We start from the raw sequence: 144,179 nt of genomic DNA, 5'->3' as shown, positions 1-144,179 counted from the left end.
AGCTCAAATGTGCTCATATGTACAGTATAAGGAGTTCGCTTTCAAGGTCATACAAGAGTGAGGCTATCTTGTCTTTTATAACATATTTAAAATGGTAAAAGGAATGCATATCTATTATAGCTTTGTGAAGCACCTTGAGATGACGTTGTTTTTAAAGTGTGCTATATAAATCAAATGTATTATTATTATTATTATTATTATTATTATTATTATTATTATTATTATTATTATATCTATTGTTAGGCTCTAGTCTTTGACTTTCAACCCTCAAAAGTAACTCCAACTTAAAGTCACCTTCAGAAGACGGCAGCGAATGTAATGCATTTAGGGTTAATTTAGACTGGTGGAGGCAGGTAAAAAACATACATTTTGTCACCCTTTTATCATAACCATGCTGGGTAAAGATCATTTGATGTTGTGAAATGTTTAAACATCTCTAGCATCTATAGCACATAAGTACATTTTCTGAATTGCACATCTAATTGAGGAGCAGTAACTAATAATTGTTACTGGATCAGAGGACAGTTAACGGATAAATAAATGCATTTGGTGTTTTTTCTTCACATTTACCAAATACAGAGCGCATGCTCATGTGTTTAAAAAGTTCGCCCACAAGTTCATCTACAATACTGAGGCTATCTTGTCTTTCCAAAACATATTTAAAACAATAAAAGGAAAGTCTACCTATTTGTTTTTGCCTTTGTTCTTCATATTATGGTTGGCTTAAGCAGAAAGAATCTATTGTCAGGGCTTTTGTGTTTTCTTATTTCTCCTTACTGTTGTATAGAGTATAATATGCCTTTTAATATTTAGTTATTGCTAAGTGATGAGGCCTACACCTGTCAGCTTAACCTCTGAACTGAGAACAAATAACAACGTTCTGTTAAATAAGGATATATTAAAGGATGGATATTCAGTTTTTGAATCACAAACTGTAATTATCCTTTTCGCTTTTGTCTACAATGTATTTTGGATCCAAGGGTTGACTTTCACAAGACAAATAACAAAATATATATATTTTTAAAGGTTAACAAAGTGTGGGTTGACAGCTGGAAAGTAGATGTAATTGTATCGTTAAAATAAAGTAGCCTTTCTCCATCTGTGGAACAATACGTTGCTCTTAATGTCAACATATGTTCTCTAGTCTATTTATCCTGACGCAGATAAGACGGTGCTTCTCTCACAGCTACTCAGACCTCCTCTCTTAAACCAAGCCAAGATAAGATTAGAGCTGCATTTTGTCTCCAACAAAACACTGCAGGGAAGCTTGAGTAATTGATAAAGCATCTAGAGTCCTCCTCAGTGTTAAGAGTAAAGCCCTGACCACAGATATGGCACAGCGCAGTTTGTCTCATCTCATCATGAGTCCGATTTCCTCTGATATCGCTGACAGGCTCTCCATGTGTTCACTGTGTCCTGTTTGTGCACTGGAGCGTGATGAATCAGGATGGTACCTGTGAGGATATCTGTTCCTCTTATTGTGCTTCTGAAAAAGCTCTTTATTTCTCTCATTCTGCCTGCTCTGTTTGAAACCAGAGCCCAGTCTGCTCTGATTGGTTAGCTGGCCGGCTCTGTTGTGATTGGTCAACCAGCTTAGAGATGTCCCGCCCCTTAGTCTGTCATGTACAATGTGTTGGAGCACTAGTGATGTCAGATTTCAACCTCTGCAGACCATTTACATGCACAAAAACCTAAATAACACACTACAGGAAAGCAAACTACTTCTCCAAAACGCATAGTAAGGCCCTTTTAAGTAAGAGATATGAGTACTCTACCCATCTCTGGAGATATCGTACCGGACACATAAGAGGTCAGCTGCCCGAGCTAATTATCAGTCAGACAGTGTTTCAGCAGGTAAAGGTGAAGGAGAAGCAGAGAGCGACTGCAGGCTCTGAGGAAAGGTCGAGAGAGGCAGCTGTGTGGCGCTGTGAAGCATTGTATGTGACGCGAGGACAGAGCCACTGACCCAACACTGTGAGCGTCACACACACACACACACACACACACACACACACACACACACACACACACACACACACACACACACACACACACACACACACACACACACACACACACACACACACACACACACACACACACACACACACACACACACACACACTGCTCAGCGTACCTTTCACACCACACACCTGGCTTGGTTCCTGACCTGCTTTCATCTCAGCAAATAAAAAGAAATGGCCGCTTCATTTTTCAAATACATTTTTTAAAGCTGCACTTTTTTCTTTGCCCCCAGCGTGACCAATTCCCCTGATTGCAGTCAGAGGCAACTTTTGGAAATGTTTAAACTCCATTACACAGCATAATGTGATCAAAGTAAACTCCTCACTGCCTTCTCGTGCGGTAGCAAAGAGCGACATTACAGACTCTCAGCTGGTGGAAATAAAGTTATTTTTCTCGTTTTCTTTGAAACAGGCTGATTAATCTGGAATATTTCTGCATCTAAAACATGCATTATGTAGCTTCTAAGATAAACTGATGAACACAAACCATTGTACAAAGCAAAGAGTCCATTTTATTTTGAAAACTAATTTACAGTTTGAAGATTACATGCCTGTGTCAGGCTCAGTGATAATTAAACCAATAAATCTGGAAGTGCACCTACTGAGCTGTGCAAGATGTTGTTTGATTCTGTTGCTAAAATGGGAAAAGGACAGGGGTGGGATATTTATTAACCGTGGGGATTCAATCTGTCGAGATTAGAAAGCGCTCGGTGATTTCATTAATGAGTTTTGTTGCATTGAGTGATCACAGTCAGAGGCTCCACAGTCAACAATGGGGGGAAATGTGATTACTCTGAAAAGTAATTATTCATTTGAGCTTTGCTCGGAGGATGGCTTTGGAAACGTGGTGGTTTCCTGATGGTGGTCGATGCCCTTGACTCGTGATTTGATATTAGTGTCAGTTATACTGGGATTGTTTTCTGAATAGAAACCAGCATTTAATCTGCATTACCCACGCACGTGCAGCTCTTTCTTAATCAATACTGCGTAAGTTAAGGCAAGGCAAGTTTATTTATATAGCACCTTTCAACACAAGGCAATTCAAAGAGCTTTACAAAAATGAAAAACTTTAAAAGCATGAGGAAATAGTTCAGCTGAATCACATTATAAAATGGCATTTAAAACAGACTTTAAAGTAAAAATGTTCACTAGTATTTAATTTTCCAGACCGCTTTGCAAAACATTTATTTCTATCATGAATTCCTCTCAGGGCTGGAGAGAAGGTGCAGTTTAGAGCGGCTCACTAAGCAATGGTTGATTCTGTTTTGAATTAATCTCAAATCTCTGTTGAGGTTTGAAAGGATTTCTTGCACAATTAGAAATAATAGGAAGACTAAAATGATGCTGCAGCACACACGATTCAAACATGAGGATCAGAGAGACATGTTTTTGGAAACATTGTCAAAGCTTCAGGACTCTTGAGGAGAGTTTCCCTTTAAGACAATGTATTCATTATGTTTGATGCACTACTATGTGGTCATTGGATCTATTTAGATCATGTGAACTACAGTCATGCCTGCAAACTGAAATAGTGGACCAATAGTCATTGTCAATTGGTCCAAAATTGTAAGTTATTGGATGCTATTGGGATCCTAATAAATAATATGAACATTAGTGGGTGCTACCTTGTTGCAGTCAGCTTTGGAAAATCACTTACAGTACAGAATTATTCCTGCAACACTCCACAAGATATGAACGTAATGACATATGGGACATGAATATGTGGATAAAGGCCACCACATCTTACCTTAAAGCTTCCTGGGTCTCATACACATGTTTCAGGGCTTTTGTCTAAATCAATACCCAATGATCACTGCTCAATCGTCAGTATTTGATGCCCTGGGAATAAAGCCAAGCTCAATTAATGCACTTGACAGGATCTAACATGTCAACAAAAATGAAAAAGATTTCCACTAAAGGGTCATTTTGATCAGAACAGCTGACAGAGAGCAGCATACTGTATATTAAGCCAAGAAATACATGTTAACACTCAAACAGAGAAAGTATCACAAGCAGCAGGAAGGACTGAGTGTTTGACCGTCACTAAAGCAGCGTTTACTCAGCTGGGGTTTTATTTCCAGCAGAGAACACACAGTCGCTGCATGTCAGCTCTCACACAGATCCAAACGTGTCTCTCCTCTTTCACGCTGCTACTTGTTGTGTTGGATCGCTGTCTGATAAAACATCATACACATCCTCGCTTGGCCTCTCAATGCCAAAATGTGTGAGTCTCTGTTGCTGGGCGGCAGCCTCAGACACGGCTCCAAGGAAATCTGTTTGGCATCACGGCTTCAATTTGTTCCATCTCATGAAGTACACTTGGATTATGAGTCCATGGTTGTGTTGCAGTAATCTATGAGGCTTTTATTTTTCTGCTGCATCATGTTATCAAGTCGTTCCCATTGATTTCCCCTTCATACCCTGATACTGGTGAGATATTTGGGCTGGTTAGCTATTGTTTAGATCACTTCTGGATGTAATAAAGTTTAGCTAGATCCCAGCATTGCACTTAATAAATAACAAAATAAATAACTGCTAGATCCTGAAGGACTTTGGGAGTGGGTGGATGTTTCATTTGATGTTGTTTGCTGTGCTAATTCATTTTAATATATGTTTTACTTTCAAGACTTTTCTTATACTTTACTGCTCAAATTCAGTTAATGATGAATATCTGCTATATCTTGTCCTCACGTTTTATTACTGAGGTTTACAATGTGGATATTTTCAATCACCTTGAGTATATTATTAAGCACTGTATAAATGAGATAATGATTTGAATATAATAATTATCACGTAGAAAATGTTTTGTAGCCCGTTTATCTTTTTTCTGCTTATGAATTGATGTAATATTCATCCTCCTGACAGGAAACTGGAAGGCACTATTGCTTTTTTGTAAATAAAACATCCTATTGTGAAGCTCGTAGAGATGTCCCCTTTATGTATAAGATACAACAAGATAAGATCATATAAGATAAGCCTTTACTGATCCCCAGAGGGAAATTCAGCAGCGACAGCAACAAGAGTCCAACACAGGATAGGACAGATATAAATTCAAACAAGGTAACAAAATATCAAACTTAAGTATAAGAATAACAAAGTGAGAGTATAAGTAAAAAGTAAAGGTGTTTACATACAGTATATACAACCATCATGCAATCAGTTGAATTCTTACTCAAGGTCTGTTGGTGTTTTATTTTGTATTATAAGCCCTTTTACTATGATTCTTATTTTCAATTATTTAAATTTACTTTTAAATAAGTTATATTGATATTCAGGCTTTTTTCCAATTGATTTTTCTTTTCTCCACCTATTGTATAAATAAAACAAAGCTATGTTCAGGTCTGGATGCTATGGAAGCAATAGAGTTATTCATAGAGATAACAGTACGATGGCAACCTCACACTATATGATCATTAAAAATGACACTATGCTGAAGACATTAAACCACGTTATTACTAAGACATGCTGCTCTTTATTAACCATGAACTAGAGACCAGCTCCAGTTGGGAGTGACCTCTAATGACTGAACCTCACAACACTTAAATAAATGTGGATGTAAGAAATAAAGGGATTATAGGCAGAGCAAGTTTATTTATATAGCATATTAAAAAAACAAGGAAGGTCAAAGTGCTTCATTGTCAGGGTTTTGGCAGGAGGTTGGACCCACACGCAGTAAAGAGAGGAACGCATGATAACAACAATCAAGCTTTTAATTCGGAAAAGCTGATGAGAAAAGGAGTTTAACACAAAAACAGGGGGCGAGGCGAGGAAAGACTGAAGATGGAACAAGGGCAGAAACACAAAGTCAAAGTCAACTTAACTGTATTGTCAATCTTTCAGTTTGTGTACAGACAGAGAGATCGAATACCGTTTCCCACAATCCAGAATACAAAAATACAAATATATATAAAAATATGTATATCGTATATATACACAATCAACAGACACATTTATACATATGCACACATTAAGATAAAAACACAACAATCAATATATACAAAATAACCAACCCAGTCTCACGGCATGTCGTGTAATAGTCACGAAATTAATCTATTGATTCGTGTTCACCAACACAATTTTCACCTTTTTTTCGTGTCACACAGAACGATTTTAAAAGCAATGTATTTCTATTGGTAGTATATTTCGTGCCTGCACCACGTCTTTTTGTCCGGTCGGGTCTTGGAAGACCAGAAGCTGTGTGGTTCATAAACGCATTTTCTGACTCAATATCTTACCCTAAGCCTAACCCTATCCCTCTTATTTTAAATTGTATAATGTCGGAGTTTTTTTGCCGTCAGTGAGGAAAATAAATGGCTCAGAGCCTCAGAATACTGAAATCTGTATTTTTTAAATCTTTAATTTGTTATTATTTGGTGCAGGCCCGAAACATACTACCAATATAAATACATTGCTTCTAAAATCGTTGTGTGTCAGAATACTGAAATCTGTATTTTAATCTGTTTTTCCTTCTAATTTGTTATTATTGCTTTTAAAATCGTTCTGTGTGACACGAAAAAAAAATTAGGAAATAGATACATTTTGTGGCTATAACACGAAATGCCGTGAGACTGTTGAAATAATAGTCACTTCAATATCTTTGGGAATGTACATTAGTGCAAGATTGTCCACAAGCATGAACACTGGGAATCAGGAATACACACAAGACTGATCACAATGACAAAACACAGCTGGAGAAGGATAGAAAAAACACAAAAGGGCAGCAGGTGAACACAATCAGTCAATCATACAGGTCGGAAAACACAAAGACAGGAATTGAAGCAAGACGAGACACAAGGAGAAAATACATTTCAATATAAAACAGGACAACAACACTGAGATATAGTGCAAAAGAAACACAATGAAAAATGAACGACAGAATACATTTGAATACAAGCTGAATAGAACGAGACAGTTTAAAAAAAAAACAAGAATCAAGGTTACAGTGAAGTGTATGTTATATACAGAGATGGGGTCGTTACTAAAAAAAAGTAATATATTACATATTACATATTACTTTAAAAAAAAGTAATATATTACACTACTTCGTTACTCTCTACATAAAGTAACTCGTTACTTTACTCGTTACTTTACTCGTTACTTTACTCGCAGGGCCGGCCCGCCCCTCCCTACAGGCAGATCAAGCAGACTGCTAAAGTTTCAAATGTTCTCTTTAGTTCAGTTTCCATTGTCGCATAAGACTGATCCAGATAGCTCTGACTATGGCTGTCCTCTGTCTCCTGCTATCTGTATTTTGCGCAGTATATCTCTGAACGATGCGATGGTGATTCCACTGTGCAAATGGGCAACATTACCTCTACTATGAAGGATGCTACAAGCCTGTCCATATCTGCTTTGGTTACCGGTCCTCCAAATTCTAATTTGTGCCGCTTCAGAGTCTGCGGCGGCGCACTCACATCATCCTCACTCTGGGTTCGGGGGTCCGGTCCTTAGCTATTAGCTTCACCTTAGCATGTGTTCTTTGCAGGTGTTTGTTGAGGTTTGACGTGGTGTTTGCAGCAGTGGATAACAGCTTCTGGCCTGGACACAGTTTGCACCTCACCGTTACATTCCTGTCTATTCTTCGGACGAACTCAAAATAATGGGCACTTTGTAACGCGTTACACCCAACTCTGGTTATATATAGTATATTTAAGGATAACCCTGACAAAAATGCACTCAAATAATGAAGAGGAAAATGTTAAGGAGACATAGTTGATCATCATTCTCTTGCATATACTGTAGAGAACCAGAAGGTTGTTGGTTCGATCCCAGCCCGTGCGTCAACATGTCGATGTGTCCTTGGGCGAGATACCTGATAAAGAGCTTTATACTGTAAGAACAGTCCATTTAGACACAAATATAAAAAATCAAACTATGTCTGCTCATTTTGCTTGGTTAAAAACTGTCAAAATATGCAATAGAAATGTTATCACAATTGGAGCTTCATATTTTATCCCGCTAATAAAATAAAACAAGTGCACTAATACAGCATTAGTGCAATTTAATTACCTTTCTTTCACCAAAAAAAGTGTTTTTGCCTTTCCTTGTTTGTATAACTTGAAATAGATCAGAATATTTTGTATATCATTTCATTCTTGCACTTGTGGGGGTTGTATTCACATGGTTGAAAGTACTTATTGTAAGTGGCTCTTAAACAAAAGTGTCAGCTAGATAAATGCAGTATAATGTAAGGCAATATAACATAACCCTTTCAGTTTCCCGACATTACAGTAAGTGTTGGACTCCAACAGATTCATTTTAACAGATGGGTTTGTAGCACTGTGAACACATAGAGAGTTATTCATTGTGGGGCTTTTGCAGACCCACACCACACACAAAACTACACAATCCTCTTTCTGTTTCGTGCTGCTTTGTGTGTCTACAAAACTAATGAATAGCATTGGTTCGAACAGAGCATTACTATGGAAACTGCATTGTTCCTGTGTGCAAAACCCCTAACATAAGGTGGTTCATGCCTCAGTGACACAGCTAATACTCCCGTATCCCCGGTGCCTTATTAGGGTCTCTCATAGAAGAGATAGTAGCTTTTCCCACAGGTGACATGCACAAATGAGGAGAATATAATCAAAATATGTTCAATGCAAAATGTGACATTCAAATTAAACCCATTGTTCATCATCTGGAAAGTGTGAGAATGATTCTACTTTAAATAATGCAGGGTTCACTGTGAACTAGTTTGTGTTGCCTTACTACAACGTTATGAAACTCATGGAGAAAAAGCTTCTTTATATAACAACAACCAAGAAACACATTAAAGGGGCCCTATTTTCTCTCCCACACATTCCCCCATACCGGAAAAGCCTCCATTGGACTCCTTTGTTTACTTCCTGAACTTCACTATATAACACTTGCGCTCCTATTGGCCTGCGTCCAACACATTGTACGTGATAGGGAGGCGTGTGGCACAGTGGATAGAGCCTTGGTGTTGGGATCAGGCGTGTGGCACAGTGGATAGAGCCTTGGTGTTGGGATCAGGCGAGCACAGGTTCAAACCCCACTGCAGTCAGCATGTCGTTGTGTCCCTGAGACACTTCACCCCAAATTGCTCCTGTGGGGATTGTCCACAGTATTGAGTATGTTAGTCGCTTTGGATAAAAGCATCTAACAAGTAATGTAATGTAATGTAATGATAGGCTAAGGGACGGGACATCTCTCAAAGGTTGACCAATCACCATAGAGCCGTCCAGCTAACCAATCAGAGCAGACTGGGCTCTGGTTTCAGACAGAGGGTGAAAAGAGGTGCTGCAGCACAGGCAGTATGAGAAAAATAAAGAGCTTTTTGAACATTAAAGCATGGAAATATGTCAACATGTTTTGGTTTTATGTTTCAGTATTTGAAAGCAACTGTGATTGAAAGAATATTGCTTTTATTTAACTTTTTTATGGTGTGATGGCAATTATGGTATTAAAGCTTAATATAGTGTAATCCTAATGTAATGTAACTGCTGATGCCTGGAAATGGCATATCAATGTATGTGTTATAACAGATGTCTTTGCAAGGGGGTTTTATGACACTACAGGAAGAGAGGATGAGTGGAAGGAATTTACGATTAGGGGTTATCAGTATATCCCATTGTTCTTTGTAGGGAGAGAGTTTTAGCATACAGTGCTGTGCCATGAGGCAAACACCTGGCCTCATATGATGTTATGAGGTCATGTGGGTTATCTTTGAATGTTTCCCTAGTGTCTGTAAAGGCCCCTGACACACCAAACTGACACCAAAGAACCAGATTGTTGTGTCGCCTCACGTCTCCTGCGTCTTGGCCAAAAAGTCGCACTGGAACACACCGCAAAGACTTCAGCCGACGGCTAAGTAGCACGTACGCACTGCGCATGCGTGAGTGGCAATAACTCTCCTTACGTCATTCAAAAGAGGCAACCGGAAGACAGACTGCGTGATATATACAAACAACAAATAGCGTGCGTTCCATTTTCACTCTCGTCCATCACCGACTGTTTCACATAATGACTTATAATCGAAAACATGTTTAGTGCGGTACTGGAAAATGAAAAATAATAGCCGTCTGTGTGTGCCTTCTTCACTTCCGTTTCGCTTCTCATGCACCGAATCGCTAAGCTGAACAGCCAATCAGAATGATTTATTTTGCCGACACCCTCCTGATTCAACATGTTGATGACAGCGGAAGGTGTCGGCACGGCCACAAAGACACACCAATCTGAGTAGGGCAACAGGACGCTCATCGAGCATTAAAACGAACAATACTTTATATTGATATTGTGTTTCTTTGCATATTTGCCTAACTCATCTTTTACACTAGAGTCTAGACAGCAGCTGATTTGAAGTTGCTACGACAATGGTTAGTTCATTTGTATTTTATTAATTTCTTTAAGAAGGGGCAGGTCAAATAAGATTTTCTTCTCCCTGCTCCTTTCCACCATGCGCTATGAAAAAAAACAACCAGTATAAGTGTACATGTTTTGTTTTAAAATAACTGCCATGTGTGGAATAAATAAACAAAATAAATAATAATTAACAGTAGAGACACTAAATACTAATATGAACCTGAAAATGGGCAGAATATGTCCTCTTTACCCACTCCAAGAAAAAAACCAACATGCTTTATAAACACACATTGTGGCTAACATGTGCTTACCATACGTTGATACACTTACCGTATGCATCTTCATGGTTTAATGCACTTACTGTAAGTCACTTTGGATAAAAGTGTCAGCCTAATTAAATGAAATGCAATATATGTTGAAGGGATGTCTCAGCTTTGCAATTGGCTTGAGTTTTTTTTTGGAGGCTTACATACAGCCTGCTCTCAGAGAAAATAAATCACTGGCTTCTGCGACTGAAAGAGAATTGAATTGATTTCCAGCATGCCCACACTAAGTAATCCTGTTTGTGTACCCTCCTGCTCATTGCTAGAGTGATTCTTAGAGCACTGAGAGGAATGAAATCAAAAGAAGGGTTTTTTTTTTGGAGGCTGCTCCACTTTAAGCTGATACAATTTACAGTGGAGATTATTTACCTGCAGCAGGCAAACAAAGGGCTCTTAGATAGCAGGAGAAAGCAGATGTGTCAACTACTCTCCCCCAGTCCAGCGTCTACAGAAAAACATACTGAATGTCCTTAAAAAGCAAAATGATTTATTCCTTAAATATCATTAGCTGTGCCAAAAAAATGTCTGTTATGGATTTTTTACTCAATGGAGTTATCACTGTGGTCTCTGCTCTCTGCAAAGAAGAGACATCTGCTCTTAGTTTATCTTTATTCAAAGCAGCACCAGAATAGTCACATTATCACCTGTGTGAAGGTGATGAAATGATTGACGTATGTGATGATAAGTGTGTGTGTGTGTGTGTGTGTGTGTGTGTGTGTGTGTGTGTGTGTGTGTGTGTGTGTGTGTGTGTGTGTGTGTGTGTGTGTGTGTGTGTGTGTGTGCGTGCGTGTGTGTGTGTGTGTGTGTGTGTGTGTGTGTGTGCGTGTGTGTGTGTGTGTGTGTGTGTGTGTGTGTGTGTGTGTGTGTGTGTGTGTGTGTGTGTGTCAACTACAGAAAGATGCTAAATGATTGCAAAAAGAGGGGCAAAACCACCAAACATGTATAAAGTATGTGGTTTGCTTCACAGACGGTTTGATACCAAATCCTCTTAATAAGATCAGTACCTAATTTGAACTCAACAGAGGTAACCTCACGTATGTAAGAGTTTGATTACCAGTTGTTCATTTCCACATTTCCAAATCCTTCAAAATAAAGAAACGGTTTGAATTTAGCTCAGTTTGTTAATGTTTCTGTTGTCTCATTAACTTTGCAGTGACTGATTGTTACTGTACAACCTTGCTCTGGCATTGAAATGGATTGAATGGTTTATTTTTAGCGCGACATTCACTGTGGCCCCTCTGCAGACCACTCTGTTCTCTAATTTGAGAACTTGAATGTGAGTCATCTCATCATAATCTTTTAAGGCGCTCCAAATAATATTACAAACAAGGTCAGAGCACATTGAGAAATAATAAGATTCCGATAATAATTTTTAATCCCCCCAGCTGTTATACCACAAGACGAATGGTTAATTTATTTTCCATCAATCCTGTTGCAAATAATCATCTCTGGTTCACATGTTCAGTGCGTGGATTAAAGTGCCCCTCCCTCTCTGTGTTGTTTAGTTGATCTGGATCTGCAACATCAGACAGTGAAGACTTCCTCACCCCTAACCCACAATGCACTTGGGTCAGGTTTTTTTTAGGTGTGACCACGGGATTGGTCCCTCTGGGAGCAATTAGTTCCTGCTAAAGGATCTTGGATGGTGGGAGCAGCGAGATGTCAAACAATGGCTTCACCCCTCGTCAGCTAAACGCCTGTTATCCCGCTCCTGAGAGGCTCAACTGCCAGCGCGGTGTGTGTCTGCGTGACGACGCCCCGGCTGCACACACACCGTGACTCAGGGTGATTTCAGTTCAACAACAAGAGCGTCACAACCATGGGTGTTGTGTTTTTGTATGCACATGTGAGCCAGAGTTTGTAATGTCTTCTCTCAATCTAAATTATACCAAAAGACAGACTAAAAAAGTGGCTTTGGATCATAGGAGTTGTTTTCTTGACTTTTAAACATGGCCAATTTAAAACAATACTAAAAATAACTGTATAATCTTGATAAATGTACTAGTATTTTTTAAATGTTACATACGCATTAGCTTAGTGGCAAGCATGAGCTAATTGTCGTAGCCGCAAGCTGATTTCAGATTCAAATGCCAAACATTCAAATGTCGCAAGATGGCGTGCAATTAGTGAAAAAATGAAGCTGTAATGTGAAGCATAAAAAGCTTTATTACTTTGGCATTTTACTATTGACATCTAGTTGTTCATGTTGACATCAACATCTGTTGTCTCCTGTGTTAGAGCAGAGGGGCTAATGGGGATGTGATGGAGTAAATTCACAAGCTACCCTGCAGTATACAGAGTCATTACAACTAGCTGCACCTTTACCAGCTTTGAGAACACTTTAATGATCAATCATTATAAAACATCATATACAAAGTGTGGACACACCTTCAAATTCAAAGTTTATTATTTATTTTATTTTGTTCTACTTTCAAGATTAATACTGAAGACATCCAAACTATGAAAGAACACATATTGAATTATCTAGTTAACAAAAAAGTGTTAAAAAATCCAGAATATGATTTTTATTTTAGATTCTTCAAAGTAGCCCCCTTTTGCCTCGATGACAGCTTTGCACACTCTTGGCTTCTCAGTCCGCTTCATGAGGTCGTCACCTGGAATGGTTTTCAATGAACACGTGTGCCTTGTCAAGAGTCAATGTGTGGAATGACTTGCCTTTTGAATGTGTTTGAGAACATCCGTTGTGTAGAGGTAGGGTTAGTGCACAGTGGAAAGCCCTATTTGACTGCTGTTGTAATCCATATTATGGCAAGAACGACTCAACTCAGTGAAGAGAAACGACCGTCCATCATCACTTTAATAAAAGAAGGCCAGTCGAACCGGATAATGTCAAGAACTTTGAATGTATCCTCAAGTGCAGTTGCAAAAACCATCGAACGCTATGATGAAACTGGCTCTCACGAGGACCCCCCCGGGAAAGGAAGAGCAAGAGTTACCTCTGCTGCAGAGGATAAATACATCAGAGTTACCAGCCTCAGAAACCACAAATTAAAGCACCTCAGATTAGAGCCCACATCAATTATCACAGAGCTCAAGTAGCAGACAATCTCAGCATCCTCTGTTCAGAGGAGACTGCGTGAATCAGGCCTTCATGGTCCAATTGTTCCAAAGATCCACTACTGAGGATGAACCACAAGAAGAAGAGAATGGTTTGGGCCAAGAAACAAAAGGACTGGACATCAGACAGTGGAAATCTGTACTTTGGTCTGATGAGTCCACATTTGCCAACCTCCGTGTCTTTGTGAGACGCAGAGAAGGCGAGCGGATGGTTTCTGCATGTTCCACCGTGAAGCATGGAGGAGGAAGTGTGAGGGTGTGAGGGGCTTTGCTGGTGACACTGTTGGTGATTTATTCAAAATTCAAGGCACACTTAGAATGCTTTTACACGGGAACGTTTGCGTTTATGCACAGTATGCGTTTTCAAAAAAGTCTTCCGTTCACATGCATTCCTTTCATTTAACGTGTCTGTTCAAACGAGACCGCTGGAAACGCTGTAGTACATATGCCGGGACTGTAAGTGGCGCTGTAACTTCCGCCACAAAATACACCAAAAGCAGCGAAGAAGACCCCGGAGCAGCCCGGAGCATGGCCCGGAGCAATGTTGCCATGGCTACCCTTCTGTTTATGCCCCGCGTGTATTTAGCAACATGTTGTAGTTCATGTAATTCTCCATGTCCACTTGTTGCTGATGGTTGTGGTAGAGGAGCTGTAGGTTTTGCACTAACATCTGTAGCATGGTCGAGCTGTAGATGTTGTACTAACATCTGTAGCATGGTCAGTAGCAGTAGCACTAGCAGTAGCTATTGTGGCCATGCTACAGCAGTGAGCAGCAGAGGCGGGGAGAGGTGGGGCTATCGTTATTTTTTCAGGAAATATTCGTATAGAGGCGATTACACGGACTCGTTTGACCCCCCAGAGAGTTTCGTTTGCAAATCTATCCACCTTGGGACCCGTTATCGTTTGTGGGGTCCATTTGTTACGGCCTCGTGTAAATAATAGGGCTCTACGCAAGAGAAACTATGCAGGTACAAGCCGTTTCGTTCTCGTGTAAATGTGGCCTTAACCAGCATGGCTACCACAGCATTCTGCAGTAGCCAGCAAAATATAAATCATATTCTATTTACAAAATGTAACACACTGTGGGGAGCTAAAATCCCCTGTTATGACCTGGCTCAAAAGGCCACAACCAAGAGGAGACACACCATATCAACGGTTAATGAAATATGTTTATTTAAGCAAACAATTCAAATTAACCAAATGAATGAAGTGCAACATTAAGTAACGCATGAGGTGTGGACATCAGTGGTATCAGTAATGTAAATGCAGGGTGAGAGTTGCATGGATGTGAGGGTGTTGAGGTGCACAAAGAAAAGCAAGTAAAGTAACAACAGCATATACTCAACACAACCGGGGGCCTGTAGGGAAAAGCAGAGGGAAGACAGAGAGGCTTTAAATAGCTGCAGGGCACCAGACCCAGGTGCCCTGAGTTACTGCAATCAAGGCGGCTGGATGCAGCACAGCCACACCCTCTCCAGATGAACCCACAGGGGCATCACACCCCCCATATAGCAAAAGGTGCCTGTTTGTTAATCATGTTGTTTTGTCAAACATGCATCACACGTTTAATTTCTCTTTCCATCAACACTTTGACAAAAGGAGACACTTCATAAGACAAACTATCTGCAGGCTCTTGAAAACTGATGCAAAGTAGATGACACTTTTCAGAAAACAAGTCTCATTCATCTCCGCCAGTCATCCTTCAGCACCTACAATTTATTCATCACGCAGGAACAAAGTGCTCCAGATTTGTTTCTTGGATTCAAAGTATAGCTAATACAAACCTCCTGCTAATAGCTGCAGTTTTCAGCATTAACTTGTGTAACGTTGGCTTTGATACGTCTGATAAAAGTTTGGGTGTACTTTGATATTCTTTTCATCTGAAGCACAAAGACACCTAGTGACAAGACCAGAAAGGACCAGTTGTTATGGAGACAAGTTATAAATAGAGCAGCTAGGAGTGTAGGTGACAAGGGAACTGAGAGTTTCAGGATGAAAGACACAGATGAAATCCTCCCCACAATACCTTGCTGCAGATCTGCTATCTTTCAGGGAAGAAACAACGACGAGGCAGGCAGACTCGGAAACATCAGCAGACAAAAAGAGTTTGGTATTTCAATTCAAGTGTGCATATAAGCTCACCTGATAATCAAAAGCATCTGTTTGTATCCCCTGTTGCAGACTGATTTATGGCAGGAAGTATGTTTATAGTTCTCCCTAACACCTAGAAAGTGGATCACGTCACTCGAGTTTTGAGGTCTTTAAACTTGCCTCCTGTCTGTCAAATAAATGACTTCTGGTTTATGAGCCACTGAATGATTTAGGGCTCAATTACAATACTTATCTCCTGCCTGCTACATTATGAACCATCCAGAGCTCTCAGTTAAAACCTAACATGGAGAAGCAGATTTATTATGCTTCATATATATTGAAGAAACTTCCACAAAGCGGCAACTTTCTTTTAAATCAAGACACAAGACTTTTCTTACTGCCACAGCATTTAACTAAATCAAATAACACTGTAACTTTTACTCTTGTATAGTATATTATAGTTGTATTTGTTACAAGTTAAGCTTCTTTTTATTTGTATTGTCATATTTAATGCTGACAATGGTAGAGTCTGTCCTCTCCGTTGCCCGATGACTGCTTAAAGAATGTATTTTATTTTAATGTCAGTATGAGTTTCTTTTATCACTATGTGTTATGGCGGGAAAGACACCAAAGCCTAAATTGCTCCTTTAATCAAGCAGTCTAAAGTATTGAACTACATGTAAGTCGCTATACAGTACATACAAGCTTCAGCTAAATAATATGTATTTTAATAAAATATTGCACTGCTTTCTTTGTGTTATTGTTAAGCTATTTAAATTGCCTTGTTGTTTGAATGTGTTTTATTGCACAGCTTTGTTGAATGCTCCATTCTGGTTGGTCAATTTCAACATTACACAGGTCTACTATTTTCCGCTAACAGACCGTTGGTAAGGAGAACAGACTGTTGCTAAAGACTATCATGGGACTATGTGCAGTCATATCAATCCGCTGAACGAAGTCTGGTAAATGTAACATCAGCTGCTCAAAGTCAAGTCACAAAAGCGATATACTATCGAGATAGCGAGATACTGTGCATTTAAATCACTTTCCCTTACATAAATACACCTTGCCTTAAAGGTCACCTATTATGCAAAATCCACTTGTTCATGTCTCTTCTACATCAACATGTGTCCTTCTGAAAGTTTCAGGAAAAAAGATTCTCTCTCTTTTTGTCCTGATCCATTTATATAAAAACCTGTCTGAAAATGAGCTGATCAGATTTTGGCCACTTTATGATGTCATAATGATGTGTTGGCTTGTGCAACCATTAGCCAATCAGCAACCAAGGTAACCCCCCCCCCCACCTTATCACCTGAATCTCCTCCTAGAGCACCATTGTGTTCTTTTTAACCAAATATCTCTCAGAGGGGCGTGGGGAGGGGCTCCTTATTTTCATCTAAAGTAACAGACAGAGAATCAGCACTTTGGAAACAGGGCTGAAACAGAGGGGATTATGGGATGCTGCAATGATCTGTTTGGTGTTTCAGCCAATCAGAGACATGTTCTGTACATATCTGAGACCTGTGATATATTGATGAAAAACAGAATAATAGGGGACCTTTAATGACTCATGTGATAAAGCAGAGTAGCGGTGAGATATACGGTCCTCCCACTCCTCCCCTGTGATTTTTGGCATTTGTGTCATGCACACTGTTCCCCGCCCCAGAGCCCGGCACCGAGGGCCTCCTGATAGAGTTCGTAATTAGAAGCAGCTCAAGGATTTAATGAAGAGTTGCTCACTTGATGGCAGCAGCGCTTGAGACATTGCCAGTGGCTCCGACTTCAAAGCTGGAGATATGGCTCCCCAGCAAAGGCTGCAACGAGATAACAAGTCATGGCTTTCTTTTGATTCGTGGCATGCCAGGGCCATTACTATGTAAGTTTGCAGAGAGTAAGGGCATGCAAATGGTTGATCAGTGTGGCATTGCGCTACTGGGCAATAAGTATCATCAGCAATAGAGCCCTGTAATGATGCGCGAGGGAGGCAAGATAGTCTGCGTGCATTTCCTCCCCCTGCTGATTCGCAGTGAGTAACAAGCAGGATCACTCATATCATCTGCGTTACACTGCGCTGCCGATCACTCCCTATCATCTGCGTTACACTGCGCTGCCTTCCAGAAACTAACTCTGGGGGGGAGCTTTGTGAACAACCTAAGAAGCTCAGAGGAGGAGGACGTGTTTCAAAGTCACACTGCAAACACTGTTTCTCCTCAGGAAATGTTAAATGACATTTGCAATGTATGATTCATATTAATAATGACAGCTATCTAACCTATTAGTATTTGCTCGTTAGGTTAGGTAAGTATTGGTTAAGTGCTGTGTTGATGACACAGTACTGTACATGGTGTTGTGCCGCTCGGTGAGGATTAATGAAGGAGATAATGTCCACAGCTGCATTGCTGAAGGGTTTACACCCCCGCGTTCATTTCATATTAACTGGAGTGTGTTCCTCCGACTTCATCCAAGTGATAAGATACTTTCTTCTTCACTTTGAGGTGCCCTCAAATTGCATTAAGCTATTTATAATTCCCTTTTATACTGTTACATAACATATTTTCATAGGGTTCATACTGTACGTGTATACACACTGACTCTTGGGAAGGATTTAAGAGATCAGGCGTTTTTATCTTCACATTATGAATCTCTAGATCTGATTACGTGAGTCTCAAGTTAGCTTGGGATTTCTTCTCTATTTCATGGTGTTTTAAATAGTATAAGTGACACAGCCATTATGTTTCCCACCGGTCCCGCAGATTCCCCCCTGTCACTGAAGAAAAACCACATGGGGTTTTTAGAAACTTTGACGGCTGTTGAAAAGAGATCTTCAAACATTGAATCATAATCTATCCAGCTTGATTAAGTTCAAAAGAATACAAAGTTGAGTTTTTTTATTCTGTTAGCTCAAGCCAGGTCTTGGGGGTTTTCTTTATTTTGATAAAAGACCCCTTTGAGGATCATGCATACCCCCTTTAGTTCTCTGTGGTTACACTAAACCTCGAGTACTCTATCCCACAAAGAAAAGATGCAAGATGCATTCATGAGCAGCACATCAATATTTTGAGGAGGCTTTCTTTTGTCTGCTGTGGATGAATAAGCTGACTTTTCTTTCAAACTCTTGAAGTCATTTTGGCTAAGGACGTCACATTATTAAATTAATGAACATGACTTGCACATCCCTATTAAATAATTCTGTCCCTAATTAAGAGAGAAGAAGTTCTTCTGCAGGAATGAATCCAGCCTCAGGTTACTTCCCGTTTAATCTTCTTTACAGTGTGTTGAAATAACAAACGACGGCTGTTTAAAGTGCACAAATAAACATGTCTAACACATAAGCACATTCACCACCCAGAGGAATATGTAACCCTTAACTCAAATAGAGATTAAATCTCAGAGATGTGTTTGTGTTGTCTGGCGTCCTGTGTTTGGCTGTGGAAACATTTTGCTTTTTTTCAGTCCCAGAAGACGACAGGAAGTGACACCTGTGTGTTTTGTTTTGAGGAGAATAAGAAAGAAAATGCAGATTACAGCATGTTTACACAGCAGGCTTTAGATTGTTCCTCTCTTTTAAGCAGTGCAAAATAATATTATAAAAATACCAATACAAAAAAAAAAAAAGTTAATAAAAAATAATAGAAATATGATAAATAATACAAAAGAATTATCAAGAAATAAATAAAAAATGTGTATATATTAGCAGGAATAGGTCTGTAACTACTTATTATTTTACTATTCTGAAACATACTCTGTAATTTAATCATTTGACCAATAAATTGTTAAAATGTTTCCTAACCTAAGACTATGGTGGCTAACGGGTGCAAACGCCCTACAATACTGTTTAATCCCAAATGTCACCCAGCGCTCTGGTCCGTGTTGTGTGCGTCACTTGTTAGTGTCCCCTTGGTTTCCGTTGTGTTTTAAGCTTCTTGCATTGTTTCGTTTATTTGCAGTGTTTTGTTTATGCAGCACTTTTCGTAAACACAGCGTATGTTTCGTGAAGTTGCTGAAGGTGTTTCTTCACTTGCATGTGTTTTGGCACATTTGTGTTTTTATATTTGCATTGTGTTTGAAACTGCAGCATGTTTACCGTAATGGAAATATTTTTGGGACGTTGTAACGCATTTGCACCTGTCGGCCACCGTACAGGGGGAATCCTTCGATGTACAACAATTGAAAAAAGAATTTGCACACTGAGCATCTTGTTTACATTTAAAGCTCCTAAAATGTTGCCCGTATGCAACTTAGTGTCCCTGTTTATACATCAAATGGCAGAGGACAGGGAGGCTGTGGCTCAGTGAGTTAGTGCGCTTATTTAAGGATCAAATCAAATTAAATCTAAATGTATTATAGCCCCAAATCACAAGAAATGCCTCAAAGGGCTGTACAAAGCAAACAAAAGCAAAGACAAAATCAAAATACAAACGTCATAGTATAAAAATTATAAAAACATTATAAAACATTATACATCCACAGAAGTATTGCCATGTGATAAAAGCATGTGACTGAAGTGACGGTAATGATGAACGGAAACTAGGTGATGGAAATAAGTTTACAAGGAAGAGATGGGTTTTGAGTTTGCTTTTAAAGGAGTCAATGGAAATAGCTTCACGGATCTGAAATGGAAGAATGAGAAGAATGAAAAGGCTCTGCCACCTACGGATGATTTTTGAATTCTGGGGATGGAAAGGAGACTGGCATTATGTAATCATGGGAGCCTCGTAGATATTTGCGGGGTAATTAATGATCAGGGGAGCTGGTCTGGTCTGGTTCAATCCCCACTGCAGTCAGCATGTCGTTGTGTCCCTGGGCAAGACACCCCAAATTGCTCCTGTGTGGACTGCCCACAGTATTGAGGGTTTAAGTCACTTGGGATAAAAGCGTAATTTATTTTCCATGTACTGTAGGTGGTGTTGGGGGGAGAACCTGCATGTTGCACAGCTAAAAATATCTTCCCTTAGACACTTAATCATGATATGAAAAAGTTTTTGCATAAATTATCTTGAATATTAATATTTTAATCTCATATTATCTCTGGCAGGAGAAGCAATTATTTTGTGGTGATGGAGTGTCACAGCTAAATGAATAACCAGTTGTCATGCACACTGCTGAGGACAGCGGGAACATAGAGCCCAATATATCCGCAATTAACTTCTAACCTCCATTCCTCTCCACAGCGTAAATAACATTTATGTTCCACAGTTTCTATCAGTGGAGCTTGTTCTGCAGGGTTAGGCGTATTATCAACTCATTACATCGGCTCACACACAGACTCCTTTATTCTCATTAATCTGCCAGTCTCCCCCAACTCTCACTATCTTCACCTAATGAGTATTTATGACCTAGAATTGTTCCCTGTGATATAGGAAACTGCACATACATTACATTTTATATATAGGGCATTATTCCTCATGCTGAATTCAAGGTATTGTCACAAAAAAGCACTTTTCAGAGTGACAGACTCATAGATTGATAGATATTATTCTTTAAAAGCATATTCCAAATGCAAAACGAGGTAAACCTCGATGGGTTTTCCTCATTATGTTGTTACACGCGACAGTTATCCAAAATGATGATGTATCAGCCTTTCACAATTCCTTTGTGTTGGTCTGCAAATCACATCCCACCTAATGAACACCAATGCTTTTCAGTTCCCATTTCATCTTTGACACTCTGCGTTCACTATGTGGAGTTAATTGATTTACATTTGTATGATTTTCTCCGCAGTGCAACACATCAAAACTAATGTTATATCAACTTGAAGGCATTTGGTTGAGAACTGTTCAACTTGTTCTAACTTATTCTGTGTACTTCATATTGTGCATTCTTTAAAGGGGACCTATCATGCAAAATGCACTTTTGTACGTCTTTTATACATGAATATGTGTCCCCGGTGTTCCAGGGAACTCACCAAGTGTCAGAAAACACAACCCTCTCTCTTTTCCTCCATACCCAAATCTCTAAAAACGGGGCTGCAACGGAGCTGATACAGACATTTCAGGACGGAGGAGCTCCGCCTATATGGCCAACTCTCCACCTATCAGGGGAATGAGAGGTTGCCGTGGCATGGTAACAGCATGCTCGTAACTCGGCCCCCTCCTTTGCAGGGGGGCGTGGTCAGCTGCAGCGCATGCAAAGACAGGGTGGAGGAGAGCAAAATAGAGCGAAATGAGGCATGGCTAAAATGCATGATCTGTTTGGTATTTTGAAAAAGAAAACGTATACATATACCTTATATAGGTATGGCCCTACAATATTTTATTCAAATATAGCATGATACGTCCACTTTAAGTTATTTTCCAACACATTGTACGTGATAGACTAAGGGGCAGGACATCTCTAAGCGGTTGACCAATCACAACAAAGCCGGCCAGCTAACCAATCAGGGCAGACTGGACTCTGGTTTCAAACAGAGGGTGAAAAGAGGTGATGTGACAAAACATATTCCAAATTTGTGAAATGTACCTGCAGTATTCTTGCATTTCAGTTTGCTTATTCGTAGTTAAATGCACTTATTGTAAGTCGCTTTGGATAAAAGCATCTGCTAAATGAGATTTAATGTGTGTGTGTGTGTGTGTGTGTGTGTGTGTGTGTGTGTGTGTGTGTGTGTGTGTGTGTGTGTGTGTGTGTGTGTGTGTGTGTGTGTGTGTGTGTGTGTGTGTGTGTGTGTGTGTGTGTGTGTGTGTGTGTGTGTGTGTGTGTGTGTGTGTGTGTGTGTGTGTGTGTGTGTGTCAAAGACTCATGGAGCTGTTGGTCCATGTAGTTTGTTCAGACAGAACACCTGGCCTTTCCAGTCTAATGCAGCCAACAGGAGGGCGGCATGCTCATCTTCTCTTCAACAGTTTTTAAGGTCAAATAAACTCAAGACTAAAACACAGTGTTTCCACTTGAGCCAATAATAGCTTTTTTTGTACAGCATTCATGTTTTGGTTGGATTTTATTCACATAAGAGCCCGATTCAAATGTCACATGTGGCACCAGCTTTGTGATACATCGAGCTAATACCAGGCAAAAAGTTTAAAATCATATTCTTCACTTTCAAATGTCAGAGTGACACAGATGCCTTAGAGAGACTTACAACCATTATCATATTTGTAAGATAATTAGAAAAAGTGTGTACCATTGAAAACGCAAAAAAAGATGTGCGTATAGTCTTGGCAGTGTGTCTGGAAATGTATTTAACATTCAAGTTAAGTCAAAGTCAACTTTATTGTCAATCTTTCAGTTTGTGTGTACAGACAGAGAGATCGTAATAACAAAATACAAAAATACAAATATGTATAAAACATTTCCATTTCATGCAAATTGAATGGACAATTAAGTCATCTGAATCCAAAAATGTGTTCCTCATTGTTATGTCTCACGTGTTATGTTTTGCAAATAACTATTATTAAAAGCTTGTGCTGGATAATTGAACCCTTCTAGCGATGCTCTGTGGCTCCAAAACCAAAATACTGAAAGCTGAAACGTTCAAAAAATAAGAGCTTTTGTTTTCATGCTTCTATCAACAGGATGACATCGATTACCAGTGTAAAAACAATGAATGATGATAGTGGGAGAGAGACAGGGTGTACACATTGGTCATGTTAGGCTTTTGAACAAAATGACCAGTGCTGCTCTAATAACAGTCGTGTAAAAACCACGTGCCACATTAACAGTGGTTAGGTTTGTCTGGAGGGAAACAGAAATATGAATTAAATTAAGCTCAGCGCAAGTTCAACCAGGAAGACCTTCTTTACTCATTAATTTACTATGTCTATGTTACTACTCTCTCTCCTCTCAATAAGTGATCGGGGGCGTCACTCCCCAGCTTAACCAATCACTTCGCTCTATTCTCACAAGCCTATCATAGCGCTCCTCTGACAGTTGTCATTTCAGGTGACTCGACGCAATCCTCCTCCACCCCTTTTCACCTCCTGTCCCTCTGAATCCAGGGTCAAGCTAAGCCCCTCCCCTTCAGACCGACCCCAACCATCCATTCACCACCACCAGTGTCTAGACCCCGAGGGGGGTTTCATCGGATCGGTTCTCCGCTCCCGAATGATACTCCTGCACAACGGGGCCTAATCACCAAAACTCCATTAAATCAAATAAAATCAAATCAGGTTTTATTTATAAAGCACATTTAAAAGCGATTTTTGGTCGAGCCAAAGTGCTGTACATGTAATAAAAAACACATTACTACAAAACACAATAAACGACAATAAATTACAACAGATATAACTATAACAGATATAAAACACACGGAGAAGTCAGGAGTCATGCTCCGCTCTAATTAGAAGGCCAGAGAGAAGAAGTGTGTTTTTAATGTGGATTTAAAAACCCCTAGGGTCTGGGCCGACCTCACATGGAGGGGCAAAGTGTTCCAGAGCCTGGGGCCAGCTGCTGCGAAGGCTCGGTGCCCTCGGGTTTTTAGCCTGGTCTTGGGCACTACCAGCAGCAGCTGGTCAGCAGACCTTAAAGCTCTGGCTGGGGTGTAGCGCTGGAGGAGTTCAGCTATATAGGCCGGAGCCAGCCCATTTAGGGCTTTAAAAACAAATAAAAGGACTTTAAAATCAATTCTGAACCGAACTGGAAGCCAGTGTAATGAGGCCAGAATAGGGGTGATGTGGTCGCGCTTTTTGTGACCAGTCAGTAAACGTGCAGCCGCGTTTTGGACTAGCTGTAAGCGTTTGATTGAGGCCTGGTCCATACCCACATACAGAGCGTTACAATAGTCCAGTCTCGAGGTTACAAAGGCGTTAATAACCCTTTCCAAGTCTTTAAAAGATAAATACGACTTGGTTTTGGCCAATAGTCTTATTTTAAAAAAGCAGGATTTTACTACGGTGCTGACCTGCTTGTCAAATTTAAAAGTGCTGGTGAATGTCACTCCAAGGTTCATGACCGAGGGGAGGATGTTTTTTTTGAGAGAGCCCAGAATATCAACCGGAGAGGCTGGAGGTTGCGGTCCAAAAAAGATGACCTCAGTCTTGCTCTCGTTGAGGTTGAGGAAGTTTTTGCTCAGCCAGGATTTAATCTCTGCTAAGCAGTCCATCAGCTGCTGTAGTGAGTGTGTGACATTTGCTTTTAGAGGCAGATATATCTGTACATCGTCGGCGTAGCAGTGGAAGGGAATGTTATGTTTTGTGAGTATTGAACCTAGGGGCAGTATGTACAGTAGGAAAAGGATGGGGCCCAGAATCGAGCCTTGGGGAACCCCACAGGTAAGAGGGGCTTTGGCAGAGGAGAAGGCACCTAGCTGTACCGAGAAGCTACGGTCTGTCAGGTAGGACCTGAACCATGCAAGGGCAGAGCCTGTGATGCCAGCGGACTGTTCAAGCCGTGACAAAAGGATGCTATGGTCCACAGTGTCAAAGGCAGCTGTCAGGTCTAACAGCACCAAGACAGCTGGGCTGCCTGAGTCGGCGGCTAGGAGCAGATAATTAAAAACTCTTAAAAGAGCTGTTTCAGTGCTGTGCATGGGTTTGAAGCCAGACTGAAACTTTTCATGGATTCCATGCGTGGTTAAAAAAGACTGCAGCTGGGCGTAGACTACTCGCTCCAGGGCTTTTGATAAAAAAGGCAGCTGGGAGATGGGCCTAAAATTTGCGAGAATGGAGGGGTCGAGATTTTTCTTTTTAAGGAGTGGCTTAACCACGGCATGTTTGAAGGCAGCTGGGACACATCCTGAGGTAAGAGAGGTGTTTAAAAGTAATAAAATACTTGCTCCAACTGATTCTAAAACATCTCTGAGAAGGCGAGAGGGAATGCTGTCTGAGGTGCAGTTTGTCGGCCGCAGGTGCTTGACTACATCCGAGAGAGAAGAGAGGGATACAGGGTCAAAGTGGTCGAGGACAGCAGGGCACAGAAAAGGAGCAGGATCTGGGGTAGCACTAGTGTGGGCTAGCCTAAGAGCAGATACCTTTTCAATAAAAAATGTAAGAAACTTATCACAGAGAGTAGTCGATGGGACAATAGAAGAAACATCACAGGGATTAATGATAGAGTTGAGGACATTAAAAAGAACCTGAGGTTTATGGCTGTTTTTGGAGATTAACAGAGAAATGTGCTCTGTTTTGGCTGCTTTGACTGCCGTCTGGTAGTCGGAAAGGCAAGCACGAAGGATTTCTAGGGAGACATGGAGTTTATCCTTTTTCCATTTTCTCTCTGCACGCCTGCAAGCGCGTCTAAGATCACGAGTACAGTCATTGAGCCACGGCTCTGATAGAACTTTGGTGCGTCTAAGCGTAAAAGGAGCAACATAATCCAGTATTAGTGTACATGTCGAGTCAAACATGGAGATAAGCTCATCAGCATTAAAAGCACAGTTCACATCTAATTTACAGATCGGAGAAGCATTAAAAGCATCAGAGAACTGTGAGGCAGTCAAGGGGTTAATCGAACGCAGACGACGCGCCGGGGCACGTGATTCGACTCCTGCGGAAGGGATGGTGGTTGTAAACAGAACCGGTAAATGGTCTGAGATACGCGTTGCTGCACATATTTCATCCACAGATACAGACAGTCCAAACGATAATACTAAGTCCAAAGTGTGTCCTTTTTCGTGTGTTGGGCCAGCCACGGACTGAACGAGACCAAAAGAATCAAGGAGATTTAAAAAGTCCCTAACCAGAGGTTTGGACTCGCAACACACATGGACATTGAAGTCTCCGGAAATCAAAACACGATCATATTTCACCATGATCCCGGACAGAAAGTCAGAAAAGTCATTTATGAAATCCTTATTACACGATACACGACTGCGCAGAGTATAGGCGAGGCCGGGTTCAGTTCAAAGAGCTGCAACTCAAAGCTGGCATAGCTAGATACAGGGTGAAGCAATCGGCATTGGAGGTTAGCTCTAAACACTGATGCTATGCCCCCACCATGGCCAGTGGCACGGGGGGAGCTGAAGAATGTACAGTCAGGAGGAAGAAGTTCAGAGAACGGTGTATACTCGCCAGCGTGGACCCAGGTCTCCGTCAGGAACATAAAATCCAGTTTACGAGAGGTGAAGAAGTCGTTTAGCAGGAACGTTTTGTTTGCTATCGACCTAGCATTTAGCAAAGCCATGCAAAGTTTTCGCTCCGGGCTAGCCGAAGGTGTAGTGCGTCTCAGCTGACGAAGATGTGCGTGTTGAACGCCGCGCGGGCCGGGAGCAGTCAGTCGGGCAGGAGGAGCTGCCAGCGGGCCCCTCAGAGTCCGGAGCTCCGGAAAAACGGGGCGAATCCACCGATCCCTCACTTGGCGTGCAGCAGGAGGGCCGTGACATCCGAGGCGTGGATAATTCACGGAAGAAGCCGTCAGGTATGCCTTCAGATGGACCAGTGCACCACCACGCTTTCCCCGTCGTCGAAAGCGCTTTCGGCGAGGCAGGATGCAGGGCAACCTGCGCAGGTAGGTGGGGATATCCGACAGTAGAGGGGGGGGAGACGATTTATGGTTGCCAGATGTCGGTTTGGGCAGCAATATCAACTCCAGTGAGGGTCTGAGGTGGAGGAGAGCTTGGCGATCATAAACTAGCAGAGCAGAGACATTCTGACAAACATAAAACAAAAACAGGACAGCTAAAGTTAGAGAGCTTAGCGAGCGGCAAGCCGACACAGGCGCCATCTTGAATTACATTCATTCGTGTATTCCTGGCAATAAATATATATTCTTACATCAAAACCGTCTCTCCTGATTGAACTACAGGAAACCATCAGATACAATGACAGTGTTGTGGGTTCAATAAGAACAAATAGAAGCAGATGGTCTGACGCAGGTTCTGGTTTATTTGTATAAGAGCTGCAGGTATATGTATAAACTTAAATTAGCTTCTGAGAGTTTATCTAAGTGAGAAACACTCTGCATGTGAAGATCACACTGAATATTACAATTACAGTTTTTGTAGCTTCATCACTCACTCAATCTACATTTTAGGCGTTTTCTTTAATTATACTATTATATAGTTTTGCAATTGTACTTTCTAAAATGCCATTCGATGACATGTGTGTAATTAAAAGTTGACATATGTACATTTTTAGGGAAGAAACTCCCTCTGGGTGTAACTTTGGGATGTTAGCCTAAATAAACCTAAATAACACACTACAGGAAAAAGCAGAATAGGGCCTCTTTAAGACAAAGACAAAAAGTGTGTTCTGATTGGCTAATGGGAAAAATACTGCGCGTATAGATGGAGATACTCAGATAGGGGGGTTGTTTATTGAAAAAATGCCGAAATGTCTTGTTGAATACCATGTTTTCTGACCTAGCTAGCCAACAAAAAAATGACAGTTTTTACCTATTTCAACCTAATTTGTGGGTTGAGAGGCAAACCCAAATGAATGCACTGAAAAAGATAAGAGAAGATGTTCTTTATTGATCCCAATTTGGGACATGTTTGCATTGCAGCAGCATGAAACACAAGGCATAGCACATAAGTAGAAATTAAAAGAGTAGAAATAAACCATTCTAAAATGTAGACATCTCAAAACAGAAATAAAATAGCATTACAAATTTTAAAATAAATAAATACATGTGCAAATTTCCAGTAACACATATAATTCAGGATATTATTGTGCAAGAAATTGATTACTCAATATTAAAAGAGTAATTATTTTCATCAAAGGCCTTTTAAACATCGGATGTTAGCTTGATTAACTCACCGAAGAGTTTAAAACTTCATTTTGGTTTGAATGATCTGCTTTTACTCAGTGTGCCGTGATGTTATTTGATGATAAAAGCTGCATTAAACAAACCTCGACCTCTTTCCGCTGGTTGTCTCTCAGCCTAATGAAATGTGTCCGTCAGACAGATGTTGGTCTTTACACCGCAGTAAGCTTACAGCAGATTCAGGGTCAACGTTTTTTCAACAACTCCTCTCTAAGTCCTTGTACGTTGATTTTGATTGACTGCGTGTCCGAGGGGAGCTTTTGTGTCATTTTGAAAACCCAAACTTTCCGTTCTTTCATACTCCAGCGCTGTTAAACCTGAAGGACGTTTGAGGGAAGCGATGAGTGATCTGGGACACCGCTGACCTCCACTGGAAAGAAGTTGCATAATGATTGAAATTATTTAAAAGTGAGAGGCTTTAGAGTAATCCACTTTCGAAAATGACGAGGATAAATCCTGATGAAATATGTGTCCCTAATCCCCTTCATCATAAACATCTGTCCCGGGTTATGGATGTGAATGTTGCCCAACCTGCAGAGAGAGCAGACTTTGATCTGGATTTGGCTTGGATCAACGCTGACCTGATCCCTTTTCCCCTCCATCTGCCATACTTTCATTACTCCTGTTTTTAAAAAGCACATTTGGGAAGAACAGCATCGAAAAGCAGTTGTTTTCCTTGATGAGCCTTCATTTTAATCCCCTTGCTTTAAGCACGCACGCACGCACGCACGCACGCACGCACGCACACACACACACACACACACACACACACACACACACACACACACACACGCACACGCACACATACACACACACACACCCCCTCCCCCACACACACATGCATGCACTCCAGAGACTGTATTTATTAAGATGCGCACACACACACACACACACACACACACACACACACACACACACACACACACACACACACACACATTCAGTTTGTAACTGTATTATAACTTATACCCCGGGTTGGGAGGGTTACTTTCAAAATGTTTCTATTACATTTACTATAAAGAAGACGTTTAATCAGTAACTTCATCTTAGTATCACATCTTTGTATCACATCTTAGTATCTCATCTTAGTATCACATCTTAGTATCACATCTTAGTATCACATCTTAGTATCACATCTAAGTATCACATCTTAGTATCACATCTTAGTATCACATCTTAGTATCACATCTTAGTATCTCATCTTAGTATCTCATCTTAGTATCACATCTTAGTATCTCATCTTAGTATCACATCTTAGTATCACATCTAAGTATCACATCTTAGTATCTCATCTTAGTATCACATCTTAGTATCACATCTTAGTATCACATCTTAGTATCTCATCTTAGTATCACATCTTAGTATCACATCTAAGTATCACATCTTAGTATCACATCTTAGTATCACATCTAAGTATCACATCTTAGTATCACATCTTAGTATCACATCTAAGTATCACATCTTAGTATCACATCTTAGTATCACATCTTAGTATCACATCTAAGTATCACATCTAAGTATCACATCTTAGTATCACATCTTAGTATCACATCTAAGTATCACATCTTAGTATCACATCTTAGTATCACATCTTAGTATCTCATCTTAGTATCACATCTTAGTATCTCATCTTAGTATCACATCTTAGTATCACATCTTAGTATCACATCTTAGTATCACATTATAAAAGTAATGTAACCTGATTAGTTTACGTTAATTTTGGATAACCTCAATATCAAATGCAATGCAAATAAAAACAAGAGAAAATAAATATAATTAAGATGTTTTCTGCTGAAGTGTGTTATGAAACAGAACAAAGTAAACTTAGAAAAGAAGAAACCAAGATATTTAGGATCAAACATTATTTAATTTATATGAAAACCTGCCTTTCATGAAGCACATTCAGGCAGTGGCTTATATACCACGTGTTACATATCAAAATGTTCAGGACAATCTCTGGTCTCGCTAGAAATGCAAGTCACTCACCTTAGAGCGCTTTGTGATGACTAAATAGCTCTAAAGCTGAACATTTGTCCTCTGATTTTTGGAAATCTTCAAAACTCTTGTTGAAAACACAGATTTGCTCATGTCATCCAACTTATTGGTGTCCTAGATTTGGTTTACCAAAGTCTTAGGTTCACAAAAGTAGTGTCCACAATTTGTAGAAATGTCACAGTAATCTGACGTTTTTTTCTTATAAAACTGTTCAGGAATATAGTTACATTACATTACATTACATTACATTGCAATGCTTTTATCCAAAGCGACTTACAATAAGTGCATTCGACCAAGAAGATACAAACTTGAAGAAAACAGAATCATATAAGTACATCAGGTTTTATAGAGCCAAAACATTTCAAGTGCTACTCAACTGGCTTTAGATAAGCCAGTCCTTTGTTAGTATATAAGTGCTTTGTTAGTAATTGTATTGCTCGAAGTGGAGTCGAAAGAGATGAGTTTTCAGTCTGCGCCGGAAGATGTGTAAGCTTTCTGCTGTCCTGATGTCAATGGGGAGCTCATTCCACCATTTTGGAGCCAGGATAGCAAACCCACGTGTTTTTGCTGATGGGAACTTGGGTCCCCCTCGCAGTGCGGGTGCAGCGAGCCGTTTGGCTGATGCAGAGCGGAGTGCACGTGCTGGTAGACCAGCCAGGAGGGAGTTGCAGTAGTCAAGGCGTGAGATGACAAGAGCCTGGACCAGAAGCTGCGTCGCTTTCTGGGTCAGGAGGGGACGTATCCTCCTAGTTCGTTTTTTTGGGCGGAGGCACCTTGATATTACAGACCTTACTTCCCACATTATGCGACAGGACCATTAATTCAAAACTCCCTGTCGATAGAGAATGACAAATACCAAATGGATTGCCCTTTTTAGAGGTTAATGTACTTTAAGGCTATTATATTTAGTCACATATTTAATAAAAAAGAAAGTTATGATGCACTCATTATTCCACAAAAAGGCAGCTTGGTAATGATAATGATCCTGAAAAATGAATTTTGCAGGACGTGATCATTGTGTAATAAATTACCGCTCCCTACTTATCAAACCTTCTTCCCCAGCGTCATTTAAACTTTTTTCACGACCATGTCTCATGAGGCCCTTGGCATTTAGGTGCCATTTCCCATTGCCATCTTCTGAGTGAAACGTCTGTCATCACCTTGCTTTAATCAGGTACATATTTATATAAAGTATGCCTTGTGTTGCAGCCTGCATGGACTGTTAGCTGTTTGAGCAAATTATTCTGACATGACATTTTTTTTACATGTGTGAAGGTCAAGGCTTGAATTTACCCAGAAGACCCTCATGGTGTGAATTTACATGCAGAGGTTATACAGAATATGAGCAGTATATCCCGCTGTATGAATCCCCTTTAAAGGCAGCAACAATTGTATTATAATCCATCCTGTTTCCATTTTCCACTTTTACATTCAGCTCGGATATTTCAGCTTTTAAACTAAAAGCTTCTCACTCAAACTGTGCAATTTTCTCCAAAGACTATCCTTTGTGTTTCCATTATTGTCTCTTGTGCCCTTTTGACAGTGCTCTTAAGTATAAGATGCTGTATTCAAGTGTGGCAGGTTTCCACCTCCAGATTTAATAACAGTAACCAGTGGGTAGCAACATGAGAAGAACATCAGGTACTACAGTATAACAATGGGTACATAAATATTTAGCTTCATAATTGTACATGTTTTAACCATTATTTTCATCAGTCAAATGTATTATGTACTTCTAACCCCTACTGTTAAATGTGATATACTAGTCTAGAGGGTTTGCAACACTGTGGTATTATATGACTTCTTTTAAATATCATTTATTGTGGCATAAACTCAAAGTGCAATTGTGACTAAGCTTTCTAGTTCCTACTATACTATTACTACTGATCTAATGTATCAGTTTCAAGTTGTTGAGACAATAAAGTGGTGCAGAAATGAGTCCTAAAACCCGGATATGAGTTTGCATTTCACCACTTACTTGTTTCAAAGTCAAATGTTTTGTTTAAATGTGATTTTAGTTGGCTGCCTGTAATAAGGTCTGTGGTTAACACAATTTTAAGAGATTGTCTCAAAAACAGTGGTTGCTAGCAAGTGCCTGAATGAGAATGGCATCATATTGAATATTAGCCGCCGTGGGGGAAACTTCTGAAACAATTGGAAACAGGACTCAGAGAGACACGAGGAGAGCTGGAGCTTTGATGGCAAACACTGACGGTTTATTTGGAGCTTCGGCCGGAGAATTCACAAGACATGTCACAGGCCACGATCTGACCACACGGTTGAGATGCCACAATCAATTCTCAAGAACTCTTCTGTAGTTCGGAGTGTAATAATCAACATTCTTCATCAGCGAGACTAAACAAATATGGACCCTGAATCTAACTAGAGCTGTCGTCCATAGAAAAGAATGTGCGCCAGGGAACCTACATTCCTAAAAAGAAGGGATTCTAGATGTCCCTGAACAATAAACTATCTCATGTCAGCTTGTGCTCGGTCATAAGCTGGCAACAATAATGCGCCCAAGCTGCCTCTCCTTAAGAGAGATAGCAGCGATACCCAAGGCCGTAGACCTATGCCATGGGAAAGGAGACAGTGAAAAGAGAAAATGATGAACTGTGTCAAAGGTTGAATACCTAAGCAAATTATTCCCCAACAGCCGCCTTTAGCTTAGCGGTGGTGACATGAAACCATGCAACCAACATGGAGTCTTTGTATAGCCTAATGTTCGCTTTCTCTGGCGATTGAATGCACTCATTAAAGCTGTTTGATTCCCATTTGCTTTTTGTCGAGGGAGCCTCTGTAATGCTAACTTTCAAATATGCTAACATAACAAATATGTGTTTAAAGGTAAGTTTGAGAAACCGGCTCGAGATCGCTAGAATTTGAAAATACACAACCGGAGAAAATCTGCCACTTCCTTACAGAGCCCCTCCTCCAACACACACGAACGCGCACATGACCAATGAGGGCACGAGATAAGTTTGTGCACAGATGGAAGGCTGACAGGCAGGTAGGCCATCCAGTTATTTTAGCCGGGCCGGCTCAGATGATTGGTCGTACTTTTTACAGTACCACGGCTTCCACAGATGACATTTTTTTATGGATTTTTTGTCAAAGCACTGAAGATATTCATTTCTATCGGGATGTTAAGAGCATTCCATGGAATAACAAAAAGTGTATCTCGAGCCGGTTTCTCAAACTTACCTACCCTACCTTTAAATGCTCTTCAACAAACACAACTGCAGAGTTGCAAACATTACTGAAGTACTGAAAGTCCATGAAGACGTAAGTTGTCTTTGTGTATTTGTGAATGAAGCGCCATCTCATGGTTAAATCGTGAAATTGAAAATCTGGCAACGCCCTCTCAGGAAATAGTGGGAGGGCTTACATCTCCAGCCACTGGGATCCACTGGGTTTTCGGCTGGAATCCGTTGGGTGGAGTCTACATCTGTAGGTGTACAGAAATACTTAATCACTGCACCAATCTATGGAAGGGTATTTCTTGAACTACACTAATTAAAAACTACAATTCCTCCATAAGCAGCATGATTGAACTCTTATGGTTGGTTAAAACTAATTATGTGTTTTTCCCCAACCACACTGTGTTTAATGAGAGACTCTGTGGGGTATGCAAGTAGAAAAAGGTAAGCCATGTTTTCTTGCTCAAACAGAAGTGCTAAAATGTAGAGGTTGAGAACATTAGTCAACATTGCTTCAGGTGAGAGTTCTCTAATAGTGTTTTAGCTCCCACAGGAAACATGTTGGGAGATTATAATAAAGTGATTTTAGTGTTTGAAACTCTATGGACCACAGCACAGGGACCCGGGTGTAGACTAATCAGTAATTTCCCTTCACAAGGATTTGATTTTTGCACCTCTAAGGTATGAAACCTGCCTCCCAATGCAATTTATTCTCCAGCACTGTTCATTCTGCAGCTTATAGCTAAATCATGTTGAAGTAAAGCTGTATTGGGCAATATTTGTATTAATATTGAGCAAAATGACTCTTGCTAATGTGAGGCTGCTAACTGCTGATCCGAAAGAAAAGCACAAATCCAGTATGCACCACTGTGCAGCTTTCAGCCACTTTCCACTCAATATATTGGCCTGTTCTACCACAAATGCTGGTTCACAGGAAATTGTGGGAAGCTGCACTGACCCACAACATCACAAGAGCCAGTGTTAGCTACATGTCCAGCATTAAGTGGCACGAGTAACCAAATCAGGGCTAAAACAACAATGAAAAATACAACTTGTGGTCAGACGGCCGGAGATAGGACGGCTCATACAGACATTTTTTTTCTTCTGATGTAACCTTAAAGCTGGGTACTTAATATGCTTTTGGCGTCATTGGGGCAGAAATCCATACTAACCTTTAAGCATGTTTGTAATTCAAGGGGTACCCCAGGCAGTTTTCTGAAAAAGGCAATAAAAATACCAGAATAAAAAGGTGAAATAAAAAATACAGCCCCATCCTGAGGTTTTTTCTGCCCTAAGTTTCTCCCACCATACGAGTACTTGTCTTTGTTTTCACATCATCCAGATTGTGATTGCTATCCTGAATCTGTTATAGCGTCAATTCCATGATAACTACCCTCCTGTTTTCTTTGCAAACATGAGTGCCTGTGAAACCCTTTGAGATCATAATGTTTTCCAAGGATAACATGTCTAACAGTTTGAGCTGACTGACTGTGGTTAGCTCAAGGCTACGGTTAACATTTTTGTATCCAACCACGACCAATTTGATGTCCCTTTTTGATGAGACCATCTTCAGTTTCTTACTTTGACACTGTAACACTCGCAATCTAATATGGACTCATAGATGAATTCATATTCTTACTGTACCTATATGAACCTGCCTATCTATGAACAAACAATCTATTTATAGACTGTACATGATGATTACTTTTTCACCCATTCAGACATGCAGTGCAGATATCGAAGGCTAAAAATAACATGTTACTTTATTTTTTCACAAGGATCTATTATGTGTACCTTACCTGTGTTTCATTGTCCTTGCTGATGCAGATTGGAAACCTGAATCTCCCTCTGTGTATAAATAAACATACATGGTATCTTATTTCATCTGTTTTGGGGTTGCTTTGCAGTGTAGGAAGTTAATGCTGGAATAGCAACTTTTCATGCAGGATTTTCAGCCGTTGAATCAGGCTTTCACTATTGGAAGGGAATGCATATCTTCATTAGTACAATGACAAATGCAAACGACTTGAATATAAAATGTCCTGAAAGGTTATTTTGGTCTGTTCGCAAGTGATTTCTAGCAGTTCTGCCATAAGAGCTTAATGGCTCATATAAGACTCCTTGTTGACTTGCAGCGTAATGCAGCTCTAACTAGTTCCATCTGTGCAAAAAGAGCAGAGAAGAACAAATTGTCCTCTACTCTGTATGGGGGTTATTTACGCAGCTCTGAAGGTCTCCACTGAATCCTATAGCAGTGTTTATCTTATTCAGCTCTCTGGAGATCAGCCTCTAGTGAGTCTCCTGACTACAGCCGGCCTCTCTCAGGCATATTAACAAGATGAAAACAAGCAGAGCCGAGTCTACCAGACCATTCATCTCTCGCTGTGGCATTTCGGCGGATGGAAAGGAATTGGCACATCATACTTGTGCCACCAGCACTGCACCCCTGGGGACGCAAACGTTGTGACTGACAAACCTTGAAGGATAGAAGTCTCACAGTAAAGTAAAGACAGTGCACTGTTTTTGGCCAAATGACATACTTTTAAATGAAGGATATTTACATTTCACAAAGCTCTATGTGTGAGTGACTGTTTGCATTTTGATGGTTTGTCTTTGTGCATGAATTCAAGCTGCCAATCCCCAAGATCACCTTATGAATAGTTATAATTGTGTGTAAATAAGCGGTCTTTTGTGCGTTGGGAAATATGATGTCCCAAAGGCTTATAAAAAAATATATAAACCCACTTTATCAAGACAGGAGAGGAAATCAGTTGGATGATTTCCTTAGGGGTTTTGTTGTATATTACAGACAAATCATACATGAGTGGATCATCTCTGTAGGAACTTACAGAATAACATACTGACCTTGGAGCAGAGTACATGTGGCCTCAATAGATCAACTCCACTTGCCAAAGCAAGATTGATCTGGCCTGTCAGACATGTGGACACAAACAATGTTTCCCATCCTACAGACACCATGCAACTGTCGATAAAGAGCAGCCTTTAGTTTCACAAACATAATGTTAAATCAAATAAAACATTCCCCTATTGCCACAGCATTGCTTGGACCTTTTCAAGGCATATACCAAACACATTTGACCCATCAATACATACTCTAATCCAATACATTTCAATAAAAAAAGGTGGAAGGTAGATGGTCATCTTCATGGTTATCAGTATAACAAATCAAACCTTTGGTACTTGAAAAGCACAGATCACAGCCATGGCCTATGTGCACATTCTCTAAGAATAGACCTATACATCCATTTGTTCTTTGGTCTGTTCATGAGTTTAAAGTCATAATGTGAAAACAAGATGGACACTATAAAAAAAAAGTGTTGTTGGCCTATTTTATTTCTAAGTGTTTCCAGTATTTGCATGACAACATAGAGTAGGATAACAGATCTGCAAAGGTTTCCAATTTTTCGCATTGGTGGAGGGGCATTCATATGATGAATTGCTATCAGAAACTGATTTTTCCAAATAGGATGACCCCTTTAATGCAGCCCATTTACCCTATCTTGCAATATGAACAAAGTGAAACTACATTTGTGTCTGTGCCTTGTATTCTGGATCCACTACTACATTTAATGGGTTTTTCCTTTGCCTGCGCTACACCTTTCCACCAAGTTTTAGGAAAGTCAGGCCATCGGTTCATCGTAATCCTGCTGAAACACAAACGGACAGCTAGACAAATGTACCTAAAACCTTACCTCATTGGCAGAGATATTAATACTTATGCCATATTTTCTGACTGAGCAGTGGCGAGCCGTCAGGGCCCTCTAGGCCCTCTGTGAGGGCCTAAGATATTCCAAAAAATAATATTTAAAAACATTAAAAAAAGATATATTTTTTTTAAATATATATTTTTTTAATATTATTTTTGTTATATTTTTCATTAGTTTTACCGAAAAACTTTCGAAAAACTTGATTTAATTGTATTTAAAATAACATTTCCAAAGAAATAAATCCTTCGAATCTGCCTGTTCATTCTCTGTTTGAATGTAGGGGTTACATGAAAGAAGCTCGCCTGGCCCTCTCTGCGATTCACAGAGGGCCCGCTATAGTAACTGAACGAGAGAGTAATGTCAAATGACAGTACAATTGACCAATCATATCTTCCCTCTAAATGGGTGGGTTTTATTATCGCGGACATTATGACAAGTTCCGCCCGCTGTGAAACTTTTCTTGTTTCCATAGCAACAACAACTTCATGTCAACAGCGTGAACTCGCCTTCAAAATAAAAGCATGCCAAATTACACTTAAGACATACAACGGCAATGAAAGTAACAAACACAATGCAATATCATTTTCAATGTCAAAGAACACAAATTGGGTTCACAGGTGTTGTTTTGTGTGGTAGAGGGTCGCTGTCATTGATGCGTTTTGCACCCTGGGCCGTTGTTTTGATATTCCGCTGAAGTATACGCTGTGACGTAATAACTATTTTTTTTTCTTTTTTCGAGGGAAGGGGTGGGGGTCAGAGGGCCTAGGTATAAAGCTCACGGCTCGCCACTGTGACTGAGAGACAGTACTGTAGGTCAAACAAAACCAAAGGGGTCCAAGGTTACACCCCTGTGGGACACCCTTTTCAGTAAGACATGTCAGAATACAGTTGAGAACATAAGAGTGTTCAAACAAGTGAAATACAGAACACAAAAAGTAACAACAAGCCAAGTCCACAGCATGAAATATGCACTGTAACAAATGTACCGCTTGGCAAAACCCCCATCACTGTGAGTAAAAGTTAGATTTTTCCTATGCAGTTTCCTTATGTGCAAGTTTGTAAAAACAACTTTGTTTTTCTCTCTCACTGAAGTGGAGGTTGTTGTAGTAATTATCCTGCTACTCATCTGCTCCAGGAGCTACTAATCAGCGTTACTCTACCTCAAACAGACCCCCAACTGAGGGAGCTTTAGCTACAATTTCCATTATTCTGTTAACTCAGCCCTTTGTGTGGTTGTTCAGATAGCGATCAGTGTTTCCATGCAGGTAGGGGTTCTCTGCATTATATAACACAATATTCAATCAACGGAGCTCTTGTTCCTACCCTGTTGGGCTCATTCTTCTTTTGAAATCAGTGAACAATGAAACTGTAAGTGCTGTATAAACAGGCTTATCAGGACAATTAATCTTAATGATTGGCCATGACCCACAAACTGATACTGTATGTCCAATCCACTTGCATAGCCTCCCATGCTTTGCCATTAGGCAGTTTTGTACGACCAGAATAACTTCAAATGAAAGAAGCTCATAGGAACACACAGGAATAAAAAGGATGAATATATCACTCATTCATTCACATCTATAGAAGACATACTGAAACTAATTTCAAATGGTCAGAACAGCAGAAGTGTTTGATGTTCCTGCTTGTGTGATTAGAGAACACTTTGTAACCTCGTAAAGCTGCAGACCTTGAAAGGATGGCTCTGAAAATGCTTCCGATAATGAAGACATATTAGACCTTGCTGAAGTTGTTTAGCATTTTCTCTGATCTTCAACTACTGTCATCATAAACTGAATGTTTAAAGAGTGTCCTGGTTCTCACCTTTTGAACAAATATTCATGTAAGTCTTTCTTTCATCTCGCTCAGTTTACCTTCTTTAGGCTGAAAGACATCTTGTAATTTATAATCTGATGAAAGTTAACAGTTTTAATGTTCGTTTAACAGCAGAGTTGTGAAGGTGTGCCCAATGTATATTTGAGGTATTTCAAGTTGTAGGTGAATCTGTTTCTTTTGCAGCATTTCCTTATTTTATATTCATATTCCTGCTCACCTTCACATGCTTTCCGGTACAAGAACAGCTTTCCACTGTCATGCAACAGCTTGGGACAAAAATGTTCCTTCTGCTTTGCAATTTACATTTTTCGATTGGCTGATGGTCACGCACTAACTAAAACTGAGAGATTGGGAGTATGACTAAACTTGTGAATGAGTAAATGAAACTTGCTCAGAGCATATTAGTTCAAAAAGGGGAGACTACAGTAAGTCTTAAGATGTATTTTGATTTAACCATTCCCATGCACGCTGTAACATAGAATTTGCGGTACTATTGATATAATAATAGTGATAACATGAACCACAAGCTGCTTTTTATAGAAATAAATCATAGATATGTATTAATAGGGTTTGTTTATGTTGGTTTGATGCCTTGTAGTACAAATTCATGCTTTACAGTCCTGTCACATGAAGCAGAAGGTATTACAGTAAAAACCCACTCAGCAGAATCTAACCGCCACAGGCAGATTTTTGTGTTTTTAATTAAATCCTCTCTTGGTCATCTGAAGAGAGTAAATAATCTCAGTCAATAGTGCTTCTCGCCACACTCCCCTATCTGCATAATTGACCAAAACACTTTGGCTGGAAAGGGATTGGGTAACTTTCTGGAGGATTCAGATTTTTTTTTAATGCCCATCTGACCTCATTAGCTTGAGTGTATTTAAAGGGGTGGGTAGACTGAGAACAATGAATTCATCCCAACTTAGTTATAGACAAGAAGGAATTTATACACACATCATATCTGGGAGCTGACTTTGACACAGACTTAGTATAGCCTTGTTTTTTGAGCTGGTATAAGTCAGTTACTTATTAAGTTAGTTAGTTAGTTAGTTAATTAGTTAATTAGTTAGTTAGTTAGTTAGTTATTTAGTTAGTTAGTTATTTAGTTAGTTAGTTAGTTAATTAGTTAGTTAGTTAGTTAATTAGTTAGTTAGTTAGTTATTTAGTTAGTTAGTTAATTAGTTAGTTAGTTAGTTATTTAGTTAGTTAGTTAATTAGTTAGTTAGTTAGTTAGTTAGTTAATTAGTTAGTTAGTTCGTTTTTTTGTTCTATGTTCATTTGTTTGTTCATATATTGGTTAGTTAGTGAGTGTTTGAGTGAGTGGGTAAGTTAGCTAGCTAGCTAGGAGTACGTTAGTAAGCTATTTAGTTTGTCAGTGAGTTAGTTAGCTAGTTAGCAAATAAATTACTTAGTTTGTTCATTTGTTTGTTTATTCTACGTTATTTAATTTAGTTGGTTAGTTAGTTAGTTAAAATATTTTTAAACAAAAAATAAGGGCAAAACAAATTCAACACAAACCAGCTAGCATGACTGAATGAAGACGTGTTGTGAAGTGGCTGAGAGTCAGATTGCATATGGCCTAGATCAGAAAGAGAAGATCAGAAAATACAGACATTACTATCAAAAAGAGAAACGTGATAAGAAGGATATATGAGATGTGTAGAATGTAAATGGATTGAAGTTAAATATAATCAGGGGTGCTGTTGGTGTGAGGCCATCACTACTTAATTATATTCTATAAAACCGCACCCTTTCTTAGCTTTCTCATCAGAAATGTTAAGCTACTGTATTGCTGGCCTACTTTCATGTGGACTTTCTCATGTACTTGTCCTTTCCTTTTTGGTGGTTTCTTTTGTACCGATGTCCTTGTGCCTTCAAGGACGCTCCTCCTCTCTTTGCAAATGTCCAACGCCCGCGAGCAGAAAAGTAAAGAGTTCAAAGCCGAGCAGCACAACTGTATCAACACAACTTACAGCTGGCACTACAGATAACATTTAGGATGCAAGGGAACTGGCACCCAGTCGACAGTGACAGTTATGGCCCAAAGTCTCCCTTTGTTCTGCTTTGTACTTCCAGCAGAAACTCTTTGTCAGTGCCAGGAGCCCACCAGGGGGGAACAACAAAGTTATGAATGTGTAAAACAAAAATATTTTGTATGTAACTAAGTATGTTCACTTATGTACTGTACTTACTGTATAAACAATAATGTTAATAATGCTTTTATGCAACTTTCTACTGCTACTCCACTTCATCTGAGAAGGAAATAGTGTACTTTTTACACAACAGCAAGTATTTACAGCAAGCTTTTAGTTACTTTGCGGGAAACTAAATACAAATCAACACATGCATTGAGATACTTACTGTATAAACAATAATAATACGATTGCAACTTTCTACTTCTTCTCCATTCATCTGAGAAGGAAATATTGTACTTTTTACACGACAGCAAGTATTTACAGCAAGCTTTTAGTTACTTTTTGGGAAACTAAATACAAATAAACACATGCATTTAGATATGGCAGATTAAGGTGGCAAGCAGTTTCTTAATAAGTACTTAAATGTATATATATATATAATTAACTTGAAGCACACACTAAGGAAACACAAATTAATATACAGTAATATAACAAACTGTATATATTACTATTGATGGGCCATTCTGCGTAATGAGTGCTTTTGTATTTGGTAGGCTACTTTAAGTACATCCAAAACCGATCTATACATCAGAGTATTTTTAACACTTTGGTATTTCTTCATTTACTATAAGATCTGAATACTTCCTCCACCAGTGAATATATTCATGCCAGGAAGCTGTTAAAATCAAGCCATTGATTTGGCTCTGAGCTAATTTGACTTTTCTCTGAGTTGATTGTATTCTGCAAGAAAAAAGAGGATGTCTGTAATTGGATTGTACTATAGCCTTTTCAAAAGCGGCCAATATATGCACATAATGACTGCTGGGTAAATCTGCCTCGGGTTCAAATTAGGCAAAATCTTACTGAGAGCGATGTCCTCATTTAACTGAAACCGCGCTGGCACTGAGGGCGATGGAAAGGCTGGGAGTCTTATTAATAATGTCTGGAAATCTAAGTAAGTCATTTTTCAGCAAAACATGAAGTCAAAATAATGAATGCACACTTTAAAAGAGTTTAGACAGGAACCAAGGACATATGTAAATATGTTATACTCATTGAGAACTTTATCTTCCAGTCAGAAGTACTCAGTATATAGTTTCTCAAATATTCCACCTAGTGTTTATTCTACTAACTTGTTATAGTTTGAGTCTGTAGATTCATCAGACATTCATAAAAAACCTAGCATAACAAAACATAATTTGCATATTTAAAATGGCAATTTCAGAAAACTTGTCACAAAGAAGAAACATTTCAGTTTTGTTACGACCCCCTCCACTCCACTAGGGGTCTCTGTCTGTGTTTTCTATTTGCTAGCTTTTTTATTTGTTTTTCAGGTGATCCAAGTCATAAATTGTGTACATATATATAGCCTAGATATATACATATTTGCATACATATTTTTAAATATATTTGTTTTTGTATTTGGGATTGTGGGAAACGGTATTTCGATCTCTCTGTCTGTACACACAAACCGGAAGATTGACAATAAAGTTGACTTTGACTTGAAATCTGATTAACACCATCCACTTTACACCAGTGGCGGCTGTTGCATTTTTCTCCAGGGGGAGGCTCTACCAAAATGTAAGCAAACTTATACAAAAACTCAAAACCTATGTTATATTACAACGCAGGGCTAGCTCAAAGGCACACAGCATTTGATACAGTCTATTATTTGAGTGCCTGTTTTTGTAAACCTCCTTATGCTTACTGATCCCTATCCTGTAGCCCTCATTGGACAGCTGTGTTTACTTTCCTAAACATGGCTAGTCGCATAGCATCATCCATGTGGACTCTAGTTTGTTCATGCTTTTTACTTTTTTCTGATATGTGCTTTAAGCCACTCACATCTGACTGGATCCATGCTGGGTCTGGTCCATAGACTGGTCTGGTCCTGACGTTTGAAAAGGGAGGCAGGGGAAGCCAAATATAGCCCTGGTGTTGCTACAGGTAGTTAGCCTTCTTGCTAAACCAGCTGCTTGAAAAAGAGCAAGTATACTGCCTTCCTCTGTCCTTAACTCCTGCCTATCTCAGGCTGATCAGGTCCTCTCAAAGGGTGTTTCTTTAAGTGATTAAACATCATTTTCCTTCTCCATATTCGCTATCTAGTTTTGTTTACACTCCGGGTGTTTCTCAATGTCGAGGACGCTTCCTTGGTAGGACAAGCCCCCCCGAGTCAGGTCCTTCAGAAGCGATGCAAGAATCCTTCCTAGCCTCGGAAAACGAAGAATTGTGGAACAGGCTAACAGGTGTGCAGGTGTGCGTCATATGCGAGGCCCCGCCTTAAATGGAGCGCGATTTCCGCCAAAGATTTGGAAATTGGTCCGTGCGCAAAGCATTGTGGGGATTTTAAGACCGCGGAGTCTACACATGCGCAGCCTCGAAATGTCCCGCAACGAAAGACGCCCGGCCTCGGTAGAATTCCAAGCATCCTGGACATTGGAACAGTCCTTCGGCGGGACTCGATGACGCAGCATCCTTGAAATAGTGGCTCTGGAGCAGCCTTCCTCGACATTGAGAAACTCCCTCCGTCTACGTCTAACTCTCTCTCATTGAAACTTCAATCACTCACTCTGGCGCTCCTGCTGCCCCCTAGTTGTTGGCGGTAGCAACAGCTGCTTTGGGCGCAGTTTGGTGCGCCCCAAGTATGTAATCAACTTGTTTTTAAATCTCGTTTAAAGACCTACTTGTTCTCCCGTTTTTGTTATCAGACCACGTATAAGACGTATCAGTCTGTGTTTTCTAAATTGGGCTTTCTATTTTGTTGTGTTTTAAAATAGTTTTACATCATGTATGAGGGTTTTCAGTCTGTGGCTATAAGTATGGTTTTATTGTCTCTTTTACATTAGTTTCTTTTTGTCCTATCGGTTTTGTCTGAATGTATTTATGCTGCTTTTTTATATATGTATTGATGTACAGCACTTTGGTCAACTTTAAAGCTGTTTATCATGCAAATTATTATCATCATACTATGGGCCAGAAATATCCTTTTTAGTCGCACTTACAGACACAAAACTTCCCAATTTCATTTCTATCTATATTTTAAAAGGTTTGCTGATACATCATTCATCTCCTGATTTATAGGACATCTTAAAAACAAGTCAAAAGTGGACTTTCTTTATGGCTGTGGACAATACTCTGTTGTGCACCGACAGAAATGTTGAGAGAGTCTCATTTTATTGTTTTATGGTTGTATTGTCTTCCACTTCCTGTGTTGTTTTGTCACTCACCATTTACCTGTCATTCCAGGCTCCCTGATCATCTACCTTTTGTGTGTCTCCCGTGCTCATCAGCAACAGCCCCGCCCCTGATTTTTCCCACCTGTGTTTGAATTCCCCAGTCTCCCATGTGTTCTTCGTCAGTTCATCTTGTCTTATGCCTCAGACAGATCTCTCCAGTGAATGCCTTTGCTCTCATTGATAACGAGACGTGAGCGATTTTCTTTTGTATTCATTTTTGTCACCTCATCTAGAGATTAGATTGTGCTTTTCCTGTTCATATCTTACTAATACTTTACCTCTGTCTCCTGGGTCGTGCAATTGGGTCCTATAATAATGCCTCATTTGCATTTTTGAGGATGACATTTCAGAATGGATGTTTTTCAAAAAGTAATTGTGGTAAAGTTGCTACCTATATGAGTTGATTATAGTGTTAGAAAACTACACAATTTCTGCAAGAGAACAGGTATTTGTCAACATGTCTTGATACTGTACATCTTTCATCACAAGATGCTCATATTTTATTGTAGGTATACCAACCCTCTTGACAGTCTGTCATATATGTCTGTGATGTCTTTTATTACACAGATGTTACCTGCATCGTGTATCTGCAAGTCACTCATAATAATAATTTATTTCTCAGACTCTCCCTGCATTGTGACAGAGGAGAGCTGCATCTCCCCCTACTGTCTTTACTGTAAAAGTACTGTTGCCAAATCAAATGAAAAGAGACAGTACTAGTAGATTTGGATTTATTTTTAGCTTTAGGAATATACAGGTTTTAGTATAAGGAAAACAATCTCCTTCATTTCTCTGGCCTACTTTCAGGAATGTGGGTTATATAACTGAGAGTACAGTATTTTCTTGGCATGTAGCCACGTTATGTTGTCTCATGTTTCACGGCCAAATTGAAAAATGCTTTATGTGTTTGGTCGGTTTCCCAACCCTGAGAAACTGGATATATTAAGAAGACCTGCTCCTTCCGTAGTCCAGTCCTAAATTGTGAACACTGGTAATAAATAAACCTTCCTGTTAAAGGAACTCACTGACTAAGCACCTGAAAAATAGTTATGAATACATAATTCACAAAAAGCGTGACCATCTCACCCCAATTCTGGCCTCACTGCACTGGCTTCCAATTCGGTTCCGAATTGATTTTAAACTCCTTTTATTTGTTTTTAAAGCACTAAATGGGCTGGCTCCGGCCTATATAGCTGAACTCCTCCAGCGCTACACCCCAGCCAGAGCTTTAAGGTCTGCTGACCAGCTGTTGCTGATAGTGCCCAAGACCAGGCTCAAAACCCGAGGGCACCAAGCCTTCGCAGCAGCTGGCCCTAGGCTCTGGAACACTCTGCCCCTCCATGTGAGGTCGGCCCAGACCCTAGGGGTTTTTAAATCTACTCTTAAAACACACTTCTTCTCCCTGGCCTTTTAGTCAGAGCGGAGCACGACTCCTGACTTTTCCCTGTGTTTTTTTTTTTTTTAAATATCTGTTGTAATTGATTGTCTTTTATTGTGATTATAGAAATGTGTTTTTATGTGATTGTAGTTATTACATGTACAGCACTTTGGCCCGACCAAAAATCGCTTTTAAATGTGCTTTATAAATAAACCTTGATTTGATTTGATAATAAATTAACAGCATCTGATGCTAATCCATGTAAAACACATTGTGCGTCCCTTTAAGTTTACATAACATGTTCTCATTGTTTTAGTGTGGGTTTATAATTTCACTTCCTCGGCACATGATAAAGAAAGGGAACTGAAAGTATCTCATGTGTGACTCTAAGGTCACATGTAGTGCTATTATATATGAGAAATACTTCATGTTTAACTGTATATCCAGCTTGAATGGTGAGAATATGTGTATATTAGAGCCCTTTTCTATTAAAAGATCCACAATAAACTGGTATTAAATGGTTAATTTAGCAACATATATGGAGGCGTGTGGCGCAGTGGGTTGTGCGTAGGTGTTCGGATCAGGGGGTCACAGGTTCAAACCCCACTGCAGTCAGCATGTCGTTGTGTCCCTAGGCAAGACACTTCACCCCAAATTGCTCCTGTGGGGATTGCCCACAGTATTGAGTATGTAAGTCGCTTTGGATAAAAGCGTCTAACAAATAATATGTTATGTAATATATATTTTTTAAATCGTTTAGCAATAACTTATGCAGTGGACTTTAACAAAGGACTGCAATCTTGCCAATAATTAAAAAGCTAAAAGGGTAGCTTACTTAAAAATCAAATAATGTGGGGATAAAAGACAAACATTTTACAATTGGCTTTTCTTTTATAGTTCTGCATTTCTGTGTGTACTTGCTGCTCCCACCCTGTTGTATTGTATACTGTAACACCGTTTTAATACTTTTTGGCAAAAATATAGTCATTTATTTGATAGTGTTCTTCTCTTATTGACTTCAGCACTTTATAAACAACAGTCGAAGTCTGAAAAACAACATCAAAACATCCTCACGGTGCTTCCTCGCTGCTGAAGCTGGTATTTCCTACAGACCTGAACGCAGCAAAGCGTCACTTCAGCGGATGAGCTCCGAGTAAAAGTCACGTGATTGCTGTTGGCACGTGACAGTGTGACCAGAACATCAACATGTCTGCAGCAGCACAGTGAGTCCAGCTCTTATTTCTGACAGAAAACTCTGAACATGAGTTGATTTTAGGGTCAGATATTGAACAGGGAAGTGTTAGCTTTTCCAGTCATGAAGATGTGTTTAGATATAAATATGTTATTACGCTATCTCGCGATATTGTCTAATATTACAGTTTCTTTTACGATTACTCAGCAAGACTTTGAAAACAAGGCTACACACATATCATACAGCAATGCACACAGAAGTAGGAAAACAAATACACTTTTTGCTAAATTAAACGTTTCATTCAAAAGTGTACAATAATGAATATCCAGAATATGTAACGGTACACATGTATATATGTATTTCTACTTTTTAATGATACAGGTTGGGTTTGATTTTGTCAGAGGTAATGTTAAAATTAAGTCCATATTGACCAGACTGCACACTGATATGTATGTATTACCACATTGTTCCATCATATGCATTTCTAACTCTAAGGATTGCATTTTGCACTGAAAATCAACATTACTTAAATAAAATATGGAAAAAAAGTCACAGTTGAGGAACTACCAAGTGCTTATTGCCTATTTTTAAAGCTCCTAAACCGTGATTTAACAATTATTTAATAGAAAAGTATATGAAAGCCAGTGCCTTCAAATATAAAGAAAGTGACTTCATGTTAGATTTTTCTGTCAAAATGTAGATCCGTGTTTCGAGAGCTTTGCAATTGTGTGAAACTGAGAGTTTACTGAGGTTTTTCTTATTCATTTTAAATGGTCTTGTTTTCGTGACACAGCCCAGGTTGTAATAATCGGATAAAACCGTACGAGAATCTGCTGTATCATCATAATGTTGTCAGCAATCAGCAGTCATAAGGTACTATCTGATATGTTGGAACAAACATCAGGCGCACCTTATCAAACTATGTAAAGTTGTGCAATATGACTCTCTAAAAAACATAGTTTCATACCCAACTTACTGACACAAACCAAAAAAACGAAACGCATATATTACACTAATTTGACGCTGTTATTCAAAGAGACTTACGATAAGTTCAATGCACGACAAACATGCAGAATATTAAGAACCTGCAGGAACATTAAAGTTGTTTTTCACATGTTATTGTATCCCCGGTCAATTGCCCTGCATGGTGTTTGTATTGCAGTTTAGTACATCTCTGCCTCCTCCAGTAAAAACCTCATTTCCCACCTCACTGTCGCTGATACACCTGTTCACTCAGCCAGAGGAGCATGATACAGAAACCCTGGAGCCGTAAAAAACGATGAGGTTATGGATTAACCTTTGAGTCCATGCTTGATCAGATATGTTTGTTATCTTATCAGCAAAGCCACAGATTTATAACCAACACGTATCAGTTACAAGGATGTGTCTCTGTTTATATCTGGATCTGAACTTGTGCTGAAGCTCAGGTTCACTCACTAAACCCTGAGGATTACCTGGAGGGATGTGAATCCTCTGATATCTTTCAATTCATGTGGGATATCTAGTAAAAGCAATTACAGATTCAACATCAATTCTGCACAAGTACATAAGGCTGATATTTCATGTGATACTGTCGTCCACTTCTTGCTAATACAGTGTGGCAAATGATTGCATTAATAAAGTCTGTATTTTCACAAGGTATATCAATTGATTGGGATAATGTAAACACACAAAGGCAAACCTAAGACAAAAACCTTTATTCATGCTAGATTTGCACAAATAAGCACTCTCTACTAAAAAGTTATTTCTCAATTCTCACTGACTGAAAAATTAATACAATTGTTGGCTTGAACTTGCTGCCTTTTTAATTTCTTAAAAGAAACTTGTTAAAGTAAATTGTCTACAAAGTAACTGTAAAACTGATATTGTGTGTGATTGTTTTTCTTACAAAATGCACAATAATGCTTGCAAATCAATCAATATTTAATTTGCATATCTTTGTCTAGCATTTTCAAAGTTGTGTTTCAATTCAGAATCTTTGAGGAAAATATTTTTTACTTTTACATTAATCCGTTTTAATTTCCCACCCCCTAAATAATTCTAAAGAGAAGAAAACAAATAATGCATCGTCTCTCTTTGTTCAGTAGATGAAAAAAATATGTTCCTGAATTTGGCTATTATCTGTTTTCATAGAGGTCCAATTATTGAACTGATAGGAACACGACACTATCAGAGACTAGTTGAATAAAAGTGATGTTATTTTAGGTTTGAGCCACTTCTAACATGTTAATCCCAAGTGTCTCAGAGTCCTTCAGCTGAGAGTCCTGTCTCGCACAGACACCAAAGCTAATTCCTTTTATGTGTAACGTACCCAGAGGTGGGAAGTAGTGGAGTACAAATACTTCGTTACTGTACTTAAGTACATTTTTCTGGTATCAGTACTTTACTCCACTACTTATTTTCTGACGACTTTTTACTTTGACTTCTTACATGTTGAACACAAATACCTGTACTTTCTACTTCTTACATTTCCCAAACAGGCTGGTTCCTTTAGTTTGAATGTGTGTTTGGTGGCGTGATCATTATTATTTAGAGTCATTGCGTGCCTATTGATTTGAACACGATCCGTGTATCCATCATTTCCTGGTCTTCTCTAAAGAAGAGGGACCAATGAAAACGTTGTCATGTTGCCGTTGTTCAGCATGGAAACATTCATTAGCTAACAATGACATTATTGTTCTGTTAATATAAAGGGAGGTCAGGTACTCTGTAAAACAGCTGCTAGTTATGGGTACTTTTTACTGAAGTACATTACGAAGTCCATACTTCTTTACTTTTACTTGAGTAAAGAAGTTTAGTCAGTACTTCTACTTTTACCAGAGTATTTTTAAACACGAGTATCTGTACTTCTACTTGAGTAAAGGATGTGTGAACTTTTGCCATCTCTGAACGTACCTGGCAATAAACTTGACTCTGCTTCTGCTTGGTGTCTCCCCTCCTCTCAGAGCCGTGTACTGGCTGGGGAACGAGACCCTCAGGGTTTCGGCTGCTCTGTTCGCAGAGAACCGCCGGCGTCTGTGCAGCGGACTGAAGAACAAAGATGGCGTCTTGCCTCGGTCTGTGGTGGTGCTGCAGGGGGGGGAGCAGAAACAGAGGTTCTGCACCGACACCGACCTGCTCTTCAGACAGGTAGGGGGTCTCTGGGGGGAAAATGTGCAGAACTGAGGCTGAGAAGGGGGCATTGTTGCCTTGTTTTTTATCCATACATCTCTTTATAAATGATCTCAAAACCAGCGTATAATTGGTTGGGCTCATTCCCTAAAGAAACCCTATGTTTTGGCTGTAAGTAAGACTTTTGTTATGTTACAAATAAGGTCTTTAATCAAAGAAATCTGTGACGATATTTCAAGAAAAGGTTAAGTCACATTTGCCCATTGAATTCCATCTTGGTCAGCTGAAAGTAACCTCTGTAATTTAAAAGAAAACCCAGTGTTCAGGTTGTTTTTGTTATAATTCAGATAAGTCATCTTTGCTTCACGATCCTTAAAGTTCATCTGTCTGTAAACCACTTGATAAAAACATGTTCCTCAGTCAGGTTTAGTTTTTGACTACTGCACCCAAGAACACATCTTGAATCTCATGCTTGAAATGTACATGGAACTCAACAATCTACCATTTTCAAACAAAATTGGAATAAAACATTCAGATGTACAGCGACTTAGATGATTGATGCAACTTAATTTCTACAGGTTATTTGTGCAGTTTACAGTTGACTCATTGGACCACAGTTTAACTGAAAATCCATCCATCTAGTTATTAATCATCCACCAGCTAGCATTGCATTTGTTGTCCCCAATCCCTTAAGCTATTCTTTTACGATGCCACAAAAACCTCACCTGTCTCCTCCTAAAAGAAAATCCACTTCTTAGTTTCTCTTGTCGTATTCATCTCTCCACTCTGTCAGAGATATGTAGGCCAGCCTCTCTGCAGAGAAATCACTTCCTGATCTAATTGCTCCAACACTATAATTGGTTTTGAACCTAAAATCAAAGACTCATTAAAAGTGGTGTTTTGTTGTTGAGCTCTCCGTGAACTGGTCTAAAAACAGACATTATATTATTTCTTTGTGATGTAAGAATGTGACCAGAGGAAAGGTTTCTCTTCTAGCTGACTCCATTATAATCTGGCTCTCTAAAGCTCTGGCTGATTCTCTCCTCTCTGCAGGAGTCTTTCTTCCACTGGGCTTTTGGAGTAACCGAGCCTGACTGTTTTGGAGCCATTGATGTGGACTCTGGGAAATCCATCCTTTTTGTTCCCAAACTGCCTGAGAGCTACGCCACTTGGATGGGAGAGTGAGTCACACTAATCTTCAAAGAGCGCTGCACATGGCCGACAGTGACCATGGCTGTGGGCTGTATCTGGAAGTAAAGTTGACAAAGTCATGTGCTACACAGACACATGTTTTACACCCGGTATAAACATGCTTTTATATTCATTGTAAAATCCACCAGGCGATTTTCATCACCAACACAATCTTCTTTGCATGGCATGTTTTGCAAAACTGATGCCAAAGCCCACTGAAGTCTATCCTAAACAAAACACGTGTTAAAAGTACAGAAGCCCTGAGAGGCAAATCAGACAAAGTGATCCAGTGATAGTGATCCACTTTCTGAGTCTGATCTACATAGAGTGCCACAGTGACGCGTCCTAAGACCCGGAAGCAAGTTAGCATGTTACCACTTCCGGTTCCTTCGACAAAAAACATTTTCAAATCATAAATCTATCGATCATATATCTATCGATTAGATTTATGAATAGAAAATTATAAAAGTAGGGTAGACATGTGGATATTATCCGGCTGAACAGAACGTGATCTGTCTCTTAAATGTGTGTCAACCACAGACCTTATTTCAAGCTATTTTCCAAAATCCTATGGAGAAATTGCCTTGCGTTTTTGTCAAAGGAACCGGAAGGAGTTTACTTCCGGGTTTTAGGACGCGTCACTGTGGCACTCTATTGTTTCTGGTTTTATGACATACTGTAAGAACACGTGAAAAAAAGGGTTTGCCAGGATAATATCTGACTTCCTTAATGTAGTCCACACACTACACATCTGTCAGTAATATGGAAGCCCTGAAGGCAAATCAGAATAAATCAATCCTAGTGATCCATTTTCTAAGTCTGATCTTAATAGAGTTTCTAGCCTGTTCATGACTTAAGAACAGGTGAAAAAAAGGGTTTTTGCCAGAATAACATTTATGACTTCCATCCATTTTCTAAGTCCGATCTAAAATGATTACTGGTTTTATGACATTCGTACATGTAAAAAAACAGTTTTGCCATGACAATCTTCCTTAATGTAGTCAACACACCACACATCTGTAAGAAGTAGAAGTCCTAAACAGCAAGTCAGAAACAATACTTGCAGTGATCGATTTTCTAAGTCTGATTTGAATGGTTTTCTGGTTTTATGAAATAAGAACAGGTTAAAAAAAAGGGTTTTTGCCAGAATAACATTTCTACATTTCTTAATTGTGTCCATACACCACACATCTGTAAGAATTACGGAAGCCCTGAAAGGCAAGTCAGAATAAACTAATCCAACTGATCCCTTTTTTTAAGTCTGATCTACAATAAATTCCCACCTGTTTTTTACATAATAAAAGTTAAAGACTGTTTTAAAAGAAATGTACAAACGTTCTGCCTGGAAGACAATCCCAGGTTCCCTTTTCTCTTAATGTGAAAGCGAGTGAAGGAACATAATGATGTGGAAATAACCCGAGGACTCCTGACCTTGCATTTTGACTCTTCCCTTATCTATAAACCGCAAATCTTTTTTTGTCCCCTGATGCAAAAAATACTTTCCACTCAGGAGTTTCTTGATTTATTGTAATTGTCTCTTTCTTCCCTTTCCTCTTTTGCATCTGTTGACAGGATCTTTCCCAAAGAGCACTTCAAGGAGAAGTATGCTGTTGATGAGGTGCAATACGTCTGTGATGTAAGTGTTTGTGTGTGTGTGTGTGTGTGTGTGTGTGTGTGTGTGTGTGTGTGTGTGTGTGTGTGTGTGTGTGTGTGTGTGTGTGTGTGTGTGTGTGTGTGTGTGTGTGTGTGTGTGTGTGTGTGTGTGTGTGTGTGTGTGTGTGTGTGTGTGTGTGTGTGTGTGAGAAGTTACAGTATTGCACATTACTGCCTCCATAGACGGCTTTAAAGGTCATCATTGTATCCGAACTTCCCGGTGAATATATCGGATGGTTGGTTTTTACTGGTGCCTTTTACAGTAGAACGTTTTTACTGCCTACCTTTTTAGCACTGAGGATGCACTTCATGATGTCAAAGGATATTTACTGAGAAGATTTGGACTCACACATGAGCGTCATACTGATTATTAATTTGGTAAAACCACTGAGTTCAAACTAATCAAGAAACAAAATCCTCTGATGCTTTTATTTTGAATTTAGAATTGGAATCCTGCAGCTCTTTCTTTCGTCTATTTTTAAAACACGCACTCCTCTTGAGACTGTCCATAATTGTGATGTGAAGACAATTTAATTCTATAATTGCCTGTTTTGAGAGGAATGTTTATGGGTGCTGACAGCAGATTCCCAGATGAGCCTCAAGTTGGAGGCTTGACAGCTCCGCAGCTATTTTGGAGACGTGCATGTTGAGAAATCCAAATATTATAATGAGACTATAAATAACATCTTTCACTGGCAACACATCACTCAGAAGTCTATTTAATGTTACCCTTTTCTTACTATATATACACTGTGACTCATCCTGCTGACGATACTCCAGGTATTTTTTACATCTCGGCACCTTCCGGAGGTGTTAGATTTCTTTATTAGTCATAAGGTTAACATGCTCATTATCACTTCAACAAACAGACATTTCTCCCATGAAGCAGTAACAGCTCAACACTGCAGTATATTTAGAAAAACACATCATATAACATCTGCCTCTGCATTTCTTTAACTAATGCTGGCAGATGTGTTAAAGGTAGGGTAGGTAGGAATGGAGAAACCAGCTTGAGTGCGCTAGAATTTGAAAGTACGCAGCCGAAGAAATCTGCCCCTTCCTTCAGACTTCCTTACAGAGCCCCTCCTCCAACACACACGAACGCGCACATGACCAATGAGGGCACGAGATAAGTTTGTGCACAGATGGAAGGCTGACAGGCAGGTAGGCCATCCAGTTATTTTAGCCGGGCCGGCTCAGATGATTGGTCGTGCTTTTTACAGCGCCACGGCTTCCACAGATGACATTTTTGAATGTATTTATTGTCAAAGAATTTAATATATTCATTGCTATCGGGATGTTAAGATCATGGAATATAACAAAAAGTGTTTCTGAAGTGAATTACCTACCCCACCTTTAATGCTGCCTACAAAAAGGATCTAAAACTCAACCATATTTCTTGTTCTAAACCAAAACCAGGTCATGAATATTTGAGGTGTTGTTTTTCTGCAAACATTTCTCCTTTTACCTGATTGAGTGAGGCAGTGTGTGGAGAACATGTCAATGATTGTGTGTTTCATCTTTGTTTAAGTATCTTGCTGGTGTTCACCTTCATGATTTTGCATTTTGTGATACCTATATTTCTGGATCTGTGACTAGATAATTCTAAGTATGTGCAATGAGTCACGTTTGTCTTCTCAAAACCTTCTTGTTAGGCTGCGAGTAAGCTCTTTAATTAAAAAATAAAAGCAAGGTGTTCACATTGTTTTTGTTAGATTTTCAGTAAAAGTCCTCAATCATCCTGCAATCTTTTAGGTTTACCTGTTTGTAAACAACTTGAGTAAAACCTGCTTGTCTGTCAAGTTGAGCAAAAATACTTAAAGGGGACCTATCATGCAAAATGCACTTTTGTACGTCTTTTCTACATGAATATGTGTCCCCGGTGTTCCAGGGAACTCACCAAGTGTCAGAAAACACAACCCTCTCTATTTTCCTCCATACCCAAATCTCTAAAAAAGGGGCTGCAACGGATCTGATAAAAACTGATCCAGATTTGAACACTGTCCTGACGTCAGGACGGTGGCGCTACGGCTATTGGGCCAACTCCACCAATCAGGAGGGGACAGCCACGGCCATTGCCGTTCGAAAGCGCTGGAGACACTGTAGTACATATGCCAGGCCTGTAGATGGTGCTGTTCTCACAGAATCAACCCTTCTAAAAAAACAGATCTAAAAAATGTCAAATTGAGCAAAATGAGGCATGGCTAAAATGCATGATCTGTTTGGTATTTTGAAAAAAAAAAAGTATAAATATGCCTTATATAGGTATGGTCCTACACTATATTATTCAAATATAGCATGATCGGTCCACTTTAAGAAATCTAAGTAATGCATGAAATATGAATAAAACTCATACCCATAATTGTAAATAAAACCTCAATATAAGTCTCTATAAGTTACATTTAGTCTAATTGAATATATAAAGTGTCTGTAATGAGATTTTTGGAAATTAAAAAAGCTAATATAATGGTTAAGGGAACCTTTTTTTTAACAGTTTGAGGTTATTAATGAGTTAATAATTGACTCATTAAATCAGTTTAACTAACAATGATATCTTCTCTCGGCTTTTTTGCATCAACGCATTTATTTCTCTCACAGTTTCAGTTTAAATTGAGATGTTAGGGATGACTTTTTCCGCAGTGAATCTTTTAGGAAGTCAGTTTTAGTGGCATTAATAATAACAATGCTTAAATATCACCACTGAGTCTGGAATCTATTATCTGACATTTAGCTGTTAGTGGAGAAGTAATAACAGTGTGCACGCAGTGTGCAGTCTGACCTTTACTCTGCAGACGCTCTTTTATTCCTGCTGAAACTTTAATGAATGTCTGTCTCTCTCTGCAGATTGTTGATGTCCTGACCAACCTGAGACCTGCGCTGCTGCTCACTCTGGTACGTTGTTGTGCACTCATTACTACAGGATTACAGGAACTTATAACCTTTTATTTAAAGGTCACCTATTATGCAACATCCACTTGTTCATGTCTCTTCTACATCGACATGTGTCCCCTCTGTGTAAAGAGACTCTGAAAGTTTCAGGAACAAAGATTCTCTCTCTTTTTGTCCTGATCCATTTATATAAAAACCTGTCTGAAAATGAGCTGATCAGATTTTGGCCACTTTATGATGTCATAACGATGTGTTGGCTTGTGTAACCATTAGCCAATCACCAACCAAGGTAACCCCCCCCCCCCCCACCTTATCACCTGAATCTCCTCCTAGAGCACCATTGTGTTCTTTTTAACCAAATATCTCTCAGAGGGGCGTGGGGAGTGGCTCCTTATTTTCATCTAAAGGTCCTGACACACCAAGCCGATTTCGGCGTTGATGGATGTCTGGCCGTCGATGAGCGTTCTGTCGCCCTACTCAGATTGGTGTGTCCCGACCCGTCGTGTCTTTTCGGCCGTGCCGACCCCTTTACGCCGCCGATTCAACATGTTGAATCGGGAGGCTGTCGGCTAAAGGCCGTCGGCCAAATAAATCACTCTGATTGGCTGTTCAGCTAGCGAATCAGTGCATGAGAAGCGAAACGGAAGTGAGGGACCCAAACAAAGTATTAAGAAGGCAAATCTGAGATTTAATTTAACTCCAGCTCTCGACACAGGTTCGGGAAAGCCCCATGAGCTTCTCGCTGTCGAGTGAAAATGGAACGCACACGCTATTTGTTGTTTGTTTATATCACGCAGTCTGTTCTTCTTCTCTCGGTTATCACGCAGTCTGTCTTCCGGTTGTTGCCTCTTTTGAATGACGAATACACTCGACCGCCGCCTGCTGGTAAGGAGAGTTATTGCCACTCACGCATGCGCAGTTCGTACGTGCTTCTTGGCCGTCGGCTGAAGTCTTTGCGGTGTGTTCCAGTGCGACTGTTGGCCAAGATGCAGAGACGTGAGGCGATGCAACAGTCGTGTTCCGTCGGGACGTGTTCTTTAGTGTCAGTTTGGTGTGTAGGCCCCTTTAAGTAACAGACAGAGAATCAGCACTTTTGAACCAGGGCTGAAACAGAGGGGATTATGGGATGCTACAATGATCTGTTTGGTGTTTGGAGCCAAACACTTCAGAGACATGTTTTGTATATATCTGAGACCTATAATATATAGATGAAAAACAGTATAATAGGGGACCTTTAAATAGGTTCTATTCAGCCTTTTGTGGTGGAAATGTACCGAGACAAACTAACAAATAATAATAAAATGGTGAGGAAACCTTTCCGTTATACTAAAATGAAGATACTTGGAACAAGACAGTCTTTTAGGGAGTTTATTCTTGCAAGAAGGTTGTGGTTCTCCCTTTCCTGTAGTGTGTTATACAGGTTTTTTTGCATGTAAATGCTCTGCAAAGGCTAGAATCCCTTTGTTCCCTACAGAGGACTCGTTTGTTTACTTCCTGAACATAATGACATCACGATATAACACTCATGCTCATGCTTTGAATATGGATCTTAAGTTGGCGTGACGTTGAAGTTGTGCTGCTGTACTCGGCTGTAGTTCCTCTATAGCATAACGTTAGCATTTTGCTTCTGGCGATTAGATTTATGATTAGAAAATTATAAAAGTAGGGTAGACAACATGTGGAGATTATCCGGCCGAACAAAACGTGCATTTATCAAACAGGTTTGTTTTCCACAGACCTTATTTCGAGCTATTTTCCAAAATCCTATGGAGAAATCCCATTGCTTTTTAGTCGAGGGAACCAGCAGCTTACTTCCGGGTAAATATGTCATCCCTGCACCACTCTATTAGCTGGCGCTCCAACACATTGTACGTGATAGGCTAAGGGGTGGGACATCTCTAATCGGTTGACCAATCACAACAGAGCCGGCCAGCTAACCAATCAGAGCAGACTGGGCTCTGGTTTCAGACAGAGGGGGAAAAGAGGTGCTGCAGCACAGGCAGTATGAGAAAAATAAAGAGCTTTTTGAACATTAAAGCCTGGAGACATGTCACAGTAGAGACACTACATACTGATATACACCTGAACATCAGCAGGAGAGGACTCTTTAAAGTAGAGACACTACATACTGATATACACCTGAACATCAGCAGGAGAGGACTCTTTAAAGTAGAGACACTACATACTGATATACACCTGAACATCAGCAGGAGAGGACTCTTTAAAGTAGAGACACTACATACTGATATACACCTGAACATCAGCAGGAGAGGACTCTTTAAAGTAGAGACACTACATACTGATATACACCTGAACATCAGCAGGAGAGGACTCTTTAAAGTAGAGACACTACATACTGATATACACCTGGACATCAGCAGGAGAGGACTCTTTAAAGTAGAGACACTACATACTGATATACACCTGAACATCAGCAGGAGAGGACTCTTTAAAGTAGAGACACTACTGATATACACCTGAACATGATAGGGGACTTCTTTAAATATCATATGACTGATCACATGGTCAATTGTTCAGATATGCAGTGGGAGCATTTTACTTTTGGGATGGTACTTAGTAAAAAGGTCCAGTTAGATTTGACCTCTCTTCCTGATGATAACTGCCACCGTACTCAACATCATCAATTTTGCATTTTCACTCTTTAAAAACCTCTGGAACAGATACATATATATATATATATATATATATATTATATATAAACCAGTTGAATATATTGTATTTATATTTGAATCCTCACTTGTTTGTGTTATTGTCTCCACGCAGCGAGGTCAGAACACCGACAGCGGGAGCATCTGCCGTGAAGCCTCCTTTGAAGGAATCAGTGGGTAAGTTTAATTGGCGCCACTTTGCATTTACATAATGAATCTTTGTTTTGGGAGGTTGTTGTTGTTTTCTTTTATAACCAAGGATACAGCAGGCTCATGCATACTGATTAATGCTGATTTAACCTAATTCTAAATATAATTTAACTAAGCAAACAGTTTTGCTCTTGCTTGTTAGTTATCAGTTGATGACCCGTTTTCATTTGCTCTGGTTTGTGTTCTTCTTTTAGTTTTCACTTCGTCCATGACACTGTTTTCGCTTTGAAAAGTATACTTAGTTCAAAGCAAGTATATCATTAACATGCATTACTTTAAATTGCATTCAATTTGCAAGTGTATAAATATCTTGGAGGTGATGGTGAGGGTGAGGAGGCGAGTAGTGTACATGATATTTAAAGATAAGTAACCGGCTATTAATTAACTTAACTAAAGATGATATTAAATAATTATACGTATATAGTATTAGTGAAGTGTGGTGATGTTTTGAATGCATGAGTTATGACAAACTAGGAAGTGAGGGGGTCTAATATAGAGAGTCCATCAGGAGAAAGGTAAAATAACAATATAAAAAAGTAAATGTGTAGTATACCATGTGCTGATGCAAGACTGTTTGCATGCTTGTGTCCTTATCTAGTGTTACTAAATTAACTCTGGAATGCTCCCCAGCCACTTATTATATTTCAGTCAGATAACTCACGTGTTTCTTAACATGTTTATTAGAAGCAGCATATAGTTGAGTTTGGCGTCTTGGCTCGGGCCTCATCACTCCACAGATATACATAGCACGACGAGTGATGATTAGATAACTATCCCCCCGAGCCTACAGGTGGAAGCTGGGCTGGAAGCTGGGGTGGTGGTGGGGCAGGCAAGCAGCAGCGACGTGGAAGTAGCAGCAGCAAGCAATGCATAGAGAGAGATATCAGATATCCGGCCTATATAGCTGAACTCCTCCAGCGCTACACCCCAGCCAGAGCTTTAAGGTCTGCTGACCAGCTGTTGCTGGTAGTGCCCAAGACCAGGCTCAAAACCCGAGGGCACCGAGCCTTCGCAGCAGCTGGCCCTAGGCTCTGGAACACTCTGCCCCTCCATGTGAGGTCGGCCCAGACCCTAGGGGTTTTTAAATCTACACTAAAAACACACTTTTTCTCCCTGGCCTTCTAGTTAGAGCGGAGCACGACTCCTGACTTTTCCTTGTGTTTTATTTTATTTTATTTTTTATATATATCTGTTGTAATTTATTGTCTTTTATTGTGATTGTAGTAATGTGTTTTTATTACATGTACAGCACTTTGGCTCGACCAAAAATCGCTTTTAAATGTGCTATATAAATAAAACTTGATTTGATTTGATTTGATTTAAATAGAGCGGCATATTAAGGAGACTCTGTTTGGTTGGTTGTAGAGTGGCGTTATGTATGAATGCAGCATAAGTGCTCGAGTTGACTGCCTGAACTAGCTCGCAGGCTTCGCCCCACATGTGTTCTGAGCTTGTGTGTGTGCATTGTTCAAATAAATACTTCTTACTTAACTCAACTCATCAATACAAGTTTTATTTCTAAAGCCATATCTCACCAAGCACATTTATCTCAGATTTACAGATCAACAAACATGAATGACAGAGCTGAAAGATAAATACAATTACAGGAATATAATAACATGCAAAAAAACAAATAAAATTGAGTAAAATAAAATGAAATAAAAACATAAAAAATCCATGAAAAATAAATATGAATTTCCTCTTGTTTTTTTCCATCAGCTTCCAAGTGAACAACACTCTGTTGCACCCGGTCATTGTGGAATGGTGAGTAATTAAAATATGTTTTATAATCATCTTCAGAGAGTCCTTTTTGTTCTCACTTTAATTGTTATTATATAAAAACATTACAACAACAGCTGTGCACGTACAGAACAACCCAAACCAAATAAACAATGCAACACAGCTATAGATACTGTTACGACCGGCTCGCAGGCCACAACGAAAACAGATGGAGATGTACAAGGGTTTCCGAAAAAGTAACGGCACATTTTATTGTGGCAACTGAAAAAGTGACACTGCAGTGAGTTCTGGGAACAATCTCTGAACGTAAAATGAGAGGCTGGGCGAGGGGAAAGGGATCCCGGCGAGAGTTTCCCTCGTCGGTCCCGGAGAGAGTTGCGATGCCCCCGTGACTCTGGGCAGCTGGGCTTAAGTAGAGCCTGGGGCGCCGGCCAGGTGTCCCCAGTTAAGCTGATTGGCCTCCTCAGCTCCACCCCATCACAGGACCTGCAACACACACACGCACACTATCGGGCCGTCACTATACAAATACAGAGATAATATGAAATACAACTAGAAAATAGAAATCCAGTTGGGAGTCACATTCTCATTTGACAATTTGTCAGAACAGTTCCTCTTACTCAATCAGTCAGTCTTCCTTGTCGCTGGTTTGAATCTTAAACATTGACCATTTCTCCCATTTCTCTTCATATTGTGTTTCTTGCTGTCTCAGTCGATATGTCAGTTTTTCGATGATATGAATTCCCTCCACGATCTCTATCCACTGTTCCACAGTAGGAGGCTCCACTTTGCACCATTTCCTAGTTATGGCTTTCTTGCCAGCTATCAACGTTATTTTTACAAGATATCTATCTATCTATGTAGTGAACATTTTCCTCTGTAAAATTGCCCAGATAGAGTACCATGTAGTCCAAACTTTTCTCACCGAGGGCCACATATAGAACAATATTCGAAGGGCCGGGCCACTCACTAGAGGTTTATTGCCTCTTAAGTTCAGTTATAAGTTGGAAAAATCAATCCAATGTAGGTAAATGATTCTTGATACTTAAAAATACTGTGAGAAAAGAACAGCTCTCCATGGGGTTTCATTTACTTTGTTAGCAGTTTATTCCTTAAAACAGAAGCTTCAGATTGCTCATCATAAGAGGAAATATGAAGGGTCTATTTCAAGGTTATTATGTAAATAAGTCATTGGGCTTTTTTCTTATCAACTTAGATTTGTTAGAACATGTTTTCAACTTTAATTGACTGAATTTATTTGAAAATTGGGCTTATTAAATAACACATGAATACTACTGTGTAATATCTTTGAACATATATATTTAAGAAGTAGAATATAAGAGCAGCAGAAGTTTATTATACTTCCTAGTCATTATACTTTTTGAATTTGCTGAGGCCCGATTCAAAATGGTCCACGGGCCGCATTTGGCCCCCGGGCCGTAGTTTGGACACCCCTGCTGTAGTCCATAGGAACCTTATATCTCAGTATCTTTTGCAAAACCTTGTGTACCGATTCCCAGAACTTAATTGGCATTTCCAAAATATGTGTGCAACTCTCAGCTGTCCTTTGATCACCCAAACAGACATATTTTTGCCACTTGTTACTCAGGAACTCTGGGTAATTTCAGCGGTACGGTCAAGATTGTGTGTCTGCATCAGAAACGGGGCTTTTCTTCTCTGGCTTGTGTTTTTATCCTCGCAGAGAGAGAGTCTGAACAGATGTAATGGACTCCGTGCCTCTCTCCGTGTCCTCGGCATTAGAGTTTGCACCCTCCAGATGAATTGACATTTTGTGAAATAAGAAGGAATGCTTTTCAGTCACACCTCCCTTGAACCTCTTGGCCCACATGGCTCTTCTTAAAATGGACTTTTTTAAACTTCCATTGGTGTTGCTTTGGTTACCACCGCCTTGTGTTATTTATTCACTTCTATTATTGGTAAACTCCCTTAATACACTCCTGTATCAAACTACTGCTTTAAGAAACACATCAAATTAGATCTACAAACATGACAAATGATTTGTTTTATAATATAATTTATTGATACATTTATGATACGATACAATTCTATACAATACGATACAAAGCAATATGATACAATACAGTACGATTAAGTACAATACAGTCAGATATGATACAGTTCAATACAATTCAGCACGATGCAATACGATACAGTACAGAACAATTCAGTGCGATACAGTACACATACACAACGATACGATATGATACAGTACGATACAGTACGATACAGTATGATACAGTACAGTACAATACGATATAATAAGTTACGGTAAGATATAATACAGTACGATAAAGTACAGTACGATAAAGTACGATACTGTACATATATTTCCACATTTTACTTTTTAATGCTATTTTATCTATCTATCTATCTATCTATCTATCTATCCATCTATCTAATACGATGGGATACGATACAGCACGATTACGTTGCAATGTAAGCTGTAGTCTGCTGAGAAAAGGTTTAATTTACAAAAGGAGGGCTCTGCAGAAAACATTAGGGAACCACTGCTTTAGTGCCATGTAACAGTTGAATGCTGTGAGTGTGTGTCGGTGCGTTGGTGGTCTACGGGTCAGAATGAAAGAGCCTCACTTCCTGTTTCTGTCCTCAGCCGTCTCACTAAGACTGACATGGAGCTGGAGGTGCTGCGATACACCAACAAGATCTCCAGCGAAGCCCATAAAATGGTAAGATAGATGAGGGTGCTCAAATCGAAATGTTCGAATCTGAAAAGAAAGAAAATGAAACGTCCAGAGCATGAAATTAAACGGCCAGAGTGTTGAAAGGCTTATTGAGTTTACCACTCGCCCAAAGAAATCAAGATGTCAGCCCCTTTAAGGCTATAAACGCTTTCAAATGTTATCGATTCTAACTTCTCGGAGGCCGGCAGCTGCACAGAGATAGCCTTTGACCAATAAGCTGTAACATTAAAGTATATTTTACCACGGCAGAGCATTTACCTCTAACACCATGAATAACTTCTTCGGGGGTGACCGAGCCGTTAAACTCTGAATGTTATCTGTCGTCTGAAGTCACTCAGAGAAAAGTGTTTCTCCTGAGAGATCATTAGGTGTTCTTAGAGGTGTGTTTGGTCACGTTTCTCCCAAAAGACCCGTCTTCTGGCAGATTTTCATGTACCGTGTTCCCTGTCGGGTCGAAGTAGGAACAGAAAATGTTTATCAAGGCTCTCTCTCTGACCTTTGAACTCTTTATATCTGCTTTGAGTAAATCCTGCAGACTCTGCTTGAGGGAATAATCCACACTTTGTTCAGCTCATGTTGAAAATGAGGACTGCAAAATGTAACACAAAGACGGAGGGGATGGGAAAAGAGCTCACTAGAAACATGTTTTTTACATACTTAAAATGTCTTTTTTGCATACAAACTGAACTGCTAGTAATCAATAACTATAGATATTAAAGTGTTATATGTGTATGTGTTCATTTTTAATGCAAATTATAAAAATAAATGGTACAAAATCAGATTTTAACATAATATAAGACTAAAATAAACATTAGGAATATGAAGAAAACTAAGAAAAAGAGTACATTTCAGTTTCGTTATTGCAGAATCAACATTTTTCATCCATATCGGTAAATAGGTGTAAATATTGACACCTATAATGTACCCAGAGGAAATGAAGGAACATTTTAAAATGAACACTCTTAATTTGTTGATCTAGAGTTGTGAAGTAAAGCCTTCTTCCTCTACCTTTCAATGTGTTACGTGTCATGTCAGTCAGGAGTCACACGCAATCCTGTCTTTGTGCATAAGGTCAACTTTGAGATGAATTTCCAGAGTCAGTAACATATTTATTCTGATTCACATGTACTCTGACTTTCACCTGCAGATCATGAAGCATGTGAAACCTGGAATGAAGGAATATGAGATGGAGAGGTAAGAGGTGCATTTGGTCCAAGAAGAGATATTCTGTATGTCGGGATTTAATCAGCCCTTTACTATCAAAAGTAATGTGACTTGTTTTCAGTTGCAGCCCTAAATATGTTGTATTCTAAACATCACTGTAGTATAAAAAAGCTGGTAAAATACAGATTACTTATTCGGGCAGTACGGTTATAATCAAGTCAAAGTTACGTCTAGAAACACAGAACTTAGTTGTGTCCTGTGTCAAAGTGAAACTGACAATTCCTGAAACAACTCACATTTCAACACAGACACACACCTCACACGTACCTGCTGACTGAAGCTTTTAAAGCAGAGATTCTTTATATCTTAATCATTTTTTTTTAAACTCAGTTCCCTTGTTTTGTATGTTTTTTTAAATGTTTTTATTAAATATGTTCTTAGATAACTTTTTTTTTCTCATCGAATTGTGAAGCACCTTGAAATGACGTTGTTTTGAAAGTGTGCTATACAAATAAAATGTGTTAAATTCAATATATCCTCATAGTTTACAAGGCATTTAACTCATTAGTGTAAAAAATACGGCATTAATTGGTTTTAAAATGTGTTGAATTGATCTTTCAAATGTCTTAAAAATGAAAAGTCGTTCAACTTGTTTTTCTTTTGTGCTGAAATCATTAATTTTTTAATAAAATTGACTTCTTTATGTTTTGCAGCTTGTTCCAGCACTACTGCTACACCAAGGGAGGGATGCGTCACACCTCGTACACCTGCATCTGTGGAACGTAAGGAAATGTCACTTTAATTTAACCTGTTTTAGTTTCTAATTCAGCCTAAAATGATGCGTCTCCAGCTATTTGTTTATGTAGTCTTAGTCCTGTGTTAAATGTCCTTTTTACAGGGTTCTTACGGTCATTAAAAACCTGGAAAAATCATGGAAATTCAAAATGCAAATTCCAGGCCCTGGAAAAGTTATGGAAAACAATATTTTTCCCAAAGTTTTGGAAAAGTAATGGAAATGTAACTAAAGTTGCATCAAATATAATTTATATTTGATCTAATCGCCGAAATAGTAATACTATAATGATAATACATACTGTATCGTATAGTAATGAAACGTAAAATGGCATTTAACTGACGAGGTATTTTGCTGGTGAGAGATTTTAGTAGCTTTAGCGTGTAGAAGCTAGTAAGCCTATTTGATTTGTTTTAGATAGGCACAACATGTTTCATATGCAGACCTTATTTTCCTGTTCCATGTTAAAATAAACCATTTTCAGTGGTACGCTGAGAAAGAGTCATGTTTTTGGTCATGGAAAATTAGGTAAAAGTCATGGAGAAGTCATTGAAAATCATTGGTGAAAAAGTGTATGAACCCTGTTTTTAGTTTTAGTCATATTTAGTCACCTTCATCCTGTTTTTATTTAGTCAAGTTTTAGTCAACTAAAGCATTTTAGTCTTATTTTAGTCAAAGAAAACTAACTATTTTAGTCTACTTCTTGTCAATGAAAACTGTTGACATTTAGTGTTTTTTAGCCATCCGATTATATTGAACATTTCAGTCAAACTAGTCTAGCCAAAACCAATCATTTGTCATTTTATCTCTCATCAAAGATAGCAGAAAAGTAAGTGTCTGATTGGTCAAAGCCTGCTGAAACATACCATCCACTTCCTGTCTGTTGCATGGTAACGGTCGCCTAGCAGCGACATTACAGATGAAGAATTTGGAGACTCTGTTGCTCATCGTTAGGCTTTGGCCTTTAGTGCTAAAGGCCGTGTGTAATGAGCACTTCCTGGGGATCAGTGGTTCGTTAATGAAAGATATTTTCCAAATGAAGAGCTGAGAAATAAATAACTGATAGTCCCAGTTATTCTTAAAAGGTCACTGTGTTTTTTTTTAAAGTCAAATCAAACCAATGAACATGTAAAGGTTGTTAATACTTTATTTCTGGTCTGAAATAAGGCTGTCACAATGTTGAATTTCCGTTTGAAAATGTCCTTGTACTGTATGTGTAATATTACCTAAATCAATACCGGTATATCGTGTCACTTCTAATTGCAAAAATAATATTACATTTAAATTAGTTTTCAGGTAACTTTATATGAGTTGCATCTAAAATAATGACCACCTTGTACTTCTCATATGTGTTTTTACTTCCCTTATTGTGTTATTTCTTATCAACAGGGGCAACAACTCGTCCATCCTGCACTACGGCCACGCGGGAGCTCCCAATGAAAAGACTATCGTGGATGGAGACATGTGGTGAGCAGCAACTTGCAGCACTTTATTTTTAAGATGCAATAACTTTCTTGAACTTGCTCGTAATTCACAAAAAATATTTGGTAACACTTTAGATTAAGGTACACATATTCACCATCAACTAGTTGTTAATTAACATGCATATTAGAGCCAAACTACTAGCTTATTAGTAAACATATTCTGAGTTAGAAAATACTACATTTTAAGTTATGTTGACACAATTAACACTTGTAGTTTCATGTCTTGTTACATAAGAATAGATCATATGTGTTAGGTGTTATTATGGGAGGATGACTATTCTTGTGGTACTGCTGCCTTATTAGGCCCATATTGAGCAGAGCATATTAAGACCAAAACTCATGTACAACAACTTCCATACTTACAATAAATAAGCACTAATTAGAGGGTTATTGAGGAAAAACTCTCAACTAATGACCTAGTACTTCTAATCCTGAAGTCAAATGTAAAACCTTTTTTAAGACCCTTTCCATACATTTTAAGACCTCATCGCCACTTGGAGTTCTAACCGGTTACATTGGCGACACACTTTACCTCACATACAGTATTGATTGTCCTTCCTCCTTATCTTCCAACCATTTGGACGCAGACTTGCATTTCCCCATAACGATGTTGCTTAACAACCGGCGTAAACGGACCTTCGCGCTATCAAGCAGTGAGCGTGCGATGTCCTGTTCAGATGACGTCAAATCCAACGGGATGCCATAAATAAACTACACAGAATCACACTACACACCTACACAATGATTACATTCAGGCAGACTGTAGAATACAACCTCTTTGGACAATTTATATACTTATTGAAAACAAGCTACAAAATCTAATACCTTGGAAAATGCAGTTTAATACTTTTTAATACTTTTGAATAGCCTTAATTTTCGCTAAATTGATTTATCAACTTTTAATACTTTTTAAGACCCCGCGGACACCCTGTTGTAGAATATGGTCATGTAGAATAAGGCATTAATAAGTGTTTTATAATGACTAATAAAGAGCCAATATACTGCTAATATGCATGTTAATTAACAACTAGTTGATGGTGAATATGTGTACCTTAAAGGTGGGGTAGGTAAGTTTGAGAAACCGGCTCGAGATACCCTTTTTGTTATATTCCATGGAATGCTCTTAACATCCCGATAGCAATGAATATTTTAAGTGCTTTGACAAAAAATCCATAAAAAATGTCATCTGTGGAAGCCGTAGTACTGTAAAAAGCACGACCAATCATCTGAGCCGGCCCGGCTAAAATAACTGGATGGCCTACCTGCCTGTCAGCCTTCCATCTGTGCACAAACTTATCTCGTGCCCTCATTGGTCATGTGCGCGTCCGTGTGTGTTGGAGGAGGGGCTCTGTAAGGAAGTGGCAGATTTGTTCCGGCTGTGTATTTTCAAATTCTAGCGCACTCAAGCTGGTTTCTCTAAAATGACCTACCCCACCTTTAATATAAAGTGTTACCAAATATTTTACTATATTTGTACTGATATGTTACAGTTGTGATCAGAATCAGAAACAGGTTTATCACCAGGTAGGTTGACACGTACGAGGAATTTGACTTGGTGTCAAAAATGTAAAAACACAGATAGAGAACTATTTTTAGAAAACTATAGTAACATTAAAAAATATTAAAAATAATAAAAAATACAGTGAAATATAACAGTATTTACATAAAAATAGAATGGAATAAAATCCGGCAGTAATACAAAAAGAAAACAGATATTGTGCGCATTAATGTTATGCATAGAGTCAATGAGTCTATGCATAAGTGTTTATGAACAACTCTGATGTGTTGTCGCCCACAGCCTGTTTGATATGGGTGGAGAGTACTACTGCTACTCCTCGGACATCACCTGCTCCTTCCCGGCTAACGGCAGGTTCACCTCGGACCAGAGGAACATCTACGAAGCCGTGCTCAAATCCTCCAGAGCCGTCATGGCCGCCATCAAACCAGGTCATCATCTCTCAGTCACTATGGAGATTAACTGTGGAGAACACTTCACTGACGTAGGGGAAGACAAATGGGGAACATATGACCAGCAGGGAGTTCACTGCTTTTTCTATTAAAGGGGACCTATCAAAATGCACTTTTTGATGTCTTTTATACATAAATATGTGTTCCCGGTGTGTCAGGGAACTCACGCACCGTCAGAAAATAAAACCATCTCTCTTTTCCTCCGTACCCAAATCTCTAAAAACGGGGCTACAACAGAGCTGATCCAGATTTGCGTCTGATATGTCGTCATATCGGCAATGCAGACCCACGGCCCTATCAGAAAGTTGCTATCAGAAACAATGCCCGACTGTTTTGGACGTAATATGGTCGGTGTTTACATTAGCATCGCTAACACTCAGAGCTAACCTGTACTGCACAGAGCATGTGTGTGAAGAAGCAGGAAATAAAAAGGAACTCACCTTGTGGTATAACCGGCAAGAGAGAAAGCCTTTGAGCTCCATACTGTTTCAGAAATAATCCTTGATAATCCATGATATGGCGTTTCATCACGGCAGTATCTGCCGGTAGAATCTCCCGCATGAGCTCAGCCCCTCTTTTTTATCAATTGTTTTTTTTTTTTAAAGCTTTATACCCCAAATCAGCACTTTTGAAACAGGAAGTGAAATAGAGGGATAAAGCTTGGGTGATCTGTTTGGTATTTTTATATATTTTTATATATCTGAGACCTATGCTATTGCCTAAAAATAGCATGATAGGTGACCTTTAAAGCATTAAATGGGCAACTTTAGTTTGGTTGAGTTTAGTTTTTTTATGATTTGTGTAGTTAAGTTTAGTAAAGGTGAAAGTAGTTTACTTTAGTTTTGTTTTGCTATGTTTTATGTAGTTTAGTTTAGTGAAGTTTATTAAAGGTTGAGTTGAGTTTAGTTTGGTTGAGTTTAGTCTATTTAAGTGTAGTTTTGTTTGGTAAACTTTAGTTAAGTTAAGTTTGGTTTAGTGTATTATAGGATTGCCATAGCTAGTCTCCCTGGGGTCTAATTAAAAAGAAATGGACATAAGTTAACACATTTAAAGGCACACATCAAACCCTACACTCAACACAAATGCCAAACTTCATATCTCTTTGCAAACCCCCACGTGCTAATCAAATGTAAACCTGGTCTTATGCCTACATTCTGAGAGTGTTAGAGTTCGGGTCTTGGACTCTTCTGTTCATCACTAACATTGTGTTTGTGCTGCAGGAGTGAAGTGGACCGAGATGCACCGCCTGGCGGACCGCGTCCAACTGGAGGAGCTGCTGAGGCTCGGGCTGCTGAGCGGCAGCGTGGACGCCATGATGGAGGTCCACCTGGGGGCCGTCTTCATGCCCCACGGCCTGGGACACCTGCTGGGCATCGACGTGCACGATGTGGGGGGGTACCCTGAGGTGAGCAGACTTTAATTCTGAGTTGGTGTTTTTTAAGTGATGGATATATGTGCTTGTTATGTCTCATATAAGTAATATATTTGAGGTCTGAGAATCGACATATAGTCAGGTTGAAGGACCCTCTTTAAATTACAGGGATAATAATTATTATTCAGAAAAAGACTTGCAAATTAGAGGGCCTGAACGTGTTGAAAAATGAAAACCTTGAATTTCCTAAATGTATGAGATTGTGTGGGTATATGTAACACTTAGACACGACAAAAAAAGTATACAGGAGCGAGACCGTAAACCGAACAGGAAGACTGCAAATACACATTTCACAGCATTTTTTTATATTTGAGGGTGCCGTGTTTTATCTCTTCTATGTCTTATAAATTGTATTGTTTTGAACTGTTTATAGATAAGGTGAATGAAACTGAATGCAATTGAACACAACAGACCCTTACTGTTGCAACAGTCTCCAGACAGAAGAAGAAAACCCACTGCTCTATTGATGTGTCATCATCAATATTAGAGAGACCCCCGGTGCAGAAGTGAGACAAAAAGAGGCCAAACAGGTTCATGGAGAGGGGAGAGAAGGAGAGAGAGGGGAGAGAGAGAGGAGAGAGGGGGGAGAGGGGGGCTAAAATGTTGTCTGAACTCTGAACACAGACAGTTTCAGGATGTGGTGGAAGATTCAGTCCAGCTGTTCTTCTGAAAGCTGACAGCAGAAGACAGTTAACCCACATGGTCTCCAGGAGAAGGTTTTCAGTGTGTGCGGCAGGCAGCGCTGAATATACAGTACATATCAGTCAGTCTGTGGACAAAATATACTGTTGGCTAGTCTCAGTCTGATCTCCAGGAGATGTCTTAAAGAGGAATATGATGCTCATTTTCAGGTTCCTATTTGTATTTTGTGCCTCTACTGTGACATGTGACAACTACCTCATACAACTCTACTTTAAGCAATCCCAACAAACCCTTTCAATATGTTTGGTGAATCAGTTCTTCAACGTACTTCCATAACATAGTGACATCACTACGTAACACCTGCGCTTCTATTGGCTAGCGCTCCAACATATTGTACGTCATAGGCTAAGGGGCGGGACATCTCTTAGAGGTTGACCAATCACAACAGAGCCGGCCAGCTAACCAATCAGAGCAGACTGGGCTCTGGTTTCAGACAGAGGGTGAAAAGAGGTGCTGCAGCACAGGCAGTATGAGAAAAATAAAGAGCTTTTTGAACATTAAAGCATGGAGACATGTCACAGTAGAGACACTACATACTGATATACACCTGAACATCAGCAGGAGAGGACTCTTTAAAGTAGAGACACTACATACTGATATACACCTGAACATCAGCAGGAGAGGACTCTTTAAAGTAGAGACACTACATACTGATATACACCTGAACATCAGCAGGAGAGGACTCTTTAAAGTAGAGACACTACATACTGATATACACCTGAACATCAGCAGGAGAGGACTCTTTAAAGTAGAGACACTACATACTGATATACACCTGAACATCAGCAGGAGAGGACTCTTTAAAGTAGAGACACTACATACTGATATACACCTGAACATCAGCAGGAGAGGACTCTTTAAAGTAGAGACACTACATACTGATATACACCTGAACATCAGCAGGAGAGGACTCTTTAAAGTAGAGACACTACATACTGATATACACCTGAACATCAGCAGGAGAGGACTCTTTAAAGTAGAGACACTACATACTGATATACACCTGAACATCAGCAGGAGAGGACTCTTTAAAGTAGAGACACTACATACTGATATACACCTGAACATCAACAGGAGAGGACTCTTTAAAGTAGAGACACTACATACTGATATACACCTGAACATCAGCAGGAGAGGACTCTTTAAAGTAGAGACACTACATACTGATATACACCTGAACATCAGCAGGAGAGGACTCTTTAAAGTAGAGACACTACATACTGATATACACCTGAACATCAGCAGGAGAGGACTCTTTAAAGTAGAGACACTACATACTGATATACACCTGAACATCAGCAGGAGGGGACTCTTTAAAGTAGAGACACTACATACTGATATACACCTGAACATCAGCAGGAGAGGACTCTTTAAAGTAGAGACACTACATACTGATATACACCTGAACATCAGCAGGAGAGGACTCTTTAAAGTAGAGACACTACATACTGATATACACCTGAACATCAGCAGGAGAGGACTCTTTAAAGTAGAGACACGACATACTGATATGAACCTGAACATCAGCAGGAGAGGACTCTTTCAAGTAGAGACACTACATACTGATATACACCTGAACATCAGCAGGAGAGGACTCTTTAAAGTAGAGACACTACATACTGATATACACCTGAACATCAGCAGGAGAGGACTCTTTAAAGTAGAGACACTACATACTGATATACACCTGAACATCAGCAGGAGAGGACTCTTTAAAGTAGAGGCACTACATACTGATATACACCTGAACATCAGCAGGAGAGGACTCTTTAAAGTAGAGACACTACATACTGATATACACCTGAAAATGATCAGAGTATGTCCTCATTTAGAGGCCAACGTGATTTATTGCAAAAGAACCGAACATATCAGTTCACAATGTTTTTACCATGTTCTTGAAGTTTCTCAGAAATGAATCAGTGGTTCCAAATTACACAGTGGTGTATATGCTGAAGAAGATAGAGATATATGTGTTTACTCTGATGTTAGATCATTATATTCACGTGCATTCCTGTACTCTACCAGGGGACGGAGCGTGTGAACGAGCCCGGGCTGAAGAGTCTCCGGATGGGCCGCCTGGTGCAGGAGAGGATGGTCCTCACGGTGGAGCCGGGCATCTACTTCATCAACCACCTGCTGGATCAGGCGCTAAGCAACCCGAAACAGAGCTGCTTCATCAACGGCGCCGTGCTGCAGCGCTTCAGGGGCTTCGGAGGGGTCAGTGCGCCGAAACATATTTATATTGTGGTTGAAAAAAGATTCTCTCTCTTTTTGTCCTGATCCATTTATATAAAAACCTGTCTGAAAATTAGCTGATCAGATTTCGGCCACTTTGTGATGTCATAACGATGTTTTGGCTTGAGTAACCATTAGCCAATCACCAACCAAGGTTACCCCCCCCCCCCCCCCACCTTATCACCTGAATCTCCTCCTAGACCACCATTGAGTTCTTTTTAACCAAATATCTCTGAGGGGCGTGGGGAGGGGCTCCTTATTTTCATCTGAAGTAACAGACAGAGAATCAGCACTTTGGAAACAGGGCTGAAACAGAGGGGATTATGGGATGCTGCAATGATCTGTTTGGTGTTTGGAGGCAAACACTTCAGAGACATGTTCTGTATATATCTGAGACCTGTAATATATTGATGAAAAACAGTATAATAGGGGACCTTCTCCTCTCTGTGTGTCTGACCTCTGTCTCGTGGTGTGTTCAGGTGCGTATCGAGGACGACATCGCGGTGACAGCTGACGGCATCGAGCTGCTGACGTGCGTCCCTCGCACTGTGGAGGAGATCGAGGCGTTCATGGCCGACTCCGAAAAAACCTTCAGCCCCGTCGTCAGCAGCCAGAAAGTCTGAGTGGAGCCTCGAAATAAATAGATTCCTGCTGCAAAGTCCTGATTTACTGCAGAAACACACAAGCATATCCTTCAGTTAACATGAAGTAATTACTCTCATTTCTCACGTGTGCAACAGACACACAATCAAGATTTTGTACTAAGCGTTAGAATAAGCATGTTGTAATAATGAAATGTAATCTAAGCAGTATCTTTTTTTATAAGCTTTCAGAAACTGCTAACTTTAAAGGGACAAACAATACATTAAAAGTGTTCATTTCGGTGCTGCCTTAATTTTTTAATATGGTTATTCTTATATTTCTCTCTTTGTACCCGTTCACAAAATGCCGTGAAATCAATTTGAATAAACATTTTATTTGCAACTGTGTGCAGAGGAGCATTTCTGTTTATTAAGATGGTATTTTGTATGTTTTTTTCCCGTATTTAATGACATTTATTATATATATATATATCAGTACATTTGACCACAGTCTGTGTGTGAACCAGATGAGTCCTCTTGTCTTATAAACACACACATACGGTTTGAACTGTAACCCCTGAAATACGTTGGACGCCATTGTCCTTAATTAAAGAATGACAGGAGTTATTCTGTAAAGTGTACAAATAATGTTTTCTATAGTGTGTCAAACACGTCATTAGTTACAATACCTTATACTTGATGTGATGGAAAAGGATGCTTTAGCGTGGACGCTTTTGAACAGAATCAATAGTTTTTAATCAAAAAAATATCATAAAGATGTTTATAAAAAGTAGAAGGTGAAATAAAATCCAATTTAAAAAGACAATGTCCTACACGTCCAGGTCAGTGATTCAATGCTGCGTTGATTTGGAGTCACATGAAATGGAAGTGATTGAACAAAATCAATAGTTTTCAATAAAGAAATCTTTGTTTTTTCAAAAAGATATTTATATAATATAGGAAGGTGTATTAAAATCAATAAACAAATAAAAAGAGGTGTATCTTACTCGTTCAGTTTAGTAATGCTGCATTGATTTGGACTTGTTAGGTCACATGACCAGTGGTGTAAAGTACATTTACTCAAGTTTCTTAAGTACAATTTTGAGATACTTGTACTTTACTTGAGTATTTTAATGTTATGCAACTTTGTACTTCTACTCCACTACAATTCAGAGGTAAATGGTGTACTTTTACTCCACTACATGTATTTAATACCTTTAGTTACTTTACAGATGTGGATGAATGATGTGAAATCTAATCAAGTGTTAAATCAGACTTGAGTTCCACCTGGAGTAAATTCACAAGCTACCCTGCAGTATACAAAGTCATTCAAACTAGCTGCTCCTTTACCAGCTTTGAGAACACTTTCATGATCAATCATTATAAAACGTATCATATATATTATTCTGAAATCTGCACAATGACTACTTTTACTGTCGCTACTTTGACTATATTTTGATGATAATACTTTTCTACTTTTACTGTAACAGAGTATTCCTACACTCTGGTACTTCTACTTTTACTGAAGTACAATATCTGAGTACTTCTACTTTTACTCAAGTACAAGACCTGAGTACTTCTACTTGTACTCAAGTACAAGACCTGAGTACTTCTACTTGGTTTATAAAGCTTTGAATGGTTTAGGCCCAAAATACATGTCTGACCTACTGCTAAATTATGAACCATCCAGAACCCTCAGGTCTTCAGGGACTGGTCAGCTTTCTGTCCCCAGAGTCAGAACTAAACATGGAGAAGCAGCATTCAGTTATTATGCTCCGAATATCTGGAACAAACTCCCAGAAACCTGCCGGTCCGCTGCAACTCTTACTACTTTTAAATCCAGGCTGAAGACTTTTCTTTTTGCCGCTGCTTTTAATTGAACTATTCACATCTTAAACTGCACTGTAACTTTTAACTTTTATCCATGTATTTTTTCTTTTAATGTTTATTTTATTATCTTTCCTTTTTAATGACTGATTTTAAATGCCATTTTTAAAATGTCTTCCATTTTTGTAAAGCACTTTGAATTACCTTGTGTTGAAAGGTGCTATATAAATAAACTTGCCTTGCCTTGCCTTGCCTTACTTGTACTCAACTACAAGACCTGAGTACTTCTACTTGTACTCAAGTACAAGACCTGAGTACTTCTACTTGTACTCAACTACAAGATCTGAGTACTTCTACTTTTACTCAAGTACAAGATCTGAGTACTTGTACCTGTTGATTTTCTGTTTTATATGTGTTTTAGATGTTGTATGTGTAGCATTTGAAATGTTATTACTCTGGCTCCATCTTGTGGTAGCATAAAGAATGACAGTCTCGTAGACACAAAGCATTTACAAACAGAAACTCTATGACTTGAAATTTATCCTTTAAATTAAGCACTGCTTTCCAATAGAAATGACTGATATAAAAAGTACTGTAACTGTCGATATGGGACAGTCTTAAATATGCATCTGAGCAAAGCTGCATCAATGTAGAAATCACACCACTATGCTGTAAAGTGTACACATAATTAGTATTTTGTTTATTTCAGAAGAGCAATCCTTGTGAAGATCAACTGTTGAACACTAGAAATGTAAAATAAGGCACATACAGAAGTTTAATTATCTACTGAATACTGAAACATCCTGGTAGATATCTAATCTGATTGTTTTGGGGGAAAGTCCAGAATTATCCCGTCATGCTGGCACATCTTCTACCTTTAGAGATTGAATTAATTGTAATACTTGAGTCATGCTGTACATTGATACACATACAGTACTTCTGATCAGAGGTCAGTTTATAGTGCATGGAGGGAAATGATTACATATAGTACAAAAGAAACACTTGAGAAGTACTGTGTGCACATTGTGTCTGAAACTGATTAAACCTCATATTCGCCACACAGATCAATAGCTGTAAAATACTGTCATCTGTACAATCAAATATTATTATACTTTTTTTATCATTGGTGATCTATCGTAGACGTGTGGAATGATCATCTCCCACAGACAATATATGTATATACATGCACTTTTAACATTTGTCTAATCATATTTAGGTTTTTCAATATCTGCTTCACCCATCCAGCAGCTTGAATTCAGTTCAAAGGCTGTGATTGGTGGAGAGCAGGGTTCGAGTTATGTGGGAGCCAATGGGAGCTGAGCTCCCATAAGGAGGGGTCTGAACTCCCACGGATGCAGTGAAATCATACATCTGTGGGGGTCGCTAATACATTACCAACAACCATTATTTTAATCACAAATAATGCATGTGTCAATGTAATGAGTATTATTTACGTTAACAAGGTAAATAGGCTAAAAGAAAAACATGTTTTCCAAAAGAACAACGCATCTCTTGAATGACAATATGCCTGCACTGCAATACATTATTGCGCAATCTGTGCCTGTGAGCGTGCTGCGCGAGCCGAGATGTGTGTGTGCGTAGTCGAACCTTTTCATATTTAAGTTTGTAGCAAGTAGAGGCCTGCATCTGCTGTGTGTGTGTGTGTGTGTGTGTGTGTGTGTGTGTGTGTGTGTGTGTGTGTGTGTGTGTGTGTGTGTGTGTGTGTGTGCGTTAGTTTTAAAGACCCCCATAGAGCTCAGTTTATAACTCGAACCCTGGTGGAGAGGCAAGGAAGGTTTTATCCCCACAGCCAATGAGAGGCCAGCGTGGGCCGATAAAGCACTCGTCTCCATGGGAACCACTCAAATAAATAACTAAAGAGGGGCTTCTTCTCTTCAGTTGCTGGAGGACCCTTATCATTCACTCATACATTATATACACGGTTATTAAACAGGCTGCAGTTACACCTCATGGCGTATAGGGGGAGAAAGTGGTTTGCTTCTTCGTAGGCGTCAGAAATCTGTGCCACAAAGATATTTTCTGGATAAAGGAAACTGCATCAGGTCCAGGGAGGATGCACTGCATTTGTTTTTCAAGAAAAATAGTTAATGTGTCACTGTCTTTGTTAAAAAAAATACTGTTTTTTATAACCGCTAGTTACTTTTTATGCAAACAATTGCAGAAAAGTATGTTTTTTTAGCCTCTCAAATATAAAGATGTTCTGGTTTTCTATGTTTTATATCTTATTAAAGTAAATCTCTTTGGGGTTTGGACTTTTTAAAAACTGGGATGGGCATTTTTTCACTCTTTCTGACATTTTATAGACCAAACAATTGATAGATTAATCGATATGAAAATAATCTTCAGCTGCAGCTCTGGTTACAAATCTTTGGTCAAGGTGTCAAAAAGGTGAAACCGCATCGACTTCATGTCACATAAGTCCATAAATCTGACCATTGAAGAGTACAAAAACACATCAGAACATATACTTTCTCAATATCGTCCACTTTAAACAGTTTACAGGTGCTGTCCTCTTCATATCATGTAATCCACAGCAGCCATCATTGGTGGAAGTGGACTGCAAATATCTTGAAACAAAAACAAACGGATTGTCTTTGTGGTTAAAATCCATTTTAAAAAGGTGTCTTGTATGTTCCTCTGTCCGCTGATAGTCTCTGTCCCGTCTCCAGATGCCTCTTTATCCAGTGAGTGGATTCCTGTCCTCCACTATCTTCAGCTTTCTCCAAACTACTGATGGGAATTGGCTCTGTTCCTTTCCCAGAGCTGTTCAAAAGAGCCGTTTTTCTTTTAAGGGGGCGGTGTTAATCGGTTTATCTGCAAAATAATCACCATGATAATGATTGACTGTATTGCCAGAAATCTACTTTTACTCACAGAAAAATGTATAACTTGCTGCAGCCAGCCAAACTACTACTCAAGCAGCACGCGCTATGCCATCATCTCTGGAACATTTGCATTCAGGAAAGCAAGTTCCTGTGAAGGCGAGTGGATTTATGGCAGGCAGTGAACCAACGATAAAAAGAACGGCTCACACCTAGTACGACTCGGTTCCCTTCGTTCGTACCAAAGAGCCGTTCAAAAGAATCGGATCGTTCGCGTACGTAACATCACTACTCCAAACAAACCCACTTAAAGTCTTCAGTTTCTATCCCTGGCCGTCAAAACAAGCGTCCATAGAAGCCAGGGTCCGGGGGGGGGGGGGGGGGGGGGGGGGGTTAGCTGCGGCTCCTCTGGACGGACTGTCTCTGGACGGACTGTTTTTGTTTTTGGGCGACTCGGGAACAGGACGCACAGCAGGAGGTTTTGTAGTAATCGTAGACGCAGAGCCGAGCCTGGACCACCACGTTACAGTTGAAGTACTTATCTCTGCAGTTCTCATCTGAAACAGAGAGAAGATTTTATTGTGTATTGGGTTTGTTCAACAGCATACAGTTATTCTATCAGAGCATGTATCAAAAGTAGGTAAACAAATCCTCACTTTATAGAAAATAGGTAGAGTAACAATGTAAATACTGCTTAACACCAGGGCAAATCCCATACAGAAGACAAACAGACATACAACAAATATACAAATAAATAAATAGAAAACCAGTCAGCTAAAACAAAAACGTCAATAATAAACAATAGATGTCAGTACGGCAGCACCTCCTCCCAGCTGTGGGGGAAACTTCTGATGCAATTGGAGTCAGGACTCAGAGAGACACGAGGAGAGCTGGAGCTTTGATGGCAAACACTGACGGTTTATTTGGAGCTTCGGCCGGAGAATTCACAAGACATGTCACGGGCCACGAGTTGACCACACGGTTGAGATGCCACAATCAATTCTGAAGAACCCTCCTGTAGCTCCAGGTTTGAACTAGTTCAGAGTGTAATAATCAACATTCTTCAATAGATAGACCAAACAGCTGAGGACACTGGATCACATTTGTTGTCGCTTATGGCTCGAGGTCATCTACACCCCGAGAAGAATGTGTTCCAGGTGTCCCACAACAATAACTATCTCTGACCGAGAGTTGCCCGGTCACAAACTGGTAACAACAACAAAATGCCAGGGCAGCCCCTCCTTAAGGGAGATAGCATGCTGCCCAAGGTTGAGCATCTGCGTCAGAGGGCGAAAGGTAAACATGTATACAGAGTTATTCCCTGGACAACCCGTCCAGTGTTGGGACCCCTCCAAAATGCAAAAGTTTAATCAGGAATGATTGGGAACTTTATCTTCTGAACACATTTGAAAAAAGGGCCCGATATTTTAACCTGTTAAGCCCGGGAGCTGCATGAAATAATTTAAACCATATTTAAAGAACTGGACCTGTGGCGGAAAGTGACTACTTTTACTCAAATTCTGTATTCATTTTTTAAGTACTTTTTTTCTTTTAATAAAAAAAGATAATTTCTTGCTATTATCCACGTTACAGTTGAAGTACTTATCTCTGCAGTTCTCATCGGAAACAGAGGGAAGATTAGCTTGTTTTTATTAGATGTATGAAATAATTAAACCATACAGTGTCTAGAGAACTGTATAGTAACTCAAGTACTATACTTAAAGGGGACCTATCATGCAAAATGCACTTTTGTACGTCTTTTATACATGAATATGTGTCCCCGGTGTTCCAGGGAACTCACCAAGTGTCAGAAAACACAACCCTCTCTATTTTCCTCCATACCCAAATCTCTAAAAAAGGGGCTGCAACGGATCTGATAAAAACTGATCCAGATTTGAACACTGTCCTGACGTCAGGACAGTGGCGCTACGGCTATTGGGCCAACTCCACCAATCAGGAGGAGACAGCCACGGCATTGCCGTTCGAAAGCGCTGGAGACGCTGTAGTACATATGCCAGGCCAGTAGATGGTGCTGTTCTCACAGAATCAGCCCTTGCTAAAACAGATCTAAAAAATGTCAAATTGAGCAAAATGAGGCATGGCTAAAATGCATGATCTGTTTGGTATTTAAAAAAAGTATAAATATGCCTTATATAGGTATGGTCCTATACTATATTATTCAAATATAGCATGATAGGTCCACTTTAAGTACAACTTTGAGGTCCTTTGTACTTCTATTCCAACCATTGTTCTTTTTACTTCATTGATTTGATGACTTTATTCATATGAAGATTCAGATTATTAATATAAATAACACATTATTTATCATGTTTCATTTTGGGTTAAGCTTTACTTTCTTGGGCTTTTGGTGAAAATCACAAGCTACAACTTATAGTTATTGTCAAATAAAAATAAAGGATCCTCCTTAACCAGCTCTTTTTTTAAATACATTTTATTTATCTACTTAATTTGGATGCACTTCGCTCACATTCCTATGATTGAATAATATAAATTGTTCTCTAATGGTCCGTGCAGATTGAGCATTTTAGTTTTTGTACATTATGATGCTAATATGTTTGTACTTAAACTTAAGTAAATGTTTAAATGAAGAGTATTGTACACTGTATTAATATGTTTACTTAGGAACCAGTGCTGCTCGGACTTCTACTAACTAACAGTTTGGGTTTTGAAACCTTGCTCAAGGGGCATTTTTAAATTCAAGATTCAAAGCTTTTATTGTCATTTGTACAAAGCTACAGTGTAGTCATGACGATGAAAGTCTTAGGTCACAGGCTCCTCCAACAGAGCAACACAATAAAACAGATAAAATAGTGCAAGTAAACTCAATAAAATAGAATAGAAGTAGTGCAATAAGAGTCTATATACAAGTAATTGGAATATGATATATTAGATAAATAATTAGTAAGTTGCAAACAGGTGAATGTTATGGATGTTCTAGTTCACTCACTAGTAGCATTATACAACTCCTCCTCTCCTCATGCTCACACAAAGATGCATACATCATATTAAAAACTCAGTAATATTTCAGATGGAGAGAGGACTGACCTATGTTTGGCGTGCAGGGCTCCGGGCTGCAGTCCTCTCTCCCTCCAGGTTTCAGTTTCTGATCACAGGCGTCGCTCGGCAGCGAGTCGTCCGACAGGCAGCGAACCTCCCGCACACGGAAACCGCCCTCACAGGTTTTTGAACACTGGAAGAAACACGGGTCAGAGACAGCAGTCAGTCAAAGGTTCAGAAAACCAAACCATGAAGTTTGTCTACTGTTAAATCTACTTTCTAGAGCAGGGGTGTCAAAACTACGGCCCGGGGGCCAAATGCGGCCTGCGGACCATTTTGAATCGGCCCTCAGCAAATTAAAAAAGTATAATGGAATACGGCCCACAAATGAAACTTGTGCTTGTCTTATATTGTACTTCTTAAATATAAATGTAACAATATATTACACAGTATTATTCATGTGTAAATAAGCCCACTTTTCAAATAAATTCAGTCAATTCAAGTTGGAAACATTTTCTAACATATCTGAGTTGATAAGAAAAAAGCCCAATGACTTATTTACATGACAAGCTTGAAATACACCCTTCCTATTTCTCCTTATTATAATCAATCTGAGGCTTCTGTTTTAAGGGATGAGCTGCCAACACTCATAAGCATCATTTACCTACATTTGATTGATTTTGCTGACTTATAACTGAACTGATGAGGCAATAAACCTCTAGTGAGTCGCCAAACCCTTCGTATATTTTTCTGTATGTGGCCCTCGGTGAAAAAAGTTTGGACACCCCTGGATTAGGGTAGCTACCAACATCATCAACCCTGGCCATTAATCAGTAATTAGAAGCAGTAGGGAGTATATTTGATTAAAGTGGAGAGGGTTCAAATGTCACTCACAGCGCTCCAGTCCGTGTGGAACCACTTTGCTCCGCAGGCCTTCAGGGTGCAGCTCTGCTGGCCGAGGGGTCGGTCCAGAGAAGAGCACTCGTACGGAGGAACGACGGAGAGTCCTTCCTCCGACTTCATCAAACACACCACGGCCCTCTGATGGCTGCCTGCACCGCACTCTGCTGAGCACTGACACACACACACACACACACACACACACACACACACACACACACACACACACACACACACACACACACACACACACACACACACACACACACACACACACACACACACACACACACACACACACACACACACACACACACACACACACACACACACACACACACACACACACACACACACACACACACACACACACACACCACACACACACACCACACACACACACACACACACACACACACACACACACACACACACACACACACACACACACACACACACACACACACACACACACACACACACACACACACACACACACACACACACACACACACACACCAATCCTCACAGTAAATGCGGAGCTGAATCCCAGATCAAATGCACGCTGAAGTATTGTATTGATTGATTTGGACATGTATGTAGTTTACTTCATCTGCATTACGGAACGTCTACACAGCAGCGTTAAAAAAATCTTGGAGGTGGGCGTATCTGAAGCTTGGGGATTTTTTGCGATCAACCAATCACATGAATCTCTCGCCCCCGACATACGAAGCAAAAAAGCCCGAAGTAAACTGGATATAAACTCCCCAAAACAGGCGAAAACCTACCACTGTCTCTGCCACCTCCCTCCATGCCTGGCTCCTCCGGTTTATATCCCGGTAGGTCTGGTCATAAAGCACCGGGTGATTGATTCCCTACCGCTAATTTCTCCTCCATTTTTTGGAATATGAGGAAATGACCTGCGGTATGTCTCTCCCAGCATACACGCCGTTTGATTGGCTATCGCTTGAACTGTCAGATTTGCATACACGGGATTTGATTGGCTGACGCTTCCACCTCAGCCTCAAAAGTTGAACATTGTTCAACTTTGAATCCTGAAAATCCTGAAAATCTCCGCTCGCCTGCCCACAATGCATTTCGGCGAAAAGTGAGGGAAAGTGACGTCACCCCATTCAAAGTGAATGGGCAGAAGCGTTTCAAGATTTTTTTAACGCTGCTGTGTGGACGTTCCGTTACTTGCATATTGGTCTATTTCTCTTCTGTTTCCTCTTGCACTATTTTCATAGTTTTTTCAAATTGCTTCATCATGTTATGTCTTATATATATCTGTGTTGCATTGTTGGTGGAGCCTGGGACTTCAGATTCTCATTGGCATATCTACACTGTACTGTAATGTGTACATGATAATAAAGCCTTTTAAATCTTTGAATCTTTGAAATCTTGAGTCTCTCCCTCCTACCTGGCTCCAGGGGCCCGTGAACCACTCGATGCGGTTCTCACAAGCTCCGCTGTTGCAGACCTGAGAGTTTTGGGGTCTCTCGCTGCCGCAGCCCTCGAGAGGGAGACCGCTGACGTGGTTCGTGAGGCAGAGAATTCCTCGCGTCCGAACACCCATCCCACACTCAGCCGAGCACTGTGGAGCACAATTCATACGGTTGATTTGATATCTTTCACTTTTTTAAACTTGTAATTCAATTTCAGCACATCACTTTTTTGTTTTTGTGTTGAGGTACACTGCCTTCAGACAGCTTTTCAGTAAGAGCAGCTGACATTTGCATGTGTTATAAGATAAGATAAAATAAGATTATTGATCCCAAATTGGGAAATGTTTGCGTTGCAGCAGCTTAAAAGACATGGCATTACAATACACATTTAAAAGACTAGAAATAAACAAGAAAGTAGAAAATATACATGTTGAATTTACAAATTAACAAAAACAAAAAATAAATCAAGTTATTATATATACATAAGTATGTGAGAGATGGAATATTAAATATTAAACTGGATATATATAAATGTAAAATGTACAGTGAGATTGTAAATCCAAGAGAAGCTATGGAGCAGAGAGTTCTCTGTATATCACGAAGTAAGTAACACACATGAGTAAAAGCGACAAAACTGAAATACAATACAGTATTACAATATATACAGAATTACCGAGTTTCAGTTTTGCCTGATTTCCAACGATAAATATTGCAGTTCAAATGTCTTAATCTACTTTGGATTAGAATAAATCCTGGCATCTAATTTCCCCTCTCAAAACATGGCATATAATAGTAACTGTAAATTATCATGTGAACATTTATTTTGGACCTCCTTAATGTTGAATACATGTCTTTCCATGCATCTACATCAATGTCACAATGTTTATATTCTAGCCAAATAGTTATTGTATGTTCATACTTGCCGCTTGTGATAAAGGCACTCTATTCAGTGAATATTACTCTACATGTGTTGTCTTTGTGGATGTCAGAATCTATATTAAAAACATATATATAATATCCTGATTGAAAGACAGATCTCGGATGCATAAAGACCAGAGGTGGGAAGTAGTGGAGTACAAATACTTTGTTACTGTACTTAAGTACATGTTTCTGGTATCAGTACTTTACTCCACTACTTATTTTTCTGACTTTTTACTTTTACTTCTTACATTTTTAACACAAATACCTGAACTTTCTACTTCTTACACGATCCGTGTATCCATCATTTCCTGGTCTTCTCTAAAGAAGAGGGACCAATGAAAACGTTGTCATGTTGACGTTGTTCAGCATGGAAACATTCATTAGCTAACAATGACATTATTGTTCTATTAATATAAAGGGAGGTCAGGTACTCTTTAAAACAGCTGCTAGTTATGGGTACTTTTTACTTAAGTACATTTCAAACCCCTCTTTACTTTTACTTGAGTAAAGAGGTTTAGTTGATATCTCTGATAAAGACACATCTATAAAATGACTGCCACTGTTATGAGAAGTGAATCAAAGTGAGACCCACCCTGTTCCCCCACTCGGTGTAGAACCAGCTCTTGGCGCAGGACCCCATGTCGCAGTTCTCCACATCGACCGGCCTCAGATTCATGTTGCACTCCTCGTCAGGAACAAAGTCGCCCACGTTGCTGACACAGCGAACCTCTCGTGACCTCTGACCCAGACCACAGGGCACCGAGCACTGAGAGACACAGGACACAGGGTCAGCACTGTGGAGGGATGGGACTGCTGCTCTTTGTTAAATGCAACTGTGTTTCTTTAAAGGTCACATATTGTGTAAAATCCTCTTCTTCCTGTCCTTCATACATCAACATGTGTCCCCTCTGTGTAAAGAGACTCTGAAAGTTTCAGGAACAAAGATTCTCTCTCTTTTTGTCCTGATCCATTTATATAAAAATCTGTCTGAAAATGAGCTGATCAGATTTTGGCCACTTTGTGATGTCATAACGATGTGTTGGCTTGTGTAACCATTAGCCAATCACCAACCAAGGTAACCCCCCCCCTCACCTTATCACCTGAATCTCCTCCTAGAGCACCATTGAGTTCTTTTTAACCAAATATCTCTCAGAGGGGCGTGGGGAGGGGCTCCTTATTTTCATCTGAAGTAACAGACAGAGAATCAGCACTTTTGAAACAGGGCTGAAACAGAGGGGATTATGGGATGCTGCAAAGATCTGTTTGGTATATCAGCCAATCAGAGACATGTTCTGTATATATCTGAGACCTGTAATATATTGATGAGAAACAGTATAATAGGCCAGGGGACCTTTAAGATATAAATAAGCGCAGAACTCAAAAAGGATCAAATATAACATGTATAAAATAAAAAATATATATTAGTGATAGGATGCAATTGCAATAAACTGTAATGTAAACAATATGTATGCGTAAGGAGAAGTGATAAATATATATAGATCTGTAAACAGGTATACAACAGTCAGTAAAAGCATGTCTCACCGCGCTCCACTCTGAGCGGACCTGCCACTCGCTGCAGATCTTCAGCTGGCAGCTGCTGGTGATCTCCGGTCGCTCTAAGTGTTCGCAGCGGCTCGTGTGAACGTTCAGGGTGCGGTTGGCGTAAATCTGCCGACACAAAACCTGCCGGTGCTGCATGCCCAGCCCGCACGTCGTACTGCACTCTGACCACTCCCCAATGTCCCAGCTGCTCGGGAGGAAGCACACGAGCAGACATGTAGAGCCATTATTAAATAACGTTAGTGTGTTTTCTTTTGAGTGAACTTGCTCTTTGAGTAGGGATTGTATCAGTATTCTGTCATGATTTGTTTATTGTCTGTTATGTTTTAGTAGTCAGAGTCTGTCAGTTTCCTGTTTTACTTGTGTGACCAATGAAAACGTTGTCATGTTGCCGTTGTTCAGCATGGAAACATTCATTAGCTAACAATGACATTATTGTTCTATTAATATAAAGGGAGGTCAGGTACTCTTTAAAACAGCTGGGAGTTATGGGTACTTTTTACTGAAGTACATTTCGAAGCCCATACTTCTTTACTTTTACTTTAAGAAGTTTAGTCAGTACTTCTACTTTCACCAGAGTATTTTGAAACACGAGTATCTGTGGAGGTGTTTACTTTTGCCATCTCTGGTTAGGAGTGTGTGAGGAGAGTTTGTGAGGAGAGTTTGTGAGGAGAGTGTGTGAGGAGAGTTTGTGAGGAGAGTGTGTTAGTAGTGTGTGTTAGGAGAGTAGGAGAGTGTGTTAGGAGAGTAGGAGAGTGTGTTAGGAGAGTAGGAGAGTGTGTTAGGAGAGTGTGTTAGAAGAGTGTGTGAGGAGTGTGTGTGGGGAGAGTGTGTTAGGAGTTTGTGTGAGGAGAGTGTGTTAGGAGAGTGTGTGAGGAGTATGTGTGAGGAGAGTGTGTGAGGAGAGAGTGTGTGAGGAGAGTGTGTGAGGAGTGTGTGTGAGGAGAGTGTGTGAGGAGAGTGTGTGAGCAGAGTGTGTGAGCAGAGAGTGTGTGAGCAGAGTAGGAGAGTGTGTGAGGAGAGTGTGTGAGGAGAGTGTGTGAGCAGAGTGTGTGAGGAGAGTGTGTGAAGAGAGTGTGTGAGCAGAGTGTGTGAGCAGAGTGTGTGAGCAGAGTGTGTGAGCAGAGTGTGTGTCCTCACAATGCGGGGCAGGGCTGCAGGTTGCAGGCCTCTTCCTGTGGAGAGGGTTTGCTGCTGCTGTCACACAGAGCCTCGGACACCTGGCCCTGGTTCAGCCGGGACACACAGTGGAAGATGGAGTATCTGAATCCTGAAATGCACACAGAAACACTGAATAGTTTAATCACTGAATACTACATCTGCTTTTATAGAAAATAAAGAGTACTTGGAGAGCAAAGAACCCCATCAATGGTGGATGCCATTCTTCCAACTATGGTGTGTTCACTAGCTTTAAGTTGGAAACAACACACACACTACGAATAAAGCATGTTGTATTTCATTGCTTTTAAACATCCAGTTACTAGATGTTTTCAAGAGGAGGCTCCAATTTTTATTTCCCAGTCGGCAAGGCATGTTTCCGATTATTCTGACACAACTTGAACGCAGCACAAAAGCCAAATGTCATGAAAGGGAATCCCATTATTCGGATGCCCTCTCAAATGTTATTGATTCTTCCTTGGACCTTGCTGTACCCTTGCACTAAGTGTCTTTCAAATCTGACCAGATGTTTTTCCTTAATCAAGCGAACAACAAACAACTTTGGTGAAGGTTAATCATTTTTAAAATAAATACAAATTGCGTGTTTTCTATGAAATCGTAACTGTTGTCATCCTCTGGGTTTTTTGTTATGATTGTGTGAGAAGTCAGAGGAAATACTGACCTTTCCCACAGGAGGCGCTGCACTCTGTAGTTCCAGATATCTTCCAGTTGTAGTCTCTGCGTCTGGGCGGCTGCACAGCAGGAACCTGATTATCTGGGAGGCGAGGAGGGTCCCGACCCCCCCCTGCTGGATTGTAGTTTTCCTGGTGAGTGTTTCTGTGAATGTCGTATCCTCCCTGTCCATTCACAGCGTTCCCTAAGACACAGACACATGAGTTAGACAAGCAGTCAGACAATGCTTTAGTATCAAACAGTTAGCAGGGGGTAAACAGGGGTCTTATTTACCTTCTGGTCTGTGGTTGGGTGGCTGAGGATCCACTGGTTTCTCAGGGATTGTGTACTCATAGTGAATACCAGGGTTTGGCTGCTGGAAGATCATCTGAGGCAAAGAAGATCAATTATAAAATGAAATCTGCTCTGAAAAGTGATCAAACAATGACAAAACGTACTTTTCCAAGGTCCAACTAAATTACAATCTGAAAGAATCATGCCAACGCACCACTAAATCCTGTGTTTGTTAGAGATGTGATCAAACGTTTCTTTATAAAATGTGTTATTCAGCATGAATACAGCATCAAAAAATGACAAATCAAAGACCAAAACAACCTTGTTGAATAATCATCTTAGAGGCGGCAGTTTTTCTCCGTTGACGGAAGCTTTATTGTTTTGAAAATGCGCCTTCTTCTGAATGTCAAATGTATTCTCATAACTGGAGATTTGCACTAGTTCAGAGTATCATTGGCATCCTTATTTTCTATGTTTATTAGACCAAAGTGAGTTGAGGGTCTGATGCATTAGCTCCTCTCTGGCAGACCAACCTGCTTGATGATGGAAATGCTTCCCTAACTAATTGCAATTTGCCAATTTCCCGGGAAAGTCACAACAATAACCGTGTTTGTTAAACTGCATTGCTACTGTATACCTTAATCAGCGACAGATAATGACATTCATTTAAATAGAAATCATTCCAACTGTAAGCTTGTGAGTGTAAATATAAGAGAAGGAGAGTCAGTGTTGTTATATCTGAAGGTCCGAGTTAATTTGTGACTTACATAAACGTCCAGGATCTCGTTTGTGGGCCCTTCAGCGAGGAAGGACTCCCCGGCGGTGCTTCTGATCTCGTTGGGCCGCCGGTATGTGAACATGGTTCCCGCTCCCTCATACTTCCCTGGCCGGTCGATCGCCCAGTTTCCATTAATGATGGATCGCCCCGATCGGCTGCGGAGAGCTGAGAGAAACAGAGAGAGAGAAACAGAGAAGGCAAAAGTAAACACCTCCTTTACTTAAGTAGAAGTACAGATACTCGTGTTTAAAAACACTCTGGTAAAAGTAGAAGTACTGACTAAACTTCTTTACTCTGGTAAAAGTAAAGAAGTATGGGCTTTGAAATGTACTTAAGTAAAAAGTACCCATAACTAGCAGCTGTTTTAAAGAGTACCTGACCTCCCTTTATATTAATAGAACAATAATGTCATTGTTAGCTAATGAATGTTTCCATGCTGAACAACGGCAACATGACAACGTTTTCATTGGTCCCTCTTCTTTAGAGAAGACCAGGAAATGATTGATACACGGATCGTGTTCAAATCAATAGGCACGCAATGACTCTAAATAATAATGATCACGCCACCAAACACACATTCAAACTAAAGGAACCAGCCTGTTTGGGAAATGTAAGAAGTAGAAAGTTCAGGTATTTGTGTTCAACATGTAAGAAGTAAAAGTAAAAAGTCATCAGAAAAATAAGTAGTGGAGTAAAGTACTGATACCAGAAAAATGTACTTAAGTACAGTAACAAAGTATTTGTACTCCACTACTTCCCACCTCTGGAGAGAAACCACACATCACCACCGACAGCCCTGAGCTCTAATGAAGAGGGAAATACCCACAAAGCCACTTCCACATAACTATCGTTTAACGTAAAACCATTGATGAGAAGGTAAAACATTTGTGTAATAAAGCTCTGATACGGTCATTCTGCACCCAAATTAGTAACAGAATAAATGCTCGCTCGTGCACTTTTAAAGAAATGTCCTGTTTGTGCTGGCATGCAAATCCTGAAACAAAATCCCCTTTAAACTTTTTCCACCGATTTCATGGATTAAGGACAAGACGCCATTAGAAAAGCATTAGGAGTGTAACGTTAGACCGGCTTGTAAAGAAGTGTTTGGACAACTCAGAGCACATTCGAGATGCACAGTGAGAACAGAGGCCTATTGAGGGGAAAGAGTGTGAGGACACCCTGTGGCTGCTGCTAGATGACTGCCATGTCTCTTACTCTTGTTTGCATTAGTACATGAATAACAATTAATGGAAAGATTCTGATTGGAATGTTTGAAAAAAAGCATATTTTTGATTTGATCTCATAAGTAATTATCAAGTGTAATATCATGCTCAAAGTACAGTATTTTAGTATGTATGTGAAGCTCTTTATTTCTGACATCTTCCTCTCTTATCCGTTCACAAAACAACTTTTTCAAACAAATCTACTTAACCCCTCTCTTGCGTTTCGGGTCAAAAGACCGAGTTACTTTGTTTTTTATCATAAATATTGTGTTTTTCATCCAATTGCCTCAAGACCTGATGTTATCCTCCACACTAGGCCTCTGAACATATACACTTGATAATCATCACTTGCATTGATTTCTTAGTGATTTATTCAACAGTGAAACACCCATGATGTTTTCAGTCAGAATCGACCGCCATAGGAAATGAACGGGTTTGAATGTATTATGTTCATCCTGCAGATGGAAAACATCTCCACACGCCCGCCCGCACGCCCTCCCGCACGCACGCACGCACGCACATCCCCCCACACCTTCCAGACAAAAGGAAGGTGTGGGGGGACATAACTTACTCTAAGTTAGAATGTGAATATCATCGATGTGCAAATGTAGGCGTACGTGTGTGTGTGGCTGTTCACAACTCTGTGTTCTTGTGTGCATATGAATGGTCACATCAGATTAAAGAAAACAGAGCATTCGAATGCAGTTGGTGTTTGAAAGGTAGTGTTTTTTCTCGTCCTTTTTTTAACAGTGGTCACATTTTCCCACTTTCATTAGAAAGAATGGTGAGGCCTAATACACTTTCCTCGAGAGAAGCAGCCATACGGAGTCTTGGCATGGCTCCCATTAAACAATGTCTGACATTAAAGCAGTCACTTTTGGAAATAACCCACTAATGTGTCCTAGCATTGCACCCAAGTAATGACGGCAATTATCTGTGTGGTGTTTCTTTGTATCTGGGGCTGAGGTGGGGGGGGGGGGGGGGGGGGGGGGGGGAAACAGGCGAAATGCCAGAGAAATCTTGAAAAACTGACACTGCCCAACGTGCCTTTTTATCAGACCGATCTAATCAATTCACAAGCTACTGCTGCTGCCTGCACAGCTGGAAATGTGGAAATGTAGAATTGTCAAATGTCAACGAATCACACGCACTTATCATTGAATTATTTCTACCATTACTTTCCATTGACTTTGTTATTGCCAGATACATGTAATGTGTAACATGCAGTGGACGGGGATTCCTCTTCCTTCAACATGTGTTTTGAGCTGAGGCAGAACTCGGCATGGAAACTGTCACTTTCTATTACTCTCGACAAAAATGCAGAGTGACTTGAAATAGGGCTGAGATAAGTCTTTCTGATTCGCATTACTAACTGCTCAGACTGCTCGGCAACAGGGAGTAAAACAATGTGTTCTCACTTCAACTTATGCTCTCCGTGCTTTTGTTAGAAATGATTTTAACACACTAACATGCTGCGGAGAAACTTGAAGACAGAGAGCAAGGAGAGGACAAGAATCCCTGATGGGTTTTTCCAAATTGCAGTTCACTTAGCCAACCCATGTTGAGTCGATTATTGTCTGAATGTAAAATATATTCAGCATTGATACTACTAAGTCCTGAGGTCAACACTCCTTCAGAAGAAAACATTTAGCACAGCAGGGGGTGGAGACATATGAGCAGAGGTGGGAAGTCGTGGAGTACAAATACTTCGTTAGTGTACTTAAGTGCATTTTTCTGGTATCAGTACTTTACTCCACTACTTATTTTTCTGACGACTTTTTACTTTTACTTCCTACATGTTGAACACAAATACCTGTACTTTCTACTTCTTACATGTTGAACACAAATACCTGTACTTTCTACTTCTCACATTTGGCGAAACTCTCACAAATAGATGCTGAGGATGGCTTTTGAAATTGTACAGAGACAGAATAATAATAAAGTGATGACAGCTCTCAGGTGAGTGAACCTCTTAAAGGGACACGGCTATTTATCAACGTAGATTGTTTTGGTAATAGTTTTGAGAGGAGGAGGTACCTGTCTTAGCTATAAAGACCTTTTTGACAGCATATCATTATATGTATTGGCGCTTTGTGCACCTCAAGTGAAGTGCCAATAAGTTTGTATAATTAGTTTGAGAAAAGGCAGAGCTCTATATGGCAGAAATCTCCATAGTTTGTATTCATTTATCATTTACAGCATGAGATTGTGTCGTGTGTTTTCATCTATTCATTATGAGCATGTTTGCAACTTAAGGCGAGACACAGGTGAATAGGGTCATTGTTTTAACTTAGGCTGCTTTTACACGGGAACGTTTGCGTTTATGCACAGTATGCGCTTTCAAAAAAGTATTCCGTTCACATGCATTCGTTTCATTTAACGTGTCTGTTCAAACGAGACCGCTGGAAACGCTGTAGTACATATGCCGGGACTGTAAGTGGCGCTGTAACTTCCGCCACAAAATACACCAAAAGCAGCGAAGAAGACCCCGCAGCAATGTTGCCATGGCTACCCTTCTGTTTATGCCCCGCGGTGGATTTAGCAACATGTAGTAGTTCATGTAATTCTCCATGTCCACTTGTTGCTGATGGTTGTGGTAGAGGAGCTGTAGATGTTGTACTAACATCTGTAGCATGGTCAGTAGCAGTAGCACTAGCAGTAGCTACTGACAGTAGCTACTGGCCATGCGACAGCTGTGAGCAGCAGAGGCGGGGAGAGGTGGGGCTATCGTTATTTTTTCAGGAAATATTCGTATAGAGGCGATTACACGGACTCGTTTGACCCCCCAGAGAGTTTCGTTTGCAAATCTATTCACCTTGGGACCCGTTATCGTTTGTGGGGTCCGTTTGTTACGGCCTCGTGTAAATAATAGGGCTATACGCAAGAGAAACTATGCAGATACAAGCCGTTTCGTTCTCGTGTAAATGTGGCCTTAACGCTATCATCAAGACATGTCTCCAGTTAATTACTTACATTAAGACAATTGTTTTTTGTATTACAAGTTTTCTGAAAGAGCATGTTTAAATATGCAAATGAGTTATTATCTAATTAAATATGCGCATATTTTAATACATTTCAGGAACACAAACCTGAACATTGGATGAAGTCAGGTTCAAAATTCTTGTTTACTTTTGTAGTCATATTAGAATCTAAAGTTACTACAGAAGGGATTTTGGATATCTCTTTGTATCACTCCATAAATCAGAAAATACCGTCAACAGCCGGAAAATATCTATTTTCGACGTGATTTTAGGTATAACATGTTATATAATTCAGGCTATGAATGATGTATGAACAAACACCTCTGGAGAGTTGCTGCAGCCTAGAGATGTGGCCTATTGAAGTGAAAAGTCTTTAGACCTTGATTTGTTGGCAGCGTGTAACAATCGCTTGGTTTTCGCGTTCATTTAGGAAAGAATTTAGTCGACATTTAGTAAGTTAACTGTATGGAATAAACAACAATCTTTTACATTTTTCAAAGCATCCAGTCAGCCCTTTTGTCCAGTCTATTCATCAGTCACTCAGTTCACTAAATACTACATTTTGCTTTATTAATAAGTGTTTTTCTCACCTAGGTAGTTCCTGCTCTTCACCATCTCTGTCACGTTGATCTTGGTGGCTCCCTCTGGGATCTCCACTATCTTGTGGTAGCCGATCTTAGTTAAACTGTGTTTGAAGACTCCAGAGACGAGCCTGCAGGTTGTGTTTTCTCCTCCACACACACCGCACCTGTCCATCACCTTTCCTGATCCCAGGTACTCATCGCAGCCCAGACCCTGAGACAGAGGAGAAGCAGTTTAAACGAAGAAGTGTGGAGGAAAACAGCTCGTATCATTATGCACTAAACACCTGTTTCAGATTATTAAGAGGTGATGTTTTTGGTCAAATAAAAAGAGCTCATTAGGTGTAAAATAGTACGTTAACAAAGCCAAGCCACCTGCAACTACTCACATCATTAACTGCAATAATATAATAACTAATTAGCAGGAGTTATGTTACTTTCCAGAAGGCATCGTTTTTATGAGACATGAGTCTTTGAATTGTTTCCAGAATTTATTTCTAAATCTCCTTAGGGTGTGAGTTTTCTGTGTCACATTGGTGGTAATAAATTACAGGAAACCTGGGCGCTGTAAAAATAGAACGGTTAACATCAGCAGTCCATACATTCACACAAACCAGCAGTAAAAGCAGCTCGACGTGCAAACAGGTGGAAGAGCTGGAACACACACACACACACACCACACACACACACACACACACACACACACACCACACCCACACACCACACACACACACACACACACACACACACACACACACACACACACACACACACACACACACACACACACACACACACACACACACACACACACACACACACACACACACACACACACACACACACACACACACACACACACACACACACACACACACACACACACACACACACACACACACACACACACACACACACACACACACACACACACACACACACACACACACACACACACACACACACACACAGCTTCCTGATTGAAGGTGACCTATTCCTCCTTCTGTCTTGTATATTTCCCTCAGCTTTGAGTACTGGGTTCCATCCAGTCTATGGTTCCATCATAAGCATGTCACATATCAAAAGTTAAATACATCCATGCAGATGTGTGATTCTGTGCACCAAATTTACTTTTTTTTGGCTTTTCCTGGTTGTCTAACAATTGGGGCGGTTGTTTGGCCCTTCAGACAACATGTCAAAGTGTCCTTGGGCAAGAAGCTGAATAGCTCTCGATGGCCAACAGGGTGTGAATATGTGTGAATGGGTGATTGGTATATAAGAAAAAGGGCTTTTAAGAGTTGCAAAGGGTAGATCATTGTTGGGCTGCTGAGCTTTATATGAAGCCATGTGGTAGCCAACCTTACACCTAAGAGGAATGACATGAAGACATTTAGAGGAAGTGTATTATAACGTAGTCACAGTAGAGTAATTTCAAGCTTTGACAGAAAATAACTTGAAAAATATAACTCCTTGAAGCCATTTCCAATACGTCTGGGACATTTGACACAACATTCAGAGCATATATCATTTTATTTAATGATAAAAAGTGTTGTTTCTTTGAACTGGCTGTTGGAGAGAAGAGAGAACAGAAAGCACAGCTGGTACAAGAGTAAGGACTCTGCAGTTTTGAAACAGGTTCAAATATGCAGTTCCAATATTTATCTAAACGATGTGTGTCTACTCATTAAAATGATGGTGATCTGCTTGGGTTTATGGCTGTGAATTGGCCGCAAGTCTGTGGAAATATGGATTGAGGGAAGGACTGAGAGGAGGAGGAGGAAGGGAGAGTAAAACAGTGGAATAGAGGGATGTATGGCAGGAGGGAGAAATGGTGGCAGTTGCATAAAAACCTCAAGGAGAGTCTGGCAGCTCCCTGTGTTCAGGGCCAAAACACCACCTGAGCCAAAACCAACATGCAGTGCCTCCTTCACCACAGGAAATAAATGATGAGAGAAAAGGAAAGCAAACTAAGAAAGCTGGAGAAAAAGGAAATAAAACTGCCAAACGCTCCTGCGGTCAGTGTGGAATTATGTTGCCGTGCAGCATGGGGCCGAATAATGCCTGGATCAAAATCACTAATCATAACACGATAACATTCAAGAGGAAAACTGCTGCGTGTCATGATCTCACCTCACTGAATTTAAAGCAACACAAACTACTACAGTCCAGCCATAACTGAATATGAAATGTAAAACACATTGTGGAACATTTCGCAAAGCTACAATAAGTCAGACGTGGAAAACAAATCAAAACTGAATCAAGGAGGACATTTATTGTCCTCGTAAGAACAGACGCTGACACAGTGAGAGGTTATCTGTTGGATGGGAACATGTCTGAATTTAAAACAGATTCATGTTGGAGTGGAGAGAGATACCATATCAGAAAACAGGTCTCCAAACGTTGTTCTCTCAATTTATTCAACTATCAGAAAAGGATGCTTATCATTGGTTTCACCGCAGCCCAAAATATTCTCTTAAAGGGCCCATGTCATGGCCATTTCCACTGATCATAATTCCATTGTTGAGGTATACTAGAATAGATTTATATTGTGCATTTTTCCAAACTCACATTGGTTTCTCACAGCATCTCTGTAAACTACGTGTATTCACTGAATTTCACTCTCTGCCTTTAACGGCTCGTTGTAGCTCCAATAGCTCCAGCCCCCACCCTCCCTGTGAGCACAGTGTGCTCTGATTGGTCGGGACGTTGTGAATCGCGCTGAGCTCCGTGGAGGTGTTGTTTCCTTGTTTAGGATACACAGCGAAACACAGCCAAACTCATCCTGAGCACACACAAACTCACATCCGAAGTAAAAACAATAAGTGTGGCTTGATATTGAGTACGAAAAAGGTTGATAAACGCTGTGAGAATGGGTCTGCAGAGAGAATTTCGCCGCGATCCCAACTGTCTGTTATCAGCCTGCAGCCAGGGAGGAGAAATCAGCTGAGCTGCCTGCTCCCTGCACACAGATGTGTGTGTGTGAGGAAGTCCGTGGATTGGTCAATTTGGACCAATCAGCGGGGGCTTAACGTAACGGCTCCGCGGACGTAACGTAACGGCTCCACGGATTCGTCCATTTCGTTCCGGGTACGGCATGACATCATGCCGTACCCGGAACGAAATGGAAGAATCAAATGGACAATGACGTTTTGTCAACGAGGCGTTTTGGGGAGGTGTTTTCTGTGTTAGAGTTTTACTCGCTACAGGGTGTACTTTGAGGGTTTGTGACTCTGCATACCGTTTACATGCATAAAAACCTTCATAACACACAAGGGGACGGGTTATAACCGGAAAAGCATGACATGGGCCCTTTAACACGATTGAAACCTCTATATACTATATTTATCAAATAATGGATATCTTCCTTCCATGACACACTCATTTCAGAGCTAAAGGAGAAATACTAGAGGATATTAAAATAGCTGCTGACCGTCTTATACCTTTCATGTCAAATCTAATTGTAGAAACAGTACTGTATATGCACACCTTGACATATGGGAAGACAACAACAAATAAATGCTATGTCCAAAAATGTGTGGATTAGGAGTTATCTTAACATCTGTGTGAATAGATGAAGCCATATGATTGCAAACAAATAACATCGATCATTTTTGTGGAATGGGACTCTGCTCTAATTGTCTTTTTCTGCATTTACTTTTGTTTAATGTGTATCTGTATATCTGTGTTCACAAAATGGTATTGAAAATAAGAAGGGAATTTATTGAAAATGCAATATCATATAATCGTGGATTCAAAAACACACAAAGTAGACGTTATACGCCTACATTGCAGGACTTGATATAGAATGATTTGGACCAGTGCAACAACAAAATCACCAAACTGACAAGTCAAAATCTGAACACTTACTTCCAAATCTGTTCTTTAAAAAAAAAAAAAATTGTCCTCCAGGCTGTCTCTGGAAAATGTGACAGCCCTAACCCTAACCCTAACTGTGAACCGCTCAGCATGAAGTGTCAGCACAAATGAATGCCTCAATAAAAACCTCGCCATCTTTTTCCACAAGAACCCGAACAGCAGTCTCATGGATGATGAACGAGGAGGCAGATTTGGAGTCTAGTTTCTTCACTCTCTCACACCACATCGAGGCTTTTTTCACCTTCTCTCTGTGGGTGGCTTGTGCCATCTGGCGAGGGAGAGTCGCCGTGTTTTCAGTGGAATTATTATTATAAAACCCACCTTCATATGGAAATGGTTACATGGTAGAGTCAACTCAACGACGCAATCTTAAAGTAAATCCTGATGGTACGTTCCCACAAGAAGCTCATCATATTGCAAAGTTATTGTAACAATATGAACCCTAACAGCACATCACGTCACTAAAGGGTTTCTACTTTTCCGAGAAAAACAAGACATTTAGGATTAGACACAGGCGATCTGAGAGGTGAGGTTTACTCTTTGTTATTGAGATACAAACTTTATATAGATTAGAGATGGCAGCAGTGTTTAAATACTGAAAATAAACTAGGCCAGAAACTCTGAAGTTGAACCTTGGGGTCAGCGTTTTGGTTTTCAAGCACCAAGTGAACTTTGACTTGTTGGATGAATATTAGTTGACACATACATTCAGAGTGCTGAGTCCTAAAATGAATAAAAACAAGTCATTTTGAGTAACTTCTGGGGTCATGTGAATATAGGGACCTTAAAAATAAAAGGACCCTTCCTTTCACTTTTCCCAAACCTCCTTAATCCAAGGCTCTCGTTCACTTCCTGTATTGTAAGGCTTATGGAATAACCACTACATGTCTCAGAAATCTTCTTTAAACAATGTTAAATTATTTAGCGCCACTTGGAAACGAGCTTTAACACATTTCACACATTGAATAGACACTGAACAATGTAAGAATTTATATACTTTATATACGATCATCTTCTGTTTTTGTCTACACCAACTCCTGAGGGAAATATATGGCCCTTAAGCTGCTAAAGCCTCCACTATGTTTACCAGTTAGTATCCTACTTTGCCAGTCTTTTATTGGGGTTTATGTATGCTGTAAATAGCTGTTTGCTGCTCGAAACAATGAGATGTGAACCACATCATTAGAGTTGGTGGTCGTAAAACCAAAACAATGAGCTAAAAGACACCAAAACACTCTGTGAAGCTAAACGGGACTGCAGAGTTTCGGATTTTTCTCTGTGAACTTTCCCAATGAAAGCAGTCATTTGACCAGTTGATAGTATAGAAATATTGTTATGTGCCGCTTTCAAGAGGGTAAACAAAAAATCACAGTGAGTTTGATGGTTATATTTACGGACAGTATGCGATTAGAAGAGTCGTACAAATCCCATACTGCACTGAATACACTTTGACTAAGACTTCTAACAATTTCTAGCAGATGGATCTTTATAGAGTCCACATACTTTATTCCAAGTTTATATTGCAGCACAAAATTAAAGTGGACCTATTGTGCTATATTGGAAAAATATATTGTAGGGCCATACCTATACAAAACATGTCTGTGAAGTTTTTTGCTTAAAATAGCAAACAGTTCACCCGTTGTAGCCATGCCTCATACTGCTCAAACCCCTCTTTTGCAGCGCTGTTAGAGAGACGCGGAGCTAGCGCCTGATCATAATTCTACCGGAGATAAAGTTAAATTCTGCTGTGATAAAACGCCATCCTGTTCTAAACCACATCAAGGATTATTTCTGAAACAGTATGGAGCTCAAATGCTTTTTCTCTTGCGGGTTTATCACAAGGTGAGTTCCTTTTTTTATTTCCTGCTTTTTAAACACATGTGCTCTACACAGTACAGGTTAGCAAATCTGTATCCGCTCGTTGTACCCCTGTTTTTAAAAGATATGGGTTCGGAGGAAAAGAGAGAGGGTTTTATTTTCTGACGCAGCGTGAGTTCCCCAACGCACCGGGGACACATATGTATGTATAAAAGACATCACAAAGTGCATTTTGCATGATAGGTCCCCTTTAAGTGATGATTTTGACAGGCCTGTTGATCTGTCTGTTAGCGCATAATTGTAGAAATGACTCCCAGTATTACTTGCAGATGAAGTAAATAAAGATTTAGAGGCAGGGAATAACTGCTTACACAACTATCAGAGAGTTGTGGCACATTTCAGGCATTAGTATCATTGCTTAACATTAAACATGCAGACAGTCAATATGTATCAGTTGCACAGAAACTAAATCTCTCCCTGACAGCTCTGGCATAATGTTACAGTTGTCTTTGAATAGTTGTGCTTTTATCCATGTAGGAGGCCTGGTTTGTGGCTCTGAACTAGGACTGTCAATGTGAAATGCTCAGAAAATGTCATGATTAAATCAACAGAAGTGGAACACGCAACATGGACGCTTTTAACTCATTTCTACTGGGGAAAATTACGTTTGAGATGTGGTGGAAAACAAGCTTGGTGCTTGAATGTCAAATGTGTTTGTAATCTGGTAGTTTGGCAGTGGTTCAAAACCCTATTGAAAGCAAACATTAATTATTAATACAGTGGTGAATCTTCAGGTTTATTGAAATGTGCTTCGATTTTGATTCATGGAGTAATAATGCATGATTTGATTCAATACTGATTTTTGATTCAGTACGAAAGGAGGCTAATTTTAGGATGTGCTCTAGTCAGCTGCTAACAGGTGAACGTTGTCAGCAGAGATTAGGGAGCTCAGACAGAATAATCTGCCACTGATAAACACATCGAGCTCAAGGCTGACAGATGGACTCCAGCAGATGCTAATTGTCGGACCACAAAGATACACACTTCAGTATCAGTGGCATCCAACTGCGGGTAACTGTTTAAGGACATATAAATAAATGTATACCCACTAATACAGAAGTTGTGTCTCTCTGGTTCCTTTGACCTCTATCAATATATCTCACTGTCTCTGTGATGCACTTTTATTTAGGTTCAACATAACTTAAACTAGTGTGGTTAAACATTTTAGACATCAAAATAATCTCTTTTGGTTACGTATCAACAATGTTGGGCCAATAATTCATGATAAAAAAGGGTTAAATTCATACAGTAAATCAGCAGTTATGAGGCAGAACAACAACCTGCAATGTCATTGTTTAAAGAGACTGTGAAAAACAAAACGTAATGATTATAAAATGTGACTCGCTGTCTCTTTCTTTCCTATGTCCAGAGCAGCGTGAGAGGCTTCACTTTGTCCTCACAAGCAGTTTCCAAAATAGCTTCATCATTGTAACTTTGCTCTATGTGTTCTTTGTAGAAAATGGCTAACATTAAGTATATCTTACTTATCATTTATCTACATAACAGTCTTTGCTGGTACCATATCACCAGGCATTTACTAATGAAAGAGAGCCCCTTTTTTTAGCTAGATGTAAATATTAATGATGTCCTTAACAGTAAGGGCTGTAACAGTCCAGCACAGGTGAGTTTAGGAGAGACTCTTGTCCATGAGAAGATGCGCGAAGAAGGAATTGTGTGGTTTAAAAGAAAGAAAATAGTCTCTACATAACACTGATTAGAAAGAGGTGGATTATCTTGATTATCTGGACCCTGATTGCTTTTGAGTTTTTCATTGTTCTTTTTTACATTTAACAACACAATCCAAGGGTCATCTAGTTGTATTATATTGGAGAGAAGTCAAACTAAAGGCAACTAAAACTTAAACAAAATGTAAGGAATATGTGTGAAGCACGGAAGCATTAGGAAGACATTTTCCTTAGTTGGCTGTTTCAGTTAAAGGTCCCATGTCATGCTTTTCCGGTTATTACCCGTCCCCTTGTGTTTTATGAAGGCTTTTCTGCATGTAAACGGTCTGCAGAGTCCCAAACCCTCAAAGTAGACCCTGTAGCGAGTAAAACTCTAACACAGAAAAGACCTGTCTATGCTGCCCCAAAACGCCTCGTTGGAGATTTCTCTTTTTCCATTGTTTTCTTCCTGGGTATAGTGACGTGCCCATACCCAAATGGACCCATTGGTACACTGTAGGTGCGCCGCGTTTGGGGGGTACCTTCCCGCGTCCATTTGCGATGTCTCGCTGTCTCGCAGACCCCACGCAGCAAGCAGGAAATGAACCCAGCTCAGACTGTCCGCTCCTCGCAGCAGCGAGCCCCGCAATGTCCCGCCAACACGGCACCCAGACCCCACGCAGCATTCTCATCTGTTTGTCATTACTGGTGTCATTTTCTGGTTGCTAATGCCATTGTAACTAGGGTTGCAAAATTCCGGGAATTTTCAAAGATGGAAACTTTCCATGGGAATTAACGGGAATTAACGGGAATAAACGGGAATTTATGGGAATAAACTGGGAATTTTCAAAATTGAAGGTTGGCTCTTCATAGGGAACTTAAATATAGTTGGGGAAAGTATATTTTAGCATAATCTTGACTAAAACAAACAGATGCCATTCAAGTACACTTGAATATCCATGCCATAGCACACTGCTTATTGAGACCACACCCCTACAGGCACTGTGCATTCCTCCATCACATGCACAGATGAGTAATATTTAACTCAACATTCCTGTTTTCGTTCTTCACTGAAACAAATAATTGTTCAATAAAAGAATTAAAACTTGTTCTGTTCTACTTTTTTTTTTAAAGAATTAAAATTAAAAAAATCTGTTGAAATGTCATGTTTTTTGTTTAATTTTGCATCGAATATTTCCAAAATTCCCCAGCTTAACTTCCCATGGAAACTTTCCGGAAACTTTCCGCCCCTTTGCAACCCTAATTGTAACACATAATCACTGATGTTCCGCTGTAACGGTGGTGGACTCATCAGAACAGAGTGGGCGAGCTGACCAATCAGAGCACACTGGGCTCACAGGGAGGGGGGGGGCAGGAGCTCCAACAAGCCGTTTAGGACAGAGAGTGAATACACAGAAGACCAATGTGAGTTTGGAAAATTGCACAATATAAATCTATTCTAGTATACCTGAACAATGGAATTACGATCAGTAGAAATGGCCATGACATGGGACCTTCAGTTAAATAATGACAATTCTTGCTCAGACCAGCTCACATGGCAACGTGCTTCTGGTTCAGTTTCTTCATAAAAGCACTAAAAAAACAAGAATTTATGAATAAAAGGATGTTTTCTTAGTCTGGAGATGGCGCCGTGGTTAAGCCCCCTGGGTCTAAATCCACATGGATGTTGGCTGATCCCACCAGATCCTTCAGACCTGAGTCTTAGCAGTTTTATTTTACAGCTTTCCATTTGAGAGCAAAATGTGAAACAACATTGAGACACCGACTGCTGTCTCTTTCAAATGCCGTACAAATTACACTTCTGTTAAGAAAATGTACAAATAACTTCCATGACTTCATCTGTCAACAGTTCCTCGTTCTGGGATATTAGCACAGCCCCTAATGTTAAACCCATGGGAATAGAAGCATGCTCTACTCCTACTGTAAAAATCCCTGGATGGAGGTAGTGCTGTATTTCAAAAGATATTTATGAGCGTGGGGTTAAAGGGGGGCTGCGTTGGGGATTCATACAGCTCTTCACACGTAGAAAAAGGTTCTAATGTTCTTGGGAAAACGACCAATGAAGTTATCATGACTCGGTCAGCTGTGACACACCAGCTCGTCTGGAAATGCAATAAAGCCCAAACTTGGCTTCCAGGTTGAGAATACAGAAGCAAAATCATCCCAACGACGGATAATTTATAGTGGAAGTGACCTCAAGACACGATGCTGAGTCTGGGAATGAAATTACTGAGATCTCCTCTCATAGACACAAGAATCGAGTGAATAAATAAGGGTTAAAAACCTGGTTTAGGTTGCGATAGAATAATGGTTTGTCAATACACTCCTTCTCTGTCTTGTGAAGTTGTGGTTGTCACGGACATCTGCCCCCCACATGCTGAGTAGCTGCTGATCTTTAACTGGTTTTAATGAGCGGGTGAAGGCGACGATGCTTTTGCTTCAGTCAGCACTTTGCACACATCTGTATCGGTTGAATCCACACTGTCATCAAGTCCACATGTGACATTCTCACTAATACACATACTTAATCACTCCTTTACCCTGATTTACTGTTACATCCGGTGTGCAATTAAGCACTTCATGTACACAATATAAGAGAGATTAAGTTATTGTTGAGGATTACACCGGACTGGATACAGGGTGTGTCTATTAGGAATATGTATTGTTCTATCTAATCTTTAAAATAAATGCATGTCTCCCTTGCTGGGGTATAAAGCGCTACAGGCGTCTTCAAACGTGTTTCCCTTATTTTAAAGTCAATAGAGGTTAAATGTGTGATACAGGGTCTGTGGTAAACACAAGCTTAACAGATTTTAACCTTTTGTTCCACAACATAAAATATGTCGGTTGTTAACAAGTTGCTAAATGAGACTACTGAACGTCATCACTCCTAACATTAGTCTTCCTTTAGCTTGGTTGTGGTAAGGTTAAGTCAAGAGGCAGTGCTGTATTTAGTTTATAGCCTCAAACTAGCTTTTAACTTCCTGTGATAGCATTTACAATGGGCGGTAATTGTTAGCTTAACACCTACAAAAGTAACAGAGCATTACAGTAGGTCCAAGGGCAAGGAGCACCTAATTAAACCCTTTGTTTATGGGGTTACATGTTAACTCAGAAAAAAAGCCCAATATAGATTTCCACAAACACTCGTTAGTATTCACAATCCAGCTGGAAGATGCTTCTGGACGCTATCAGAGTTTAGGCTAATGTTAGCAGCTCTGTCCTGCTCTTTATTGGATTTTACCCTTAGACAAAAATAATATAATAGAGTTGGATATTTGCTTATCTACACCACTCGGACTACTTTTCTCTTAAGCTGGCTACACGCCAACCCGATTTTGGGAGTCAGAGGTCGTCAGAGGCAGTCGGGCATTCACGGCGCCCTACTCAGGTTGGTGTGTCCCGCACCGTCGTCTCTTTACGGCACCTTTTCACACCTCCCGATGCCTCCCATCATCAACAACTCTGACCTCCCACGGCCGATTCAACATGTTGAATCGGCCGCGGGAGGTCAGAGAAAGTCGGCCCAAGCAATCACTCTGATTGGCTGTTCACACTACCGCTGCCTGCTGGTAAGGACAGTTATTGCCACTCGTCGACTGAAGTATTTGCGGTGTGTTCGTAGGCGGGCGGCGTAGCCGACGCAGGCGACGAAGCTGACGTAAAAGTCGGGATGCCTTCGGTGCGCGTTCTTTGGTCTCAGGTGGGTGTGTAGCGGCCTTTACACACCATGTAAACAAGTTGTTTAATGGGTAAACCACAACTGTATGAATTCACGGTAACCGGCACAAATACAAATTAACCAGGGAAGCAAGTGGAATCAAACTTTTTTGTTGAAGAGAATGGTCCGCAAGGATTTTATTAAATCATGAAAGATTGAGTGGAATCTGCTTGCCACCCAGGCATCAAGGCAGCCATTTTAAAAAGGGACTTTTTCTGACTGAAAGAAATGAGAACCCAACCAAAAAACCAGGGTCAAATAAAGGGTTGTGGGTGTTTTCATATATTGGATGTAATTGCTTGTTACAGTCAGTTCAGGTACTGAGGATCACATGGGGGATTGCAAAACTGGACTCTTGAAGGATTCTCCTACAAAAGAACAATGCTGTTTCTTTATCACCTGTTAAGGGTGCAGCCTGGGATATGCATCTACCGAGTTACCATGATATCAGGTATATCTCCATCACATGCTTATTTACAAGACTGTCCATTTAAAACAAGTTATCTGAAAACAAGAGGAATGAAGCGCTGACTCCGACGTTAGGCATTGTTCTAAGTGGAAGATGTGACTTCATCGTAGCTCAAAACTTGCAGATTTATTCAATATGTTCCCTTCCCTGAGATTTCACTTCTGGCTCTGTTATGGCGGGAACCCTAACTGGAAGTCTAACCATGGTTTTTAACCACAAACAGAAACAAAAGCTGTGGTTTGTGGAGAATAATCTCTCAGATTTCCATTCTCCACAACATAGCATTACATGAAACCAATAGCGACATGTATCAAACCAAAATGGGAGCACAGACAAGCTGGAATTATTTACTGTAACGTAGGAAGAGATGATCTGAGGACAAAACAAGTGGCGGTCATGGTTCCATTCAAAGTTCAGTATGGCCTTTGGAAGTCTTTTAACTTGGTAAAAAGTAAGTAGTAGGTTATCATATCTGCAGGATAACCTATAAGCTATAAGGATGAGTTGCCAAGTGGTGAAGAGAGGTGTAGAAAGTGGCGAGACCTTTGATCCCCGACAGTAAAATTGAAACTGCCCTCACAGCCCAGAGTGTCTTCTTTAAAGGCTGCCATGCTTGTTAAACACTCAGAAATAGCATTGAGCTATAGGGTTTCTCCTGACATCACTGCTCTGATATGGTCTCTGTTGGGCATAAAGCATTTGTTTCCTACTGGGAACATCCACAAAAAGAATAGATGGTGTTATAAGTAGGACCTTCAACAAGTGTCATATTATGTCGCTGTTATTTTAACATCAGCTGCACTAACTCTGCTTCTGAGAAAACTGTGATACAACTCAAATATCTGTTGAGGGTCACTCAGGCCATCTTTAAACAGCTCTAAAATAAACATGATTTTGAACTGGTGACATGTCCACTATGAGATCTCCAAGACCCCAAACAAAGGTACATTGTCACATGCTGTAAAACATGCAGTAAAATGTGGTTGATTAGTATGGATTGATACCGACCCATCCCAAATCTCAAGTAATTGGGAGTTTTACAAGTTTGCTCAGTGAGGTCTGATTGATCAAAAACAAAAGTGTGTCAATGACTGTCTGACCAATACATCGAATTAAATATGTCTTAATCGATGCCTCTTTTAAATTAAAGGGAAGAGTTTGCATTAATAGAAAATATATCAAAAGGAAAATAGATTTTGACCCAAACAGCAGTGACTTAAGTTAAAACTAAATACCTGGCAGATCTCTTACAAGGTGATGTCAGATGATTAAGTATTTATTTTAAACATCACATGGTATGACTTCTATTTAACTCCTAATTTCTCCATCCACTAACACTGCTATTAAACAGCTTTTTCCCCTTGCAAGAGATACTCTGCCAATATGTTGTCCATAGCCAGATTCCAAACATTTTTAATGAAATGAATAGCTATGTAATTTAGGGTCATATAAAGCTGGCATCCTCATCAAGACTTTGGCGCTCTTGAGTTTGCATTAAAGACCTGCAGGCACAACACAGCCGCCTCATCAATCATCAGCAAACACAGGTGAGCTCAAACCAGCAGAGCCACGGGCTAATTCAGGCCTGCAGTCGATCCCTAATAGAGTTCCAAGTACATCTTCATAGTCCCAGGACAGGCCCAGTCCTCCACTAGGAGGGAAATCTAATCCCACAAGTAGCCTGTGAATGTGCTGTGGAAAAATAAACCTCTCAGAGAGCAAATGGAGCCACAGTGAAAACAGCCATACTGTAAATACTTCCACTCAGTAGATGGACCGCAAGTTATGGAGTGACAATGTCCAGTGTTCACCACAAGCACTAAAACTGGTTGTAAATGAGTACTAAGCTTACTTACAGAACATCTAGGGTGGCTGTAGCTCAGTGGATAGTGTGCTGGACTTCGAATCAGGGGATAGCAAGTTCGAGTCAGCATGTCGTTGTGACCCTGGGAAAGACACTTCACCCCAAATTGCTCCTGTGGGGATTGTCCACAGTACTGAATGTATGTGAGTTGCTTTGGATAAAAGCGTCTAACAAATGACATGTAATCTAAATCTGTGAAATGTAGATATCTTAGATGATGTCCCTAAACCCCAATTCTAACCCTAACACTAACTTGTTTATTCCACTCATGGTAATAAAGATAAAACAATTCACAAAGCATGTACAGCACTGAGCAGTTTACTTAGCCCATGACGGTAAGGAGCATGGAGCAGAAAGTCTTATTTCAACTGTGCCTTTCTCACAAAGAGATGGACTGTCAATCATAGCTGCCTACACTTAAAGAAACCCTATCATGCTTTTTAGGGTTTATAAGTTCCTGTAGTGTTTTATAGAGGTTTTTGTACGTTATTAGTCTGCAAAGGCTAAAATCACAAAGTTCCCTCCATTGGACTCCTTTGTTTTCTTACGTAGCATTTTGGGTGTTTCTCAATATCGAGTAAAGCTGCTCCAGAGCCACTATTTCAAGCATACTACGTCATCGAGTGCCGCCGAAGGACTGTTCCAATGTCCAGCATACTTGGAATTCTACCGAGCCCGGCGTACTTCGTAGCGAGACATTTCGAGGCTGCACATGTGTAGACTCCGCGGTCTTAAAATCCCCACAATGCTTTGCGCACGGACCAATTTCCCCAAATCTGTGGCGGAAAATGTAAGGCGGGGCCTCTCATATGACGCACACCTGCACACTTGCTCGCCTGTTCCACTCTTCGTTTTCCGAATGCCAGGAAGTATTCTTGCCTCGCTTCTGAAGCAAGTGACTCGGAAGACATGTGCTACCAAGCAAGCGTACTAGACATTGAGAAACACCCAGTGACATCACTATGTAACACTCGTGCTTCTATTGGCTAGGGCTCCAACACATTGTACGTGATAGGCTAAGGGGCGGGGACATCTCTAAGTGGTTGACCAATTACAACAGAGCCGGCCAGCTGACCAATCAGAGCAGACTGGGCTCTGGTTTCAGACAGAGGGTGAAAAGAGGTGCTGCAGCACAGGCAGTATGAGAAAAATAAAGAGCTTTTTGAACATTAAAGCCTGGAGACATGTCACAGTAGAGACACTACATACTGATATACACCTGAACATCAGCAGGAGAGGACTCTTTAAAGTAGAGACACTACATACTGATATACACCTGAACATCAGCAGGAGAGGACTCTTTAAAGTAGAGACACTACATACAAATCTGAAACCTGAACATTTAACTAATTTATCATGCTATCCCTAATCCTAATCCCTAAATCAGTGAAACAGATTACCTGAAATCTTCATACTGTCTAATTTTGTTTCCCTTATGAATTTAAAGGTATTCATTTGGCTCTTCAAGTCATTTTGATTTCCACAGGTTAACCCCGACTGCAGAGATACAGATCTGCTTTGAAGTTGTCCAATGCTTAAAGTAAAATATCCTTCTATGTTGCTCAAACTATATGTGTATATGTATTGGTAATATTCAGTTGTTTTGCTCTGCACACTACTAACTAACCTCAATCATAAAAGCCCAACTAGAATTTCTCTTCGCAGCATGCACGACGGGATATCAACCACTTCCAAAACCTCCCTGCAAAGAGTCCAAAAGAAACACAAACACATCCTGCAGAGCAACCTTTAAAGCCAAAGTGTTAGCATCAATGTTTATCCCCACCTTCTCCCAGGTTCCTCCAGGACCCAGCAGAGGTGATTCAAGATTCAAGGCTTTTATTGTCATGTGTACATATAGCTACAGTGTAGATATATCAATGAAAATCTTAGGTCACAGGCTCCTCCAACAGTGCAACACAATAAAACAGATCAAATAGAATAGAAATAGTGCAAGGAGAGTCTATAAGTAATTTGAATATGATATATTATTGAAGCGGGCCCTACCTGAGAGCGCGGCTTCCCCTGCACCCGCATGTGCACGCAGACGAGCAGCAGCAGAGCCAAACCTGACAGCATTCTCTCATGTGGCCACAGAAATGCTCCACCAGTCACTCAGGCTTCGACACAAATCCAAAAGGCTGCCTCCACTTTCCACTGTCGCTCCGAGAATGCCAAAAAAAACCTTTCACTACGGAGCTGATCTCTACGAGCTCCCCCTTGTAAACTGAGCTGGGGGAGGTGCAGCTGAGGGGGGGCAGGCTTTTTTAGAGGAGGGAGAGTGAGAGGTAGAAAATGAATAGGGAGACGCGAGGGAAAGGAGGCAGAGAGGAGAGTGTGGCAGCTACTAGTGACAGTAAGTTGGAAGCAAGAGAGGAAGCTTTGGGAGAACTTTCAATGTGATAGAAGAAGTAGGAGAGGAAGGAAAAACCTGCAAGGCTCAACTTAAAGGTCCCCTATCATACTGTTTTTCATCAATATATTATAGGTCTCAGATATATACAAAGCATGTTTCTGAAGTGTTTGGCTCCAAACACCAAACAGATCATTGCAGCATCCCATAATCCCCTCTGTTTCAGCCCTGTTTCAAAAGTGCTGATTCTCTGTCTGTTACTTTAGATGAAAATAAGGAGCCCCTCCCCACGCCCCTCTGAGAGAGATTTGGTTACAAAGAACACAATGGTGCTCTAGGAGGAGATTCAGGTGATAAGGTGTGGTGTGGGGGGGGGGGGGGGGGGGGGGGGGGGGGGGGTTACCTTGGTTGGTGATTGGCTAATGGTTACACAAGCCAACAAATCGTGATGACATCATAAAGTGGCCAAAATCTGATCAGCTCATTTTCAGACAGGTTTTTATATAAATGGATCAGGACCAAAAGAGAGAGAATCTTTTTTCCTGAAACTTTCAGAGTCTCTTTACACAGAGGGGACACATGTTGATGTAGAAAAGACAGGAAGAAGTGGATTTTGCACAATATGTGACCTTTAATGTGTGAACAAAATGGTGCAAATTGTGTTAAAGTAGTTGGCAGGCGGGTATGCCATCTTCCAGGGTGTCAACAAATTGGAATAGACATTCTCCTTTCAGCTAGGGCTTAACAACAGGAACCAGACAACAGGGGGAAATAATAAAAATAAGTTCCAAGGTCTCCAGAACATCCTGAAGCGGAAATATGCGAATATGAAAAACATATTTCTTATGTTTCTGCTTACTCTAAAGATACAGAAACAACAACTTGAAACAATAAGATCCTTTTTCCATCTTTGGACCCCCCCTCCTTCCACTAAATACTTAATAAGAAGCCACGTTGCAACACTGGAGTCACAGCAGCCAAAAAGACCTGACTCATCATATGGTTTTCCTATTGCCCCACCATTGTTTCCACAACATTAAACATTAATTGACTATGACAAACTGAGGGAGAAAGTACACTCTTTATCCCTAAAACAGATAGTTGTGTTTTTATCTTCTTAACATTTTATAGACAGAGCGAGCGGATTGAGGACATTTTGGCTGGACTTGTTTCTACACAAAGAGACTTCTGGAACAAGCTTGAGATAATTGAAAACTTTGCTGTTTTGAAGTGGCACACAGAGACCACACCAGGCTGCTGATGCTCTGAAAGCTGCGTCTCAGATGGAAGAGCAGAAGGACACATGGTGGGAAAACAAGGAGAGACAGACGGATGGACGGACGAGACGATACAGTATAGTTAAAATGACTGTAATCGTTTATTGGTGAGATTGTGTATGTCTTTTGAGCAATTGTTGTACACTGTATACCTGTAAACTGCACTTATGGTAATTTAAATATTGTACTCATATATTAAATGTAGCCCACTGTTAATAAGTTGCTATTTCTAGTTTGAAATGTGAGTTCAGTTTGTTCACACTCGTTTTAAGAAAGGTAACACAGGTTTGAATGAACGACAGCAAGTGTTTTTCAACTAATGGTAATTAGGACTGAAGAATTTGACACATTTCTTGAAATGTAATATTTTAAATGCAATTGCTTTTCTTTTTAATTGCTATTAGTTGCTCAGTGAATGACAGTCACATTAAGTGTATACCATATTAATCTTTGCATGAAGAAATAGTTACCTGATACCTGCCCAAGGACTGCAGCTTAAAATGAGCTTTTAGCTATATATGGCATATAACATTTTTTCTTTCTTTGAGATTAATGGATTTTTATGCAGGGTTCTTGTTAAAGAAATACATTATAATAACTGGTAAGATATCAAAAGGATACCAGTGCATTCGTTCAAGAGGTCTAGTTCACAGTCACATATCCCCATTCAAGCTTGAGACTGTGGACTTAGTCGTTCACTCAGACGTGTAACAAGTCAAATATTTGCTTGGTAATGATATGCATGTTGGCAATATACTTAATAACTCACACCCTGCCACATTTCTAAATATTCTTTGAAGCTGTTTCACAGAGCAAGTAGAGGCCTCAAGAGTAAGGAAGCATAGGCAGAAAGAAACATCTGCGCACACGCGCACACACACACACACACACACACACACACACACACACACACACACACACACACACACACACACACACACACACACACACACACACACACACACACACACACACACACACACACACACACACACACACACACACACACACACACACACACACACACACACACACACACACACACACACACACACACACACACACACACACACACACACACACACACACACACACACACACACACACACACACACACACACACACACACACACACACACACACACACACACACACACACACACACACACACACACACACGTTTACAAAATAATCATGCAGTATAAATTGGGAAACAACATATTTAGACCTAACGAAAACATTTACGAACCGTGACACCATGTAAAGGCAGAGAGGAACAGGTACGTCTTTTGAGTAGTTCTAAAAGCAAAAAGAAGTGAGTTTAAAGCCTTTATTAAAATAAAATAAAAGGCATGATCTCCCATGCATGTCAGACTTATCCAAGTCACTGAAAGAACATTTGAGTGTCCAGTGCCAGGATGGAGTAACTTCTGAAGGTAGATCAGAACTTGTAGAATTGATAGTGTGTGTGTGTGTGTGTGTGTGTGTGTGTGTGTGTGTGTGTGTGTGTGTGTGTGTGTGTGTGTGTGTGTGTGTGTGTGTGTGTGTGTGTGTGTGTGTGTGTGAGTGAGTGAGTGAGTGAGAGTGAGTTATATCACTGAACCATAAAACAATAAAACATGAACAGTGACACTACACAAAAATGACAATTGCCCCAATGTATAAGCCAAATGAAAAGGCAGTACACTGAAATGATGAATGGCTGACTCAATCTGCCTTGTTTTCATAGTTAAACCCCAGGTCCTCGAACCCAGCACGCACAGTAAGCTGTCAAAACAACACAAACGTGAAGAAGAGGAGCGGCTGATTTCAGCAGCCCCTCGTTGAGATGACCCCCCAAACATCCTCTCCTGATTTGCACAGATCTCATTATGGATGCAAAGCGCCCAGAGGTCAGACGGGCTCAGACGGACTCTCCAGTCACCCCGGGGTCTTTGTTTCCTTCAACATATGGGTCAGCAGCACTAGAGAAACCTTGTCTCCAGGCGCCTGATTCCTGCGGTGTTGAACCCACACACGTCAGAGTCATGCTCTGCAGCAGGTGGGCTCCACATTACTGTAAACTGGAGACAGGAGTCACATTCCCTCTCTTTCTACGTTTGCAGTTTGGAGGACGTTTACATCCAAAGCTCATTAGCAGAACCATGACTGCAAACATTTTAGCAGGTGTGTTCTCAGTGGGAAACACGTTACCTTGCAGCTGCAATGTCGCTGTCATTAATCTAGTTTACATCATGCTTCAAACACGCTTATGCTGATGGATGAGAAAAGAGGATGCAGGGGCCCCTCAGCGTGAACACTTTCACATGTCGGCAGCTTCTTTAACACAATCTATTTCGCTTATTAGTCCTATTCCAACATCCTCGTCAATTGACCGAAACTGTTCTCAAGAGTATAAGTTAAGAAAAGGCTAAAAGTATGAGAGAATTCCCATGATTTGTGTGCATCTGGGATACATATTAGTCAGCAAAGCCAGGCATGTAGGTCCCATGATTGTTTCCTTGGAGCAATGTATTTGACTGAGAAAGACAGCAGCACAGTGAGGGGGAGAAGGGTTGATGAATAAAGCAGGTTGAGATGGATTTGTGCGGGGAGGGGCAAGGTGTGGCTGAAGGAAGCTTTTGTTTCCATTTGTCTGCAGAAGAGATATTAGATATTGACTGTAGAAATCTGCGATGAATCACAGGAGCTATAGAATAAATCCACATAAGTGTGTGCAGTTGCTTTAAAGAATAAATTGATTTTCACAGCTAACGTTTTGACATCCTTGTATGAAGTCTCACTCACATTTACAGGGAGTGATTGTGAGCAACATGATCAACAACACAAGGCAACATTGATTTGAGAGCAAACTCGGCCCAGCAAACTTCGCTTGAAATATTATAAAAACGTTACAATCAATGATTTTTCAAACTAAAAACATTGTTAATGTTAAGTACAGTAGCTGTGAGGGTCTTACGTTATGTGTTGATAACTGTATTTTACTGGGTGCTTCACGTTTTTGTTTACATGTGTAACGACCTTAGCCTATAGTCTTTTCTAACTGTACGGTTATTGTGTGTTCTTTACGTTATCCCATGGTTCATTTAGGTTTCATTTGTTGATCGTGGGATTGGCTGTTAAAGCCAAATGCCCAACAGTGACTTCGAACCATTTTTTAGAAGTGAAAAAGTTACGCTACTTTGCTAGGTTGAATAGGTGGTGGTCGCTAGTTTCCCTTAAAAGATGGATGACTTTCTGTTGATGAAAACACATGCACAATCCCTTTGGGAAAAGGCATTTGGGGGCAACTGTTTTGAGAACACATTAAATTGGAGGCCAAAGATACAGACAGACCTGTGACACAGAAGCTGATTGTTAAAAGTGGAATTCGTACAATCCTAGCACACAATTTCAAAATATACGGTGTTGTCTTGGACATTGTCTTGACTCTAGAAATATATTTTCCCCGTAAAAGGATAATGGTTTGAAAAATCAAGGACAATTTCCTGGTAAAAAATGGACAGCCTTCATTGGCTCCAACTCCTGTTCCCTTGACCTCAACAGGAAGCTTTTGTTAAGTGCAAATTGGTGACAGACAACTAACAACCAGACCAGATACGTTCAGTGTTAGCTCGTTTGTTTCCGTGTGTTTAAACACCTGCTCTAGGTCTTTTGTCAATAAAGCTGTTAGACGCCATCAGATAACAATCTGATTTACGATGGGGTTTGACCCTGAGCAGACACACTCTTTCAGTAACAGATTTACAAGCACACAAACACATGCTGACGAATAAACAAAGTTATAAATAGCCCTTTTTTCTGATTAATAAAAATCCTGTGCACGGATATAGTCTCAAGGTTCAAGGCTTTTATTGGTCATACGTACATAGCTACAGTGTAGTTATGACGATGAAAATCTTAGGTCACAGGCTCCTCCAACAGTGCAACACAATAAAACAGATAAACACAAAAAAATAGTGCAAGTAAATACAAAAGGAAAAATAGTGAAATAGTGAAATAGTCTCACATCATTTATTCTAAAAAACACATCAGAAAGACACCTATGTTTCGTATCTTACTCTTGAATCCCCTGGTGAGCGTTGACCACACATTGAGTGCTCCACACATTCCTAACAAACGGATGAGACATACAATGAGCTAAAGTGTCCCTTCAATTGAGAGCCACCCAGATAGCAGCCAATCACTGTCAACAGCCGTCTGTCTGAGGAAGACCTGTGTGACCGCTGAGTGCTAAAAATACCACCCTGTATCCGTATAGTACGCCCTCATAAATCACTCTCAGAGACTGGACGCTGCTCTCTGCCCTTGAAACACATTCACTGCAGAGCTGTTGTGTGTCAGTAGCTCACTATGAGTCAACAACTGTCCCCAAATCACCGTCGTCCATCCATCTCAGCAGACACCTATCCATCTGGCTATCGTCTATCCATCTGTTGGTTTCCACACATGCAGTATTGAACACATCCTTGGTAAAAACACATGTCACCACGCTGTGCGCGAGACGTTTAAAGATCAGGACAAGGCTAAAGAGTGCCACAATGTGAGAATTGAAAGGCATGACAGAAAAGCAGAACAAAAAGTTAATAAAAACTAGGATTTTCCCTAAGGCCAATGTTGCATTCACGTACATCTCAGATTGTCCCATTTTCTTGTCTTTGTTACATTTTTCTTCAAACTTTTGTGTGTAAAACAGAAATTATAATTTGTTTTATTTCAAGTTGATAGCTGTTTCTGTGAAAAAGTAGTTTTCAAATTAGTCCGACACATTAGCAAGTTACTTCCTTTAGGTCGTAATGTGGAAACAACATGGATGCTAAAAAGGATGTGTTTTATTGTGTCGAGTATCTGCATGACATCTAAAGAAAGCTGATAAGGTGAGACATGAAGATGTTCACTAAAAGTCTCGCCAACTTCCAAGGTTGTTGCAAATGGGGGCTTTAAATGAAATTCCCAGTTGTTCAATTATTTTGACACTACATGAATGCAGCACAAACTCTCTATCTCACATTGGTAAAGAAAGTGAATCTATGTGTATCCACGCCATCTTCCAAAAATGATTGGGTGTTTTTTTGGCCCATGTTTTAATCTTCTTCCAAGTTTCATGAAAATCAGGCGAGTAGTTTTTCCAAAATCCTGCTGACAGACTTGCAAACAAACACACAGACAAACACAACACTGTTTTTCTGGAATAAAAACAGTGTAGAATAGAAGAGTGTGTGGATCTGATGTGTGTAAATACTTTCTGCTGACACCAATATTTGAAGGCAATGGCCCAGCTGTTGTTGTGCTGAATTGCCAGAATATGACCAGGAAATAGATGTTCAACACAGAGCTGAACACGGTTTGTCTTTTACTCTTCCTCCTGATACTCCCATGTGGTACCATGAATATATAACCCAGCTAATGTACCAAGAAACCCTGAAAGTCATCTCTGTCCCTAATACAAACATACATGTTCATGTGTTAAGTATATTAGCAGATAAAGACTGAATGAAGGCAGGACTGAGATTAAATTAACCCTCCTGTTGTCTTCGGGTCAAATCTGACCGATGTACTACTTTCATCAATCATAACTTTTTTGTTTTACATTCGATTGCATTAAGGCTTTATGATATCCTTCACAGTAGACATTTGAACATAAACAATTGCTGATCACCACTTTCATTGAGTTTTGGATGATTTAGTCAACTTTGTAACACCCATGTTGTTCCCGGTCAAAAATGACCGCCATAAAGAAATGGAATTAGTAACCATCCGGATCAGATAAAATCCATAAACACACACACACACTTCATGTCATGAAATTGTGATATTTTAGGACGTTGAAGATCCTATTTGGTGTAGGGGCATTTGGGGGAGTTTAAAACACTGTCGTGAGTTCAGAAAAATGAGGACGCCAAAAATGTCCTCATTTTTCCAAGTGTCCTGATAGTGAAGGTGTGTTATCATAAAATTGTCCTTATTTGTCATGAACACACACACACACACACACACACACACTTTTTTAAAAGGTAGGATAGGAAAAAGAGGAACCGGCAGTGTTTTGGAGACCCTTCAAATGCAGAGCCCATCAAACGCAGACACTTTGCTTTTTCACAGCTTGAACGAGGCCCCACTCACAAGGTTGAACACTCCCCTGTCTTCTTAAAACAGACTTTATGAGCTGTAGCAGAGCCCTGTTGAAGTGTGGCGATGCAGAACAAGTGTCTGACCCCTGAAACCAGAGCGCTCGTGCCTCACAAGTTTCACAAGTTTCACAAGTCTCACAGAGCAAATGAGGGCCGACATGGGGCAGTGGGAGCGACAGCAGGGCCCATCAAGATCCAGGAAGTTAAGACATCAATTTCACATCTTAATTTCTCAAAAAGCCATTTGTCTAAACAGTCCTCCATCTGCAAATCTCATATTCAAGCATTCTTGACAGTGACAGGATTTTAACAAACTGCATCTGAACAAGGCTGATGAACATGACATTTAACTCTCCGTGGAGGTAAGCTAAAAGAAAAAGCATCTCGATTTGAGAGATGAATTAAGCATAAAAAAAATCAATATTTCTTATATTTTTCTGTTCCTATTACAGACAAATCCATCATAAAATGATTTGCAAGAGTTTCAGAGAGTTATTTGTGTTACATTTGAGGACAAACAACTAGTTTCATTAAATAAAAAGGTCAGTAGTCTACAGTTGTACTTCAGGAAAGCAGTTGATTGAGCGAAATGCTAATGTTAGCATGCTTAAGTGATGACAACGAAAATGCTAGCAAGCAAGTAACGACCGGGTCTGAAAAGTGAAGCCAATGTAGTCGCGGCTTAAAACTGCATTATTTCAACTGATAGCAAATAGGAGTCAGATTGTAAAGAAGTCTATGAGAACATGTCTTGACTTATCACTTGATTTATTACATCAGTAAACATTTTCCTAATCAATATATTCTCTCAATCGCTTGTTGTTCATCAATACAGCATGGTGTTCATTTAGTAAGTTATAGTCCTATACAGAGTCAAATACACGATGAAGCAGGGTGAGCTCTGAAGCGGGGCTACCTTGGGATTGACATGTTGCTGTGGTTGTCTATGTTTCTGTCTTAGGACTTTTACCCTTTCAGAATTTGTTTTAAGTTCATAACAAAAGTGTATTCGGACACTTTTATGCCTTATAATTCAGTGTTAGATTGTACTTAGCTTTACCCTCATGTGTCACTTCTGGTTCCAAAACCAAGTTATACATTTAACAATGAAGGCAGTTAAAATCCCTTGACTGAGCTTACAGATTGTGAAGACAGCATCTTTCCTCAGCAAACAACAACCATCAAAACTGTTACTGCATATGTCCAATAAGTAGAGACTGCTGACATGAATGCATTTAACCATCTGCAGAGGGTAATGGTGGGGAACACCGTGTGTGCTGGGGCGTTTGTGACTGAGATGGGATTGAGGTATCTCCACCAGTCTTCACCAGGCAGGCTGTATATCAGAGCACTCATCCCCCTTTTAACAAGTCTGTCCTTCCAGCACAGCGGGGAATGCATAAACCAGATGCCGCTGTCAGGGGGGAGACGTGAGGAGAGGTCTAGGATGTTTGTTTGATGAGTTGTGCTCCGGTAGCTGGGAAACATGCCAGTGGAGGAGGAAGACTGTGGCTGTGACCTCGGCACTGCAGCACGTCTATCCTCCATCTTTATTAAGAACAATACGTCAAAATGAAAGCCAAAATCTGTCAGTTTAATGTTGCGTTGCTTATTAGTTAGCATTAAAGGGAGAGTTTGGAGGTTTTGGAGTGGGGCTTTATGAGGTTCTTATCCATACTGTAAAAGGAAGTTAAGCAATGTACCGCTAAGTTATTCTAGACATCTAAAATAAGCCTACCTAAAAAAGCAATATCAGTTTAAGTGTCTGCTATATTTTGACAATGTTTCGTACTTTACCTTGTTTTCAGGCAGCCCTTTCTGTCGGGGAACAAATAACGCTATCTATTCCCTTTTTAAAGCCACCAGACTCCATAGACAAAAAGGGTAATTACATTTTGCAGAACACGGTTAATGCTGGATTATCGCCTCCTAGACCTGGAGTGTTATATGGTGACAATTGTGATTTGAAGGGTATGTTTCTGCTCATCCATGTGACAAAATGACACTTACAGGTATGAGATAACAATCAACGCAGTGGTAGACCAGCATACTCCTGTGTACTTCAAGGTTAAATTACATTTTTTTTGTCAATGGAGTCTGGTTGCTTCAAAGACAGCGTGGATGGATATTACAGCTTCTGTTGTCTGTAGGAAATAGCTGTGTGACGCTAAGATAAAGTGCTGAAAATATTCTAACGGTAGCGTAAACTAGGAGTTTAAAATGCTGCTGCAAAGGACCCCCGTTACATTGCTTTGTTTCCTTGCTGATATCTACTGTGGGTAAGACACTGACTATGGACACGCCCCTATTATAAGCCCACTTCTAAAGATCCAAACCATCCCTTTAGTACTAATCAAACCTGAATTATCTGGGCTAATGCTTTATTTAATACATGTATTATCCACCTGTATTAACCAAAATACAGCTTTCCTAACTGCTGTCATGTTCTTTCATCATCTCCTTCAACGTATGTAGAGTATTGGGAACAAACTATTAGGTCTTGAGTGGTGCAAGGCAAGCTACAAAGATGTCTCCCCTCAGCTGGGCCCACCACCGCCAGCAGAGAAGTGTGTGGTCAGTGATCAGCCTTTAAAAACACACACACCCTTCTCAAATACCCCTTCCTTGGTATAAAGAGAGAGAATTCCCCACTGAATGGAATTCCCCCCATAAAGGGATCTTTCTTTCACTGTTCATCTGAAACGAGTGGCCATTCAGGGGGTTTCAGCGCCTCAGAGACGACGCTTTCAACAGGTTCGTTTACACGTGTGATTCATAGGGAGTGTTCAGCGTTTAGCGATCCTAAAGATGCACTGTTATTGCACCTTTCTCATTTTGATTTAAAGATTTGAACAGGAATTTAGGGAAAGCAGTGCTCTGTTGATTTAAATGTGAAAGTGCAATACAAGTTTTTTTGTCCCTACAATGAAAATGAATATATTAGATACTCCTTTACACTTATTTTACAACATTAGTTACTTGGCAGGTTCATATAATAACTACAAAACGTATCAACTTGTGAATTATGATGTGCTATTATGGATTAGGTTACCTGGCAGTATAAAGAGAGAGCTTCACTTTTACCAGCTGCATGATTATAGTTAAGTTCACCAATTATAATTCAGACATATAATACACAGTTTAGAATTCCCGTCCATTCTCTGTAATGGTCCTTTAGGTATTTTTGATTATGTAACTTTAGTTAAAAAACGAATGAGGGACTTTTAATCATAACAGAGTATTTTCAGACTGTGGTATAATACTTTTACTTAAAGGTAGGGTAGGTAAGAATGGAGAAACCAGCTCGAGTGCGCTAGAATTTGAAAGTACACAACCGGAAAAAATCTGCCCCTTCCTTCAGACTTCCTTACAGAGCCCCTCCTCCAACACACACGAACGCGCACATGACCAATGAGGGCACAAGATAAGTTTGTGCACAAGATGGAAGGCTGACAGGCAGGTAGGCCATCCAGTTATTTTAGCCGGGCCGGCTCAGATGATTGGTCGTGCTTTTTACAGTACTACGGCTTCCACAGATGACATTTTTTTATGTATTTATTGACAAAGCATTTAATTTATTCATTGCTATCAGGATGTTAAGAGCATTCCATGGAATATAACAAAAAGTGTTTCTGAAGTGAATTACCTACCCCACCTTTAAGTAAATTATCTTAGTACTTTTTCCACCTCTGATGAAACCTCATCAGATCTCCATCAGACCATATCTGTAGCAGTTGTACAGGCTCAAATGAAAGGGCACTAACCATAAAAGACCTTGTTGTGTCTAAATTGGTGTACTTCTGTGCTAATATGTGCTGTTTTGAGTGTGTCCTAATGCAAAGTATGGCAAAATGCACTATGAGTACCTTAATGTTCTTCTCATTACGTTCAACCCTGTACACTAATCTGACTCAAAAACCGCCATCTTGGCTAATGGAAGTTGCATTTGTCAACACAGCACTACACAAATAAAGGTTGTATACGTTTTTTTTCTTCAATACTTAATAAATTGGGTTAATCGAGCAATCTGCAATCATATTATATAGCTATTGCTACAAGCTAGCTAGCTATCCAACTGCAGCTATTGTCACTTCCAGTCAGGGCACAGCAGCTGTGTGCGATTCCTAAACTGTAAAAGTGTTCACAGTGTACAACATGAAAAGTGACAGGAAAGCATCCACATTTAGACACTAGACTTCCCTCATTAGACAGTCTCTCTAACAGGTTAATTTGAGAGTGTCACTGTGAAATCTGAGATGGACAACAAGGGTCGAATGGACAGAGTTGTTATTCATGCAGCGACACTAACTGTGTGACAGCGTTTCCCTCTGTAATCAGCAGCAACAGGTCGCCACAACACACACACAACCTCTGTGGTTTGGTGTGTATGTAAAGCTAAAATAACAACATCATTAAGCCAGAGAAAGAGTACAGCCCAAATGTTTTGAATTACATTTGAATTTTCATGATAAAATATTTAAAAAACGGTTTCTTGCCACAAACTGAAGCCGCAATGGGACCAATATGAAAGCCAACATTTAAATTACCTCCAGAAACTCCAGCAAAGAAAACAGTGAGCTGCTTTATTATGGGAGTATAATGTAGCTTCAACCATAACTGAGACATAAAACTAATAGGTTACAGGCCTGGTTAACAACAGACAGCAAGGCAGAGAAATAAGCTCTGCAACTGCACTGCAAAAGGATCCAAAAATGTTGGAAGAAGTATTCAGATCCCTTCATTAGTTGAAAGGTGCTATATAAATAAACTTGCCTTGCCTTAATCAAGTACAGTATTTGAGTAATTGTACTTAGTTACAAAAGCATATTTTCCTTTGAGCCTTATGTTCATCAAGATTCAGTGTCTAATTGTCATATTGCACAGTAGCTACAGTGTAGATATGGCAATGACAAACTGAAGTCCCAGGTTCCTTCAACAATGCAACATGAATATACAGGACATCAAACAGATACAACCAATAAAAAATAGTGCAAGAAATAACAGAATAGAAATGAAATAGTGCAAGAGAATGTTGCAAGATGTGCAAGTAATTACAAATTAAATAGAAATAGTGCTAGAAGAGTCTATATCACATGTGTCAAACTCAAGGCCCGGGGGCCAAATCAGGCCCTTGGTGGATTTAATTTCGGCCCGCAGGATAATCTTTCATTCCTATTAGATCTGGCCCGCCGGTATATTGCACCTTCACTCAATCCTGAGGAGTTCCTCAGCTCAGAGCCTGACCCCAAACATTGATGACCTTGCACCCAAGATGAGATGCCAAGTATCTGGCTTGAACTAGCATCACAGAGCAGCACACTGAGTTTCAATGGATGTTTCCTTCTGCACTTTTTCTCTCACGACAGCAGGGCATGTTTGGTTTTCTCTTTGAGGGAAATAGTTTTTTTGAAGCTGTTGTTGGCCTGTGGAAAAATGTAATCATAAGAAATGACTCCGGAAAAGCTGCAGATAGAGCCATGAGAAATGAATGCAACTGATTATTTAATGTTTAATGTTGTTTTTACAGGCAATAATTTAAGCTTTGTTAGTTCCAGGTTTAATATGTGCAATAAGTTCATTTCAATAAGTTCTGCAATAAACATTGAACCAGTCCGTACCCATTTTTTTTATTTTGGCCCACTGTGTATTTGAGTTTGACACCCCTGGTCTACATACACGTAAATGGAATGAATGCGTATAATGTGTACAATTGTTTTCCCTTATTTTGTGTCTGTGTTTGCAAGATCTAACCTTTTTTTAATTGGTTACACCAAGGAAATGAACGTGTTGGGAACACTTACTAATTAGGGTTTAATCATTTTTATTTTTTAAGGTAGTGTTAGGTGTTTTTTAGCTTGTAAATTGTTTCTGCATTATCCATGAACTCTATTAGATTCTACATGTGTTAAGATATATTGTTATTACTTTCTGTATAGTATCCCTTTTCTCAAATAAAACTAAACTTTTGTAGGAGCCTCATAGCGCCATCTACAAAAGTGTATCTATAATGTTTGGTTTTATTGGTATGATAAGTGATTATCGAAACGAAATCATACAATTGTTTCTCCATTATCTCTGGGTTGGTAGCTAAAATAGCTGAGAAAATCCCAGGAGGGAAAGTGATGAAGAAACTAATCTCTTTTAAAAACTGCTGATGAGTTTGAATCCTCAGATAATGAGTCTGTCATCTGCGGCAGGAAATACATGAGTAACACTTGCAGTCCAATGCTTTTTCCGTAACAGCTAAATGTAGACCCATAAATCAGAATTTAGCTTCCGTTATTAATAATAATTCACCCATTCCCACGCGTAGGATCAGCATGTCGTGCGTGTTAACAGAGGAAATGTGATCAAGGCCAGAACCAGAGATCAGAGGGCTTTCTATCTTGATTAAATCTACATTTTGCAAAGATTGGGACTGGATTACAGCGCATGGGAAAAGCACGGGGTTAACAGAGCGAGGTCAGCATCAACCAGCTCTTTCTCTAAAATATGTCTCTTCGTTAAACCCTGATCAAAAGAGAGTTAAAGTGACACTGAATGCAGACACACACACACAGCAACTCAAGTCCCTCCAACTCGGTTCTCACAGGTGTGTTTTCACCGTGTGAGTGTGTTGAATAAGAGGTCAGAAGTACAAATATGTCCATAATGTAAAACCCAGGGTCTCTTTTTGTAGGGTAGAAACCTCCTCATGACCTCTGCTTCACTCCTTCACAGCACACACACTCTGACGCTATGCTGCCCTCTGCTGGTCACACACATTACTACATCAGAACAACTGCCTAAAGAGATTGTATAGTTCCTATTCAGTACATCTAGAGACTAAGAAGAGCCATACAAAAAAATCTAACTAGTGTTTCCAGGAGATATTATTGTCGTTGCCGCTTTCACATAGAAAACCGTACCCTTTCCATTGTCCTTATAGTCTACGAGGACAAATGTAGAAACGTATTCAGACCTTCAGTTCGAAATGTATTAACATATATTACATTGTAATTCATTCCTTATGCTTCTTAGTGTAATCCTATTCAAAAGTTATTCTGCAAAGAGCTTATTTCCCTTGCTGCAACTAGGGCTGTGTACTGGCAAGAAGCAGGGCAATACAACAGTAATTATTCATATATTGCAACGTTTTAAGGAATGCCTATTGGAGTAATGTCATATTTTACCTTAGTGGCATAGTGGACTAAGCTACAACTTTATTTTAGTGTATAACCCTGTGTTATGATAAATGATCCTTGTATTCTGAGATGATCGTCCAAGCAAAGTGTCGACCGATAACACACATAATCTTAAGGAAGTTCATGATAGCACTTTTGGCAAAACACGTGACTCAAAGATATTGAAGTGACTGTTATTTTGGATATATTGATTGTTGTGCTTTTATGTATGTCTTAATGTGTGCATATGTACAAATGTGTCTGTTGATTGTGTATATACACATATATAGGTAGGTATATACATATTTTTATATGTCTTTGTTATTGTATTCGGGATTGTGGGAAACTGAAAGATTGACAATAAAGTTGACTTTGATGTATTATTTATACATCTTCATAGTGTACACACGCTTGATCTGAAAGAAATGGGGAAAGCCATGGGATAACAGAAGAGTCGACGCTGGCTTGTGATTGGGTTTAAAACATTTAAAAAAGCACACCTACCGAACATTTTCCCGCTACGCAGAGAGAAGTTTCGTTCTGTCCGCACGGTGTCCCGTCCGTCACTTTCTCTGACTGTCGAACATAGAACCTGAACCCAACGGCTCGGCAGTTCAGTTCACAGTGCTGATCCTCGGGGACTGGGGGGGGGGGGAATAGGAGAATTTGGATTATCATTTTATTTGGGAAAAGAAGATAAAAGACAATGAAAAACTTAGAATTGGCAGTTAAATATACATCTGTACATTTAGTGAGAATGGAATACTTTTGATCATGTCTTGATAAATACAACTTTCAATATTAAAGGTCACCTATTATGCAAAATCCACTTGTTCATGTCTCTTCTACATCAACATGTGTCCCCTCTGTGGAAAGAGACTCTGAAAGCTTCAGGAACAAAGATTCTCTCTCTTTTTGTCCTGATCCATTTATATAAAAACCTGTCTGAAAATCAGCTGATCAGATTTTGGCCACTTTATGATGTCATAACGATGTTTTGGCTTGTGTAACCATTAGCCAATCACCAACCAAGGTAACCCCCCCACCTTATCACCTGAATCTCCTCCTAGAGCACCATTGAGTTCTTCTTAACCAAATATCTCTCAGAGGGGCGTGGGGAGGGGCTCCTTATTTTCATCTAAAGTAACAGACAGAGAATCAGCACTTTTGAAACAGGGCTGAAACAGAGGGGATTATGGGATGCTGCAATGATCTGTTTGGTGTTTGGAGCCAAACACTTCAGAGACATGTTTGTATATATCTGAGACCTATAATATATTGATGAAAAACAGTATCATAGGGCACCTTTAACATAAAATTCAAAAATGCGGTTGTAGAAGTGTAGAGAAGAGAATAGTAAATATATATTAACACATGTTGTAGCATGAGAATATGAAAGTACAGGCCTTTAAAGCCTGAAGATATAGGGAATTATGTCACTTTGTTACTTTTACAACCAAAACACAGTACTGCTATCTGACCCTGGGACTTTAATGAACTTTACATTTCAAAGCAATAAAATAACATAACATGTATGGTTGCTTTGTGCCTTGACTGCTGCTTTAATACTGCAGTGAATGGCAACATACCAAACATTTGCAAGCAAAAACATGTGTATAAGTACCCTAAAGTAGCAGATAATTGAGTGTTATACATTCAGAATGATTTAGAAAGAGTCTGATGAGTTCAATGACTCAGTGTGTGAATGATATTCCAATTGGGCTTTACAAGTTAGAACAAAAGTTTAGATGAAACAGACGTTAAAATCCCTTAAAGGCCAATAAATAACTTTAAATCCAGCTCTCATGTTTCAACTAGAGATTCCCTTTTTAATGTACTGACATAAAGCAGGAGTTAGCGACTACAAAGGATCCTGGTGCCTGTTCTTTACATTTCGTTCAGGTGCTTTATCAATTAGATATACTATAAGCCCCCTGAAAAGCAAAGTATTTCTTCAGCAGATGTACAAGGAGAACATTTAAGCATTGTTCAAGATGGGTGTAAAATAATCCCGACTAATCCTCAAACATTTACCTGAGTTTATTTAATCCTTACATCTGCATTAGCCGTCAGTGGAGGTCTGCAGCACAAAGATCTCAGGATACTCTCGTGTTTGACAGGATATTAATCTGCAGCCTGGTGTTTACATTAGTGTTCTCACAGAAATTACATTACAGGAGGTGTTTTGACTGTTGCCTGGATACTTCAGGTGAGTGAGGTCAGAGAGTGTGTGTTAGTGAATGTTTCTAACTGAGCGTACACACACACACACACACACACACACACACACACACACACACACACACACACACACACACACACACACACACACACACACACACACACACAATGCAGCGCTGCACAACACACCTTAGTTCATACAGGTCAGACAGAATATGATGTAACTGACACTGTAAATGTGATGAATTGTGAAAAGTGTGGGACATTAAGGTGGTTTAGCCCCGAGTCATTTTAGGGTTTTAGGATCCTGACTATCTCAGAAATCTCAGCAGGAAAGATGTGGGTACATATTTTAAAGGTCCCATGTCATGGCCATTTCTACTGATCATAATTCCATTGTTGAGGTCTACTAGAATAGATTTAAATTGTGCAATTTTCCCAAATCACATTGGTTTCTCATACAGCATCTCTGTATAGTATGTGTATTCACTCTCTGTCCTAAACGGCTTGTTGGAGCTCCTGCCCCCCCCCTCCCTGTGAGCCCACTGTGCTCTGATTGGTCGGGACGTTGCGAAGCTCAATGATCTGGCTTACTGGTGTGGTTTCCGGGTCGGTGATACAGCGAGACACAGCTCATCCTGAGCACACACAAACACTCACAGCCGAAGTCAAAACAATAAGTATGGCTTGATATTGAGTAAGAAAAAGGTTTATAACGCTGTGAGAATGGGTCTGCGGAGAGCATTTCTCCGCCATCCCAACTCGTCTATTACCAGCGTTCAGGGAGCTCTATGCAAGTCAATGGGGACTCCCTGTTAGTTAGCCAAGGGATCCTGGTGTGGGAGGTGCTCCGCGGATTGGTCCATTTGGGCCAATCCGGTCATTTGTTGTTGATTTGGGTGTTCACACGTCACAGAACCCAGGAAGCAAACAATGGAAAAAGAGAAATCCCCAACGAGGCGTTCTGGGGCAGCATAGACAGGTCTTTTCTGTGTTAGAGTTTTACTCGCTACAGGGTGTACTTTGAGGGTTTTTGACTCTGCAGACCGTTTACATGCAGAAAAACCTTCATAACACACAAGGGGACGGGTAATAACCAGAAAAGCATGACATGGGACCTTTAAGTCACTTTATAAACACATTTTCATAAACAGACTGAATGTGGTCCCTGTCTTATTTGAACTCTTTATTATTGATCTGTTAGTCCACCAAATTACTCACAATGTTGGAGCTATTCATTGTTTGATAGTGTTACATTTAAACATCTCTTTTATTGCTGGTATGAATACAGTAGTTTGATGTTTACTCTGCGTCATCATTGCAGTTCATTTAAGTAGCTGTTTTTGAAGGCAGCTTTAGGCACCAGGTGATACAGAAGGTAATTATTTGTATGAAGGAGAGATTGGCAACGGAAAGAGCTATGTTTTTGTTATCAGGGCAAGAGAGGAGGAAAAGGCATTCATTATATGTCTGGTTTGAGAGTCGAAAATTATGAAAATAAACCGGAGAAAATAAATGAGGTTGAAATGTGTGGTTCTGAGAGTCTGTGTCTTTGTCCCCCTCAGGATAAATTGTTGACCATCATCTGGACTACATTACAATTTGTCAAGGACTTTAAGTAGGTTCATGATTTGATAAAAGGATGGTCTTTATTGTCCCCAATAGGAAAAACAATTTGCTCCCCTCCTGACAGACAATATAATACATCATTAGAAATGGAAACCACAATACAGAAAAGGATGATGACCAAATATTAGAAAACCAATTTTTACTCTGTACTTTGTGTTTAGTGCTGCTAACCCAGTAAATATTAGCTGCTAAGCATTCGCATGTTTCCTTTTAAATTGTCATTAAGTCCAAGCCAAAGTATCTTTAAATGTGACATGTTCACATACTGTACAATAACTCACCCTCGTTGAAAGGTTCCCACTCGTACAGTCTGCCCATGAAAGGTTTGTTGTTGTGTGAAGAACACTGAACAGCCCGGATGTGTTTGCTGGATGGAGGGCAGGCCTGAGGAAGGACCAGAAACATCACACACACACACACACACACACACACACACACACACACACACACACACACACACACACACACACACACACACACACACACACACACACACACACACACACACACACACACACACAACGACACACACACACACACACACACACACACACACACACACACACACACACACACACACACACACACACACACACACACACACACACACCACACACACACACACACACACACACACACACACACACACACACACACACACACCACACACACACACACACACACACACACACACACACACACACACACACACACACACACACACACACACACACACACACACACACACACACACACACCCACACACACACACACACACACACACACACACACACCACACACACACACACACACATAAATCCTTCTGTTGCTGCAGCAGGCTCACATCTCTCATTGTTACACTGCCATTGAACTTCTCAGTTTTAACAGTTGTAATCCGGTGATGTAGCTCAGTTTTCTTGCCAAAGGTCTTTAGATTACAATATGTATAAAGGCTTGCCACTCTGACATCCTGCTATATCTCCTTTGTCTAAACAATCCGCGGGTCTGCTTTACTTTGCTTGAACATCTCTGTCATCGCAGAGCGGAGACAATTTACAGAACCAGACACTGTTTGAATTTACTTCAATGCACAGGATGGATTCCCTAAAGTCAGATCAGATAAGCAGAGCCAGCACACTTTACAGCTGCTGTACCACTGATAAGGTTTGCTAAAGACTACTGGTTCACCCATATGAAGAGACCCAGTTGAAAATATTTAGTGTAAGTATTAAATGCCTTTTAAACTTAACATATGTTTGTATTTTGGACAAAAGGCAAAAACTGAACTTAAGATCTCTTTTTTGCATTGCTAGTCAGTCCAGAATGACCTGAAACCCCACAATGCCTTGCAAAGCGCTGCATAGCAACACCTGCAGTGGGTCTTAGGCCTAGGCTCCACGGGGACGAAAACGGGTTGAATCCGCATATTTCTCATGCGTATAGCCCTTTAAGCTCGACGACGCCGTAAGGGAAACGTAGAAACAGACCCCGCAAACGACAACGGGTCCAAAGGTGGATAGATCTGGGAACGGAGCGCTCTGGGGGGTCCAACGGGGCCGTGGGGTCGCCTATACGGTCATCCGTTTCATAGCCCCGCCTCTCCCCGCCTCTCCCCACCTCTCCGCATACCCCGCATCATTGCTGATGTGTTTCGTTAACAACAACAATAGCTATTTTAATTACCTCTCAAACTACCTAAACTAGTTATAAATATGTTTATTTTTACTGTCGAGTCATCATTACTGGATCATCTGCTGCATGAGACAGACACTGACGCTGTGAGAAGAGAGGAAAAAGAGATAGGCTCTGTGTATTTTATTATCATATATCATTATATCGTCGTTATTCATTTGTTTTAAAGCTCAATAAATAACAAAGAAGACCTTTGACCGGCACTTTTATAATTTTGTCCGGAAGATTTAAACTTTAACACACGCTGACTGGCGAAAAACTCTGCCCGGATCCCTCGGCCCCCACCGCTGAGAATAAACAGAAGTGCAGCCATGACAACCATTCTTCTTCGCTGCTTTTGTGGAGGAAGTTGCAGCTACAGTTACAGCGCCACGTACAGGTTCGGCATATGTACTGCAGCTTTTCCAGCGGTTGGATGTAAACGGAGCCGTCTCGTGGAGCTTGACACAATCCGGTATATATTGCGTGTGGGCGGAAGGTTTTTTGCGGTTGCGTTTGTGTTACTCCGATGCGTTTTGCCGTATGCGTTCCCATGGAGCTGGGGCCTTAACTGTAAACTCTCTAGCTGTGGCCCCACAAACAACAATTGTACACTTTAGTAAATGTTCTGTTGCACTGTGGAAAAAACTATTATGTCTACTTCTAATATTTCTATCTTTTGCTCATTGTGCTTATTTTAAATGCCGATGGCTAGCCAACATGCTAAGAATGTACATAAGCACACAATCACACACTTTCCTGTGTTTTTCAAATAAATATGATTTGATACTTTTATAATTTCTTATTCTAATAACTTGCATACATTTGGAAGTCATATTAAGTGTGAATGTTGTACTGTTGGCAGGGCGTGGGGCATTCAGTTTTCATTTCCATTGCCAACAACTACACGGCTGCTTTTGTGCGTATGACAATAAAACCGTTGAATCATAAATTCAAGGTTCAAGGCTTTTATTGTCATGTGTGCATAGCTACAGTGTAGTTATGTCAATGAATATCTTAGGTCCCAGGCTCCTCCAACAGTGCAACACACAATAAAACAGATCAAAGAGTGCAAGTAAATACAAATGTGAGGCGGCAGTGGCTCAGTCTGTAGGGACTTGGTCTTGGAACCGAAGGGTCGCCGGTTCACGTGCCGATTGGACCAAAACAAAATAATAATAATGGAGTGAGCTGGTAGCTGGAGAGGTGCCTGTTCACCTCCTAGGCCACTGCCGAGGTGCCCTTGAGCAAGGCACCTAACCTCGAAACTGCTAAACACAACAGAGTGGAGAAATGTCTTCTGAAATAGTGCAAGAAGAGTCTATATACAAGTAATGTTGAATGTACATACGTTGCTGTTGCAGACCCTGTGGTGCGCCTGCTCCCCGCTGCAGGAGGAGCCGGGCAGGGGGCTGTAGGGTCTCTCCGGGGGGGATCCAGAGGTCTGGAGGCTGGATCCGGGCCCCTGCTGGTCCTGAGTCTGGGGGCCAGAGCCCGGCTGGTAGAGGGGGGCCCAGACCTGGTTATTCCTGGGTGGCATGAAGGGTCTGCCGGGGTGATGGAGGCTGTTTGAGGGGTTCTGGTTGTGGTCTGCAGTGGGGGAATGGTGTTGGTGGTGTTGTTGTTGTTGTTGTTGTTGTTGTTGTTGGTGCTGGTGGTGACGGGCTTCAGCTGCAGGGGAGCGTCTCTGTCTGTGAGGGCGAGTCGTCTCTGAGCTCCGACCCGGGTGCGTCTGCAGAGGAGCAACATGAGGAGCCGACCCGTAGCCGTACCGCCCCGGGACGATGTGAGGGACCCTCCTGAAGACACACACACACACGGAGATCAACAACCTACTGTACACACTAACACTTTATTCATGAGTCTCAGAAGATGTATTCAGATGCTTTAATTCAGTAAAAGCAGTACTACCAACTTAATACAAATACAAAATAAAGTAAAAGTAATACTCTGTTATAATTAAAAGTCCTGAATGTGAAATGTTACTTACAATAGGAAATATTTTAAGTATTAAAAAGTACTTAATGCAGAATATTTTGTATTGAAAATAATACACTTATTAAAAGGAAAAGCAACAACTCTTAATACTTTAGAAGCTGGAAAATATATGAAATATTTGCACAAAAAAATGACTAAACGATTATCATAATACATCAATTATGTATCACCATTAATTGTCAGTCAATTGACCAATCAGCTTATAGTTTTGGTTACACCAGTACTTTTGTTTCTTCTTTGTGACGAAAATATAAATAATTTGTAAAGTAACTAATAGCTAAAGTACCAGGAGCTAAAAAAAGAACACCTAACTAAAGTAACGTAGCTCAATGCTGTACTTAAGTGCAATACTGGAGTAAAAGTACTTTAAGTTACTGTACACCACTGGATGATATGAAAGTGTCTGGAACTGTCAACTATAGCAAATATAATTGCCTCCTCTTATAACCAAGCAGAGATTGAACAACTGAAGTCTTTTGGATCTTCTTTAATTTGAGTTGTTAGCTAAATGTCCTCTCTTTCTGAGGAAACTGACACAACTTCTGAGGAGCGTCCTGCCCCCGGTAGCAGGACTCTGAGGGGCTTTTGTCGAGTTTTGGGCTCCTAAAGTTCCAACTCAAACAACCCCCCATTACTCATCTGTCAGGGCTATTTGTTTAAAGGCAGGCACAACAGGAAGGAGGTCACAAAGCTGCCGAGCACAAGCCGAGCCTTTGACTTCGTCATGAAAGAGTGGAGGGCAGTCAGAGCGATGGCTCCAAAGAGTCACTTTCAGACCGAGCTGCTCGGCATGCAGCACAGACACAGTCTTTAAGGACTTCCAGGTCTAAACAAAGACAAAACCTACTAATACAAGACTGAACGTAGTTTTTCAATGACCATTATGATATAAAAATGACTTCAAACAGACAGTGACATGTACTTCTTGAGTGTTTAAGTTGTAACAGGCAAAAAAGATTATGATTCACAATTCAATATAATAGCTCAATAATTATGAACCTATTTGCGCCTCCTTGCAGAGCTCTTAAGGCAGCAGCTATTGAGATGTAACAAGTTAAAGTTGTTTGTTGTTTTTTTATGTTGTGGTGGTGGAAAGAGCTTTTTAAAACACATCTACAATATCCTATTGAAATTCAACTTGTTTTGGATTGGGTTATGGTGAAGGCCGTACAATATCATAAACTTAATTGTCAAACTCGTCAACCATTAATTATTACCCTTTGTGCTCCGCATGTGCGTTTGTTATGATTCTTCATTTATTTTGTTAAGTGTTTATTTTCTCACCTGTTAACATGCAAACATTTCCTCCTAATAAACTCCATGATTGAGCTTTCATTATGAATATGTTGCTGAACAGAACAAATGTGTGTAACCTACAGAGCCATTATCTCTATTGAAGAATGTGAATGTGTTAAATTATGATTTCTCTTCACATGTCAGGTGGTTTTGGGATTGTTATTTGGATTGGATATTATTTGATTAGTTTTGTCTCCTGTTATCTAATTGTTGTCCAATTGTTGTTTTTGAATTCCCTCTTTGTATTTCCTTTCGTGAGGATGAATTGTTATGTAATCAACATCTGTTATTTGTTTTGTTCTTTTAGTACCAACCAACTAAATAAAATGTAGAATCGAAATCACAGCTTTGTCAAATCCCATATGCATGATTTCAACACCTGAGTTTTTGCGGGGGGTTTTAGATCTTAATTAATCGTATTCCCCTGTGCAGGACGATGATACAGTACCTCCGTCCTCCAGGCCTCGCCTCCTTCCCCTGCCTCAGATCTCCTCTCCTGCTGCTGTTTGCACTCCTCCCTGCGCTGCGGTGCAGAGGAACGGTCGGCCTCAGCGCCGAGATGATGTGTCCCGGTTGCTGGGGGTGAACACCCTCTCTTCTGGAGGGGTATTGTGACGGCGTGTAAACAGGCAGACAGGGCCGACTCTGCTCCTGAACTCCTTTTCCACAGGTCCTGGAGCAGGCTGACCAGGAGCCCCAGGCACCCCAGGATCCCTGAACTTCTCCATGCTCGGCCCTGAACTCCTGTTGGGGCTCTGGCCTCTGAGAAACCTGCAAAAAAAACGAGATTAATGACACCACAGGGCGCAAAAAAACAGGACAGTGCCAGACAAAGTGGATGCCAAGGATGGATGGTAAACCTCCATCAATGAGACTTTAATCTCCTTAAATTATGGCCTTGTATAAAAGCTTCAGCCGGTGACCTCATCGTCCCAACACTGTCCATGAAACAGACCTCTGTTCATGCTTATAAAGCTCTGATTTGGCTGATTACTGGGTGTCTGTTAGTTGCAGCTCCCCTATTGGCTACCTGCGTTTCTCACTGTTGACTCTTTGGCTCTGTGCGACGTATTAGCAGTGATCACAGCAGTCTCTGTTTAAGGAACCTGCCAGGAGGAGGCCTCTGCCAAGTCAGATTTATCCGTGGAGCCGCGTGGAAATCCTGCTCTTTAAGGAGCACTTTGTCCCCATTCACTGCAGCCTCTCCGGGCGAACACATGGCCGTAGTAAAAGCTGAGCTGCCTTTGACTTCTGGCGAAGAGAATACAGAAGCAGGAGGAGGGAGAGTTGGCAGGAAGTGGCTCTGCTGTCAATCAGCCTGTGCAGCTATTCAGATCAGACCCTTTGTAACTCAACGCCACTGTCATCTCCAGGGTCAGCCACAGGTCACACAGCTGGACTCCTGGTTGAGAACACATGGAGCCGACTAGCACGCCTCCCTCTCTCTATCCTGAATGTGTAGTTGATCTGTCAGTCTTCCTCCACCAGGAGCATCCACCCCTTTCCTCTGAGTGGTGCCTGTTGCTTCAGAGGTCAAGAGGGCTCTGCTGACAGCTGACAGCAGCCCTCTCTGTTTCAGAGCTGCTCACTTGTTAACTTCAAGTTGGCAGATTAGCACCACGATCACTTTCCCCCTGGGAAAACTCTCACTGTTCACACAGAACCCTGCTAGGTTTGGAAGTCATATTTGCCCCTTTTGTTTGTTTGTTTGTTTGTTTGTTCACCATGTAAAGCGGCCTTGGGTCCCTTGAAAGGCGCTATACAAATTTCATCTATTATTATTATTATTATTATTAATAGATTCTTCACTGGATTATATGATATATACTAAGTGTCTATACTGGTCTATAATGTTTTCATATGTATACTACGGTCTATAGTGTCTATATCCTACTGTATATATATTTCTATCATCTCTATAGTGGATTGCACATTTATACAACTGTTCATAGTTTTATACGTATAAATATTGTTCACTTTAGTTGTTCATGTGTCATATTTCTAGATAATACCTGCATTTAGTTGTCCCAGTACTTTTGAATCTAATCTAATGTAATCATTTACAGCGGTATTTGTCTATGCCAACAAGACACGATCATGCATGCCATCTCTAAGAAGATTAGGAAGAAGTTCCACTCTTCTGTGCCAACCAAGCGCTTAGACAGAGAGATAAAACAACAAAACTCCTGGAAATATTCAAGGGAGGTCTTGCGTCGTGTGTGTGTCAAACAGATCACATACGAGTCAGCACAGATATATTTTCTTCCAACACTTGCTACACAACTGCTGCTCACCTTCCTGTGGTCTGTGGTGTGTTGGCAGTGCAGGAGGTCGGACCAAAGCAGCAGCAGGAGGACAGAAGCTCTGAGGGAACAAAACAAAAAGATTACTGGTGATACTGGTAGTTTTATTAATGTGGGATAATGTTGTAAAGAGGCCCTTTTATGCTTTTGGGGGTTTTCCCTTTCCTGTAGTGTGTTATATAGGTTTTAGTGCATGTAAATGGTCTGCAAAGGCGAACATCAGAGCAGAATAGGCTCTGGTTTCAGACAGAGGGTGAAAAGAGGTGCTGCAGCACAGGCAGTATGAGAAAAATAAAGAGCTTTTTGAACATTAAAGCATGGAGACATGTCACAGTTGAGACACTACATACTGATATGAACCTGAACATCAGCAGGAGAGGACTCTTTAAAGTAGAGACACTACATACTGATATACACCTGAACATCAGCAGGAGAGGACTCTTTAAAGTAGAGACACTACATACTGATATACACCTGAACATCAGCAGGAGAGGACTCTTTAAAGTAGAGACACTACATACTGATATACACCTGAACATCAGCAGGAGAGGACTCTTTAAAGTAGAGACACTACATACTGATATACACCTGAACATCAGCAGGAGAGGACTCTTTAAAGTAGAGACACTACATACTGATATACACCTGAACATCAGCAGAATATGACCCCGTTAAAATCAAGAATACACATGGCATTGGGATCCTAATGAAGTATCGCCACATTTTAAAGGGTAATGAAAGAATGACACGGTTACATAGGGCTGGGTGATGAGGGGAAATCAAATATGATGATATTTATACATCAATATAGGGACGATTTTGTAGGTTTTCCCTATTGATGCTTTTTCATAAAATATTCACAAAATAAAATGTTTGATGTATGATCCTTAGTTAGGTGGATTTAATGAGTACTGATCAGTTAACCCTAATGCAGTCTTTAAAACCAGGAAAAGACACTTGTTCCGTAAAACGATATCAGAAATGTAAGAAGATATTATCAAGTCTCATATCACGATTTTGATATAATATATATATTGATATGTTGCCCAGCCATACAGTTAAATGAAAATACAATCACATACATACATTTGCATTTAAATAGATATTAGGACAGACATATTTTACAAAAACAAGTTCTTGAAATAATCACGCTGAAATTACCTGGAAATCCAGACACAGGCTTCCTGCATAGCTCCTGGATTCCTGAAGCACACTTAAGTGAAAATAGAGATGTTTACATGAGCATGCTCCAGAGTGGCAATGACACGTTTTAACACAAATGCTGTCTGTGTGGCCGCAGTGCAATGGCAGTGTTAACTTACATCCTCTAGAATATCACAATTACACACAAAAAAGGAGAATAGTAACAAAATGACTTTCATATCGGTGTGTTGAAATATACCAGGAATGTCAACACCCTGTCACTTTTTCACCTGCCACTACATTCCTCTGCCTGGCAGCCTCTAAGACACTGACTCAGGAAAAAAATTAACGACTTGTCGCCACTTGACCATGTGAGTTGACCTTTCTGACCTCTGACTCCTAAAGAGGGAGCCCCCCCCTGCTGGAAATTAGACAGCAGGTCTGTACTTTCACTTTACCTCAGCTTCGTCTAAAATTAAGTGCATTGAACCAGACATGATGCTCAAAAAGTTGTGCATACTTTGAAACGTGCAAACCAGGTTAAAACACACATTTGTAATGATAATATAAAGGGAAACTCACGATAAAAGCTAATTAATAAATCAACATTAACAGTGCATATCATAATGTCGACGTACCTGCAGGTTATAAATGTTTTGGTGGAGTGTTTCCTACTACACTTCACTTTTAATCCAGTGTATCCAACTATCCACGCGCAGGTATCCTCATGCTCGAAACTTTAATCCAGGTGCAGATTCAGAGCGTCCCGCCGGAGATTTTGGATTAAGCCATTTACCGGTAAATGAGTAAATCCGTATCCAGAGCAGTGAATCAAATCCCGGTGCGGTAGAGAGTCCTGACCTCGGTCATCGTGGGGATTCCGGCGGTTCTGCTCATTTTACGCTCAAAGACAAAATGACAGAAAGCTGGAAACTCACTGCAGACTGAAAAACAACCTCTGCTGCGCCCTCTGCCGCAACAACCACTCTCTCTGAGCGTGTGTGTGTGTGTGTGTGTGTGTGTGTGTGTGTGTGTGTGTGTGTGTGTGTGTGTGTGTGTGTGTGTGTGTGTGTGGCATGTCCGTAAGTGTGTGTGTGTCTCCTCCTTTTACCACTACGTGAGTGGCGTTTACCGTAGACAGATTTTGATGTTGTTCTTTTCTACCGCTCACCCAGCGTCTCTCTCGCAGTGAAGTGTCCATGTTGGAGCCACAGGTGAATGATCTCATGTAACAACTGAAGAGGAACAAGAGCTCAAACACTGCATGGAAACTCTGATGGTGCGCAAAACGGGATTTGTGGGACCTTTTAGCATTTAAAAACCTAGAAATCCTTGAACCAATCAACTTCATTCAGTTTGGACCATAGACTGTATAAAGGTTTGGACTTGTTTTTCGATTGGACTGCTCTGTTGTGGCTAAACACGTGACCGGAATGTCAACGTGTTATGTTTTATGTATGACATCAACTTGGAGTTATTTTTGATTTACCAAGCCCTACAACTTTGTTAACACGGAGTAGAAAGCAGCAATCACACAAATAAACACTAGGTTAAAGGGTCAGTCTATCTAAAATCATAACGAATATATTTGTTATTATTATTATTATTGAATCATTGCATCTGTAATTGAACCCATGTTGTCCAGCCCAAGTTGTCTGACCTTTAAATAAGTGAGCACTTTTTGGGGCATTTCTTTATGAGAATTTAACTTGTTTTGCCATATTGTTTTATAAATCTGTTTAGGCTACTATTGAGAATGTTAATATGTTTTACTTTATGTGCTTAAAACGATGTTTTCTAAATAGCTTTAGTTACTGAAATGAGATTTCTCCCTCAGAAAGCTTAGCTATAATTCAATTTCTTCCAGTGTGAAGTAATCAGTAACTTGCAAAACATTCAAAGTTTCTCTCCCAACACTGCCCTGTCTATCTGGGTCGTATGCCAGTGCCTTCATATCCATACTGTATGTAGTGTCTCTACCAGTGGGGTTGTTATGTTAATGTTGCTCAGGAAATTGCCTCAATACCCAAATGTTTCCAAACCCTTCACAGGCAAATCAGCCTCCAATTAAAGCTGTTTGATGAATTAATGCACCGGAGGACCCATTGAAGGCCACTCATACGAGCTTTGGAGAGGACTGAACAAAGACATACTACACAGAAAACAAATATCTGCAGACACTCTAACAGTATGATACATTGTGCATTACTTCAAAATGTAAACAAGGAAATACATTTGTACTGGTTATAAAACTTGAACCAACCAGCTCCGGTAGCTAAAATAATGTAGATATTTAAAAAACAATCTTAGAAAAAAGCTAAATATTTGTTTTTCCAATCAAATGTTAATGTTTCTTTAAGTATAATGCATTTTTAAATGTATAAAGAAATGCAAATACAGATCTGGATGGGTTATTTGTTGCTGTGCACAGCTTACAGTAAACAATGAACTTTGAGATGGAACGAATTGTCCAAAGTGTTGGAAAGAGGAAACGTAATGGGGGGTAAAGAGTAATGGGTTCATTTAAAAACAGTAGTGTTTTTCACAAGCATGGGTATCAAATTAGCATGGCAATCTCCATATTTGGTTATTGATTGAGACAGCTGACATCACCATCAAATCCTTAAACCCCTCCTCTACCAGCACAACACACTGAATAAAAACAACAGATTGATTGTGGGTTATTACTCACCAAGACAAATGGACGTTATGTTAATGTGTTGAGTCTTTTGAACTGTGTGTGACTTCTTTCCAGCGATGAGATATTGTTCTCCTTCTGCCTCTGCGTCTGCAAGCTGTCACTTCTCAGTGAGTGCTGTTAGTGTTTTGGGACGTTGACAGCCACAGTCCCATAAAATGACAAGATGTGTCAGCACAAAACAATGTTGTTTATCACAGTGGCTGAAAATAAACGTGCTGAACCAAGTGGTTTCTTGTCAGAGAAGAAAAGAGCAAACATCACTACTGGAATCATGTTTGTACGAGATCTGATGCCCCAGAAACCAACACATTATGCCATACTGTTTAAAGTAAATATCTGAGGAAAGGTTTTGTAAATTTGTCTGAAAATCTGGTTTGGATTAAACTTGCTTGAGACAGTGTACTAACTAACTGGATGATTGAGACAGTTCACAGACAAGTATAACACATCTTTGAGAGCTTATTTAACTGCAGTGGTTTAATCGTGGACTGCCCAGACTCCCCGCCGTTTTAAGTATTTTACTGGGGAATTTGTTTGTTTGGGTGATTTTTGGATCATCCCATAACCGGAAAATGTGGTATTTTCTAGAGGAAGCCGTGTCTGCCTTATCACATGTACAGTATCTCTAGAAATGAGGCGTGTGGTGCAGTGGGTTGTGCGTTGGTGTTCAGATCAGGGGAGCACAGGTTCAAACCCCACTGCAGTCAGCATGTCGTTGTGTCCCTGAGACACTTCACCCCAAATTGCTCCTGTGGGGATTGCCCACAGTATTGAGTATGTAAGTCGCTTTGGATAAAAGCGTCTAACAAGTGACATATAATGTAATGTAAAATGAGGGGAAGAATGTCTTAATAATAAATTAATACATTTTATTTTTATCGCGCTTTTCTAAACCCAAAGACGCTTGACATGCATTCTAATTTCTGCAACCAATAGACTATCAAAAGGCCTTACATTACATTACTTGTTGGACGCTTTTATCCAATCCCCACAGGAGCAATTTGGGGTGAAGTGTCTTGCCCAGGGACACAACGACATACTGACTGCAGTGGGGTTTGAACCAGTGCTCTACTGATCCAAACACCAACGCACTAACCCACTGCGCCACAGTGCCGTTTCTTTGAACGGCTCTCAGAGTTTCAGAAGTCAAATTCTGTGTGTTTTTGTCCTGCTGAATAGTTGGATTTTCTGATTCTTTTATATCTTATGACTACGTTTAGATAATGAAAGCAGTAGGAGGGTTGAAATGCTGCCCCCTAATTGGTTGGAGTCCACACCTTACCCAAGAAGACAACCAAGTAGCACGGAGAAGAGACCAACATTTTTTAATATGCATCCTGATGTTCTGTAAGTCAAATACCTGTGAGCAAGGCATTGATCTCCAGTGGAGTGGATGACTCTGGACATTAGTGCTGATCCACTCCTGATGTTTTTTGACACTCCATCCCCCTGCGGTTTCTCCTCCAGGACTTTTGTTGTGTTCTCCTAAGGCATACCTGATTAAATAAGGGTTCAAATGTTCAGTTTGAGTGAGGGGAGCAGGTGGTGAGAAACTGGTGAAGCCTCTACGCCTTCAGGGACATTCCTGACGGAGTTCACACCATCCAGAGATTCTTCATGGTTTCTCTGCCTCATGGGAGTAAAAATGTTATATAATGCTGTCCTTCAAAGTTACTGTGAAGGCTGAAAGAGGAACCAGAAGAGATTAAGACTGGAGCCACACGAGAACGGTAACGCAAACTAACCGAATTCGATATCAAAAAGGTCTTCCGTCCAAACGCAATAGGCACCAGAAACATGTCCGTTCACACGAGACCGCTGCAGTACATATGCCGGGCCTGTAAGTGGCGCTGTACTTCTGCCACAAAATACACCAAAAGCAGCAAAGAAGACTTCCCGCGCAGGGTTGCCATGGTTACCCTTCTGTTTATTCTCCGCGGTGGACGCTCTGGCTCTTTTTCTCCCTCCCCGAGGCAAGCGTGTGCTCCTGCTGTAAATCTCTCCGGTAGTCCACCAGCAGATGAAAAACACCCACCTCTCCGCCTCTTCCAAGGGACGAGGGGACCGTGCGGCAGAGTTTCCGTTAAAGTTTAAATCTTCCGGACAAAATTAGAAAAGTGCCGGTCAGAGGTCTTCTTTGTTATTTATTGAGCCTTAAAACAAATTGATAACGACTTTATATAATAATATAAGAATAATACACGGAGTCTCTCTTTTCCTCCCCCTCTTCTGACAGCCCAGCAGCTGATCTCTGAGCAGGAGAGGTGCGGAGAGGCGGGGCTATTGCTTCATCGTTATCAGGAAATGATCGTATAGGGCGTAGACACGGAGCCGTTTGGCCCCCCAGAGCGTTACGTCCCCAGATCTACCCATCTTGGGACCCGTTATCGTTATCTGCGTTTCCCTATCGGCCTCGTGTGGCCGAACCGTCTATATGATAGAGAACTGTAGCGGATACGACCGTTACCGTTCTCGTGTGGCTGCAGCCTAAGTTGAGCATTAACATATGTTGTAAAGGAAACAGGGGAATACTGATTCAAACCCACGTGACGCCTGGTGACTTCTTCACACCTAGACAGTTTTTCGGGGATTCATTCAAACCATTTAGACAAACTGAGTGTTAATACAGAATTGTTTAATTCTAAGTACAATACAGAAAAATCAGTGGTAAACAAAGGAAGGTCCTCGTCAGGCAGGAGAAAGTGAGATGCATGACACGTTAATTGAGACATGAAAAATCATTCTGGTCTCGACAAAAGAGACGCCGGTCATTTTCAGCTGATGACAGTAATGGTGCGGAGGGGGGGGGTCATTCAGAAAGATTTTTAAAGTGCAGAGGACCACAATGCACTGTGAGTCCATACGTCCCTTTGACTTTCTTCAAGTATGTTACAGCTCCGAGCTTTGAGTGAAAATCTACATTCAATCACGATCATTTCTTCTTTTAAACAATCTACATATTTCCATCTGAAAGATCTCCCCACACACTTTCTGATTCCAACCATTTCAATAACTGATAGTGATTAGTCACCGAGTGATGATGTGTTAATAATGGTTTGTCCACATGTGTGTGTGGTCGTAGTGTAGAACCTCAGTCCTCTTCACTTGGTCCCGGAGAGTTTGGCAAGGCTGGTTTTCCGGAAGGCCGCTTGGTCCCTCATCTCCAACACACTGTCCCTCACCATCTCTGCGAACATGGAGGGCCACAGCTTGTGCAGGGCCTCCCCCTTCAGGTTGGTCTCTGACGCCCTTTGGACCAGATCCTGGAGGTACTGCTGTATCATGGCGGCGCGATCCGACGACTCCACAGTGCCCTCCTGTGAGGAGAGGAAGATTCACTTGTTCATTTAGGTGAGGGGCAGTGACAGGAATATGGCAGTAGTAAAAGGTAAAGCCTCCACACTACGTATTGTGAGTGACAAGACCAATGTGGATCTAGATTCGGTAACACTTTATGGTAAGGGTACATGAATCATCATGAATTCATGCATGAAAAAGCATGAATTCATTCATGTAGTACTTCATGAACTATCAGTAATGTACAAGGATTAATATTATCTCATGCATGACTTAATGCAGGAACAATACCTTAATTAATGCATCAACTAAGGTATCTCAATCATCATGACTTCTGAGTTATTAATGATGTTCATGTCTTCTTCATTTAGATCTGCAGTTAAAGTGACAGGCCAAAAAACTGACCAGTCACAGCAAAGTGTTGTAATCATGATTAACTAAGCATTATTTTGTCATTACTTCATCATGTTTGTGCCCCTTCAAATAAAGTGGTGAGCCGGTCTGTCGGTCACAGCAGTGCATGTATTCTGTTGAATTCAAAGTGTTGTAATCATGATTAACTACAAATCAATAATTTGGCGGCTTAGGGGAAACCGAACTGAGAAACTTTTGAAAGAACATCTTGCAGTTATAGAATGGACTTACTGGCAGAAGTCATGATGATTGAGCAGTGGCGAGCCGTGAGCTTTATACCTAGGCCCTCTGACCCCCACCCCTTCCCTCGAAAAAAAGACGTTATTATGTCACAGCGTATACTTCAGCGGAATATCAAAACAACGGCCCAGGGTGCAAAACGCATCAATGACAGCGACCCTCTACCACACAAAACGACACCTGTGAACCCAATTTGTGTTCTTTGACATTGAAAATGATATTGCATTGTGTTTGTTACTTTCATTGCAGTTGTATGTCTTAAGTGTAATTTGGCATGCTTTTATTTTGAAGGCGAGTTCACGCTGTTGACAGGAAGTTGTTGTTGCTATGGAAACAAGAAAAGTTTCACAGCGGGCGGAACTCGTCATAAAGTCCGCGATAATAAAACCCACCCATTTAGAGGGAAGATATGATTGGTCAATTGTACTGTCATTTGACATTACTCTCTCGTTCAGTTACTATAGCGGGCCCTCTGTGAATCGCAGAGAGGCCCGCTATAGTAACTGACATTCAAACAGAGACTGAACAGGCAGATTCGAAGGATTTATTTCTTTGGAAATGTTATTTTATTAAATCAAGTTTTTTTTCGGTAAAACTAATGAAAAATATAACAAAAATAATATTAAAAAAATATATATTTAAAAAAAATATTTTTTTTTTTAATGTTTTTAAATATTATTTTTTGGAATATCTTAGGCCCTCACAGAGGGCCTAGAGGGCCCTGACGGCTCGCCACTGTGATTGAGATACCTTAGTTGATGCATTAATTAAGGTATTGTTCCATTAAGTCATGCATGAGATAATATTAACCCTTGTACATTACTGATAGTTCATGAAGTACTACATGAATGAATTCATGCTTTTTCATGCATTAAGTCATGCATGAATTCATGATGATTCATGTACCCTTACCATAAAGTGTTACCGTTGCTTGGTTTTTCAGAAAGTCAAACAGCCCTTGTTTGCAAATATTAC

The 144,179-nt window shown here is 40.2% G+C and overlaps 3 protein-coding genes across 3 annotated transcripts in view; 1 reads left to right on the top strand and 2 right to left on the bottom strand.

Moving 5' to 3' along the window:
* The first annotated feature begins 47,095 nt into the window (after positions 1 to 47,095).
* Positions 47,096 to 74,121, top strand: pepd (peptidase D). The gene is made up of 15 exons (XM_034148418.1): positions 47,096 to 47,199; positions 50,114 to 50,297; positions 51,333 to 51,460; positions 53,043 to 53,106; positions 55,968 to 56,015; positions 58,797 to 58,858; positions 60,611 to 60,655; positions 63,264 to 63,339; positions 64,502 to 64,548; positions 65,232 to 65,300; positions 66,701 to 66,778; positions 68,594 to 68,742; positions 69,984 to 70,168; positions 72,923 to 73,114; positions 73,612 to 74,121. The coding sequence occupies exons 1-15, from the start codon at positions 47,183 to 47,185 to the stop codon at positions 73,753 to 73,755; spliced, it is 1,488 nt and encodes a 495-aa protein (XP_034004309.1). The 5' UTR covers positions 47,096 to 47,182; the 3' UTR covers positions 73,756 to 74,121.
* Positions 74,122 to 78,776: 4,655 nt separating this feature from the next.
* Positions 78,777 to 137,461, bottom strand: LOC117496685 (thrombospondin type-1 domain-containing protein 4-like). Its single transcript, XM_034148410.1, has 18 exons — positions 137,191 to 137,461; positions 136,571 to 136,622; positions 135,401 to 135,470; positions 133,555 to 133,877; positions 131,164 to 131,611; positions 128,423 to 128,525; positions 124,836 to 124,972; positions 93,924 to 94,128; positions 89,119 to 89,294; positions 88,352 to 88,445; positions 88,068 to 88,262; positions 87,368 to 87,497; positions 86,210 to 86,414; positions 85,260 to 85,433; positions 83,722 to 83,895; positions 82,296 to 82,475; positions 81,450 to 81,594; positions 78,777 to 78,940 (listed from the first exon to the last, which is right to left on the bottom strand). Exons 2-18 carry the CDS (start codon positions 136,597 to 136,599, stop codon positions 78,777 to 78,779), a joined length of 2,952 nt encoding a protein of 983 aa, XP_034004301.1. The 5' UTR covers positions 136,600 to 136,622; positions 137,191 to 137,461.
* Positions 137,462 to 141,867: 4,406 nt separating this feature from the next.
* LOC117496666 (leucine-rich repeat-containing protein 49) overlaps positions 141,868 to 144,179 on the bottom strand; it is a 49,528-nt gene continuing 47,216 nt past the window's right edge. The window contains exon 18 of the mRNA XM_034148384.1: positions 141,868 to 142,570. Within this exon, the coding sequence (XP_034004275.1) occupies positions 142,355 to 142,570 (216 nt within the window). The 3' untranslated portion in view covers positions 141,868 to 142,354. The remainder of the gene's footprint in view (positions 142,571 to 144,179) is intronic.

This window comes from Trematomus bernacchii, unplaced genomic scaffold, assembly GCF_902827165.1.
Source record: "Trematomus bernacchii unplaced genomic scaffold, fTreBer1.1, whole genome shotgun sequence".
NCBI classification, from domain to species: domain Eukaryota; kingdom Metazoa; phylum Chordata; class Actinopteri; order Perciformes; family Nototheniidae; genus Trematomus; species Trematomus bernacchii.
The sequence above is the reverse complement of the archived record's forward strand: the minus strand, read 5'-3'. Positions and strand labels throughout refer to the sequence as shown.

Excerpts from the sequence above, each read along its gene's own strand:
- LOC117496685 (XM_034148410.1), bottom strand. The coding sequence starts at position 136,599 with ATGCAGGAAGCCTGTGTCTGGATTTCCAG. Across the intron at positions 86,415-87,367 it reads CTGCAGCCCTGCCCCGCATT|CTGGGACATTGGGGAGTGGT; the intron begins GTGAGGACACAC and ends CCTCCCGAGCAG. Across the intron at positions 83,896-85,259 it reads ACACCGAGTGGGGGAACAGG|TGCTCGGCTGAGTGTGGGAT; the intron begins GTGGGTCTCACT and ends TGTGCTCCACAG.
- pepd (XM_034148418.1), top strand. Across the intron at positions 70,169-72,922 it reads ATGTGGGGGGGTACCCTGAG|GGGACGGAGCGTGTGAACGA; the intron begins GTGAGCAGACTT and ends GTACTCTACCAG. Across the intron at positions 73,115-73,611 it reads GCTTCAGGGGCTTCGGAGGG|GTGCGTATCGAGGACGACAT; the intron begins GTCAGTGCGCCG and ends TGGTGTGTTCAG.